The following is a 144179-nucleotide window of genomic DNA, read 5'->3' on the forward strand; positions in this document are numbered from 1 at the left end:
TTATCCCACTTATTTTGTTAAAATAGTAAACATTTTGTTTATTGCAGATTCTGCAAAGTGTATGTAAACTTTTGAACGGGGTCATTTTTATAAATTCAACTAATATACATCTTTTATGTGAAATATCTTATTCAGGTCAGTATTAAATATAAAAAAAAAAAAAAACATGCATTTTATATTATCCCTCTTATTTTGGTAAAATAAACATTTTGCAGATTCCGCAAAGTGTATGTAAACTTTTGACCTTAACCGTATGTGAAGCAGACAGCTGTGATCATCGCCTTATCAATTTGTGCAAGAACACTACTTTGCTTAAATTGCTTTTGATAACATAATTATACCTACAAAGTCACTGTATAAGAGTGTGTTTGTTAAAATTGCTGTTAACATCAAAATCTGACATTTGAGATGATACACTGCTCTCCTGCTTCATCTCTGTTTAGTGTCTGTGTGTGTGTTCAAAAACAAAATGCCTTGTGAACAGCACATTACATATACAAACATATCACAGACATATTATTGTATTTACTGTGAGAGAATCACATGAGTAAGTAATTCTATTAAAGTATAAGGTAATTTCCCCTAACCACATAAACACCTAGCAACATCCGTTTTAACGGCTATTCATTCAAGTGTTTATTCATGCTTGTTTACTTCGATAATCTTGTGCTCTGTTGTCTAGGTGACTGTGTCTGACAAAGAAGTGTTTCAAGGTCAGATGTTTCCAGGGAAGAGATGTTTGCTTTTCAGTGTGTTGCTTATGCTTATAAAGAAAATTCACTGATTAAAATAATGAAATTGTTGCATTGGCAATCAGATGACATTTGCTTCGGATTTGCTTACTGATAATGTAAATACATTTGTGTGGGGGTTTTTGTTTTGTTTTGTTAATTTTTTTTTAATTATCAGACTCAGTGTTTTCAGCAGACCAACTGTAGAATGGTTCTCAAGGTGATGCTCACATATCTTCACTCTCTTACTCTGTTCTCTTCTCCTTTTCTTGCTATTTGAGGCTCATTTTGTTCTGTTTTCTCTCTCTTTGGTTCCGCAGACTGTGGCTGTCTATATTGGTTGTCCTCCTGGTTTCCGACTGGTGTTTGATGTCAGTAGCACTCTGCAGGAGTCTGTACCTCTGAACAAAAGGATCTAAATCCTGACCCAGTTACACACTGCTTTCACTGTGAAAACTGTAAGAGCCTGCTGCCAGTGATGATTCAAAACAAATACTTAATCTGGCTCTGTACAAGATTAAACATACAAATCAGATATTTCGAGCTTCAAGTACACGGGTATGATTTGTCAATATAACATATGCAAAAAGCTGCTGACGCCTTGTGTTCAGTCTTGCACGTGCAGTGCTCAAGTCAAGCAAGAGGAGTTACAGATCATTAAATTAGAACCACTTCTTTGGAGTTATCAAAAAACTAAAGAACTGTGTTTTGAAAGCATGGGACTGTGTTCATTCAGAGCAGCTCAGTTTGTAAATGATGCTATACACAAACTCAGTGCAAGTGGGTTACTTATGTGCATAGGAAAATGTAACTTGCACCGTGTACAAATTTCACAAATTTGTAATAAGAATCATTTAAAAATGTTGCATAATATGATTTTTTTTTATTAGCGAATGTTTGAAATCCAAGAAATTAAGAACGAACCATAATCATTTGTTTTCTGTTCTGTACCATGTTGTATCATGACCCTGAACCACAAAATCAATTTTAAGCAGCGCGGGTATATTTGTAGCAATAGGCAAAAATACATTGTATGGGTCTTATTGATTTTTCTTTTATGCAAAAAAATCATTAAGATATTAAGATCATGTTCCATAAAGATATTTTTTACATTTCCTACTGTTTATATATCAAAACTTAATTTTTGGTTAATATGAATTGCTAAGAACTTAATTTGAACAACTTCAAAGGTGATTTTTTTTTTGAACTCTCAGATTCCAGATTTTCAAATGGTTGTATCTTGGCCAAATATCGTCCTTTCCTAAACCATACATCAATGGTAATTTATTCACTTATTCAGCTTTCATATGATGTATAAATCTCAATTTCATAAAATTGACCCTTATGACTGGTTTTGTGGTCCAGGGTCACATATATACAGGTATGTGCCAAAAAATTAGAATATCGAGGGAAAGTCCATTTATTTCAATAATTTGTTTCGAAAAGTAAAACTTATATTTTATATTAGTTCACAACACACAAAGTGAAATATTTCAAGCCTTTATTTGTTTCAATTTTAATGATTATGGATTAAAGACAAAAACAAAATCCAGTATTTCACAAAATTTGAATATTTCATGTGACCAATAAAAAAAGCATCTTAAACACATGTTGGCCTTCTGAAAAGTGTGTTAATGTACTGTATTATGTCCTCAGTACTTTGTTGGGCCTCATTTTGCACTAACTACAGCATCAAGGCGGCGTGGCATGGAGACGATCAGCCTTTGACACAGATGAGGTGTTATGGTAGCCCAAGTTGCTTTGATATTGGCCTTCAGCTCGTTTGCATTTTGGGGTCCCTGTTCTCTCATCTTCCTTTTGACAATATCCCATAGATTTTCAATGGGGTTTAAGTCAGGCGAGTTTGCCGGCCAATAAAGTACAGTTATTCCATGGCTATTAAACCAGGTACTGGTAGTTTTGGCTTTGTGGGCAGGTGCCAAATCCTGCTGGAAAATAAAATCATAATCTCTGAAAAGCTTGATTATGTTTCAAGCCACTCCTGAACCAAAACCAATTTCAGAAGCATCTGTGCTGGGCTAAGGAGAAAAAGTATTGGTCTGTTGCCCAGTGGTCCCAAATCCTGTTTTTAGATGAAAGCAAATTTTGCATTTCATTTGGAAATCAAGGTCCCAGAGTCTGGAGGAAGACCGGAGAGGCACAAAAGTCAAGCTGCTTAAAGTCCAGTGTGAAGTTTCCACAGTCAGTGATGGTTTGGGGAGCATGTCATCTGCTGGTGTGGGTCCATTGTCTTTTATCAAGTCCACAGTCAACGCAGCTGTCTACCAGGAAATTTTACCGACAAGCTTTTCGGAGATTATGATTTTATTTTCCAGCAGGATTTGGCGTGTGCCCACAAAGCCAAAACTACCACCACCTGGTTTAATAGCCATGGAATTACTGTACTTGATTGGCTGGCAAACTCGCCTGACTTAACCCCCATTGAAAATCTATGGGGTATTGTCAAAGGGAAGATGAGGGAACAGAGACCCCGAAATGCAGATGAGCTGAAGGCCAATATCAAAGCAACTTGGGCTACCATAACCCCCTTAACTGTGTCAAAGGCTGTTCGCCTCCATGCCACACTGCCTTGATGCTGTAATTAGTACTGAGGACATAATACAGTACATTAACACACTTTTCAGAAGGCCAACATGTGTTTAAGATCCTTTTTTATTGGTCACATGAAATATTGTAATTTTGTGAAATACTGGATTTTTTTTGTCTTTAATCCATGATCGTTAAAATTTTAAACAAATAAAGGCTTGAAATATTTCACTTTGTGTGTAGTGAACTAATATTACATACAAGTTTCACTATTTGAAACAAATTATTTAAATAAATGGACTTTCCCTCGATATTCTAATTTTTTGGCTCATGCCTGTAAATGAATGTTACGTAAAGCTTGCTTCAAACTGCAATTACATCATAACAAGAAATTCTGCCACCTACAAATGTATTCCCACTAAACAGTTTATTGAGATAATGAAAAATAATGCAGAAATAATGAAACAAAGAAATATGAAATAAACTAAACAAATAAGTAAATACATGACGGTTCTATATTTCTAGTTTTTCTAATCATTCCTTTATTGCTGTGCAACATGCTAATAAGAAAAATAGAAATGAATGATTGTAGATCATTATAAATATGGAATTAAAAATCAACTTTCAGTCTTCAAGTCTTCAATCAGATTAAATTTCATGTATTATTTTTTGCATTTCCCCAAACAATTTGTTTATCTATTTATTTATTTATTTATTCAATTATTTCTTTACGCGTTTCAACTTATATAAATATCCACATATACAATACTGTAGATTTATTATTTTGTCATGAAATTGTGTTAAATGCATCTTAATATGTAAGAGGCCTCAATGCTACACACACATTTTTTTTAAAGAAGTCTCTTCGCCTCAACAAGTCTGCATTTATTTGATCTAAAGTACAAAAACTGTAAAAATGTGAAATATTTTACTATTTAAAAAAATAACTGTTTTCTATTGGAATATATTTAAAAAAATGTAATTTATTCCTGTGATTTCAAAGCTGAGTTTTTAGCATCATTATTCCAGTCACATACTCCTTCAGAAATCCAAATTACGTTTTAAAATATATTCAAATAGAAATTAATTCAATTCAAATTCAAATGTTTTTGCTGTACTGTGAATCAAATAAATGCAGGCTTGGTGAACAGAAGAGACTTACTTAAAAAAACAATACAATTCTCACTGTTAAAAAACTTTTGACTGGTAGTGTACAAAAAATAAAAAAATTAAAAATTAAACATCAGAGAGAAAAAAAAAAAATATGGGGCTTTTATTTTGAATTTGTTGCGCCGGTCCGCCATTTCGTGCTTTTTGGTTGATGCAGTGTTCACACTATGGAGTGGGAATAGCTTCAGAGAGAGAGAGAGATAGAGAGAGAGAGACGGTAGTATTTACAACGTTTGTTATCTTTTTTGTCAAAGGTCTTGTTTGTGTTTGTAGTACATTTCCATATTGTTGTCATGCAAGAACCTTCATACTTCCTGTATGTATCCTGCACTTTATAAACAGATTCACATTAGCTTTTGTCAACCAGCAATAACGCCTCTGTTTTGATCTATCTGTAATATCTACTGTTATCATGGCTTGTTGATTGTTTGTATGATTTACTCGTGCAACATATTCCGTCTCATGAAGTAAACACGAATGCACCAAAAGTGACAGGTATTGCCATCAGCCAGTGTTTATCGCGCCTTAATAAGATTACTTGATATATTTGTGAATATACTTTGCCAAAGACAGCGAATGTGTGGTCTGTGTAGTGCAGCGATCGTAGTTTGCTGTTGGTTGAATTCGATCGTGTTCTTTGTTTACAAATAATTGGCTGTTGTCCGTGTCGAAACATCAAGTATCATACATGTGCCATATTGAACTGAGCTGGGGTCTCAAACCCGAATGCCCCCCTCCTGCATTTTACATTCAGCCCTAGTTTGACTCACCATGATCATCTATTCTAAATCTTTGGGGTTGCTTGAAAAGTACAGATAAGAGTGTAGTTGTAGATAAACTCTGCTGCACAGTGGCCAAAAGCAGGATTTCACACTTGTGCTGTAAAGCTAACACTGCTCTCAAGTTCTTTTTGAATTGTGATATTTGTCCTTTCACTTTATTACAAGATGTTAAATCTTTTAACTGTAATTGGTCTTTTCTGACAGATAATAGACCCACGATGAGTTCTCAGCAGTTTCCCAGGGCTGCACTGCCTCCTCCTGGAGCTGGACCAGGGCAGATGTCTACTGACAGCAGCATTATGGGCACACAATCAGGTAGGAGTGTGATACACCAGTCTAGACCATTTAGCTACGAATAGGGTTGTCACTATTGAAATCAAAGTTCCAGTAGAAAATTAACTGATGCTGTTGACCAAACCAAACCCCCTTGTTACAAGAAAGTTAACAAATCGGTTAAAAATGCAGTAAAATAAATTATTTGACATTATATAGAGATGCGTGGCCATATCGGCTATACTCTATGTAAACAACAGCATGGAGTGCATGGTTAATGTACTACTGAATACGTTGTTCTGCTAATTTATGCTGTCTAAACCATGGAAAAAATGTGTGGAAGCTGCTAAATCATATAGAGAAGGACTTAGTAAGCAGGAAAGGGCACACAATTTTGACAAACTAAAGTTAATAGATGGTAAAGCAGAATAATTAAGATATTAGCCTAATATTTCACCTACCTGACAGGAAATGATAAGAACAAACACGAATGTTGTCAAGATTCTTGCCCTGGAAATCCTGGTTCAGTTTGGCCAACCTCAAACGCCTTTTGTTCCTCAGACTCTTCTCCTTGATTTTTTTTGATAACTTTTGTCAGTTTATGGTTCTCCCAATGTTTTTTTCTGGTCCGACCGATTAGTACAGCCCAAAACATGACAATAATTGACCATTTTCAGCAGCAATAATAGCAAAATATGCAAGTTTCGTTCGGTTTATTGACATTGTTTACATTCAGTGCCGCCGATTGTTGGCACATTGTGAAAACTCTATCAATATCGCTATAAAATAATACATTATTATTATTTCTAAAAAATATAAAGAATACTAAATAAAAAACATTAGAAGTATGGTTTTTACTATTTTACTATTTATTAAACACTTCATTGTATATTGTAGTATTTCACAGTATAAGTAAAGTAATAATTGTATTTTATATTGCAACTGAAAAATTGCAATAATAACATTACCATTAAACGTTTTTTTTTTTTTTTTTTTTTTCACTGAAAACTGCAGGGAGCACTTAAAGCTTTTCTCTCGTTGATAAGTTGGCGCAAATTGCATACCAAAATGTGACTCTGGACCACGAAACCAATCTTAAGTAGCGTGGGTATATTTGTAGCAATAGCCAAAAATACACTGTATGGGTCAAAATTATAGATTTTTCATTTATGCCAAAAATCATTAGGATATTAATTAAAGATCATGTTCTGTTAAGATATTTTGTAAATTTCCTGCCGTAAATATATCAAAACTTAATTTTTTATCAGTAATGTGCATTGCTAAAAACTTAATTTGGACAATTTCAATGGCAATTTTCTCAATATTTAGATTTTTTTGCACCCTCAGATTGCAGATTTTCAAAAGTTGTATCTCGGCCAAATATTGTCTTATCCTAACAAACCTGAAATTATTTTAGCTTTCAGATGATGCTTATTTCAGATGTGTATGACTGGTTTTGTGGTCCAGGGTCACAAATATGTTTTTAAAAGCATCCCAAACTGAGTGCAGATGTAAAGATTAAGTTTGTGTGGAGCAACTTTCCAAGAACAAAAGGGTTCTTGCTTTATTATTATTATTATATATTTTTTTTTTTATCCTTTTGATGCAATTTTTTTTCCCTGACTGTTTGCACTCACAGACCTACTGTGTATACACATCTTAAGGGTCATAAAACCCTAAACTAGTTTTTTTTTTTCAAACATTGAAAATAATTTAAAGTCCTCTTGTGGTGAACAATTATTCTGAGCTAAGTAATCCACAGAAAAAAATGGTTTGTCTTTGTAATCTTTAGTAAAAAATCTGATAATATGCTTTTGTTTTGTCCCTGATGTAAATTTATGTTTTTTTTTTTGGTTGGTTTTTTGAGGCAATTTAAAATTTAAAGCAGTGTCGCCATGTTGTATTATTGTTAACCCTGAGTTTAATTTTGATATCATCTTGTTACTGAAGTACCAGTACTTTCTGGCACCCCACATATGGGCATGACATATTGAAAACTGACAAAATGTGATAAATAATGTTTTGCAGCAGGCAGTGAGGACAGCAGCCGTGAAGTGGATCACTCTCAAGATCCTCCACCTGGCAGCAGTAGTGGCAGTGCGGGTGGAATTGCATCGTTCCGTGATGATAAGCAGGAGACGGTGGTGGTCAGGCCTTACCCACAGGTCCAAGCTCTAGGCCAACCTCCTGCTCTGCCCCAGCATGTGCCTATCCAGCCCAGCCCTCCAGTAACTGTGGCTGCTCCATCAGTACAGCTACTACAAGGCCAGCAGTCCAGCGTCGGCGAGGGCTCAGTGAAGGTAACTTAATTTCACTCTCTTAGCTTCTGTGATTTTGTTAAAATATTAGTGATTCATGTGTTTGTGTAAAGGAATAGAGGTGCGTATCAACAGTTGTATTCATTGAGAACTACTTTCAAGTGTTTTGAATAGATTCCAACTTAAAAAAAAACTGTTAAAACAACTTGGATTAAAGGGTAGAGTACCTTGTAGTGTTAATTTCGTCAGACGAGACGAGACGAAATATGTTCGTCAACGACCTTTTTTTTCATGACTAAGACGAGACGATGACAAGACTGCACCACTGTCCAAAAACGCTGACTAAGACTAAATTAACATGCATTATTGTTGACGAAAAAAGACGAGACGAAAATGTTTTGCATAAAATAAAAACTAAGATAAAATCTCTCTTCATTTTCATCTACAATCGTCTCTGCTTTTTCATCAGCTGTTACGGCTTTAAAATATTCAAACTGCGCTTCGGCGCGCTGGCTGGCGCTGAGCCAGAGACGGACGAGCTCTGCGCTTGTCATATAATCACAACTATGCAGTGTTTTTAACCACATAACGCTTATTTTAGGTTTCAGACATTTAAATACACATAAGTACTAGTAAAAGGAGACATTTAGAGTTTGTAAAATACACACATAGGTCTATGGAAGCAGCAAATAACAATCTATTCAAATATAATTTGCCGATGTGTTTATTCATATCACATACACATAGGCTAAGTAACTAAAAAGTTCACTCTATTCCTCTTCTAGTTCACCAGCCACCTACTTGCATGTATTTCGGGAGAAACGGATGAATGTATATGTGCTGTAAATATGGCTGACAGGACTCTCTGAGTCTGAACAGCAGCGCGAACAAACATGGCCGCGCCCATCTCACGTTACAGATTACGATCCAGATCATTTATATAGGGTTTTAAATGACGAAACATACTAATTCACACATATTTGTGAATCGGAATATTAGATAGTTCATGGCATGGTAAGCAAGTGTGTGAGTATTCTGGATAAAAAAGGAAAAACGAAATAAAAGCGATCTATCTGTCATACAGTGTTATTGTGTCTGTGTTGTGTCACGTGACAAGCTTGATGCGTCGCCATGGAAACAATAAGGACGAACGTTCTAAAATAACGGTCGCTTAAAAAAAACTCACTCTTAGGGGTCCGCTAGAATATTTTAAACTCACCACTGAAAGGGTTAATCATTTGGGAATGTGTCTCCTAAATCACGTTTAACATTTGCATTCAACAAAAATCATTCAACAAGTGTATTTTGTCAGGTAATTATGACATTTAACCAATGTTTGAGATATGTGAAACACTTTTTTTACTGAAATGTGTATCAGTAATAATCTCAGTAATAATGTGTTATTTAAAAAAAAGACTAACGTTACAATTTTTTGACTAAACCTAGACTAAAATATATTGAGTTCTTTTTTGACTAAAACTAGACTAAAATTAAAAGACTTTTAGTCGACTAAAACTTGACTAAGATACCTTGAGTTTTCTTTTGACTAAAACTAGACTAAAATGACGAGACTTTTAGTCGACTAAAACTTGACTAACAAAAAAAGATATTTGAATGACTAAATATGACTAAAACTAACAAGGACATTTGGCACAAGACTAAGACTAAGACTAAATTAAAAATAGGTGACGAAATTAACACTAGTACCTTGCTTATGGGTATGATATGCCCTAACCAGGCCGGGTGATATAACATTGTGTGCTAGTAAGATTATCTAGTAAGAAGATGGAATCAGACATTTGAAATGATCAATCCCAACCATATGGGTTACCGTAACTTTTAGGCCACTTATAACCCACAAATAATATTTTTTTGTTAATTCTCCAGGCTGCCCTGAAGCCAACTATGCCCAGTCGTCTTATAGCACCTGCTCCAGCTCTTAGCCAAGGGCATATTCCTGTTCCAGCCAAAGTGTCTGGACATATCACCGTTCCCCTTGAGAGCAGCATTGCTCCAGCCTCTATACCAGTGGCAACCATCAGCGGTCAGCAGGTATGGGGACTATCATAACTATGAACTACGCTAGCAGTCAAAAGTTTTGGATGTAGGTGTTCTACTGTTTCTTGCGTAGGACACAAACAAAGATTTTTAACTCAAACCGTTGCAGTCTGTCAGTCATATAATGGCAGTCAATGGGCTCCACGGCTTTGAGAGTCAAAAAAACATACACAGACAAAACCAAATTAAACCCTGTGGCTCTTGACGGTACATTAAGGTCTTAAGACACCAAACAATCAGTTTATGCAAGAAACTGAACAGTATTTATATCATTTTTTTACCTCTGATACACCACAATGTCCAACTGAGCGTGTTCACAGTAGCTGGCGCCTGATGCGCCAACGTGCTCTGGCATTGTCACTCGTTGTGTATACAACGGTTACTTAAAATGGTAATTACTTGTGCTTATCCTGATTTTTGCAACCGATTAAAGTTATAGTTGCTTGCTCTCTGTCACGAGCCGGCTGTTGTGAAAGTGCTCAGGACAGTTGGACATTGCGGTGTATCGGAGGTAAAAAATGATATAAATACTGTTCAGTTTCTTGCACAGACCGATTGTTTTGTGTGTTAAGACCTCAGTGTATCATCACGAGCCGCAGGATTTAATTCGGTTTTGTCTGTGTATGTTTTTTTGACTCCCAAAGCCGTGGAGCCCATTGACTACCAATATATGACTGACAGACTGCAACGGTTGCAGTTAATATTTGTTTGTGTTCTACTGAAGAAACAAAGTCACCTACATTTTGGATTCCCTGGGGATAAGCAGATAAACATCAAATTTTCATTTTTGGGTGAACTATCCCTTTAAAGAAGTCTCTTCTGCTCACCAAGCCTGCATTTATTTGATCCAAAGTACAGCAAAAATAGTACAATATTGAAAATATTTGTACTATTTAGAATCACTCTTTTCTCTTTGAATATATTTTAAAATGTAATTTATTTCAGTGATTTCAAAGCTGAATTTTTAGCATCATTACTCCAGTCACATAATCCTTCAGAAGTCATTCTAATATTCTGATTTTCTGTTCAGAAAACATGTATTTTTATTGTTTTGTTGAGCTGAGTAGCTAAGTAGACAATGTTTTCATGGTTCTTTGATGAATAAAAGGTTCAGAAGAACAGCATTTATCTGAAATGGAAATCTTTTGTAACATTATAAACATCTTTATCATCACTTTGCTCAAGCAATTTTCATCTGTATAATTACTTTCGCCAAACATTTTACTGACCTTAACTCCAAAAATGTACTCAACTGTTTTGAATATGGATAATTAATAATATTAAAAAACGTTTCTTGAACAGCAAATCAGCATATTAGAATGATTTCTGAAGGATCATGTGACACTAAAGACTGGAGTAATGATGCTGAAAATGTAGCTTTGATCACAGGAATAAATAATATTTAAATATTTATATATAAATTAAATAAATATTTCAAAAAGTTACTGTTTTTGCTGTATTTTGAATAAAATAATAAATCCATGCTTGGTGAGCAGAAGAGACTTCTTTAAAAAAACATTACAAATCTTACTGTCAAAAACTTTTGACTGGTAGTGTATTTCTGGACAGGTTTCTTTAGATTACACAAAGTGTCCTTATTGTAACAAGCATTTTGCATTTGAATAATGTTTCTCCAGGGACAGAGCAACCTGCATCAACTAATGGCCACTAACGTGCAGATCTTCAGGGGCAGTGCACCTGCACTACAGATCGGATCTCCTGCTCCTCCCCACACTTTCACCTCCCATCTGCCCAGAGGTCAGCAATTTTTGTTGATGCACAACTGACATTATTGACATGATTGTTCATCCAAAATCACCACTCTTTATGTCGTTCCAAACCTGTATGACTTACAAAACACAAAAGAAGATATTTAAGAAATGTCTCAGTGTTTTTTTCCATCAATGGCATTAGTTGTTAATTCACATTGCAATGCTGAACTGGATAGTAATGTCACAAGAGCTTCAAGCTAAATGCAAAAATAGATTCCACTTGTTTGATGCTATAAATGACACAGGTCACCTTTATGTGATGAAGGTGAATTTTCTGGTGTGTTTGTGTTTGTTTGACATGAACTTTAAACTACTGTAATAGTGTAATATTTGTGCTTGTGTTTGGTGTTCAGGCGCAGCTGCTGCAGCTGTCATGTCTAGTTCTAAAGGCCCTACTGTTCTCAGACCAGCCGGAGGAGGAAACACAGGCCCTAGCCAACCTGCAGCTGTGCAGCACATTATACATCAGCCTATTCAGGTGCAGAGGCTTCACAACTTACTGATCACATACATCTAGACACAACAGTCTGCTCGGCTCTAAACAGCACTTAAAGTAAATGTCATGTTTAGAGCACTGACCTTTTTGACTCCAGGGCCACCCATTGTCCACAACAGTATTCAAAGGCCCTTATGACATCTCCAGTTGTTCATGATATATTGGATAAGATTTTAAAAAAAGTTCTTCTAAGATTTTTATATTTACTCTCCGTGTTTGTATTCACAGTCTCGACCATTGGTGACCACATCAACGGCTGTTCTGCCCACTATGGTGGCTCCCATCCCAGCTGCTCGAACCCAGTCCCCAGTCATCAACACCCCTGTCACACATTCTGCAGAGATGGTTCATGGGTAAATTATTGTATTCACTTCTTTGCTTTTTTAACTTATAATATCATATACTGTCAAAATATGGTTTGGTTTTATTCTAATGAGTTTGAATTTGTGTTTTTAGGCGACCAGTAACTATTCACCCTCCACCAACCACTATCAACATCCAGCGTCCCCCTACTCCCCGGGACACTGCCACGCGCATCACCCTTCCCTCCCACCCAGCTATTGGAGCCCAGAAGGCCCAGCCACCTCATACTGTCACACAGGTCTGTTCTACTATGAGCCTATGAGCCTGCTTTTATTTGATCCCAAATACAGCAATAGCAGAAATATTGTGAAATATTGTAACTTTTTTTTTTAATAATTGCTTTCTATTTGAATATATTTTAAAATGTAATTTATTCCTGTGATCAAAGCTACATTTTCAGCATCATTACTCCAGTCTTCAGTGTCACATGATCTTTCAGAAATCCTTCTAATATGCTGATTTGCTGTTTAAGAAATATTTGTTATTATTTGAATTATTATTATTATCAATATTTAAAAAATATATTTTTTTATTAGAAAGATCCAAAAGCATTTATCTGAAATAAAAAGCTTTTGTAACATACACTAAATTAAAAACTTAAAGGAAATTAATATTTATTTTTATTTAGCAGGGATGCTTTAAATTTATCAAAAGTGATGAAAAAGGTATCTATAATGTTACAAAAGATTTCTATTTTGGATAAATGCTGAGGTCTACTCAGCTGTTTTCAACATCATCATAATAATAAAAAAAATGTTTTTTTGAGCAGCAAATCAGAATAATAGAATGATTTCTGAAGGATCATGTGACTGAAGTAATGATGCTAAAAATTCAGCGTTGAAATCACAGGAATAAATTACATTTTCAAATGTATTTTAAATAGTAAAAATATTTCAATTTTTATTTTTGCTGGACTTTGGACCAAATAACTGCAGGCTTGATGAGCAGAAGAGATTAAAAAAATAAAATAAAATTGTGAGTGTTCAAAAACTTTTGACTGTTAGTGCATATAGATATTTTTATACTGTATTAGAAAAGATATAAGGCAGCATGTTGTTCATAAAATTAAATCTTTTTATTTTTGTTCAAAATTAAATATTATTAGAGTAGTGTTTGATATCTAAATCTTTATAATAAAACAGTAGGAAAAAACATGATTGATCATGATTTCAAAGTAAGAATGAAATTGTAATAATAATAAATTTGCTACATGTATTAAAAATTATTATTTAAATTGTTTCTAATTAATATATTAACATGTTAACCTTCTGATACCTAAAAGATTCATTTTGTAAAAAAGAAAAAAAAAGTCTTTAAAATGTTGCATGAACCCTCCTGTGGCCACTTGGAGGCCCTGGACCCTAGTTTTGAATCTCCTATATCTTAACATATTAGTAGAATCAGTTAGTTCTGCATATCCAGATTGAATTTTTCAGACTATTTAATGCTTTTGCATTGGAAGGTACAAACTTTCTTTTATTCATTTATTAACTTAGAGTGGTTTGTTTTGTCTGCAGAAGCCGATTTTCAACACTGTGACACCTGTTGCCGCTGCCACTGTAGCTCCTATCTTAGCTACCAACACTGCTACTTCAGCCACCACTACAGGTTACTTTTTTCACCAAAGGTTATTCAGAGACAAACTGTTTGATTACAGTTCATAACTTAAAATAAACTGTGTACTCCAAAATAGGCTCTTCACCACATACCCAAATGACCAGTAGCACTATTGTCACCATGACAATGGCCTCTCACTCTTCCCATGCTACAGCTGTGACCACCTCTGCCATCCCTGTCGGTAAGCTCAACCCATTCACTACGTCTTTAGCATTCTAGATTATAAATGCATTGCTACTCTTTCTTTAAAGATTCTTAATTAAATCAGGAAAAAGATTTTAGGGGTGAGAAAGAATGTTGTGTAGCACCATGTCTACACTAGATGTGAGCAGCATGACAAAAATCTAATTTTTTTTGCAAATCAGTCAAAATTTGGTTTTCACACGTTTCAATTCAACTGTTAGGGGGCAGACCTAGTCAATCATTGTAGTGAGGCAGCAAACAGGATGGAGATTTAAAGAATTGGTTCACTCCAGAATGAATTTTTTAAATAAATTTAAATTTCCTGGTAATTTACTCACCCACATGTCATCCAAGATGTTCATGTCTTTTTTTTCATTCGAAATGAAATTAAGGTTTTTGAGGAAAACATTCTGGGATTTTTCTTCATATAGTGGACTTCAGTGGGGATCAACAGATTAAAGGTCCAAATTGCAGTTTCAATGCAGCTTCAAAGGGCTCTACATGATCCCAGCTGAGGAATGAGAGCCTTATTTAGTTATCTAAAAAAAAAAAATTATATACATTTTAACCACAAATGCTCATCTTGCACTAGCTCTGCATCCTTGACTTCATGCTTTACATACTCACTTTGGAAAGGTCACGCATAACGTAGGCAGAAGTACCGACCCAGTGTTTACAAAGCGAACATGCAAAGAAAAGCAAACTCCCTTTACAAAAAAGGGTAAAACAAAAATGTTGGACGATTTTTGAAAATGAGATTTTTTGCCCTACCCTACCCTTTTGAACAGATGAAGAACTAACCATGGATGACCTTTCCAACTTGATTACAAAATGTGTAAAGTCATAGACACACATCACAGAGCTAGTGCAAGATGAGCATTTGTGGTTAAAAAGTATATACATTTTAGTAAAAAAACGTATTAGTAAATAAGACCCTTATACCTCGGAATTGTGTAGAGCCTGCAAACCATCGATCCCCATTGATCCTGGAATGTTTTCCTCAAAAACCTTAATTTCTTTTCGACTGAAGATAGAAAAACATGAACATCTTGAATGTGAGTGAGTAAATTTTCAGGATATTTTAATTCAGGAGTATTCCTTTAAAATGCATAGTTGATGAGTTGATAGTTTGTTTGATGGATGGATTGATATTTTAGATGGATTCATTCATTCATTCATTCTAGGATTAGAATTTTAGGTAGATTACAACTGACTCATTCTTGCTTGATGTTTCTGGCCTCCCCAGCTAAAGTGGTTCCTCAACCAATTGCCCACACTTCCCCACGCATCCAGCCAGAGTACCCAGGGGAAAGAACCAACCTGATTCCCATCTCAGGTCATCGCTCTTCTCCAAACCCTGTCACCATGGAGGCTCGCAGCGATAACAGGTGAAACTACTCTAAAACTCTTCTTAATGATGGTTAAGCTCTGGCAGTTAATTGTGAATGAAGTCCATGGTGTCCTGCTTCTGAAGGACCACTGTTTAGCACCAACCCTGTTTAAATGCTCCAAGGTGATTGAAAGTCTTCACGATTACAACAAAATTCCACAGGACATTGGATCTCCAGAAGCAGGATCGGACATCCCTGAATTAAGTCAACTAATAAATAAGCAGTGAATTAACATGGAATTGAATCTTGTGTCACGTTAACAGTTTGTGTTCTTCTGCAGGCCGTCAGTGCCAGTGCAGTTTCAGTACTTCTTACCCACATATCCCTCATCCCCATATCCTCTGACCCACACCTACACCCCCATCACCAGCTCGGTTTCCACCATCCGCCCTTACCCAGGTAAACACAAGACACCAGAACCTCTGTGCTAATATCTAAGAATGTGTTCACACTTGTAGTTTGGTTCATTTGGTCCATTTGATCCGGACCAAAAAGAAAAATTATACATTCGGTCCTGGTTCACTTAACGTTCACACTGGTATTTTTGACAGCGTACATAAAGGCACAGTGATACGTTCACAACCTAATTAGTCGGGTTGGTGCACACCAGGTTTCGGATGGCAGCGTTCACTCAAACTCAAATGAACCGCACTAATAGAGCAATCGCACCAGAGTTCATTTTAATTGAACCAAACACCTTAAATGTTTCTTAGGCCTCCAACCCAGACTCTGTGCTTTATTCCTCAGTCACGGCTCCAGCTCAGAGCTCAGCTCTTCCTGCTCAGGCTGGTGTTGGTGTGGCCACCACTGTGCACTTGAACCCCATGCTGATGGCAGTGGATCGCATCGGCCTGCAATCTGCCCAGATCAGCACTCAGAACATCCAGCCAGCATCTATGACCGCTCAGGGTATTCAACCTGCACCAATAGGAGTTCAGGGGCTGCATGCCACTGCACCAATCAGCACCCAGAGCGTACAGCAGGCTCCGGTCGCCACACAACAACCACAATCAGAAGCAAAACCACCAGGTAAGTTCACATTCCTTTCAGAGATATTAAGAAACTTTGATAGGAAAATACTTATTGTGCCTTATGAAATCTGTTTTGTTAAACAGGTGTCGTTTTGGCTGAAAGTCCAGCTTTTGTCGCTAATCCAATCGGGAGCACTTTTAGTGGCACGCAGCCCGTCACTACGATGGTGCAGACACACCCCCAGGGGGCGGCTACAGGTGCACCCACACTTGTCTCCTCCCCCCGTCCTAGCATCCTTCGCAAAAAACCTGTAAACGAGGGGTAAGTCAGTTTTCATTCCACAGCCTTCACTATAGTTTCATAACATGTGTATTTAGAGTATTGTAACTACTGAGGAGCCGAACTGTTCATCATATATGAACAATTTCATTCATTAATTTTCTGAGACGTAACTGAGAACAGTGTGCTTGCATCTTTAAAAGCACATACGATGTTGATAAAGTAGTGTAAGACCTCTTTTGGGGTGTATTTCTAGGGCAGTGCGTAAAAGTCTGATCCCAGCGCAGCCAAGTGAGCATAATGCTGGCCGAGTGGATAGTGGGATAAGGCTCTCGGGATCCTCTCGCCCACCGGGGTAAGCCCTGTCTGAAAATCCTTTGTTATCCTAATAAAAATAGGACAAAAGGCAATGTTCCTAACACAGGGTTCCCACAGTCCTAGATAATTTGAAAATAAGTGGGTTTTCAAAGCCTGAGAATGCTGAAGAAGTGAATACAAATCTTAAAAATGGCATAGAATAAAAATGCATCCTTTTTATTTTCCAAATGCATGTTATAGATCATATTGTTAATGATTAATCCATGTATGTTTTTAAAGTTTTTTTTTGACCTCATAATTTGTAATCCATTTTTTCCCAGTAAAGTTACAGAAGAGTGACAGAATTGCGGAATCCAGTCTTAAAAATTAGATTTACTGTAAAATGTGGGATGTCACGGAATTTTATAAATTTTGGATGAATAAATCAAAAGTAGGTCAGTACATTTAAATCTAAATGCGATATGGACTAGTGTCTTTGAATATTAAGCCTCAAAAATACTATTTAAATATGAATCCTGCATTTTCTGCATCTCTAGGTGAATGAATGGCACTGACGCACCGTTTTGTTTAACAAATGGTTTCGTTTCAGCCTCTGCTTCCTCTAAATATTAGTACATGAACACATAAACATAATCTCTAGAACTGTACTGAGAGTCCCTTCATAAGTATTTTACAGTTTCTCTTGAGAAAAACTACTGTCATATAATATACCAACAGGTCTTTACATCAATCCGTCAAAATAAAAGTTTGGTTTAACTTAATGAAACTATGACAGAAATATATTATTTAATGTAATGATAGTAGTGCTACTAATTATACAATGATTAAAACATTTATTATTTGAATGATTAATTCTCTAAGGAATATTAACCAGAAATTAAAAAAAAAAAAAAAATTCTAAAAGAAAAGTAAAGAAAGAAATAATTTATTTTTTTAATAAAATAAGTTAATTTGAGAAGCTTTTGATTATTAAATTATATTAATGAAACAATTAAAATGGAATACAGAAAATTAATGGAAATTTGGTAAAAAATAAAACCGAATTTAAGAAAAAAATAAAACGTGTTCCATAGGCCCTTAAAAATGTAATTTTTATTAAACTTTTAATAGATTGCTGTTAAATTATTTAAGTTTCATGATTTCAATTAAACATGCTTTTTTATTAATGTTTTTAATTTAACCATTAAAACAGAGTGTAGTTAAATGGAATAAAATGCAATCCAGAAAAATTACAAAAAAAATTAATTTAAGAAAAAAATAAAACTTATTTAATAGGGACTTAAAAATAAAATTTTTGTTAAACTTTTGATGAATTCCTGTTAAATTGTTTAAATGTCATGATTTCAATTAATTAGACATGCTTTTTTGAAGAATTTACACTGAATAAAATGTAATCCAGAAAAATAAAAATGGAGAAAAAAATAATTTGGAAAAAAATAAAATTAAATGTAACTTATTAATAAACAGGGCATACATTTTTTTTTTACTTTTAATAAAGTACTGTTAAATTGTGTATGTTTCCTGATTTCAGTTAATTAGATGTGCTTTTTGTTTAATGTTTCTAATTTAACCATTAAAACAGAGTGTAGAAAAAAAAATGGAATCCAGAAAAATTAAAATGGAAAAACTGAATTTGGAAAAAAATTAAAACGCCATAAAAAAATACTTCTTTGTTAAACTTGTAAAACTGTTAAATTGTTTAAGTTTCATGAAGTCAATTAATTAGACATGCTTTTTATATTAATTTTCTTTTAATTAAACAATTAAAAGAGTGTAGAAAAAAAATGGAATTCTGAAAAAAATACAGCGGAAAAAAAAAATGAATTTGGAAAAATAAAACTGATTTCATAGGGCCCTATATACAGGATGTTCCCAAATGTTTAGTCTGCTTAAACCCCTCAAAAATGTAAGAGGTTCCCACCCTACATTTTTTTTTCTTTTTCATTAATCGGTTAAGCTTGGATGTGTGTCACAATACAGAAGAAAAGAATCCAAGGATATGGAACAGCCATGAACATTTCTTCCAAGTTATGTTCAGTTCTGCAGTATTCCCCCTGCTTGAAATTACAAGAAATTGGGTGTGATCACTATTAAATGACTTTTGAAATTCCTGCTGGAAAAACCAAATGTGGGAACCCTGTTTGCATGCATGTGATCTGATTGCCTAAAACTAGTTTTATACATGCAGAATGTGTAACATATTTATGAATGTGTAACGTGGTTCTGCTCTTTCTGTAATTAGAGTGAAGCCCAAATCTGATGTTCATGTTGCTATGGCGCCTCCAGTCATGGCAGCTGTGGAGGCTCTTCCGAGTCATGGAGGTGAACAGCAGACGCTGCCCACTCCTGCCCAGCATCATTCGCAGGCCATTCCCACCCTTCTGGCTCCACCAGCTCCAACACCACCATCTCAGCCCACTGCCGTTCTATCAGCCCTGCCGGCAGCCATGGCTGTCACTCCCCCTGTGCCTGCCTCAATGGCCAATGCAGTGGCTTCTCCCACCCAGCCAGCGGCCACCAGCACTGCTGCCCTGAGCTCCACCCTTCCAGAGGTTAAAGTGAAACAAGAAACAGAGCCAATGGACACTTCACAAGCAGGTGGGTGTGCTTGTCAAAACAGGAGTCCACATATTCCCATACTATCACACTTAAAAAACGATTTGTTGAATCAACTTAAAATAATTTGTTCCCTGGCTGCCTTTTAATTTTAAGTTCAGTCAATTCAGAAAAATTAAAATGTTGAGTTGTACTAAGTGACAACTTAGATATTTGAGTTGATTTAACTTAAAATGTTAAGGTATCCGAGTAACATACACAGCTTTTAAGTTTTTTTGTTAAGTCAGCTCAAATATCTAAGTTGTCTCTTAGTACAACTTAACATTTCAAGTTGACTAAACTTATTTGAGCTGACTGAACTTAACAATTTAAGGCAGCAAGGTAACAAATTATTTTAAGTTTACTGAACAAATTGTGTTTTTTAGTTTAGCAGTGCATAACAGCTATAAACAATTGCCCCTAAGACATGCTTTATTTAACCATGCCTGTTTTTTTTAAGGGTGGTACTGGCAACAACAAGCCTATTCAGCTCAGCAGTTTATTTAGCTATCTAGGCTGTCAGTCATTTATCAGAATAAGGTTAATTCTATATCCAGTTCAAGCAATGTGTTATCACATCTGCTGTTTTACAATATCTTTGAACATGTTAAATGATAAGATAAGGCTGGAGTTTGGGTATTCTGTATATTTATGAGTTCTCTTTTTTCCAGTGCCCTTAGCTCCTTCTTCAGCGGGTCCAGCTTCATCCCTCTCCTCTCAGGCCTCCAACCTGGCCATATCTTCTCAACCTGGAGACCTCCTACCTGGAGCCTCTCCAAGAAAGAAACCCCGCAAACAGCAGCATGTGATCTCCACTGAGGAGACAGAGATGGTGGAGACCAATAGCACAGATGAAGAGAGAGCTAGCAGCCGAACACCAGGAAACAGACATGAAAGACACGAGTCTCCACCTAGGGAATATGTTGGTGAGATTATCAATGGATATATAGCTTTTGGAAAAATAAATTGAATTAATTGATAGATGCAGTCTGCACCATGCAACAAAAGCCACAAAACTAGTTGTGGTCAATGTCAGAAACATCAGAATTGCTGATTATGTAAGATTCAACTAAACATTTAATTCTTTCTGATAAATTAAATGGTAACACTTTACAATAAGGTATCATCTGTTAACATTAATTACAGTATTTATTAAAGAGCAGTTCATATGGTATTTTAAAGTGTCCAAATATTGTGTTGGAAACCCCTACAAAATGTTTAAATGCATCTAAGGTCAGAAAACATTGTGATTTTCTCAGAATATACATTTAATAGTAGAGTCATTTGTCATGACTCTATAAGTGATTGGTCTTTCCGTATACAATGCAAGTGAATCGTGCCCACAACCAAAGTTTAGCTGCTAAACTGTAAACACTTCACAAAACAATAATAAACGTGGATACGTTAGCCGGGTGGTAACATGACTAACTGATACAACAATGCATTTAATATTATTAAATTCTGTAGAAGTATTGTTTATTGTTAGTTAATGTTAACTAATGAACCTTATTGTAAAGCAGTGTTGTTTTTGACAACCATCTTAGATTTAGTCTTAGTCTTTTGGACTAAAATGCTTATTAGTTTTAGTCAAATTTTAGTCACTTCTAAATGTGATAGTTTTAGTCCAATTTTAGTCGATGAAAGGTCAAAAAGGTTTTAGTCTAGTTTTAGTCAAAAAAAGGGGAAAAAGTCTTTTAACAAATTAATGTAGGTCAGTAAGTATTTTGCTGTTTGGTAGTGTCACTTATAAGTTGTGAAAATAGCAGATCTATAGTTCAACACAATGTGAGCTTCCGGATCGACTATTTTCACCAATAATTACAATAATGAAGGAATGGTTTTAGACATAAGACATATATTTGAAATACACATACTAGTATGGCAAAGAGTATTTAATGCTGAAACGGCTTGCCATAGCGGCAGATACTTTTTCGGTTTTAATTGGCATGCACAATAAGCAGAAATGTCATGCATTTTAAACGTCTGACGGACCACCTACTAAAATTTGTCTATTCTCGTCTCGTCAACGAAAACTCACACACGTCTCGTCATGTTTTAGTCATCAACGAGCCATTTTTATCTCGTCATCGTCTCGTTATCGTCATGAAAAAAAGTGGCGTCAACGAAATGATTTCGTCTTCGTCATCGTTGACGAAAACAACACTGTTGTAAAGTGTTACCAATGAAACAGACAGTTGATCTTTAAAAAAAAAGTAATTAATCAAACCAGTGTAAGTAATCGTGATTAATTGCAACTGACAGTAAAGGATTTTGAATCATAAATATATTTATTTATTGATTTATGATATATTTATATTTATATATTTCAGTTTTGAGGGGAAAAAGAGACCTGTTCTCAGAATTGCAAGATTATATCTCACCATTCTGACGTAATAACTCCCAATTGCGTGTTATGAATCAATTTAAAATAATTTGTTACCTGGCTGCCTTTTAAATTTAAGTTCAGTCAACTCAGAAAAGTTAAAATGTTGAGTTGTACTAAGTGACAACTTAGATATTTGAGTTGATTCAACTTAAAATTTTAAGGCATCCGGGTAACATACACAGCTTTTAAGTTTAACAAACCAAATTTTTTAAGTCAGCTCAAATATCTAAGTTGTCTCTTAGTACAACTTAACATTTCAAGTTGACTAAACTTATTTGAGCTAACTGAACTTAACAATTAAAGGCAGCAAGGTAACAAATTATTTTAAGTTTGCTCAACAAATTGTGTTTTTTAGTTTAGCAGTGCATAACAGCTATAAACAATTCCCACTAAGACATGCTTTATTTAACCATGCCTGTTTGCTTTTTAAGGGTGGTACTGGCAACAACAGAATTGAATTGTGTGATATAAACTTGCAATTATAAGGAAAAAGTCACAATTTTGAGATATAAACTATTTCTGAAATAAAATAAACATTCTGATTTAATTTCTCAAAATAGCTATTTTATTTCTGACTTTATAAATGGCAATTGTAAGTTTATTTAATGCATTTCTGACTTTATTTCTCAGAATTGAAAGTTTATATCACAATTCAAAGAAAAAGGTCAGGTTTGCAAATTTATATTGCACAATTCTGACTTCATAACATGCAATCTCACAATTCTGATTTAACTCCCAATTGCGAAAAAGAGACTGGTATGTCAATTCTGAGAACATACCAGTCTCTTTTTCCCTCGCAAACCTGCAATAGTACAGTTTGCGAGGGAAAAGGAGACAGAATTGCGCTGATATAAACTTTTGTGATATAAACTTGCAATATCACAATTCTAAGAAAAAAGTCATATTCGCAAGTTTATATTGCGCAATTCTGACTTCATAACACGAAATTGGAAGTTCTAAAGTCATATAATCTCGCAATTCTGAGAACATAACAGTCTCTTTTTCCTGGCAAACTCACAGATTTGGCTTTATTATTTTAAAATTGCACGTTTATATCACAATTGAAAAAAAAAATCAGATTTGCAAGTTTATATCATGCAATTCTAACTTTATAACTCACAATTGTGAATTTATATCACACAATTCTGACTTCATAACACGCAATTGGAAATTCTTAAATCAGATTTGTGTGATATAATCTCGCAATTCTGAGAACATATCAGTCTTTTTTTTTTCCTTGCAAATTTGGCTTTTTTTCACAGAATTGTCTGATATAAACTTGCAATGCTGAGAAAAAAGTCAAATTTGTGAGTTTATATTGTGAGAATTGTGAGATACCGGTAAAAAGTTGCAATTAAATTTTTTATTTTTTATTCATTGGTGGAAACATGCTTCCATATGATTAAGACTGAAAATATATATATTTTTAAACAAAGCTGTCAACATAAACATGTGATATTTAATTTTAATAATAAATGTCTTAATTTGGACTACTGTCAAAAATCATAAATAGGACCCATTGTTTCCCTCCAAATGCTTACTTGCAGCAAATATTGTTTGTATATTGTATGTTATCTTTGTGCTTTTTATAATCTCCTTATTGATATTGGTTATCTGTGTAAATTTGTAATACCCCCCAGATAGGTATACACTTCCTCAATTGTAACACTGATTGTATTAATGTAGATGAGGACGGTGTTCGTTACGTACCAGTCCGCCCCAGACCTCCACTCACTCTGTTGCGTCAATACCGTAACCCGTGGAAGGCTGCCTATCACCACTTCCAGAGGTACAGTGACATCAGAGTCAAAGGTAAGCACCCTTTTAACACTGTCTGCTTTCTCTTTTATCCTTGTTCTTTTTTAATATGATTATAGTATTAAATATGGTCATATTATATAGTCAAAACCATCTCACTACTGTCTCCTCAGAAGAGAAGAAAGGAAGTCTTCAGGACATGGCCAATCAGAGAGGAGTAGCATGTCGAGCTCAGGGCTGGAAAGTGCACCTGTGTGCCGCACAGCTGCTGCAGCTGGTGGGTTCTGCAGCTGATGGTGTCATTTCCACCAAAAGTCTCTATAGTGGTTTAATTAGAGTTTCACTGTGTTATATATAAAATATATTATGCTAACAGCCTGTTATTGAGGCAGTTTAATGAATAGGTAACATTTTAATGAAATCCTTTCTTGTTTGATTACAGACTAACTTGGAGCATGACGTGTACAGCAGGCTGACCACTTTGCAGGAAGGCCTCATCCCAAAGAAAAGAGCTGGAGCTGACGATGACTTGCACCGCATCAATGAGCTCATACAGGTTGGTGTGACGACATTACCTTCCCACCTTGAAAGAGAAATGGTTATGATATAGCACCTAAAATGTACACTTCCTCTTACGAATTCATTTTTTATTTTATTTTTTTTTACCTGAAAACAAAATGCAACAGAACATAATGGTCTTGATAAATAAAACAAACAGTGCATTTATTTTTGTCTAATTCTGTTCATTGCTTAAAATGTATTCATTTACTCACCTGAACAAGCCAATCAAGGTCTTCAGAACTACTAGGGCTACATGCAGGTGAGTTTTTTTTTCAGGGTTTGTAGCTAAACTTTGCAGGACATCAGCACTCCAGGACTGACGGCGCCTATCGCTGTAATAGAGTCTCATGAAAATGACCTGTTTTTTCATTAAAGGAAACCCCAGGTATTAAGACTTGTATGGCTTAATGTAACACAAATTATGTTTCTTATTGAAATATGTATATGCCGATGCTTGTCATGAGATTCTCAAGCCTGGACTTCACTCAATATCAGGGGCGTTTAGACTCCTTGTGGAGAAAAATTGATAGTATGGCCTATACTTACAGCATCTCACAAAAGTGAGTACATCCCTCACATTTCAGCAACAATTTTAGTATGTATTCTCAAGGCACAATATGAAATGAAACTTGGAGATATTTTAGAGTAGTCAATGTGCAGCTTATATAGCAGTATAGATTTACCGTCCACTGAAAATAACTCCAACATACAGCCATTATTGTCAAAATAGCCCCACAGGCGCTTAATAGGGTTAAGGTCTGGAGACATACTTGGCCACTCCATCACCTTCAGCTTCTTCAGCAAGGCACCTATCATCTTGGTGATGTGTTTGGGATCATTATCATGTTGGAAAACTGCCTTTCAGCTCAGTTTCTGAAAGGAAGGCATCATGTTCTGCTTCAGAATGTACAGTACATAATGGAATCCATGTTTCCCTCAATGAACTGCAGCTCCCCAGTATCAGCAGCACTTAAGCAGCCCGAGACCATGATGCTACCAACACCATGCTTGATTGTAGGCAGGACACAATTCTTGGTACTCCTCACCTGGGCATCACCAAACATGCTGGACACCATCTGAGCCAAACAAGTTTATCTTATAGTCTCATCAGACCACAGGACATGGTTCCAGTAATTAATGCTCTTGGACAGATTGTCTTCAGCAAACCGTTTGCGGACTTTCTTGTGTGCCAGCTTCAGAAAAGGCTACCTTCTGGCACAACGCCCGTGCAAACCGACTTGTTGCAGTGTGTGGCGTATGACAAGCTGAACTTCTACTTCTGTAACCTCTAAAGCAATGCTGGCAGTACTCATGCATCTGTTTTTTGAAGCCAGGTTCTGCACCTGACACACAAAACGAGTGCTCAACTTCGTTGATCGACCCTTGCGAGGGCTGTCTGTATCGAACCCGTCTTGGGAAAACCTCTATGTGATCCTGGCCACTGTAGTCTAACTCAGTTTCAGGGTGTTACTGCACCTTTTATAGCCTAGGCCATCTTTGTGGAGAGCTACAATTCTAATTTTCAAATCCTTTCAAATTCTCAAGTTCTTTGCCATCAGGGGCCATGTTGAACATCCAGTGGTCAGTATGAAAAAATTGTACTCAAAGCACCAAATTTTAACTGCTCTAATAAAGATACACGATTCTGTGAAGCAGAAAAAACATTAACATGATGAACAGGACATGTGACTTTGCTTGGTTAAACAACATATTGCTGTTATCACTTAGGGTGTATTCACTTTTGTTGCCAGCTATTTTTACAATAATGGCTGTATGTTGAGTTTTTCCATACTGCTATACAAACTGCACAATGACTACTCTAAAATATATTCAAGTTTAATTTCTATAGTATTGTTCCTTGAGAAGATATACTAAAATTGTTGCTAAAATGTGAGGGGTGTACTCACTTTTGTGAGATACTGTGTATCCATCACCACCTGTGAGCTCTTTCAGTAGCTGTGGTCATTGTAGAGTTGTGTTGCGGTAAAGATAGCGACAGGTAGCGCCAATAACTCACCAACTACAGCCATTTCACGCCATTGAAATAATGGCACCCCTCCATAGTCCACAATATGTATAAAACAATGAGGATTTAAAAAAAAAAAGGAAATCTTTCAAGCGGTTTCTACTATATATTTCAGTAAGAGACATCATTAACATTATATTAAGCCATACAAGTCTTAAGACCTGGAGTTCCCTTAAAGGATAACTGTTGCCAAAATGCAAGCTGTGCTGTTTTTTTTTTTTTTACTGTAAAAGAGACAAACTAATATCTAAAAGCATAATTACGACAAACGAGCCGTTTTTGAGATTGACCGTGATTTAGTTTTGTGGTCAATGGCCGGTGAACGGGAGTTCTAGGGGCATACATTTGAGCACATCAAAATCGCTATTTTTACAACACTAAGAAGGCTCAAGACACCATGACACTTTGCTCGAAGTATCGCCTGGGTCTCAACACATGAACTCGAGCATTGAGAACATTGTTCATGTACACACAGTTTACTAAAAAGAAAGGTTTTGAACAACTCACTTTCACTGTTTGAGTTTCCGCTCGCGGCCGTCTTGCCAGTCAAGAAGTGTCGATCTCCGAATGCGAGGATGGATAGTTCCTAAAGCATATTTCCATATTAATGCACGGCTAATTCATTGTTTTGTCGCAAGTGAAAAACAATATTAACCTTCTAGTTGTAAAAAGAGCCTCATATAAGCCTAATATTTCGTCCTATGGAGTCCATTCATTCGCATTCGGAGATCGACACCTCTTGACTGGCAAGATGGCTGCGAGCGGAAAGCCAAACAGTGTAAGTGAGTTGTTCAAAACCTTTCTTTTTAGTAAACTCTGTTTACACAAACAATGTTCTCAATGCTCGAGTTCATGTGTAGAGACCCAGGCGATACCGTGTCACGGTGTGTCGAGCCTTCTTAGTGTTGTAAAAATATAGATTTTTATGCGCTCAAATGTATGCCCCTAGTATTCCCATTCACCGGCCACTGACCACAAAACTAAATCACGGTCAATCTCAAAAACGGCTCGTTTGTCGTAATTATGCTTTTAGATATAAGTTTGTCTCGTTTACAGTAAAAAAAAAAAAACAGCCCAGGTTGCATTTTGGCAACAGTTATCCTTTAAATAATAACTTAAATTTAGGTTTGACTCTTGCCAAACCAACCCCGCAAGCCCTATCATATATCCCAAGAACACATGGAATTTATAGCACATGTCGTATGAGGTGAGTCTGTGATATTTAAATATACATTCATGACCTTTTGATCTGACTCTGTCCAGGGCAATATGCAGCGCTGCAAACTTGTGATGGATCAGGTGACTGAAGCTCGCGACACCATGATGAAAGTACTGGACCATAAGGACAGAGTCCTGAAGCTGCTCAACAAGAACGGAACTCCCAAGAAGAGCTCCAAGTTAAAGCGCAAGGAGCGGGCATAGATGTCACTCCGTGGTCCTAATCTTTGTCCTTCAGCATAGTCGAACACAGGAATGCTCTTCTGGACCTGTCATGGTTTATCAGGTTGCTGTGCACAATCATCTACTTTCTTTTACAGTCTCAAAGAGAGAGACGGTCATAAACCATCAAACTGTTTTTATAGGAACTGCTGCTTACTGTGGACTGTCAGACTGTCCATTGGGTATGAGGCAGCCTGGGTAACCAATGCTTTTTGATTTTCCTCCAAAGTATTTCATTTTAGAAGAAATATTTTGTTGTCTCTTAATTTTTTTTAGTTGTTGAGGCAACTAGTTGCTTTTACTGTAATTGACTTTAAATATCAGAAAGGTCATGTTTGTTAGATGTAACTTCTGTATTTAGTTTGATTCACACCAAGTACACACTGCACACATGCTCATACGAGTCTGCTAGATTTCCATGTTTTGGTGCCTTGCAACATGGGTGAAACTGTGGGATTTTTTTTTTTTTTTTTTTTTAAGTTAATCACTCCCAGATTAGTCAGAAATGAAGTCCACAATAAAAATATAATAGTCTTGTACTAACCAGATATGATGCTCTCTAATTCTTCTAGTTTTTTTCATCACTGTAAACATTCAAGCGCTATAGTGACTGATGATAGTACAAACCTGTGAAATGTGTACTTGAGAGAATCAGTATAATTATGTGAATTTATATTATAAGAATGTGTGGATTGTTTGTTTCAATGTAAGAAAACTGTTCTTAATGGAAGTGATGTGGTTTTTACAGTCTTTTTTGTGCTGTTTTACAGATATGTTCTGCGTTTGAATAATAATTTGGCTATTTTGTACATTTCGTTTTATTCGTTCTTTTGTTTTTCTCTGTGTACTCTATTATGTGCTATTGCAGTAAAACTGGATACATTTACAAAGCATCGTGTTTAGCAAGTACATTTGGTTCTAAATGCACCTCACAAGACTTAGCAAGTGAAATAACTTTTTTAAACTTTTTTATTTTCTTCAACGGAACCAATGAAAAGTACTTTCACTAGTACTCCATAAAACTCCTTTCAGTATTGTTAGAACAGTTTCCACATTGTTTAAATACATGTTTTTAATATTGTAAAGATGCTAGAAAATTGTGTACCATTTTCATAATTCAGAAATGACTTAGTCTTAGTTTGAAGTACTTGAATTTGACTTTTTGAAACTTAAGGCCTAGAAAATCTTTTAAAATAGCAGTATTCCTGAACAGGTACTTGAAAAGTGCTAAATTATTAAATGACGATGTATCTAAAAAATGTGGAAAAAAAAAAATTTCAATAAGCACATATCTTTTCACGCTGTTAATTAATTAATCCTCCTTTTTTTCTTTTAATGTTATAAAACTATCCGAATCAGTTAAACCATTGTTACGCAAAATGATTCACTGTTTTGAAAAGCTCCAATCGGATTGTGGGTCATTTGATTTAGATCGGGACTTCGTAGAGGGTTTGTGAATCATTTGATTAGATTCTAAATTTGCGTATCATGAATCATTTGATTCAAATCTGGACTTTGGAGCATGTATCATGAATCATTTGATTTAGAACAAAACTTTGCATACTGTGAATCATTTGATTCAGATCGGGGACATCAAAGCGCATAGTGTGAATCATTTTATTTAGATCCGAACTTCAGAGCGGGTTTTTGAATTATTCTGTGAACTGAATGATTCGTGTTTCGAGCTGAGAGTCCTGATCTGAGATGATTGTTCGCAAATCAGTATTTAGATTGGGACTTCGGAGCAGATTTTCAAATCTTTTCCTTCAGATCGGAACCTAGGAGTGCGGAGCGCGATTCATTTGATTCAGATCAGGTTCTGTGCTGGTTTGTGAATCATTTGATTCAGTTCGAGACTTCGGAATGCATAGCACGAATCATTTGATTTAGAATGCAACTTCGCGTATCACGAGTCATTTGATTTAGAACGGAACTTCGCAAATCATTTGATTTAAATCATAACTTCTTGTATCACGTCATTTAATTCAGATTGGGACTTCAGGACACAAAGCGCTAATAAGGAGGAAAGGAAAGGAAAGGAAAGGAAAGGAGGTGATGTGAGGCCAAGTATGGTGACCCATACTAGCATTTAACCCATCCAAGTGCACACACACAATAGTGAACACACACACACACACACACACCCGTAGCAGTGGGCAGCCATTGCTGTGGGTTCGGTGCCTTGCTCAAGAGACTCACCTCAGTCGTGGTATTGAGGGTGGAGAGAGTGCTGTACATTCACTTCCCCCCACCTGCAATCTCTGCAATACCTTTGGGTTACAAGTCTGACTCTCTAACCATTAGGCCACGGCTGCCCCCTAATAATTTGATTCAGATCGGGACTTTGGAGTGTGTAGTGCGAATCATTTGATTTAGATTGGGACTTTAGAGCGGGTTTTTAAATCATTCCGTGAACAGCATGATTTGGTTTGCAAATCTAAACACAATTTCATTTGATTTAGATCAGAACTTTACATATTGTGAATCATTTGATTCAGATCAAGACTTCAGAGCACGTAGCTCAAATTATTTGATTTAGACCAAGACTTCTGAGCAGGTTCGTGAATCATTTGATTTAGATCAGAACTTTTTGTATAATGAATTATTTGATTCAGATTGGGACTTCGGGGCATGTAGCACAAATCATTTGATTTAGATCGGGATTTAGGAGCGGGTTTTTGAATCATTCCTTGAACAGAACGATTTGCATTCCGTGCTTCAAGTCCTGATCTGAAATGATGGTTTGCGAATCATTATTCAGATCGGGACTTGCAAATCTATTGCTTTAGATCGAAACCTAGGAGCGTAGATCACGATTCATTTGATTCAGATCGTGAGTTCTGTGCGGTTTTGTGAACCATTTGATTCAATTCAGGACTTCAGAGCACATCATGTGATTTAGAAAGGAACCTTGTTTATCACGAATCATTTGATTCAGATCGGGACTTAGGAGCACGTAGTGTGAATCATTTGATTTAGATTGGGATTTCAGAGCAGGTTTTTGAATCATTCCCTTAATTGATTTAAAATAATGGTTCATGAATCAGCAGGTTTGCAATCTTTTAATTCAGATCGAGATTTCAGAGCACATAGTGTAAATCATTTGATTCAGATCGGGACTTCAAAGTGGGTTTTGAATCATTCTGTGAACTGAATGATTCGAATTCCGCGGTCCAAGTTCTGATCTGAAATGATGGTTTGCGAATCATTATTCAGACTGGGACTTTAGAGTGGATTTGCAAATCTTTTGCACTAGATTGGAACCTAGAAACGCGGATCACAATTTATTTGAATCAGATTGTGAGTTAAGTGCGGGTTCACAAATCATTTGATTTAGATCTGGAGCACATAGTGTAAATCATTTGATTCAGATCGGGACTTCAGAGCGGGTTTTGAATCATTCTGTGAACTGAATGATTCGAAATCCGCACTCCGAGTTCTGATCTGAAATGATGGTTCGCGAATCATTATTCAGATTGGGACTTTATAGAGTGGATTTGCAAATCTTTTGCACTAGATTGGAACCTAGAAGTACGGATCTTGATTCATCTGATTTTGATCGGGACTTCAGAGTGTATAGCTTGAATCATTTGATTTAAACCCGGAACTACAGAGTGGGTTCTTAAATCATTCCGTGAACTGAATAATTCGCAATCCGCACTCCAAGTCCTGATCTGAAATGATGCTTCGCGAATCATTATTCAGACCGATACTTCAGAGTTGGTTCGCAAATCTTTTGCTTTAGATTAGAACCTAGGAGCGTGGATCGTGATTCATTTGATTCAGATCGGGACTTACAAATCTTTTGCTTTAGCTTGAAACCTAGGAGCGTAGATCACGATTCATTTGATTCAGATCGTGAGTTCTGTGTGTTTTTGTGAACCATTTGATTCAATTCAGGACTTCAGAGCACATCATGTGATTTAGAAAGGAACCTTGTTTATCACGAATCATTTGATTCAGATCGGGACTTAGGAGTGCGTAGTGCGAATCATTTGATTTAGATCGGGATTTCAGAGCAGGTTTTTTAAAAAAAACACTTAATTGATTTGAAATAATGGTTCATGAATCAGCAGGTTTGCAAATCTTTTAATTCAGATCGAGATTTCAGAGCACATGGTGTAAATCATTTGATTCAGATCGGGACTTCAAAGTGGGTTTTGAATCATTCTGTGAACTGAATGATTCGAATTCCGCGGTCCGAGTTCTGATCTGAAATGATGGTTCGCGAATCATTATTCAGATTGGGACTTAAGAGTGGATTTGCAAATCTTTTGCACTAGATTGAAACCTAGAAGCGCGGATCACGATTTATTTGAATCAGATTGTGAGTTAGGTGCGGGTTCACAAATCATTTGATTTAGATCTGGAGCACATAGTGTAAATCATTTGATTCAGATCGGGACTTCAGAGTGAGTTTTTAAATCATTCCATGAACTAAATGATTTGCATTCCATGCTCCGAGTTCTGATCTGACTTTGAATTGGGACTTTAGAGTGGGTTTGCAAATCTTTAGCTTTAGATCGGAACCTAGAAGTACGGATCTTGATTCATCTGATTTTGATCGGGACTTCAGAGTGCGCAACGCAAATCATTCGATTTAGATCTGAATTTTGTGTATTGCGAATCATTTGATTTAGATCGTTACTTCGGAGTGTATAGCTTGAATCATTTGATTTAAACCTGGAACTACAGAGTGGGTTCTTGAATCATTCCGTGAACTGAATAATTCGCAATCCGCACTCCAGGTCCTGATCTGAAATGATGCTTCGCGAATCATTATTCAGACTGATTCAGAGTTGGTTCGCAAATCTTTTGCTTTAGATTAGAACCTAGGAGTGTGGATCGTGATTCATTTGATTCAGATCGGGAGTTCGGTGCAAATTTGCGAATAATTTAATTCAGTTTGGGATTTTGGAGCAGTGGAAAACATCAAATTATAAGTGAGATCTCTAATTGAAGTCCTTGAAAATCAAAAAAGCAGTGCTTGAAAAGTCCTGGAATTTAATTTTACAGTATCTGTATGAACCCTGATGTTGGGTAAAACTTATATTTCTTACAAAAAAAGTTGGATTTGTCCATCTAGTGCTTTGAATTTTATTCTGTAAACATACCTACCTTTAAAAGTTTTTTAAAAAGAAATATTGTCGCATTTAATATTTAACTAATTAATGACCTTTACAGTGTGAAACAAATTACTGTAAGCAGTCCTGCATTGATTGTGAGAGTCCAACGGATTTATCTCATCTTGTTTCTTCCTGTAGGTTAAGGTCAAATGTTTCCATTTGATAAGGATATTCTTTCTTTTTTCTTTAAGTTTTATTCTGTTAATTCTTTATACTGTGTATTGTTTATTCTCTTGACTGTGTTGAACAAACCTGTGACCTGAAAACACCACCCCACATAAACTAACCATTGTAAGTTCTTGCAAATGAAGTTTAGTATTGCACGATGGAAATATGACTTTCCAGAATGGCTCCACCCTGGGTAACTATGACACTATGCTATTTACAACTTGATTGCTCCCTTATGTTCAGAGCTCAGCCCTCCATATGTTGTCACGCGGGTCCAAAGTTTCAGCACTTTACTGGTAAAAAGAAAGAAACCTTATGTAATCCTGAAAATGTTTGGATCAGTTATATTGTATTTATTTTTTTATCTGTCTTAATTTTGTTCTATAGATTGATATGCACATCACTGATGTGTCTGTGCAGGTCCACACTGTCCTTCTCTTGCAATTTTACTGGTGTTTATTCTAAAAGATGCTTTAATTTGAAGCGTTATTTTCTTAATATTACCCAGTGTGCTTTGTGATATTTTTAATGCTGTTATAGTAATAACAGCTTATTTTCTTTCCTAATTTGGCGGACAGAGCTTCCTTGTGTTTATCATTATGGATATGTTCGTCAGGGTGCAAAGTCAAAGTATCATAAACACCTGTTGTTCCTGAGCAGGCACCTAAGGACATTTCTTTTGACTGAACACTCTGTGGGGATCTGTTCTGGCTTCAACGAAGAGCGACAAAACATACTTCTAGATCAGGAGACTTCACAAAATATCCACCGATAAAGGTAGCTCACATTGGATTTATGGTTGATGTTTAAAAATCGAATTGTTTGGTTTTATTTACTACATGATAGTACTATGGTTGTACTTCCGGGAACTGCACTAATGAATTTTCCTTGGCAGTATTTCATAACATTTGTCCTTTTTGCTTTAATATTCAGGCTGGAGGACAGACGGACTCAGTCATGGTGGTTTTAAGAAAGGTAAATTACTTAAAGTATCTTCTGAGACTTTCACCTTACGGAAACTACCATAGATTTATCTAATCATGATTTGTCCTTTAGTTCATGGTTGAGCAATATGCTTTATTATATGTTTATTAAATGTTAATGCAATTTAAAATAGTGGTTTCCTATTTTAATATACTTTAAAATATAATTTATTCCTGTGATGCAAAGCTGAATTTCCAGCATCATTACTCTAGTGACTAATGTCATGATCCTTCAGAAAACTTTCTATTATGCTGATTTATTATCAGTTTGGGAACAGTTTTGCTGCTTAATATATATATATATTTTTTTTTAACCTGTGTTACTTTTTTCAAGATTTTTTGATAAATAAAATGTTAAAAGAACAGCATTTATTTAAAATAGAAAACTTTTGTAACAATAAACACTTTGTTCAAAGTTTGGGGTCAGTAAATGTTTTCTTTCTTTCTCTCTTTAAAAGAAATTAATATTTTTATTCAGCCAGGGTGTGTTAACTTGATAAAACATGATAATAAAGACCTAAATTGTTAGATAAGACTTCTATTTTGAATAAATGCTGTTCTTTTTAACTGTTTATTCCTCAAAGAATCCTGAAAAAAATATCACAGGTTCCAAAAAAATATTAAGCAGCACAACTGTTTCCAACATTGATAATAAAGCTAATATATCAGTATATTAGAATGATTTCTGAAGGATCATGTGACACAGAAGACTGCTTTCAGCTTTGCATCACAGAAATAAATTATAAAATATAATAAAAAATGTATATTTTAAAGTAAATTAAAATAAAAAAAAATCTTTCTTTCTGTATTTTGTTTCAAAGAAATATAACTTTGATAAGCATAAGAGAAAAAAAACCATTAAAAATCTTACTGATCCCAAACTGTTGACTGGTTTTGTGGTCCAAGGCCACATATGGTATTATTAGCATATGGTCTATGTCTAGAAGTATGAACATTTTGTCTTATTATCAGTATATTATCATCAGTTCATTTGTCTTCATTTAACCTACACATTTATTAATGTTAAAATATGGATTAACCCCTTTAGGGAGACTATGTGTGGGTGGACTGCAGTGATGGGGTCCAAATCGGAGCTGAAGTCAGACTTTCAGACACTGGGCAGCTTCAGCTCATCGACGATGAGGGAAAGGTAATATATATATGCCACCAGTGTTGGTTAACTTCTGCTCTTGACTGTAGAAATGTAGCTAATGTATTCTCTGGGATGATTTCCAGGAGCACAAGATTAAAAAGGACAACTCCCTGAAGCCCATGCATCCTACCTCAGTGAATGGTGTGGATGATATGATAAGGCTGGGTGACCTAAATGAGGCCGGACTGTTACGGAACCTTCTAGTGCGCTACAAAGAAGGAACAATCTATGTGAGTTTTTAACTGCCACAGTACATTAATCATGTATGAAGTTCATAAATATATATATATGAATTAAACTAGTAGCTTTCAAGATCTATAAACCTAACATGATCAGAATAAGGATTAAAAAATCCACTTAATTCACCAGCTTCAGTTTACTCGCCATCTGTTCTTTGCTCTTCCTGTTTAATAACAAGATTGTTTCTATAGTAACAGCCTGTTCTAAGTTTGATGAGTGGATCATATTGTTATAAAACACTGACGTACCCATTATATAGTAAATCTAACATTACAGCTTGAAGTCCAGCTATTTTATTCACTGAGCAATTACATACAGATGTATTATTCTTTCAACTGCAAAAGACTAATAGATATTCATCACAGGGAAACCTTTTTTTGAGACCTTGAAACAACATTTTTGTTTGTTTGTTTTGACAGACATACACAGGGTCGATTCTGGTGGCGGTGAACCCTTACCAGCTGCTGCCAATCTACACTCCAGAGCAGGTGGAGCAGTACACAGACCGGCGGTTGGGCGATCTCCCCCCGCACGTCTTCTCCATCGCAGACAGCTGTTTCTTCAACATGCGACGGAACCGCAAAAACCAGTGCTGCATCATTAGGTCTTTCAGTCATTCATACTTGGGTGAAACTGACATTTTGTAGTTAGGGTTGTTGCAAGTCTGTTTAACTTTCTTTGTCCTTGTCTTGATTTAACATCATTTTCTAATGGTTTAATTTACAATCTTGAAGGGTTAGTTCACTCAAAAACAAAAATTCTGTTATTATTTACTCACCCTTATGTCGTTCCAAACCCGTAAGACCCGTTCATCTTCAGAACACAAATTAAAATATTTTTGATTAAATCTGAGGACATACAGTTGAGGTCAAAAGTTTACATCCCACTTTTAGAATCTGCAAAATGTTAATTATTTGACCAAAATAAGAGGGATCATACTAAATGCATGTTATTGTTTATTTAGTACTGACCTGAATAAGATATTTTGCATAAAAGATGTTTACATATAGTCCACAAGAGAAAATATCAGTTGAATTTACAAAAAAAGACCCTGTTCAAAAGTTTACACTCCCTTGATTCTTAATGCTGTGGTGTTACCTAAACGATCCACAGCTGTTTTTTTTTTTTTTTATTAGTGATAGTTGTTCATGAGTCTCTTGTTTGTCCTAAACAGTTTAACTGCCCGCTTTTCTTCAGAGAAGTCCAAATTCTTTGGTTTTCCAGCATTTTTGTGTATTTGAACCCTTTCCAACAATGACTGTATGGTTTTGAGATTCATCTTTCCACACTTAGGACAACTGAGAGACTCAAATGCAACTATCAGAGAAGGTTCAAACGCTCACTGATGCTCCAAAAGAAAAAAAAGTGCATTAAGAACAGAATGGACATTTTTCTTATTTTGCCTTAATATCATTTTATATAAAATAAGTTACATTTACCCTGATCTTTAAAAGCAAAAAGTTTTCAACCTGTCTCTTAATGCATTGTTTTTACTTTTGAAGCATCAGAGTGTTTGAACCTTCTGTAATAGTTGAACTGAGTCCCTCAGTTGTCCTCAGTGTGAAAAGATGGATCTCAAAACCATACAGTCATTGTTGGAAAGGGTTTAGTTTTTTTAAATTTAACTTATTTTCTCTTGTGGACTATATGTAAACATATTTTATGTGACATCTTATACAAGTCAGTTCTAAATAAACAATAGCATGCATCCCTCTCATTTTGGTAAAATAATTAACATTCAAAATATCTTCAAAATCATTCAAAGATCATCAAAAATATCATAATTTGTGTTGCGAAGAGGAACAAAGGTCTGAATTGTAATGACTTGAGGGTGAGAAATTAATGACAGAATTAAAATTTTTGGGTGTACTATACCTTTTTGTGGCCCATTTCATGTAAGCAGTGAATAACCACCTAAATTACCCTCTTTTTACATTTTAACCACTTTTATTAAACTTTTTTTTTTGCTTTTTATTGCATTTTTCAATGCTCCAGTCTGCAGTCAGTTAAGTATACTAAAAAAGTGGCCTGAATGTTCTTATAAAGTGTACCTTTTGAAACTTACCTTTTGAATATTCATTACAGATCAAACTGTTTCAACTCATAGCAATATTGTACTGTAAATTTCACATTTTTATATGTGTTATAGGCAGCTGTGCAAACACAAACTGGGCCTATATGTTGGCGACTCTGACATCTGTCATACATTCTGTTAGTGTGATCTGTTTGATGTGTTCTGAGAGTGTCTGTATGTGTTGTGTTTGTCAGTGGGGAGTCTGGAGCAGGAAAAACAGAGAGTACCAAACTCATGTTGCAGTTTCTTGCAGCAGTGAGTGGGCAGCGCTCCTGGATTGAGCAGCAGATTCTAGAAGCCACCCCTATCTTAGAAGGTATGGATGTTTATAAAGAAAAACATAGGATGCTCCTGCATCACTCATCTTTGATTAAGCATTTCAGTTTTTACATTAAGTGTTATTTTATAGCTTTTGGTAATGCAAAGACCATCCGCAATGACAACTCCAGCCGCTTCGGAAAATACATTGACATCCACTTCAATAAAAAAGGAGCAATCGAGGGGGCCCGCATTGAACAGTACCTACTTGAGAAATCACGTGTTTGTCGACAGGTAAACCATCCTGATTTGTGATTAGAATTAGACTGTATAATGTGAAATCTTTAAGGTCAAGATAAAGCAAAGTAAATTAAAACTGCTAATTTGCCAAATTAATAGTAGTATGTTTTTGCCACAGGCCTCACAAGAGAGGAACTACCACATCTTTTACTGCATGCTCATGGGAATGTCTGCTGACCAAAAGAAGATCCTGTCTTTAGGAAATGCTGCAGAATACAGCTATCTCACCATGGTATTGATCATAATCATAATCAAATCATAGTCAATGTCTTGACTGCTTCTCCCACTTTTTAGGGGTTTAAACATGTAGCGCTGAAACCCATTTGTAATTGTTAGAATGGCAAAGGATCAGCAATCTCCACGTAAAACTGATCATGCAGACCAAACCGTAAGTCGTAAAGACTTGAAACTTGAAGGGATGGTAGTACTCACATCGCCTACAACTTCACCAAAGCTCGCCCCAATTGGCCTGACGGGGCGCAACAGTGATCAAAAGTGCGAAATTGCTCATAACTCCTAATCCATCAGTTGCTGGCCCAAGTGTTTATGTCGTTGGAATCCTTGGCTCATGCCGGACAAAACACATGAGATTCAGATTTGATCATAAGCCTGGCAAACCTTTCGGTATTTCAGGTTTCTTTGAAAAACCTGCTTTTGCAAACTAGTCTTCTAAATCAGTCTATAACTAAATCAGTCCAGGAAGATTCTCTGGAGAGCGAATAAAAATTAATAATAAAGTATAAAAAAAGTTGAGCTTTCAACTCAACAATTGCAGAGCTTGGCCACTTGGTGGCACTATAAGAGGAAAAAATGGCCATAACTACGCAATCATTTGTCCTCTTAACATGAAAATTGCTGTGCACGGTCTTGGTCCAAAGTACCGTAAGTATGTGGGCGAATTCCAAACGGAAGTAAGCATCCCTATGCCCTATTCCCTTCGAAGTGCAGAGCCCTTTGAAGTGTGCTCTTTTAAGGGAGTAGGGCATGCTGCACGCACAGCGCTGCGTGTGCGTGCAGCATTCAGCACTCCATCAGTTTGGTGTAAATAAATATTTCTTCTATCACTGACGAAAAAGTTTAAAATAAAGACAAATTTAATCAGCCTATTCTACTTACATTTGTATGTGAAGTCGAAATCAACCCCAACTTTGCTTTAAAATGCATCGCAAGAGCTCCTAACTGAAGATCACATGATCACTAACGGAAATTATTCCCATGAAGTGACCATGGAATGTTCACTTCGCTAACAGACTTCTGAAAGGGCCCTTTCTGAAGGGATTAAGTTGCTCACTTTCATTTGGAATGTCCCGACAAATGGCGCCCTCTTCCCGAAGTGCCCTTGAAGGGCGCAAAAAAGCCGTAATTCGGCCTCTATAAGGACATTTGCGTATGTCAAAAAACATGGCCGCCATTGGCAGATGAAATTTGAGCACCTATTAGACAAAATTTAAAGGAGGCCGATCATAACGAAACTCAGTGGGCCTGTTTGACTTATGGCTGATCGCACATTTTTCATGGACGTAAACAATTGTACATTGCGCAGTTTTTCGCACGTACACACAATATTCGTGTCATATGACAGGACTCCTCATTCTGGACAACTTTGCCTAGTTGCCCTAGACAGGACAACTAGTCCTAGGTTTTACTTAATTTGAAAAAAAAAAACAAAAAAACACAGCAGTACAATTCTCTGGACTTAATAACTATCTCAATAACTATCTAAAAATATTGAAATGTATCGTTTGGGAAGCTATAATGGTGTAGTTTAGAAAAGGGGCCTGTCTAAATTTACTCAAAATCCTATAAAGCCTAAAAGAAAACTCAAAACTTTACGAAACCTGCTGAGCACATGCAACAGGTGATTTTAAACAAGCATGCAACATTTTAAGGAGTTTGGATCACAGCTGATGCTATAACAATCATAAACATAAAAAAATTACCTGTATTTGCCAAAAATGTTTTTTTTCAATCATTGATTTAGGAGGTTACAGAGTTGCTAAATAATATGTAATGTCTTTTCCCATATTTGCTTAAATGCCTTAAAGCGCTTGAACCCTGAAAATTGCTGCTTGTTGTTGTTGTAAAAAAAAAAAAAAAATCGATGTAGTTTGGGCCCTCAAAGCTCTTTTGTACTTCTTAGAATATTTTCTTTTTTTCATTTTTGGCTGAACTGTCTTTCTAAGCATCATTATATTAAACATGATTGTGCTGAATTAGGGTCAGTGCACTACATGTGAAGGACGGGATGACATAAAAGAGTACGCCAGCTTCCGTTCGGCAATGAAGATCCTGACATTCACAGAGAATGACACGTGGGAAATTAACAAGCTTCTTGCTGCTATCCTACACCTGGGGAATGTAGACTTTGAAGGTGAGTAGCAATAAGGAGTCATAAACTGAAGCAAAACTTTCTGTTTTTTAGAGGGAATGCTTATTTGAGTTGTGTATCCATTTTCAATATTTAAGAAACCGTTAGGAACAACCTTGAGGGCTGTGATGTTCTCTCCTCTGCAAATTTCAAAATGGCAGCACAGTTATTAGAGGTAATTAAAAATATATATATATATATTTTTGAAACCTATTTTGATCATGTCCAAGCCCATAAATCAGATTTTTTTATTTTTTATTTTTTGCAGGTGGCCCCAAATGCCCTGGATGTGAGCTTGACACAACGCTCCATAATGACCAACAGGGAGAGTGTGTGTAAACCTCTGACCTCAGCACAAGCAGTGGATGGCAGAGACGCCTTTGTCAAGGTTGTGGTCTGAATGTAGTTTTATGTCAGATCTAATATACTCCATCATAGAGTTCTCACGTTCTCTCTGTGTGTAGGCCATATACGGAAAGCTGTTTGTGTGGATTGTGGAGAAAATCAACAGTGCCATTTACAAACCTCCTCCTGATGACCCCAAATACATCAGGCTTTCGATTGGTTTGTTGGACATTTTTGGCTTTGAAAACTTCAAAAACAACAGGTTTGTATGCTGCCTTTCATGTCATTACAAAAATGTATGGCTTTCTGTCTTCTGAGAGCACAAAAAATTGATTTTTGAGAAAAATCTAACCTTCCTTTTAAAGAAAATGGAGACTGAGGTTGTTAAAGGATAGTTCACCAAAAATATTCACCCTCATGTTGTTCCAAACCTGTAAGACCTTCATTCATCTTCAGAACACAAATTAAGATATTTTTGATAAAATCTGAAAGCTTTCTGATGCTGCATAGACAGCAACACAACTGCTACATTCAAGGCCCAGAAAGGTAGTAAGGACATTGATAAACTAGTCCAACTATAATTTTATGAATCTACAATAATGTTTTTGTGAACACGTTGAAGACTGACACAGTTGTTTTATAACATTCAAAATATTACGGTTAAACCACTGATGTCACATGAACTATTACTACTCTTCTGGGCCTTGAACGTGTCAGTTGCATTGCCGTCTATGCAGGGTCAGAAAGGTCTTGGATTTCATCAAAAATATCTTAATTTGTGTTATGAAGATGAATGATCTTACAGGTTTAGAACAAAGTGAGAGTGAATAATTAATGAATTAAATGAATTTTTTTTTGCGTGATCTATCCCTTTAAACTTGTCTGATTTCTGCAGCTTTGAACAGCTCTGCATCAATTTTGCCAATGAGCAGCTTCAGCAGTTCTTTGTGAAACATGTCTTCAAGCTTGAACAACAGGAATATGCCCGTGAAGACATCATCTGGAACAACATTGAATTTAACGACAACCAGCGCACGCTTGATGTGCTGGCCGTAAAGCCTCTCAACGTTCTCGCTCTTATTGATGAAGAGAGTCTCTTCCCTAAGGTTCTAAAATATACCTTTTTATTTACAATGTAGTCTTTTCTTTGATAACTGATAATAATGCAATGTGTGACTACTGATATCTCAAAACCGCATATCATATACTGTATTTTTTTCCAGGGCACAGATGCTACCATGCTTAACAAAATGAATCAGGTTCATGGGAAGGGTGACATCTACTTGGCCCCCAAAAATAATCACGACACACAGTTTGGAATTCGCCATTTTGCTGGAGTTGTCAACTATGACTCCAAAGGTAATACAGGCTGTCAAACTTCCTCACAAAGTACTTCTGCAATAGTTTTTGACTTTAAAAGTACAGTTGAGGTCAAAAGTTTACACCCCCATTTCAGAATTTGCAAAATAAGAGGGATCATACAAAATGCATGTTTTTATGCATGATTTTAATGCATACAAAAAGTCCCTTTTTTATCCTGAACAGCTAAACTGCCTGCTGTTCTTTAGAAAAATCTTTCAGCCTCCACAAATTCTTTGGTTTTCCAGCATTTTTGTGTATTTGAACCCTTTCCAACAATGACTATGATTTTGAGATCCATCTTTTCACACTGGGGACAAATGAGGGACTCATATGCAACTATTACAGAAGATTCAAACGCTCACTGATGCTCCAGAAGGAAAAAAACACGCATTAAGAGCCAGGGGGTGAAAACTTTTGGAATTTGAAGATCAGGGTAAATTACATTTTTATCTTCTGTGAAACATAACCATCTTCTTTAGCCTCTGAAGGGTTGTACTAAATCATTCAGTCATTGTTGGAAATTGTTTAAATGCACAAAAATGCTGGAAAACCAAAACCATTTGTGGGACCTCAGGGATTTTTCTGAAGAACAGCAGGCAGTTTAACTGTTCAGGACAGGAACTCATGAGCAGCTATCACTAGACAAAATAAAAAACACAGCTATGGATCATTTAGGTGAGAAACAAGGGGATGTAAACTTTTGAACCGGGTATTTCTTATAAACTCAGCTATTATTTTCTCATGTGGACTATATGTAAATATCTGTGAAATATCTTTTTCAGGACAGAACTAAATAAACAACATGAATTTTGTATGATCCCTCTTATTTTGGTTTTGAAAGGGAGGTGTAAACTTTTGACCTCATCTCTAAAAACATGTTATGAAATTTACTATGTATATAGGTTTCCTTGAGAAGAACAGAGATACTTTGAGTACTGATGTCATCCAGTTGATGCAAACATCGTCCAATAAGCTGCTGAAACAAATATTCCACACTGAGCTCAGCACCACAGAGGCAAAAACTACAGGTTCCAACCACACTATCATCCCCCCAAAAAACTCACTCCGGGTAAGTTAACACCAGCTAAAGGTGAATAGGGTACAAATGTGTGTGTGTGTGTTGTACACTGGCATTTAGGGCAAACTATAAAATCTTCCACTCTTCAGTTGATTCAACCTGGTAAAATGATTTTCATTTGCTTTGCCTTTTATTTGCAACTTCTTCAGCAAACAGCAGAAACAAAGAAGCGTGTGCCTACATTATCTGGTCAGTTTCGGCAGTCACTGGACTCTTTAATGAAGACTCTAACTGCCTGTCAGCCTTTCTTCATTCGCTGTATTAAACCCAATGACTTCAAGAAGCCTATGGTAAGTTCAGTTCGTTTTCTCCATCCATGGACTCAATTTTCTCTCAGTGACTCACTTTTCTCATCTTTGTTTTAGCTGTTTGACAGGGAACTGTGTATCCGTCAGCTTCGTTACTCTGGAATGATGGAGACTATCCGCATCAGGAAGGCCGGCTATCCCATTCGGCACACTTTTGAAGAGTTTCTGGAGCGCTACCGTGTGCTGCTCAACTCCAGTGTTTGTGACCCCAAAACTGTGAGAGATGCTTCTGTGTTGATTTTGACATTTGACATTTGAATGAAGTGTTGCAACTGTTTGTGTAACTATTATTTTAGCTGTTTTCCTAACTTTGACATAGTTAGTCACTGAATTAGACCAGCCACCAAAACCCCATCCTCAACCCCCCCAAAAGACATGTCAGCCAACTCTATCTCAGCAAACACCAGCTTATAAAGAGCAAAGAAGCAAAGAATGCCCTCATGTTGGCTTAAAAAAGTATGGGACACTCTTTTTGTTGTTGTTGTTTTTCAGAGCTCAGCTCATTTCTGTGGAAGCCTGTTTTTATCTCTCAGTTCTGATTTTTTTCTCAGAATTGCGTGATAATTTGCAATTCTGACTTTTTCTCAAAGTTGTGATATAAACTCACAATTGCGAGTTATAAATTCAGAATTGCGTGATATAAATTCACAATTGTGAGCAATTCTGACTTTTTTCTTAGAATTGCTTGATATAAACTCACAATTGTGAGAAATAAAGTCAAAATTTCCATTTTTCTCAGAATTGCATGATACAAATTTGCAATTCTGATTTCCCCCCCCCCACAATTGTGATATAAACTTGCAATTGCAAGTTATAAAGTCAGGATTGCGTGATACAAACAGACTTTTTCTCAGAATTGTGAGTTCACATTTCAAATTTTTTCTCACAATTTCTCAGAATTGCGAGTTTATCTCGCAGTTCTGACTTTATATCTCCCAATTGCGCGTTTGTATCACACGTTCCTGACTTAATTTCTCTGAATTGCAACTATAACTTGCAATTTTGAGTTTATATCTCACAATTTTGACTTTATAACTGGCAATTTCAAGTTCGTATCATGCAATTCTAAAAAAAAAAAAAAAAAAAAAAACAGAATTGCAAGAAATAAACTCACAATTGTGAGAAAAAAGTCAGAATTGTGAGATAAAAAGTCACAATTACCTTTTTTATTTTTTATTCAGTAGCAGAAATGAGCTTCCATACATTTGTGATCTCATTTTGGTAGTAAGGTCATTTAATAATAATAATAATAATAATTTGTTACATTTATATAGCGCTTTTCTAGACACTCAAAGCGCTTTACAGTCAGGGGTATCTCCTCATCCACCACCAGTGTGCAGCATCCACCTGGATGATGCGACGGCAGCCATAGTGCGCCAGAACGCCCACCACACACCAGCTTACTGGTGGAGAGGAGACAGAGTGATGAAGCCAATCGGAATATGGGGATGATTCGGAGGCCATGATGGTCAGAGTCCAATGGGCAAATTAGAGGTCACACCTCTACTCTTTTCGAAAGACATCCTGGGATTTTTAATGACCACAGAGAGTCAGGACCTCGGTTTAACGTCTCACCCGAAGGACGGTATTTGCTGACATTAGGTTGTTAATGTGATTGACAATATTTTTATTTATTTTTTTGCCATGTTTTGTGGATGAAGGGATGTGGGTAGTGGACGTTAGCAAAAATCTATTAGAGCTTCATTAAAAGTGTGCAAATGTATTTTGCCGCAAGGCAAGGCTCAGACACATCTGATCTCTTCTGGAAGCTGATTCCAACTGCGGGCGGCATAATGGCTAAAAGCGGATTCACTTGTTTTGTGTGAACCCTTGATATTTCTAACTGACTCGAACCTAGTGATCTGAGTTGTCTGTTGGGTTTATATTCAGTGAGCATATCTGCGATGTATTTAGGTCCTAGGCCATTGAGTGATTTATAAACGAGTAAAAGTACTAAACATAACTGTAATCCAGTGTAAGGACCTGAGGACTGGTGTGATATGCTCTGATTTTCTGGTTCTAATCAGAACATGGCAGCAGCTTTCTGTATGAGCTGCAGTTGTCTAATTGTCTTCTTGGGAAGGCCAGTGGGGAGACCATTACTATAGTCCACCCTGCTGGTGATAAAGGCATGAACAAGTCTTGACGGGAAACAAAACATCCAATTCTTGCAATGTTTTTGAAATGATAGTATGCTGATTTAGTTACTGTTTTGCCTTTGGCTGCTGAAACTGAGGTCTGACTCCAGAATCACACCAAGATTCTTGACTTGATTTTTTGTTTTTTGTACCCTAGTATCAAGATACGCATTCACCTTAAGAACTTAATTTTTTTTTTCAAATGCAATGACTTTAAATAGAGCAGCTACACCTCCACCTCTCCTAACAGCTCTGCAGACACTGTTTCATTGAGGACTGTTGCACTGCAGCTGTCTTCTAGCCATGTTTCATTTAGAAATTTTATAATGTCATTGATCAGAAATGATTTATTTTTTTTAGTGAGCGAATGTTTAAAAATGCTAACTTGATGGCATTACTTTTTTGTCTCTAGAGCAATCTTAGTTTGATGCCTAATAGGCCGCAGATTGGATGGGTTAACCGTACGACTTGAGAAGGCCTTAGACTTTCTATCACATGATAAAACAGAAATAGGGAAAGCTACAGGCACAATGGGTTCCCGCTTGTTCTGTAAACGTTCCTGAATGTTGCTGCTATCGTAGCGGGGACATGACACATATTAGTGAGAGCTGTTATCAGTTATTTTTGGTTTACTGCCGTTTTTGTTGATAACTGGGGGCTTGCAGCAAAAGAGTGGGAGAATCTGGTTTCAGCATATACCAGTTTCTCCATTTTCTGTGAGTAGCTTAGAAGTGGAGATGCTGGAGAGAGGGATAATGTGTCTGGTAAATAGGGCTCTGGTGTTACCTGTGGCTGAAATATGTTGTCCTGGCTTCCCTGGCTGTTTACCATAAAGTTGTCCTTCAGAGTCTTGGAGCTGTTATAGTACGTCACAGTCTGTCTGTGATGAGCTCTGTGGGCAGGGCTCAGCCAGGAAAGTGTCCATAAGCACTGCTTGTTGTGGCTATGTGGCATTGTCAGTGTCCTTGTGGGTTGTGTCAACCACATGGCGACTCTAAAGCTGATAAGATGTCCTGTTGTCACTCATACTTTGTCCAAGTGTGTGTGTGTGCCATTCATGTTTTTTGGACTGAGACAATCTACTGAAGGATGACGGAGTGAAAAATAGATATTGTTCTTTAGCACTCTCACACCAAGTTTGTTTGGGTGGAGGCCATCCAGTTTGAACAGTTGTCTATGGCCCCAGAAAAGATTGAAGTTGTTAATGAAGTTGACTCCTTTCAGTCTAAGCAACCGAGAAAACATGTTAGTTCCCCTTGTTGGGAGTGGTCCACTGATGAATGACTGAACTTTCGATGAGTTCACTGAAAATAAGACAAAAGTCATTTGTAATAATGAATATTAAATATATGTTCTTAAAAATTAAGTCTAAATGTCTTGTAGCACTGTTCAGGTAACTTGATCTTGTTTCAATAATTTTAGATAGAAAATGAGTATAAAAACAACATTAAAAACATACAAAGAGTTTTTTTTGTTGCTTTATTGCACTTTTAATATTAAAATAAACTGTAATCTTAAAGGAGAGTGCCCAGAAATGCAGTGAAAGCATCTGTAAGAACGTTCTGACTGAAGAGGACTGGAAGATCGGCAAGACAAAAGTGTTTCTGAAGGTACTGAGGTGATTTTAAAAGTATCATTACAGCATTAAAAAAAAGGTTCTAATGTGATATTTACTTATATCAGGATTTCCATGATACTGTTTTGGAATTGGCACGAGACAAGGCTCTCAATGCAAAGGCACTTCTTATTCAAAGAGTCATGAGAGGATACAAATACAGGTAAAAGACTGAGGATAATCTCTTGCATTTGTAGAGAAAATTTTCTCACATTGCTTTATCAGTTGGCTTGTTGCTTTCTCGCAGGAAAGAGTTCCTGAGAAAGAGAAGAGCAGCGGTGACCATACAGAAAACCTGGCGTGGACACAAAGTCAGAAAACTTTACAGAGTGGTACGTTGTCTTCTATTTGCAGCTTCTAAAAGATTATAGTCATTGCTTGTACATGTATGTAGAGTGTCATCTGTCTTTTTGCAGGTCCAATTGGGTTTTGCCCGTCTGCAGGCTCAAGTACGCTCCCGTCAGATGTCCTGGGAATATAAACAGAAGCGACGAGCAACTGTTCTGCTTCAGTCTCAGATTCGTGGCCACCTGGCGAGGAAGGAGTGGAAACGAAAGAGAGCGGCAGTGATCCTCCTGCAGGCTTACACTAGAGGAACTCTAGCCAGAAAAGCTGTCAAAAAGATGAAGAGAGATGTAAAAAGTTTTCTAAGAGACAGAATCACCATGTTTAGATGATCATCAGATATTCATCTGTCGCTGTCTCTGTTGTTTGCAGGCTTCCCTCTCACTTCAAGAACGTCGAGCAGAAGAACGTGCTGCTCTAGAGAGACAGAGGAAGCTTGATGAAATTCTGCGGCAGAGTAGAGAAAGAGAAGCGGCTGATCAGTTGGCATCCATCACAGACCAGGAAATGGTGGATGATATCTTTGGATTCTTGCCTAGCATGGTTGGCGGACAGGAGGGCCAGGCACCTCTGGGCTTTGAGGTGAGAGATCAAACTTATCAAAAAAGCATAAAGAATAACATTAAAACCAAAAAACGTACTGGAAACGGTGTGTTTGTGTGTTTAGGACTTGGAGGGAAAGCGAGCAGTGATGGAAGAGGTGGATCTGGATGATGCTCCAATGATGGCGATTCCAGAGGAAGACTATGATGATTTGGATGAGTACTCCTTCTCCAAGTTTGCGTCCATGTACTTCCAGGGTGCTGCCACACCCACATACATTCGCCAGAGATTACGTCAGCCTCTGCTCTATCATGAGGATGAGAATGATGTTGTGGTAAAGCCACTTTTGACTTTGAGCAGCTTTTGGTTGATTTATGATGTTCTTTTCACAGCAGAACACAACAATTTCTGATGTGTCACATAAAGAATAAGAGCTTACTAATGCCCTTCTCTTCTTCTCCACAGGCTTCACTAACAGTTTGGTGGATGATCTTGAGATTTATGGGTGATCTTCCTGAACCAAAGGCTCAGGGGGTCTCAAGAAGTGGACAAGCCTTTGCTGAACGCTCTCTTCAGCAGGATGTGGCCTCTAGACAGGATAGACGTCTCAGCCATATGGTGGGCCTGGACCAGGTGAGGAAACTCCTTTTTCTTACATATTTGTAACCTTGCACCACAAACCCAGTCATAAAGGTATTTTTTGGAAATAAGGTTCCTATTGATGTATGGTTTGTCAGGATAGCACAATATTTGGTCGAGATACAACTATTTGAAAATCTGAGGGTGCAAAAAATCTAAATATTGAGAAAATCGCTTTTAAAGTTGTTCAAATTAAGTTCTTAGCAATGCATATTACTAATCAAAATTTAAGTTTGGATATATTTATGATAGGAAATTTACAAAATATCTTCATGGAACATGATTTTTACTTAATATCTGAATGATTTTTGGGATAAATGATTTTTGACCCATACAGTGTATTTTCGGCTATTGCTACAAATATACCCGTGCTACTTAAGACTGGTTTTAAAAGTGTTGATGTTTCATTATTTTCAGAGAATGAGAAATACAAGAAACACTCCAAACAGGAAACTCAGTACACTTCCAGAAGAGGCTTCTCGCAACAGAAAATCATCTACTTTTACAGACATATTAGCCCGGAACCAAAAAGATGATGGTGTTCCAAGCCGCAAACTATCTGCCATACCAGAGCAGGGTCAGAGAAACAGAAAGACTTCAACGTTCGCTGATTTAATGTCCCGAAACAGAAAGACCTCCACAGCTCCTCTGGAGCCTCAGTCAAACAGAAAAACCAGTAGAAAACCGTCTGTTATAGCAGAAGAGGTAAGACACATACAGTTAATGTTGGAAATTGATCAATGATGTGACGCTCAATTTATTATCCCTCATGTCGTTTCAAACCAGTAAGACCTTTGTTCGTCTTCTAAACACAAATTAAAATATTTATGATGACATCTGAGAGCTTTCTGACCCAGCATAGACAGAACATACCATGTTCAAGGCCAATGTGTCAAGAAATGTAGTGAGGACATTGTTAAATAGTCCATGTGACATCTATCGTTCAACCTTAATTTTATGAAGCTATGAGGTTCGTAGCGCACAAAAAGTATTATCATTAGATTTCTATTTTAACAATGTCCTTACTACCTTTCCGGGCCTTAAACATGGTAGTACGAATGCTGTCTAAGCAGGGTCATAAAGCTCTTGGATGTCATCAAAAAATATCTTGATTTGTGTTCCGAAGGTCATACTGGTTTGGAACGACATGAGGGTGAGTAAATAATGACAGAATTAAATATTTTGCGTAAACTATCTACAAACAAAAAAAATGCAACAAAGATAAATGATTTATAATTTTTATAATTCTCGTTATGTAAAGGCAGATGATGGGTCTGAAGTTACCAAACAACCCACTGTGCAAACTATTAGTGAAGAAGATGAGATGAACCCAGATGGACTCACCCTGGACCGGCCAATGACATCTCTTGAAAAGTTGCATATCATTGTTGGATATGCCATTGTCAGACGTGACCTCAGGTTGGTAATTATTTAAAACTTATTTAAAAGTAATCTATTGTTTAATGGTCAGGTATTTCTGCTTCTAAGTTCTTAATATCTTTCATTTTAGAGATGAAATCTACTGCCAGATCTGTAAGCAGCTTCAGGAGAACTCAAACCGTGGTAGCTTCTTCCGTGGCTGGATCCTCCTGTCCATTTGTTTGGGCATCTTTCCTCCTACTGAGCACTTCATCAAGGTGAACAAAGGACAGGCTTTGCAACTCTTTGATGCATGATTAATATTTCTTTATCGGCTAATACATTTGAAATTGTATTTACATTGTGTGTCGTCTCATCTGATTTTCTTCTTCTCCTCACAGTACCTGCAAAGTTTTCTTCGTTTTGGTCCTGTGGGATACGCACCTTATTGCGCCGACCGACTGAGACGCACTGTTGCCAATGGAGTGCGTGGAGAGCCTCCCAGCTGGCTGGAGCTCCAGGTACAGACAGTTATGCCCTGTTAACAAATAGTGTTTTCAGACTGAACAACCTGCCATAGCTTTTCAAAAGCTGATCACAAATCAGAATGTTGCTGGTAAAAGTCAGCCACTCACAAAGGAATCGTAATATTTGGGATTTTTTGGCAAACGTTTGAAAACCCCTAGAGTACAGTATCTCACAGGAGATAGATGATGTGTGCTCCAATGTCTCCATTGCTAGATCAAATGAAACACTTCTTAATATTGTCATAATGATGGATGGCCCATTGAAACTAATAACTTCCAATTGCATTGTTGCTGTAATTTGCTTTAAAGGTCCAGTACAGATATGCAAAATGTACCAAAAATATGAAACTATAATTCATGCCCTCCCTGTTTGATCACAGGCCACCAAGTCCAAGAAGCCCATTGTCATCTCAGTGACCATGATGGATGGCAGGACTATCAGTATGCCTGTAGATTCTGCCACAACATCTAAAGAGGTCTGCCAAATGCTCTCACAGAAAGTCAAACTTCAGGACACATTTGGCTTCTCACTTTACACAGCTGTATATGACAAGGTATGAAGCCTGCGCATTGAATTTAGAGTTCAAGTCAGATTTTCCATATTATTAGAATTTAAGACATGGTATCGTACTCCCTCTTTTTAGGTGTGGTCCCTAGGTAGTGGCCGTGAGCATGTGATGGATGCCATCTCTCAGTGTGAGCAGGAAGTGAAGAGGAAAGGTGGGCAGGAACAACATGCCCCTTGGCGTCTCTACTTCCGTAAAGAGATCTTTGCACCTTGGCATGACAACAGCCAGGATAACGTCAGCACAGACATTATCTACAGACAGGTCATCAGAGGCCTGAAATATGGAGAGTACCAGTGTGAGAAGGTGTGCTTAAGACCATTTTTTGCATCAGTTATTATTAAAAATGAATATTTAAATTCTTTAAATTGGAAATTGGTGTTTCAGCGACTTAAACAGTAGTAGTTGACGGTAGTTGACCCAAAAATGAAAATTGTGTCGTCATTTACTCCCCCTCATGTCATTCCGAACTATGACTTTCTTTCTTCTGTGGAACACAGAAGATGATATTTTGAAGAATGCTGTTAACCAACAGTTTTGTGTTGGTTAAGTAAAAATGGAAAATGACTATGGACCTGAAACCCTTTGGTTACTAACATTCTTTAAATATTTTTTTTTGTGTTCCAGTCATTCACCTTTATTTATATAGAGCTTTATACAATACAGATGTGTCAAAGCAGCGTTATAGTGTCAAACACTTTTTAGAGACACTTTATAGTGTCAAACAGGAAAATAGTTTGTCAAAAATGCTAGAAGACAATTACAAACAGTCTATTTTTTCAGATATAGGGATGTATAGGGATGTCATCATCCAGTTCAGCTCTCTTGCTATAGCGTCAAGCCAACAATATTGCCAGAAATTAGGTGCCCCACCCCCCAGGTTTAGACAGTTTTCTAGATTACATGTGGAAGATTTTGGTCCGATAATACCTGTTTTGTTTTTTTTTTATTTCAGAATTTAGCAGTAGGAAATAACTTGTCATCCATTTTTTTATATCAACTATCCATTTTAGTTTTGCAAATTGGTACATACACTACCAGTCAAACGTTTTTGAACAGTAAAACTTGTTTTTTAAAAGAAGTCTCTTCTGCTCACCAAGCCTGCATTTAGTACAGCAAAAACAGTAACATTTTGAAATATTTTTACTATTTAAATTAAATGTTTACTATTTGAATATATGTTAAAATGTGACTTATTGCTGTGATTTCAAAGCTTAAGTTTCAGCATCATTACTCCAGTCACTCCATGATCCTTCAGAAATCATTCTAATATTCAGATTTCCTGCTCCAAAAACATTTATTATGTTGAAAACCGCTGAGTAGAATTATTTCAGGTTTCTTTGATGAATAGAAAGTTCAGATGAACAGCATTTATCTAAAATAGAAATCTTTTGTAACATTACAAATGTCTTTATCATCACTTAGAAAGCAGTTATTTTTAATAATAAAATATGTCACAATATTAATGCTTTTTTGCTGTATTTTGGATCAAATAAATGCATGTTTGGTGAGCAGAAGAGAATACTTAGAGAATTCTAAGAAAACATTCAAAAGACTTGTAGAGTATTATCAGGCCATGAAGAAATATAGAGCTGGGTATCTTCAGCTTAATAATAAAAGCTAACACCATCCCAACGTTAACATGTAAAGAGTGAAAGACAGCGGTCCTTGTACTGAGCCTTGTGGTACTCCATACTTGTGATCAATATGACATCACCTTGTTTACTGCTATGAATTGATGATGGTTAGATAAGTAAGATCTAGAACAGATTTAGAATGACATGAGGGATAGCAAAAGGACTGAACCTTTAACTTATTTTTTTGCTATTACCTCACTTTTTAAAGGTGCATTTCAGTAATAATGTGAATTTCTGTATTAATGAATATAGTAGCTGTTATCATGGACATTGTGGATTCAGCTTCAAGCAACCCGTTCAACCCATTACCATTGCTGTTATAGAATTGTGTTATTCATAGTCAGCCGTGCTACTTTATTCAATGGGTAAAATGTCCAATAAAAGCAACCTGATCTCATTAAAAAAACATACCTGTGGGAACTTTTTCACAAGTATCACCATGTACGTTTCGTGACATATTGATGTGAAATGCCCACTGATTGGCGCTAAAAGTATGTTCGGTTTTTTCCCTGAAACAGATGAGCGTACATATGGTACATTTATCTGATGTTGGTTTTGTACGTATCACTGCAGTTTTGACTTGAAATGTCTGTTAAGTGGCACTATAACTCTAATGCTATTTGCACTACACATAAACCTACCCGATAGTATAAACAAAAGGGAATGTGACATAAAAACGCATTCGCAAGCATGCCGCTTTAGCTTGTTTTTCGATCTTTTAGCTCTTTCATCGTGAGTCATGTTTTTCACGGGATTATTACCCAAGGATTCCACATCCTAAATCCAATCCGGGGCACCCAGGCTACCAAAATGCTTGTTACGTCCGGAATTTGAAACATATGTATCATAACTGTGTATGAAAACGATTACAAGTGCTTACTGTTTTAGCACCTTTAGTGTTCATTTCTGTCGGAAACCGCATTGATATGTTCTTATTGTTACGTATTTCGCTTTTTTTTTTACTTATCATTTTGCATTTGCTTACTCATTAGGCGACTACATCATGTCATTCATTGTGTGGCACTTGACCTTTGTGTTTCAGGAGGACGATACTGTTGCGCTTGCAGCAAAGCACTTCTATGTCCAGTTTGGATCAGACATGAGTATGGAGAATACTAAGACTGTAGTTAAGGAGTGCATTAACTCCAAACTACTGGAGGCCAAGTCAGAAGAAAAGTGGGTTCAGATGGTCAACACAGCACATGCGCAGGTACAGATGTTTCTGTTATTGCTTATGTTAACCTAAATGTAATAACACTTTCCACCTGTTTGAAAGGTACAGAATTTTACAAGCATTTGTCTGTCTTTGTTAGGGCTCATTAATAAACTCTCGGACCAAGCCTGATAAAGTCAAAGCAGAGGTGGTTGACTATGCCCGTCAAAAGTGGTCCATGTTATTCTCCAAGTTTTTTGAAGTTGCCAAGTTATCTGGTATGTCTTGCATGCTAAAATGAGTATTATTTTGAGTGTCCAAAATTTGGGGTCAGTAAGAAATTAGTATTTTAAATACTTTTACCTATAAAAAGTGACAGAAAAGACTAAAAATTAAAGACTAAAAATATTTCTAATTATTTTTCTTTGAACTTTCTATTCATCAAAGAATCTTGAAAAAAATGGTTTCCACAAAGCAGCACATTTGTTTTTAGTGTTTATAATTATAAAAAAAAGTTTCCTTAGCACCAAATCAGCATATTAGAATGATTTCTTTGACATTACAATAATAAATGACATTTCACAATATATTCAAATATAAAACAGCTATTTTAAATGAGCAAACAAGTTTATATAATTTGATAAATGAGATTAAATTTGTGTCACTTCAATATTCAGGTCCTCCTCTACCTAAGAGCAAGTTCATCTTTGCCATAAATTCAACGGGAATAACATTCCTAGATGAACGAGAAAAGACACTCCTGGTGCTGTCTTACCCAGAGCTCACTGGGGTCAACACTATCAGGTGGGTTGGACACCAGTTAATGCCTGACTGCCTTGTATCATGTTGTCTTGTCATTCAGAATGTTAAAATGTCATATTTAATTAAATACCTTCTCAAAAGTATGCATTTCCTGAATTATCCCTGCATCGTCTCCTCCAGAGATAGGAAGTGTGTGTGTTTGCTGACTCTGAAAGGAGACTTCACACTGAATGCAATCATGGCCACTGACATCTCAGATCTGGTAGCCATGTTCCTGGCAGGCCTGATACAACGTTCTCAATATGCTGTGACCCTACAGGAAGTTAACAGACAAGGTCAGAGAAGGAAATAAGCTGCATACTCATATATCTTTTTTAATTTGATTGTTCATGATCTGTGATTAGACTTGTTTCTGTCTAACAAAAAAATGGTTTGGATGTTTTTCAAGATGATCGAACATTTCTCAGCTTTAAGAAGGCAGAGCTCATCTGCCTCATTAAAGATGAGGAGTATCCAGTTGCCCGCGGCTGGTTGAAGGCCAAAAATGAGCGGACAGGAGACATTGGCGCAGTCCCTGCGGATGCTATCTTGATTCTTCCAACTCTTACGAAACCGACAAATGAAGTCCTGGTGAGAACTTGAATGTTTTGCATGCTGTTCTAGAGAGATCTATAGATCTTTATATTTGTCTGGCTTTGGAATATGCGTCATAATCTCATGGAGTTTGAAAAAGATTGCTAAAAACCTAACTTGTTCTGACTTTTTTGCCCTGGTTTTTAGAGCCTGATCAGCTTGTCCCCAGATCAAAGAAAGACCATTATAGACAACAGTCTAAAAGGAACCCTGACCGAAAGAGTGGCTCTTTATACTCTAAAAGATTTCTCAGTTGAATATTTCAGGTCCTCGCAGCAACTGTTTGACCACATTATTATTGCTCTTATTTAAAACATGCTACATTCTGAAGTGCTTCAGAAGCAAACATGCATGACCTGTTGTTTTTGTCATTTGTTACAGGCAGCCCATCAAAGATGTGAACAGACAGGTGATCTCTAAGAATGTAGCACCTGAGAGGCTGTGGGCCAACTCCAGAGAACCCATCAGACAGCCCCTGCTGAAGAGACTAGTGGGCAATCCAGATTTCAGCCCACTTGCCTGCCAGGCCTTCACTGATATCCTTTGCTACACATATTTAAGCCATTATCATTTATTGCAATAATGTGATTGCTTATTGCCACAGTAGCAGTTGACCCCTAACATGTATCTAAATGTAGTAATGCATAAAAACTGTAGAACATGGCAGATGTTGTAGTTTGATGTAGGGTTATCCAGGTAGGATACGACCCTGGAAAGTGCTGATTCCTTGACTACATTGTGTGCACCTATTCTGAAGTACATGGGTGACTACCCCACTAGACAGATTCAGAGCCCCCAGGAGCTCACAGACCAGATCTTTGGCCCACCTACAGAAAACGAAGAGCTGAGAGATGAGATCTACTGCCAGATCATGAAACAAATGACCAGCAATAACAACCGGTAAACAGCATTACATGCTCAAAGTCAAAATTGCGTTGCCTGTTGAATGCCTGTACACTACCACAAAAGTTTTTACAAAATTTTAAGCAGCTGTTACTTCAGTCTTCAATGCCACATGATCTTTCAGAAATCATTCTATTACGTTTACGTACTCTTGATCCTTAATACTGTGTCGTTACCTGAATGATCCACAGCTGTTTTTTTTGTTTTGTTTTGTTTAGTGATAGTTGTTCATGAGCCCCTTGTTTGTCCTGAACAGTTCAACTGCCCATTATTCTTCAGAAACATCCATCAGGTCCCACAAATTCTTTGGTTTTTCAGCATTTTTGTGTATTTAAACCCATTCCAACAATGACTATGATTTTGAGATCCATCTTTTCACACTGAGGAAAACTAATAGGCTTATATGCAACTATTACAGAAGGGTCAAATGCCCACTGATGCTTCAGAAGAAAAAACGATGCATTAAACTTGTGTGTAAACTTTGGAACAGAATGAATATGTGCACATTTTTTTATTTTGCCTAAATCTTTCTGTTTCATTTAGTACTGTTTTTCAGAAGCTACAGAAGACAAAATAAGTTATATTTACCCTGGTCTTTAAATTTAAATAGTTTTCACCCCCTTGCTCTTAATGCATTGTGTTTCCTTCTGAAGCATCAGTGAGTGTTTGAACCTTCTGTAATAGTTGAATATGAGTCCCTCAGTTGTCCTCAGTGTGAGAAGATGGATCTCAAAATCATTAATCATTGTTGGAATGGGTTCAAATACACGAAAATGCTGAAAAACCAAAGAATTTGTGGGACTTGAAGGATTTTTCCGAAGAACAGAGGGCAGTTTATCTGTTTATGACAAACAAGGGACTCACGAACAACTATCACTAAACAAACAAACAGCTGTGGATCATTTAGGTAAGAACACAGTATTAAAAAAGAATCATGTAAACTTTTGAATGGGGTCATTTTTATAAAGTCATCTTTTATTTTCTCTTGTGGACTGTATGTAAACGTCTTTAATGTGAAATATCTTATTCAGATCAGTACTAAATAAAAAATAACAAGCATTTTGTATGATCCCTCTTATCTTGGTAAAATAATTAACATTTTGGAGATTTTGCAAGGTGTATGTAAACTTTTGACCTCAACTGTATCTTTACTTTCTCTTTTGATCAATTGAATGCATTTATGTTGAATAAAAGTATTAATCATTAAAAATATTTGAATTGTAATATACATGTAAGCAATAGCTTAAAAAGAATCATGTCTGTTGAAATCATAATCACTTGTAAACTTGGTGCAAAGATGTGACAGAGACACAGTTTCACAAGCGTTCTGTACAGTTTTCCTTTTGGAATTGTTGTTGCACCAAAGTCAGCTTGCCCTTTATAACGGTGAGGGACAACTACGCAACCTTTAACTTCTTTATTCATAAGTGTTTTTTATTAAGGTTCTTTTTTAAGTTCAGTCATTTAAAGAGACAGTTCACCCAAAAATGAAAATTCTGTCATTAATTACTCACTCTCATGTTGTTCCAAACTTGTAAGACCTTTGTTCATCTTCGGAACACAAATTAAGATTTTTTTGGATGAAATCTGAAAGCTTTCTGACCCTCAATGTACATCAACAACTACCACATTTAAGGCCAAGAAAGGTACTACGGACATTGTTAAAATTGTCCAAGCAGCAGGTTCATTGAACTAGTTCAGTTTTCATCATTCTTATTTTAATACATTTAAGCCACTTTTAGACATTAAGAAGTTACAATAGTAAGTTAACATTTACAAATGTTCTTCCTCAATCAGGTACAGCGTGGAGCAGGGCTGGCAGCTGCTGTGGCTGTGCTGTGGTCTCTTCCCTCCCAGTAACACTGTGTTCAAACATGCTCAGCGTTTCATTGAGACACGCAAACGAGAGCCATTGGCCACCGACTGCCTCCAGAGACTGCAAGGGGCTCGGAGGTATGGCCAGCATTTCTAGACATATGTTTAATCATATTTTATTTCAACCCAAACCCTTTTCATTCCAAGTGAGATCACATTGCTTTATGGGTAGAAGAGTAGGAAGACATGCAACGAATGAACACTTAAAAGTTTAAATGAATTAATCATACATTCCTAAGCTGTCCTATCATGTGAGTTCAGTTATAGAATCACTAAAAGCTCATTTTTAAGTCACTGTTAAAAGCTTATGAGAACAAAGCCTTTATTGTTTTTTACTCTTTGAACTTTGGCTGGCTTACCTGAGAGTCATAACCTATTGGAGCTCATCACAAACAGCATGTGTGTTATATTACTGGACTGATGAGATAAACACTCTATTCGCAGATGCTAACAGTTGGCTTATTACCACATTGGCATATGAAAGCCACCTAACACATATGCTTTAATATTTAATATCAGTTAATCAAAAATGATTGTTTTGAGGTACTAGTAATTCAGTCTTTCAAAAGGATGCACTGTTACACACTATTGGCACAGCAACACTTCTCCTTTTAGCATGGTAACCTTTGCCAGACTGGATCAAATGCCAGGAAAGTGTCAGTACTGTGATAGGATAGTACAGAATTTACAGCAGCTTCATCTGCTACTGCAACTGTTCAAAGACTTCCACATTTGGGAATCACTGTAGTTGAAATAAGTCCACAAGCTGGGTCACAGATGATGAGAACTGCATTGGTGATTTGGTGTAATAGTATAACAGCCATGTGGTTACAGTGTGTAAGATGACATTTGTCATTGTTTCTGTGCTAGAATGGAGCCCAGAAAGCTTCCACCTCACCAGGTAGAGGTTAATGCAATTCAGCAAAACAGCACCCAGTTCTTCCACAAAATTCAATTCCCCAATGACACTCAAGAGGTAATGCAACACACAGTACTGTTTTCCAGTCGGGCACTAGTGTGCCATTCATTTTTTGCTTAAAAAAAAAAAAATGAATAGCAGTTGAATAAACAAAATCTACAGTCAATATGCTGCCAGCGCAAGTCATACGTTTCATTCATGCAATATCAATCTAGTGTCCCTAAAACTCTATTTGTCGCCCTTCTGGACAGAATTTTGAGGTGGGATCCAACACCAAGGTAAAAGACCTGGTCCTGACCATTGCTACTAAACTCATGCTGTCCACAGCTGAGGGTTTCAGCCTCTTTGTGAAAACTCCTGATAAGGTTTGTATCCACGCTACCATGATTTAGAATTAAAGAGGTAGTTAAAAAATGAACATTCTGTAAGTAATTACTTTAAGGTCAGTAAAGACCTTAGATCTTTAGAACACAAATTATCATATTTTTGATGAAATCTGAGAGCTTTCTGTCCCTGCATAGACAGCAATGCAACCAACCCATTCAAGGCCCTGAAAGGTGGTAAGGACATAATTTTTGGTGCGCAAAGAAAACAAAAATTTTAAATCTTTAAATTTTTCTCTTCCGTTTCAGTTTCACGATAGTACCACAATGCAAACGTGTGGTGCTGCTTACGCAGGAGCCTGCATTCCAATGTATAACCTGGATGCGCTGCACCTTGTTTACTAGCAGAAGAAGATTCCCACTGTACATTAAACATCTTCCTAAAAATGTCTGAAGATTTTGACAGAGAGGATGACTTTTTATTTCCCAATTTATTGCCCAGCCTTACCAAAGTCCCTTTTAAGGAAAGCCTGTTCACTCGGCGGCCATATTTACAAGACCAAGTCCTATATAATTAATGGGGGAATCCTAAAGTCTCAAAAACTGCTTGCTGAACTCACAGTTAAATATTTCAAATCAGTAACAAAATCTGAAAATGAACTGCCGCATGAATGTTGTCCCAACTACACACAAAACGACAAGATTCCAGCGACAAGCAATTTGGCTGTCCACAGTATTCAGAAGCGAGAAGCGCACTGCACTCCCAACAAAATGGACAAGTTTATAATCTATTTCACAAATATGAAACCTTTTAAACATTATTAAAACTATATACTGAGTGACTGATTCCATCTTTGTCATGGAAAACATTGATTCACAGTGAATTCACCGTTGAAATGTATTTATTTTTAAGATCTAAGATTAATGATCTATTATTGCTTTCAGTATGGCTAGAAATGTCATGCAATATGATATTCACAGTCACATTAGCACTTTTAGCATTATATAAAGCACATAATCAGTACCTGAGATTATAATTGTCATGTACTGTATGTTGTTGTTAGAGCAGCAACGCTGCAGAAATAGAAACTGTTTCTAAAATAGAAATTTTGTGTGAAAAAAACTCAGATTAACATTGGAAAAATGCCTGAGTGTTGCAGCATTACGTGTAGTTAGGATTTGGTGTTATGCTCAAATAGCGTTTAAAAAGCATATTTTTTAGGGAAGACCATGACTGCGCATGCACATTGGCTGGTCTAGCTTTGGGTCACTGTAGGACCAGAGCTTCTAACAGCCTCTGCAGTGACGTAATGACTTTACCAATCAGTGATTGGCTCTTTCATTTAGAAGGTGTTACTATTCCACCATGTTGTGCATTGCAGTTTCTCCCATTTATAAGTATAGGAGTGAACTGTCTTTGTTTTTCTTACTTATTTAAATCAGAATATACAGACAATGAACTAAGAGAGATGGATGTTCCACGTCCTGCATCAGCAGCACCACACACATGTGTTGTAGTACTCTTGTGAACTGTGACACGGAAGCAAAGAAATTGTTGAATAAAGCTATTGTTTTTGTTTTCTATGTGTGCAAAAAGTATATTTGTTAGGTTGAACCACTGATGTTACATGGACTATTTTAACAATGTCCTTACTACCTTTTCTGGGCCTTGAACATTCAAGTTGCCTTGCTGTCTATGCAGGGTCAGGAAGCCCTCGGATTTTAAAAAATATCTTAAATTGTGTTCTGAAGATGAATGATGGTCTTATGGGTTTGGAACGACATGAGAGTGAGTAATTAATGACAGAATTTTCATTTTTGGGTGAGCTATAGTAAACCCATATTTAGCGCAGTTTAAGAACTGACTGTTTAAAAATCATATATTTATAAAAATCTTAGTCTGATTATTGGGAGAGATATTACCTCAGTGTCTACAGTGGTTACAGCTCTGCCAATGATCCCATGTTATGTCCTTTCACTAATTTATAGTGGTGTTTTTACATAGCTTTTGTCTGTATGTTAATCTAGCGTTTTTTTTCCCTCAGGTTCTAAGTATGAATGAAACTGACTACTTCTTTGACAACCTGAGACATATTACTGACTGGTCCAGGAGAGCAAAGAGAGTGAATCAGGGTAAGTCTGTTTCAGTTTTGGTGAAACCATTATTAAGTGTTTCTAATCTCTAGATCACTGATTGGGAACAGTGGCACTTTTAAAAACGGGCTTCATAATGCAAGATTTTGTTACTTATATCATTATCGTCACTGTGTAAACTACAAAATTTGTGAAAACGGTATCATCATGCACGTTCACCCTGCTGAAAAAAACAGCATATGCTGGTTAGGTATGTTTTGGTGCTGGGATGCTGGTTTAAGCTGGTTTATGGTTTAAGCTGGTTTATGCTGGTCCTTTGCTGGTTAATGCTGGTCCTTTGGTCCTTAGCTGGTTAATGCTGATCCTTTGCTGGTTAATGCTGGTCCTTTGGTCCTTAGCTGGTTAATGCTGGTCCTTTGGTCCTTAGCTGGTTAATGCTGGTCCTTTGGTCCTTAGCTGGTTAATGCTGGTCCTTTGCTGGTTAATACTGGTCCTTTGCTGGTTAATGCTGGTCCTTTGCTGATTAATGCTGATCCTTTGCTGGTTAATGCTGTTCCTTTGCTGGTTTATGCTGGTCCTTTGCTGGTTAATGCTGGTCCTTAGCTGGTTAATGCTGGTCCTTTGCTGGTTAATGCTGATCCTTTGCTGGTTAATGCTGGTCCTTTGCTGGTTAATGCTGGTCCTTTGCTGGTTAATGCTGGTCCTTAGCTGGTTAATGCTGGTCCTTTGCTGGTTAATGCTGGTCCTTTGCTGGTTTATGCTGGCCCTTTGCTGGTTAATGCTGGTCCTTTGCTGGTTAATGCTGATCCTTTGCTGGTTAATGCTGGTCCTTTGCTGGTTAATGCTGGTCCTTTGCTGGTCCTTAGCTGGTTAATGCTGGTCCTTAGCTGGTCCTTAGCTGGTTAATGCTGGTCCTTAGCTGGTTAATGCTGGTCCTTTGCTGGTAAATGCTGATCCTTAGCTGGTTAATGCTGGTCCTTTGCTGGTTTATGCTGGCCCTTTGCTGGTTAATGCTGGTCCTTTGCTGGTTTATGCTGGCCCTTTGCTGGTTAATGCTGGTCCTTAGCTGGTTAATGCTGGCCCTTTGCTGATTAATGCTGGTCCTTTGCTGGTTAATGCTGGTCCTTAGCTGGTTAATGCTGGTCCTTTGCTGGTTTATGCTGGCCCTTTGCTGGTTAATGCTGGTCCTTAGCTGGTTAATGCTGGTCCTTTGCTGGTTTATGCTGGCCCTTTGCTGGTTTATGCTGGCCCTTTGCTTGTTTATGCTGGTCCTTGACAGACTGCAGCAACATGACCAGCATAAACCAGCAAAGGACCAGCATTAACCAGCTAAAAACCAGCATAAACCAGCAAAGGACCAGCATAAACCATCAAAGGACCAGCATTAACCAGCTAAAAACCAGCATAAACCAGCAAAGGACCAGCATAAACCAGCTTAAACCAGCATCCCAGCACCAAAACATACCTAACCAGCAAATGCTGTTTTTTTTTCAGCAGGGCATTCTATCCACCTTTTTCACCTAGCCTATTCCAGCTATTTTTACCTGTACAAAACAGCTTGTTTTGCTGCTTGATATTGCAAATTTGAGGTGTGTCTTACCATATTATTTTAATGTATTATCTTAATTATGAATACACTAGTTTTTAGTGTGTTTTACTGTTTCCTGCACATTGTTATTCTTGTTATTTCCCTATAGCGTATATAGAAGTATAGAGTTTCTAGTGACACTACCACCTACTGGCCTGGCATGCAGCGTTACAGCGTTTTTAGTCATTTATGTGGCTCCATGTAAATCAGAGAACGTTTTGACAACAATGCTGTCTGTACCAGAAAATTTTCAAAATGCAAAGAAAAACTTTTCTGTTTAAAATATATTGTTGTTGTGTAAACATACCCTAAAAGGAAAAGTTACTATTTATTGTTGTACTCTTTTAAACAGCGGGCGGACCAGTGAGTGTATCTTACACGGTTTTCTTTATGAGAAAACTATGGTTCAACATTATCCCTGGTAGAGATGTGGAGGCGGATCTCATCTTCCATTTCCCACAGGTACTAGTAATCTGTGGCATGTTCTCAAAAATATTTGGAATATGTTCCATATAGTTTCCCTGTACGCATCAAAGAACTTCACATTATAAGGTATATGGTATTTTTCCATTTTCTGATACTATATAGGAGTTGCCCAAGTACTTGAGAGGTTATCATCTTTGTAACAAACAAGACATGGTGACGCTCGGCGCTCTACTCTTCAGGGTGAAAGTGGACAATGATAAAACTCAGTTTCCCATGATTCCTAGAATGCTAAAAGACCTGGTGCCTAATGACCAGCTTAAAGCCATGTCTGATAATGAATGGAAAAAGGTCAGTTCCAGTACAATGCAATTTTGTGGATTGTGAACTGTATAAGTGATATTATTCTTCTGAAGTGTTTCTTATAATCATTTTTCAACAGCACATTTTTGCTGAGTACAACAAGCAAACAGGCATGACTGTGGAGCAGGCAGTGATTGGCTTTTTAAAGATTGTCTACAAATGGCCCACATTTGGCTGTGCCTTTTTTGATGTCAAAGTAAGCAGTTTGAGTCTGCAGCACAATAATAAATTTGTTAATGTTTCTTAAAAATGGTGTATAAGATGATTCTTGATATTACAGCAAACATCAGAGCCCAATTTCCCTGACATCGTAAGGATTGCCATCAGTAAACAGGGGGTCACTTTCATTCACCCCAAAACAAAGGTATCATCAGTTGACAACTCTTATAAACAAGTTTTTTTTTCTCTCATTTTAACTGCTTAGCATATACAGTTGATGTCAAAGTTTACATACACCTTGCAGAATCAAAATATGAGGGAACATACAAAATGCATGTTATTTTTTATTTAGTACTGACCTGAATAAGATATTTCACATTAAAGATGTTTACATATAGTCCACAAGAGAAAATAATAGTTGAATTGATAAAAATGACCCTGTTCAAAAGTATACATACATTTGATTCTTAATACTGTGTTTTTTCCCATATGATCCACAGCTGTTTTTTTTTTTTTTTTTTTTTTTGTGATAGTGATAGTTCATGAGTCCCTTGTTTGTCCTGAATAGTTAAACTGCCCGCTGTTCTTCAGAAAAGTCCTTTAGGTCCCAAAAATTCTTTGGTTTTTCAGCATTTTTGTGTATTTGAACCCTTACCATCAATGACTGTATGATTTTGAGATCCATCTTTTCACACTGAGAGTTTAAACGCTCACTTATGCTTCAGAAGGAAGAATAATGCATTAAGAGGGGGTGAAAACTTTTGGAATTTGAAGATCAGGGTAAATTTTATTTATTTTGTCTTCTGGGGAACATGTAAGTATCTTCTGAAGGGCACTACTAAATGAAAGAAATATGATGTTTAGACAAAATATGAAAAATGTACATATCCTCATTCTGTTCAAAAGTGTACACCCCTGATTCTTAATGCATAATTTTTCCTTCTGAAGCATCAGTGAGCGTATAAACCTTCTGTAATAGTTGCCTATCAGTGATACATTCCACAACCTGCACATTTGACAGATCGGCTTCAAAATAAGCTGTTTTTTAGACTAACAAGAAAGTTGATTTCTGAAACTTACAGGATGTTTTTGTAGTGCAATCACCTCTTATATGTCAAAAGATTAAGGGAATTTTTATTTCTCAGTTCATGATGCCTTTAAAATATGAATAAAGTATCATAACTCTGTTTCTACTTTTAATTTTGTTGAACTAATTGTATTAAACTTCTGTTTAAGGACACTCTGGCTGTGCATCCATATAACAAGATTGCAAACTGGTGCAGTGGAAGCACATACTTCCACATGACTATAGGAAACCTTGTCAGAGGGAACAAAATCCTGTGTGAAACTTCCCTGGTAAGTGACACGGATGAGGCTTTTTGCGGTCTTCAGTGTCACATGATCCTTTAAAAATAATTCTAATATACTGATTTGGTGCTCAAGAAACATTTCTTATTATAATCAGTGTTTTTGCTGCTTAGTATTTTGGTAGAAACCATGATACACTACCATTTAAAAGTTTTAGGAAAAGAAATGACCACTTTTATTCAGCAAGACATTCAAGTGGCATAAAATGAAAAATATTGAAATGTTTCCAATATTGAATCAGCATATTAGAATCATGTGGCGCTGGAGACTGGAATAAAGGCTGCACAAAAAATTCACAAGAATTCACAAAAAACATTTTTGCCATTTAAAATACAAATTTTCAGATCTTAAAATAATATAATTTTATTCTGTGTTCATAAGGGCTATAAAATTGACGACCTGCTGACTTCCTACGTCAACATGTATCTTACTGAGAAGAGAGGACAAAGACGAAATTACTATGACTAAAACTAACAGACCAGCAATGACTTGACTGTGCTTTTCTTTTAAAGACACACATTTATAAATACAATAAAAACAACCAATGAGAAATGTTAAAAAACATAAATTTATCGAACTAAATAATGGTGTGGATTTATTTTTCAATGTGATAAGCTATATACATATATATATACTGCAAAATGTGTAATGCCAACTGTTGTGTTAAAGATCAGTTGTTTTTCTTAATATGCTGCCAATATACCACTAGTTGACTTAATATTTAATGACACAAGTTAATCATTACAGTCATTGAATCATATTATATTATTGATGCATTTTAAGTATTTCTGAGTAAAATTGTTGAATAAATGTCTATGAGGTGCAACTCATTGTACATTGTGATTATTTTGCTGTAGAACCAAATCAGGAAATCTTCTTCCTGAATGGGAGTCAATGGGACACTGGAACATAGGAAAATTAAGAAATTTGGCACACTTGTAGACGGTCTAGAATAGTGATCTGACCAAATTTGGGGTCTCTAGGACTAACTCTATAGTGCCACCACTAGTTTGAAAATTCAACATTGAGCCATTTTGAAAAGTAGAGTTTTTTTTATACTATTCCTCCTTTAAATACTGTCCAATTTCTTCCAAAACTTAGAAAATATAATCTTTGGACTGAACTGTATAGAAATGACTCAACTGAATTTTATGACCTACTGGTTAATAAAAAAAGCTATGATGTGAACTTAAACAAGGTCGACCCGAAATTGGTTTAGAGCCTGTATCTCAGCCAAACTTTGATTAATCAAAATGAAACTTGGTACACTTTATCAACAGCATGTTATGAGGGGCCATGCCAAAGTTGGGAACAGTGCCACCTATGGATCGTGAGATATAAAAAATGGCTACTTTTGCTTTTAATTTTTTAACAGTCAGTCAGAAAATCATCTTGGTGTCTACGGATTCCTTGGGTCATGCCGAATCTGCAGATGTCAATTTGTCCAGGATCGGACAAACCACTTGTCCGTCATTTTGAAATTTGTCATAAATTGCAATACCTAGTGTTCCAGAGATACAAAGATTTTTGTTAATTTTTATATCCTTTCATTCCCTGGGTCATGCTGTTTATGATGAAGTCTCATGTATACTTTTCCATTAATGTACCTGGTATAAAGTCCGAAACCAAACAGGAAGTCTGTTATTTTTTATTTTCTTGGCAAGTTTTGTGTCGTTTTTGCCGTTTTCAGGCATTGTGTTTAAAGGAACTCCTCCTAGAGATTTATTCAGATCAACACCAAATTTGGTCAGTCTAATCTAAAGCCCTTTGTAATGTTAAAGGGGTTATATGATGTTGCTAAAAAGAACATTATTTTGTGTATTTGTTGTAATGCAATGTGTTTATGCAGTTTGAGGTTCAAAAAACATTTTATTTTCCACATACTGTACATTATTGTTGCTCCTCTCTGCCCCGCCTTTCTGAAACACTTTGATTGTTACAAAACTCATCGTTGATGGAAACTGAGGTGTTCTCTGATTGGTCAGCTATATGGTGCATTGTGATTGGCCGAATACCTCAAGCATGTGAAGGAAATGTTACGCCCCTTATCATATTGTGATGCCGTTTCATGGCCCGGCCAGGGGCGTAGCAGCCAATTTAAAAGTGGGGGGGACAGTATGGTCATGTGACCCAAAGGTGATGTTCATACAGTATAATACATTCTGTTTACAAGAGCAACAAGATTTGAAGCTCATGGCAGACGCCCAAGAGTTTGCGCTGTGATTGGCTAAATGTTACTTCACTCAAATCTAAGTAACAAATCAGAGACCAGGGGTGGAAATATTGGCGCTAGGTCAAAAAAAGTGCGGGGGACAGACTCACCTGTTTCTAAAAGTGAGGGGGACGTGTCCCCCCCCGTCCCCCCCGGTTGCTACGCCCCTGGGCCCGGCAATACAGAAACAATAAATCCCAATATAAAGGAGGCATTTGTTGCATCCAGTGGGGACATAGCTACTGATTATAATGATTCATATTCTTTTTACACATTGTGTCGCACTGCGTAAACATAACACCATGTATGCATTTGCGATCATAGAACGAGAAACAAGCAGCACTACTCTACACTACTCAAACTCGCGTTTGAATAGTCAGTACTGAATTCCTTAAATATGAAAACATACTTACAGGCAGTCAGTCAGAAGTCCGGACTGTCCTTGCCCCACTTTATAGCCTTAACCCTTTGTGTACAGCTGGCATTGTAAGCTGCTCTCCCAGCTTCCTCCGTGAAATGTGCATCACCCTCTCGAATATTGGCATTGTACTGTTCCAGAACAGTGTTAGAAATATAACCTAACCACTGTTTTCTAGTTGTGCCCTCGTTTGGAAGGAAAACAAAGTACTTTCGCTTTTGCTTTCCCAATGAAACACTGTCTCCACAACATGGCGGTACTACTCTACTAAACTATTACAGCATGTCCGTGGCGGCCTGATAAACTGGTATTAAACTGATGTTTGATAAGTGTCCTGTCCTGAACACATGCCCATGTCCATATGCAATCGACTAGAGATTTAATGACATCAACATTTGAATTGGTCAGTCAAATCTAATGGCCTTTGGGATGTTAAATTGCAAACATCTTGTTTTCTTTAAAGGGAGTGTCCATGGCGGCGTGACAAAGTTCAATGTTTTGCCATGGGAATAGAAGTTGTTGTAACTCAGATGTACAATGTCCGATCTGCCCCAACCTACACGTGTTCAATAGGAGTCCTGGCCTGAACACATCTGCAGGCCAATATTCAATTAACATCATAGCACCACCTGTTGGCAACAGGAAATATCATGCTTTGCACTCAAACATACCATGTTTAATCTGCACCAAACTTCATATGTTTGATAAAAGAGCTGTCCTGCAGACACCTACATGCCAATATCCAGTTATAATTATAGCAACACCAGCTGACAGCAGAAAGTAGGGCTGCACGATTAATCGAAGGCGATTGTCATGTGCATTTCGTAAGTAAAGCCGGTTGTGAAATCAGTAGTAAAACTTCAGCATCTGATTTCAGATGTAGAAGCGTGTACTACACAAAGCTGTAATTCACCGACAAGATACGCTATATCGCATTCATTATCGCAAAGGTTTTTATTGCGCAATAATGAAATCGAAAGAAATGGTTCTGTGATAATAACAGCTGTTTGCGTAGCTTCTCATTGAACTGTGTTCTCATTGAACTCAATTGACACTGTGTAGTAAATGGCACTACATCTGAAAGCACATAAAAATACTACATTTAATAACATGTTTTTACTCTGAACTCACTTCATAACATCAGTCAAGTGTTTGAAATAAATCCTTCTGTGAGATGATGTGGCTTCTTACACAGAATAAGGCACACAACATATTTCATAGTATTCTAAGCAGTGATAAAGGCATTGCATTGTAAATATACTTTTTTATAATAAAAATAATGATAAGAAGCAACCATATATTGTTGTAGTCGTGTGTTTTTAGTCACCTTGAATCAATGAAAGCAGTTAAATCCTCTGTTTATTCAGCTGAAGGGGCATTTCCTGGGTTTCTTCTTCGGGGTGTATTTGGAGTTTCCGCACGAGAGCACCCTCTGGCCTTCTGAAGAAGATTTACTGTTAATCACAGAGCCGTGTTTCTCTGAAAGATACACATGACAATCGCAGCCTCTGCCTAATTGCGATTGCGATTTCATTTTGATTTATCGTGCAGCCCTAGCAGGAAGTTTGGCACATATAAATTACTTTTTTTTTTTTTACCACTTTTAATGCATATTGCTCTTAGTTAGCTGTTTTACAAAAGCCACCAGGTGGCGGTGAGCCTGGGTTTGAGGGCTCTTTCAACGCTGTTTTCATATGATCTTCTGTTCATTCTAAGTTCATTTTCACCTATAATTCTGAACCAGCTGTTTTTCATGTTTATTCAATTTCTGCTGTTTTTATTCTTCCTGCTCTGCGCTGCGGTGCAGCCCCTTCAGCGGCTTGGGCCCGTATCGCTGCTTACAGCTATATATTGTTTTCTGTGAGTTTTCAAAAATGGAATTCCATAAGCCTTATGCTTATGTTGTTTTGTCATGTTTAACAACAAACTGTTTTAGCTCTTGAATCTGACAGAAGATGAGTTCTTCTCTGGTTAACAGTCATGTTACGCTGTGTTTTGCCCCTAGGGCAACAAAGTCTCGAGGGGCAGCATATAATGAGGCTTGGAGATGTCCCAATTAAGACTTGGCACTGTATTATTTAGCCTATTCTGCTAGAGTAGATAGTGGGCTTATTGAGTAAAGCGAACTATATTAGCATATCATTGAAGACAGGCCCAGACAGCAGAAAAAGAGATGATGTGTCCTACACAGCTGTGATCTTTCAGTATGAAAGACAGATTATTGCTCTTGCTGTTCGCTTGCGGCCCCACATCTGTCTGAGGATCACATGCCCTTATTTTTGCCCTCTGCTGCTTCAGTGTACGATGCCCCAACAGTCCACAGCAGGGACCTGAGAAACAAGGACCCCAGTCTGTTATTCTCTGTCCCTTTTGCCCTTGTGATTTCAACTTAGATTTCTTCTCATTCTCAGAGTTCCAAGGGGCCTCGTCTGTCTGGCTTTCCACAGTCTACAATGGATAATCTCTGGTCTTTATTCATAAACTGCCCCATTAAATGCTCAGTTCATCTTCTGTTTATTGATATGGTTGAAGGAGGGGGGTTTCAGAGTGGGGGGTTTGTAACCTAAAGGCACGCTAGTCCCCGTTGCTATGGAACCCCACCGGCTCCACATTGCGAGCAAGGCATGCCATTATTCTCCCCCTGTCGAAATGTGCTGCTTCTTCTGACTCGGGGTATTGTGGAGCGCACAAGTGGCCCTCAGAAGAAAATAGCATTGCAAAGAAAGGCTGAGGTCATGGGTCACATTAGAGCCTTCCCATCGCAAACCATGTTTTTGTGATCAAATTTGTTGGCGACACAAAAAGAGGCACAGTATCGTATCTCAGCCTAAGAGAGTCGAGTCTTAACTCCATTAAATTCCACTGCCGCTCAACAGAAGCTACTGGTTCGCTCTCACTTTTCAGGCAGCTGTAGGAAAGCGCAGGCAGCGGAACGAACTCTCCTCTGCTCTACTCAACTCTTCACTACTGCACAGGCTGCTGAAGGATCAACACTTTGGTGAGTCTCTCAGTGATTTCATTTACTTTCTCTGTGTTTGCTCTCTAGATCAGTTGAAACTTGTTTGCATGTATTCTTTAGAATTTTTTGTACTTATTTTTTTTTTTTATCATTATTGATATTGAGACACATTTCTATATATATATTTTCCTAGTTTAAGTGCAATCCATTTAATCTATTTTGGTATTTTTTAAATAAAATTACTGCATTGTTTACAAGCATGTGATTTAAATAATTGTATGTACTTTTTTATTTAAATGTTTTTTTTTTTTTATTACCATACTGTGTTTTTCTAGTTTATGTGCATTTCATTGTAACTGTTTATTTTTATGTACTTTTTATTGCATATACATTACCAGTCAAATGTTTTTAGACAGTAAGATTTGTAATGTTTTTTAAAGAAGGCTCTTCTGCTCATCAAGCCTGCATTTATTTGATCCAAAGTACAGCAAAAACTGTAAAAATGTTTAATAGTTGTGCTATTCTATTTGAATATATTTTTTAAAATATATCAGGATCATTACTCCATTCTAAGATTCTGATTTGCTGCTCAAAAAATGTATTATTATTAAGTTGAAAACAGCTGAGTATATATTTTTTCAGGTTTCTTTGATGAATAGAAAGTTCAGAAGAACAGATCTGAAATAAAACTTTTTTGTAAATATTATGTATATTGTCTTGTTTAATCAATTTAAACCATCCTTGCTAAATAAAAGTATTTTTTTTTTTTATAATTTTAGATAAATACTGATCTTTAAATCTTTCTATTTATCAAAGAATTTTGATAATATTAATATTAATGATAATAATAATAATAATAATAATAATAATAAAATGGACAGCAAATAACAATATTAGAATGATTTCTGAAGGATCATGTGACTGGAGTAATGATGCTAAAAAATCAACTTTAAAATCACAGAAATAAATTACATTTTAAAAATATATTCAAATAGAAAAGTTATTTTAAATAGTACAAATATTCTATATTTTACTGTGTAAAATTGCTGTACTTTGGATCAAATAAATGCAGACTTGCTGAGCAGAAGAGACCTCTTTAAATAACATTAAAAATCTTACTGTTCAAAAACTTTCGACTGGTAGTGTATATATTATTGCATCTAAGGTAAGTTTATTGCTTATAGGAGAATGTCTTTAAAAGGTCATTTTAGCACTGCATTATAAAGTAAAAGGTTTAGGATTAGTTAGCCAAGATTTGCTTTGCTTGAATGAGCAACGTAAGTCAAAATCACTTCAGGGAATCAGATATAAAATATACCACAGGAGATTTTGTGCTTTCTACTATTCATATTTTGCATATTTGTGCATTTCTGTAAAAAAATTTTCTGGCTGTTTTACCTTGAGTTTTGGAAGCGTTTTGGTCCACGCTGAGCTGCAGTTTTCAGCTTTGGTTAATCTGCAGTGTGCCTCACGCCTGTGATTACTTCTGCTTCTTTTGTGTGATGTGGTATATAGGAGCATTAGTGTCACATTGCAACCCCAGCCTGACCCCCACTTATTTCTTTAACACAAAAGTGATTTTGTATTGTTGCCAGCCTGTGGAGAAGCCTTGTTCTTCAAGACTTTCGAGTTTGGGCCATGCTTTTTTCCAAGCTGACCACGGAACACTTGGACTGGTGCTGCTGAATTATAATTTTTCATTGGAAATTCTCATATTTTGTTAGACTGACAGTGTTTTTCCTGGATCACACGATATTGTTTCGTACCACACACCAGAGAAGCACCAGAACCATTTATTAACATCTGGATTGCTCAATCACAAATCACGCCTTTTGGTCTCTAAGCTTTTTGTTTTGTAGTTCTCTGCTTTTATCTGTTTAACTTACTGGAGGGTTTGGCATGTTCTGGGACTTGAAGATTTTTCTCCCCCTCAAATACAAATCCTGCAGCTCTTTCTTATGGCAGGACCTTGAGACACTCCTTTGTACACACCCACTTCATGTTAGTCTGTAGTGTTCTGAAAATATTGATAAAGCGTCTCCCTATTATTCCAACTCCTGTGAGAGGATATTGTGAAATGTTTTGGTATGTCATGAAGAAAGGCTCTTAGCGCTTAATACAAATGGAAAAAATGTGTCTTTTATCCACTTTATGTCGGCTTCTGGTCTTATCCATATCCAGATATGATATTACAATTTGGTGTTGTTACTTCCATGTTGAAGGTTGGTTACTTCCATGTTAAAGAATAAGGTGGATATCTTTCAGAGAAGTATTCCAAACTTAGTTCATACATAAACTGAGATTAATAAATTCTGTAGAAGTATTGTTCATCCTTAGTGTTACCAAAAAATCCATACTATCAGCTACGGCTCCAGTAGTAACAGGTGAACTTTTCCCCTATATTGAACCTTTCTTAAAAAGGTCTTCAGCTTATCCCTGCAGATGCTTCATTCGGCCTGATTATTAATATAGCAACTGTTATTGGATGGCGGACTTGAATGGATGCCTCTTCCAAACGCTTAATGAATCTAAGGCAGGCTGTCCTGTGCACACGCCAATGATTTGACAAAGCAGAATGCCACGAGGACAGCTGCTCAGACTGTAAGCAGATAGCCGGGAGTGGCTCTGGTTTGGCCACCGGATGCACCAGCACCTTCATGCAGCGTAGCGTAGAGGTGCAACGAGTGTGTAGTCAACTGCTCCGCAGGGACATCTGCTTACACTCCTGAGAGACACAAATATCTACGCATCTGAATTGATGCCAAACACCCAGACAGCTGTAACACTCCCTCCCTCACTACTCAAAGTAAGCGGAGAGGATAAATATTTACTGCTGCTGGAATAAAACGTACTTAGTGTATCACTGCAGCGTCCTTTGCTCTGTTTTGGTAAACATGTTTGGACAACTGGCGACTTTGGGAACATATTCCTCAAAGCAGATGTGATCTTGTTCTTTTCTGAGTTTTCTTTTTTGATTTCTTATAGCAACTTTTTGCATTCCATCTAATGCAAAACCTGGATGCAGCATAGGTTGGTTTCGATATGTGATGGAAGTGAGTGCCAAACATGGACATTTTTTTCTGGACACGTTGATCTATACATTTTTAATGCTTTTTGTAGAAATCTTTAGTAAATAATTTATAGCTAGCATGGCTGCTATTCCCTGCATGGAAATTATGCAGTCTTGTCAAGTAGACCAGCTCTCTAGGGGCTCCATCTCATACATACATGCATACGAACATACATACACACGCACAAAAAAAAAATGGTTCTTGAGGTGCTATAGAGCACCACTACGGTATAAAGAGCCTGTTAAGCCCAGTATGGTTTTTCAGCAGTTTTTTTGGGGTGTTTGAGGTGCTATATAGCACTACTACCATATAAAGAGCCTGTTAAGCCCAGTATGGTTCTTCAGCAGTTCTTTGGGGTAGTTGAGGTGCTATATAGCACTACTACCATATGAAGAGCCTGTTAAGCCCAGTATGGTTCTTCAGCAGTTCCTTAGGGTAGTTGAGGAGCTTTATAGCACCGCTACCGTATAAAGAGCCTGTTAAGCCCAGTATGGTTCTTCAGCAGTTCTTTGGGGTAGTTGAGGTGCTATGTAGTGCTGTTACCCTATAAAGAACCTGTTAAGCCCAGTATGGATCATTAGCTGATCTTCAACAGTTCTTTGGGGTGGTTGTTACCATATAAAGAACCTGTCAAGCCCAGTATGGATCTTCAGCAGTTCTTCAGAATTTTTTTGGGGTAGTTGAGGTGCTATATAGCACTGCTACCATATAAAGAATCTGTTAAGCCCAGTATGGTTCTTCAGCACTTCTTTGGGGTTTTTGAGGTGCTAAATAACTTGCTACCATATAAAGAACCTGTTAAGTCCAGTATGCTTCAGTGATTCTTTGGAAAAAAATGTTGAGAAATGTTTTTTTTTACACTCCAGAGCAGTATATGAAATTTGTTACATGCTGCTCAAGTAACAATTGTGACCCTGGACCACAAAACCAGTCTTAAGTCGCTGGGATATATTTGTAGTAATAGCCAAAAATACTTTGTATGGGTCAAAATTATTGATTTTTCTTTTATGCCAAAAATCATTAGGGAATTAAGTAAAGATCATGTTCCATGAAGATTTTTTGTAAAATTTCTACTGCAAACATATCAAAATGTAATTTTTGATTAGTAATATGCATTGTTAAGAGCTCAATTTGGACAACTTTAAAGGTGATTTTCTCAGTATTTTGATTTTTTTGCACCCTCAGATTCCAGATTTTCAAATAGTTGTATCTCGGCCAAATATTGTCCTATCCTAACAAACCATACATCATATGATGTATACATCTCAGTTTTGTAAAATTTAACCTTATGACTGGTTTTGTGGTCCAGGGTCACATTTCTTATAATTTGTATTTCTGTGGAAACGGTCCTACATTGTTTTCAGTATTTTTTTAATACTTGTTTTAAAACAACAGCATTTAATCGTTTTTTTTTTTTTTTTCTAAAAAAAAAAAAATTCTAAAAAAGTTTTTTCTGTCATGTTTATCACTGTTATGTTTATTTTACTATAATAAAAAATATATAATTTAAAAAAATACTAAAAATGTTTTTCTTTTTCTCTGTTTGCAGTTACAAACATGGAATCCCCCCTGACAGAACTTCCCACCTTGCTGCCCAATGCATCCATGGAGAGTTGTCCAACTGTGGACAATACAGTGGAGAACATGATCTTTGGATTCTACTACATCATAGTTTTCCTCCTGGCAATGAATGGCAATAGCCTTGCCTTGTGGATCTTCGCCCGCCAGAGAAGCAACTCTTCTCCAGCCAACGTCTTCCTGCTCCATCTTGCTGTGGCTGACTTGTTTTACGTCTTCGTTTTGCCCCTCAGAGCCACTTATCATTTAACCGGGGGACATTGGCCATTTGGTGAAATTCCCTGCCGTCTCGCAGGATTCTTCTTTTATGTCAACATGTATGCCAGCTTGTACTTCCTGGCTTGCGTCGCAGGCGATCGATACCTTGCTGTGGTACACGCTGTACGTTCCCTCAAGGTCAGGCGCCCTCGTTTCGCTCACTTCGCAAGTTTTGCACTATGGGCTTTGGTGATAGTGTCTATGGCACCTCTACTTGTCACCAAGCAGACTGCTGAAGTCAACGGCTCTACCGTATGCTTGCAACTGTACAGAGAAAAAGCCTCACGGCGTGCTCTCGTGTCTCTTGCTGTAGCCTTCACACCACCTTTCATTGCTACACTGTCTTGCTACCTGCTGATAGTGAACAGTCTGCGGAAAGGTTCAAGGCTGGAGCCCGCACTGAAACTCCGAGCTCTCCGCACCATTGGTCTGGTCATGCTTATCTACATAGTGTGTTTTTTGCCCTATCACTTAAGCCGTGCAACCTTTATCCTGGGTTATGGACATCCAGATTTATCCTGTCAAATCAAAAGAGGACTAGCCCTGGCTAACCGGCTCACTTCTTCTCTAACCTGTCTGAATGGGGCTTTGGATCCCCTGGTTTACCTGTTTGCAGCTGAGAAGTTCAGGGGAAGTGTTCGTAGGATTTTCTGCAGAGACAAGTCAGGGGGATCTGGCGCTACAAGTGGGGACCTGAAAGGCACACATGAGAGCTCTCTGAGCGCAAAGTCTGAGTTCTAAGCAAGTGATTAAAATCATACAACGGTATGAATATTCTTCATCAGTTTTAGGGATTTGGCCTGCACTCCCTGATGGTGTATGGTCAGTTAAAGATCAGGAACTTTAAACAGCCTTATAACCAAGCATGTGATTTGGACAGGTTAAAGCAACTGTATGTAAGTTTAAAGATCCGATTTTAAAATCACTCTGATGGGACACTGGCTTATAATAAGGCGAATGGCTTCTGGTTTTTCCCCCCAAACGACCATTCTAGGAGTTTTGCGAGTGGGTACGAAGGCTGGATTGCTTTATGACAACAACAAATGCATGTGCACAGCTATCTGCTGTAATTACCATGTGAATTTCACTCACTTAAAGGGGATATTAATAAGAATTTTCATGTATTAAAAGCTTTTTACTGCCAATGTCTAAACAGCTTGCATAGAAAATAAAAAAAACAAAAACACAAGACCTTCCCAGACTTTCTAAGCTGTCTATAAAAGCCTGTAGACCATTTTTTTGGGAGATTTTTCTCGTGAAAATCAAAAGGACGTTTTCATGTGTTCCCAAAAGAATGTATTCCATTCCATGACACATGAAAGGAATACTTCTCTTCAGGTTAATGCTAAAAGACCTATTCTGTACTGTAACTGTCATACAAAAAAAAAACAAAAAAAAAAAAACTATAGACTATAGTCTCACATAGCCAGACTACTTAACATAGCAGTGTAATTTTATTATCTCTTTTGCCGGTGAATTGTAGAGCTGGTGAAAACTATCCAAATCGCTATGATCATATGCTTTAACTGCTTCCCTTTCTGCTGTCATTTTTGCTTTTGTTTGCTTTGTTTATTGTGTTATTGAGAGGAAAACGTGCAGCACATTACATATTCATCGCAATGTCGCTTTTAGCAGTAAAAAAAATAAAAACAAGCTAAAATTACGAGATTAAAGTCGTAATATTTTGTGAATAAAGTTGCAATTATAAGGATAAAATCGAAATATTTTGAGAATAAAGTTGAAATATTTTGAGAATAAAATCAAGATATTTCAAGAATAAGGTTGAAATTATGAGTCGAAAATAAAGTCCGTGTTTTGGAAATAAAGTCAAATTATTTTGAGAATAAAGTCAAAATTACGAGAATTAATTCTTAGCATTTATGAGATTAAATATATAATATAAAAGCTAATACTTTGTTTTATATTAAAAGTACCAAAAGCACATCATCGTTCTCAGTAGTACGACAGCATTTCAGTGGCAAAAAAAGATAAGTTAATAAGATTACAAGATTAAAGTCATAATATTTCAAGAATAAAGTTGAAATTCTGAGAATAAAGACGAAATTACGAAAATAAAGTCAAATATTGCAAGAATAAAGTCATAATATTTTGAGAATAAAGTTGAATTTACAAGAATAAAGTCAAAATTACGAGAATAAGTAAAAATATTTATGCTTAAAGTCTGAGACTGTTTTTTATTAAAAGTACCAAGAGCACAAAGCTTATTGCTATTATTGGGTGGTTGGCACACTACAAATAGGCCTAAAGAATGCAATTGAAGACGTGAAATATTTCAAAGCGTACTGTTATACTGGCAAGTATAACACATTGTATGATTTCTGCTAATATTCCCGCATATATTCAAAAAACTTCCGGTTGCCTGGCAACTTCTCTAGGTGCTCCCAATCTAGGCCATTTGCATGTGCAGGCTATACTCTCAAAATGTTATAACTTTAATTGCTACGATTTATTTCTTGTAATTTCTACTTTATTTTCGAAACATTTTGACTTTATTCTCGAAACCTTTAGACTTTTTTTGTCAAAATATTTCAACTTTATTCTCAAAATATTTAGACTTTATTCTTGTAATTTCGATTTTATTCTCAAAATATTTAGACTTTATTATCAAAATATTTAGACTTTATTCTTGTAATTTCGATTTTATTCTCAAAATATTTAGACTTTATTATCAAAATATTTAGACTTTATTCTCGAAATACTCTGACTTTATTCTCGCAACATTTTGACTTTATTCTCAAAATATTCTAACTTTATTCTCATAATTTTTGACCGTTTGTTCTCAAAACATTTTGACTTTATTTTCAGTACATTTCGACCTTATTCTCAAAATGTTTCAGCTTTATTTTTGAAATATTTAGACTTGATTCTCAAAATATTCTGACTTTATTCTTGTAATTTTGACCTTATTCTTGTAATTTGGACTTGATTCTCAAAATATTCCAGTCTTATTCTCATAAATTTGAATTTATTCTTGCAATATTTCGACTTATTCTCAAAATATTACGACTTTAATATCATTTTTTTTTTTTTTTTTACGTGGCACTAAAACGCCACCTTTTTGCTGCAAAGGTATTTCCAACTTTAAAGTTCTAAGCAAAGAATGAAAAAGAACTTTGTCATGCACATATCGGGGCACATTAAGTGTCTTGTACGTTAGTTGCATGGCCATTTGTAAAATGTATGGGTCTGACTTGTAGTTTTACCGATTGCTGCACGTTCATATGCTTGCTTCTGCATTGAAGAATAAGGTGGATGGCCTGGAGGGGGCTCCAAAGTTGCAAAAATACACAAAACTACATACAGTTGCTTTAAAATCAAAGTTATTTGGGATGGTAGGCTACAAGTGAGTGTTACGTATCAGTGAGTTCCCAGAAAACAAAGGCTTAAGAGAGCATAAATTGTGTATAGACTGTGTGCTGCCTTTTAAAAATTAATATTGTGTTTTTATTAGCATATTAATTGCTAATGACATGTTTTGACCTAAAGTTTTTAAGCACGTACTTAATGAAATCAGTTTGAAACTGACTAATGAATTTCAAACTTTGTGTCAAAACTACACGTATAATCATTTTTAACAGCCCCCAGGGGGATTTCTGGTTATAGCACTCTTAAGCTGTGGTAAGAATGTGTGAAGGTGAACAAACCAGTGAGGATCTGAAATGAATACTACTATGTATTATTATTATTATTTTTTTACATTCCTTGAGGGCTATTTGTTATTATGGCTATTTAGATGCATGTGCACTTCACACTACATAGTTAATTAATATGTTTAATGTACCTTTTTATAGTTTAAGGTATATAGTACAGATTTTTTTGAAGGCATACAATACAGGTTTTGTTTTCCCTTGTTCAAATGAAGTTGATGTGTGTCATTATTTATATTATTATTTTAATTACTGTAACCAGCTGATATATAAAATATAAAACATCTTTTTAGTGTCATCATACTTCATACTTTCATTAATGTTTCTGTATCTTTCAAGTAAAATCGATTTATGAGTCAATTTGTAAATGCATTTAAATCAGCTGAATAAATGTAACCTCAAGGTTATTGCGGTTTCTTTGTTAAATAAAGTAAGTACATTCTTAGGCATTTTGGTGATTGCAATTACTAATCTCACTACCACCAAAAGTGACAAAGAACTTTGTCACATCTTCCATTAGTCTTCCTAACACTTGACTTTTGAGTATCGTCTCATGTGACATCTGCTAATGACAATAGGCAGAATCTTGTGAAAACGTACGCTATCTACAGAATGCATCGCACACGCTCTGTCCCACCACACTGTGGCCGTCACCGCTGAGCTCTTATTGACAGTAGAACATAACTGCTTTCTTTAGGGCTGTGTGCATGCGAGAAATACACAAGATGGAAACCACCAGGCTGAAGCGGCTGTTTCACTATTCAGGTTCTCTTTCTCATCATGTGACTCAAACTGTGAGCTGTCAGCAGATTATTTTCTCTCTCTCTGTCTGACTCGCTCTGTCTCTGCTTCTCTTTCCTCATATTTGTGCAAGGCTTCCTGTCCATTAACGTAACAGGGCATCTTCACAGAGAGCGAAGAAAAGAGAGGAAGGGGGAACTGTAATGCGTGTGTGCAGTGTTGCTCAGGATTACTCAAGAGAACTTGGCATTACGATCACAAAAGAAAACAAAAGATTTACAAATGAATCTGATTGTAACTTTTTTGCTTCAAAAGAGGTTTTTAGCAGAAAGTTTGGTATGCTACAAATCAAAATACATCGTTTGAACTTTTTTTTTTCTTTTCAAAACAAGTGTCAAAATGTGTTTATTACCTCAAAGTACAATCCCTTTCAATAATAAGAAATGGCCAATATTTAAAATTCTTGCACTGATCTGCTGCTTTCTGTTATGCCAGTGCTCTTTTTTATAGGATTACATTTTCAGTCTGCGTCCTCCGTATTCCAGGAACATAATATTATTGGTCTAACAGCATTCATCAGTGACAAAATAATTGCGATGGCTAATCAAATCAAAGTAGGCCGAAAGCAGTAGCTTTAGCCGTTACACTTTTTTGCCTAGTGGTTGCAGGCATGCCTTCTAGTGGCTTTGGTTTCTAGTAGCCTAATCATCTAGTAAAACATCTTGATTAGCTGGTTAGGTTGTGTTTGAATAGGGTTGGAGTTAAATTATGCAGAGCAGTGGCCCTACAGGAATTGAGTAACGCCCCTGGAAAATGCGATATCGCCCCCCAGGGGCCTATTTTTTTCAAATTTCTCACAGACCTTTTGGACCGCGAGTCAAACAGGCCCACCAAGTTTCATTCCAATCGGCTTGTGTTAACCTTGTCAAATAGGTGCTCAAATTTCATCGGCGGCAATGTTTTTTTTAGATATGCAAATGTCCTTATAGACACTTGTGGAACTTTGGACCAAGACTGTGCCCAGTGATCTTCATGTTGTTAGGACAAATTGTTGCGTAGGTATTGCCATTCTTTTTTTTTTTTTTTTTTTTTTAATAAAGATTTATTTTTGGCATTTTTGCCTTTATTGTGATAGGACAGTTCAGATATGACATGAAGCAAAGTGGGAGAGAGATAGGGGCCGGGAAAGGTCCTCGAGTCGGGATTCGAACAGGGCTATCGCTGCCCACGAGGCCATCGACGCCGACGGTATAGCCATTCTTATGTTTTTTTTCCCTCTGATAGCTCAAATGGTCAAGTTTCATGGTTTTTGTCCTGTTACTTCAGATTGAGCCCTTACATAAGTTTTCTAAGTTTGGTGAAGATATCTCATTCTGTTCAGGAGTTATAGGTATTTTACTAAAAGTGGCCCTGCCCCTTTCTAATGTTTTGGGGTCCCTTTGTGACCTTTGGTTCCAACCGAGTGAAAAACCTAGGACTAATTCACAAAAGTAGGTGCTTCAAAAAAATCCAAAATACCTGAAAATTTCATTAGAAACACTTGAGCCTACGACTGACGGTTTAGGAGTTATTGGTGATTTTGTACTTTTGATCGCTTTAGCGCCCCGTTAGGCCGATTGGAGTGAGCCTTGGTGACGTTGTCCACGGTGTGAGTACTACCATCCCTCCAAGTTTCAAGTCTCTGCGATTACGGTTTTATGCAGAGATTGCTGATCCTTAGCCATTTTAACAATTACAATAGAGTTTCAGCGCTACACGCTTGAAGACCTAAAAAGCTTTAAAAGAGGCGATATTGCCCCTAAGGGGCCGGTTTGTTTCAAATTTCTCACATACCTTTGGGACCACAAGTCAAACAGACCCACAGAGTTTCGTTCTGATCGGCCTCCATTAACCTTGTCAAATAGGTGCTCAAATTTTATCGGCCATGTGTTTTTTGAGATACACAAATGTCCTTATAGACAATTGTGGCACTTTGAACCAAGACAATGCTCAGCGATTTTATTGTTGATAAGAGAAATGGTTGCGTAGGTATAGCCATTTTATTTTATTTTTTCCTTTTATAGCACCACAAAGTGGCCATGCTTCGCGAATTTTGTTGTGTGACCTCAGATTGAGCTCTTTCATAAGTGTTCTGAGTTTGGCGAAGATATCTCATTCCGTTCAGGAGTTATAGGCATTTTACTAAAAGTGGCCTGCCCATTTCTAACGTTTTGGCGTCCCTTTGCGACGATGAGTCAAAAGTTCAACTTTTTAAAAACAATTATTGATATTCACTCTGTAGAGAGTTTTTCTGCATTGGTTAGGTTCCGATCAAATGAAAAAACTAGGACTAATTTGCAAAAGTAGGTTTTCAAAAAATACAAAATATGAGTGTTTTGTTCGACTTGAGCCAAGGATTCCAACGACATACGACACTTGAGCCTATGACTGATGGTTTAGGAGTTATGGGTGATTTTAACCTTTTGATCGCTGTAGCGACCCCCGTTAGGCAAATTGGGGTGAGCCTTGGTGACATTGTAGTTGGTGGGAGTACTACCAACCCTCCAAGTTTCAAGTCTCCATGACTTACGGTTTGTTCTGCACGGTCAGTTTTACGTGGAGATTGCTGATCCTTGGCAATTCTAACTGATACATAGCTATGTGCTTGAACCCCTAACAAGCTTTAAACATTTCATGTCACATTTTTTCCCCCAAAACAAGTTTAGCAGTATGTTTACACTGCTCTTTTCCATACAATGTGAAAGTGAATGTTGACCAGTGATTGTCAAGCTCCAAAAATGACAAAATGTACCAGAAAAGTGGGCCATCTGAAAGTGGGTCTTCTGAGGCTACAGTATGCAATAGTTTTGCAAAAGCAACAAACCAAAATTTAAGATGCTATTCACTGATAATCTTTCCCTCGTGTACTTCTCAAACCTCATTCATGTTTATGTACCTCTTTGTTCAAACATGGCACATCAAACCCAGGTTTAAGTCCAGATGCCATTTTTCTTGCTTTTCTTTTCTTGTGCGTCTCACATTTGCATGGAAAAGAGCAGCTTGAACATCTTACTTAACATCTCATTTTTTGCTCGATGACAAAATGATGATATAATTTTCATTTTAGAGGAACTGTCCTTTTAAACACATATGGAGTTACTATACAAAAGCAGAACTTCTGTGAAATTAGCGATTTTACCCCTAATAGTACAACATTTAAAAAAAAAATTCTGAGTGTGTATTACTTGCTCCATCACATCACATTACATCACATTTAATGAACTTTTGTATTCTTCAGTGCCTTCAGTGTACATATAATATACCCAAATACTGACACATAACTGAAGATGTTACAAGTGTGCTCCTCAAGTCACTTCCCTTTCAACACCAGCGGTTTGGTCAAAAAGATAATTCATAATCTACCTCTCAACAGAGCCTTTCACACTGTAAATGTTTATCTACATTTCTCTACTTTGCATATTGGCCATTAAGTAGACACTTGCATCGCTTGTCCTCTTCATAGTTTTGGTTAGCCAGGTTAATCATTGATGTTAAATGAAAGAGCATACTGAAAACTCCTACAATACCACATACACCTTTTTCATCTCTTTTGTGGTTAAAAAAAAAGGTGTTGGAGCCGTGTGAACAAGCCTGCTGTTCGGCCTCCTCTCTTGCTCACTCTCTCTGAGTTTTTCAACTCTGTGTGCACAGAATGAGGAAGTTCACCCTTGTGTTTGTGGCTGCTTCCTTTTTGCAGCTTTCGCCCCTCTAACAGGAAGAGAGAGAAACATCGAGCCTAGAGCCAGACTGAGCAGGAGCGGCTATCAGTTCTAACAACGCCATGAAACAAATCATGAGAATTTGAAGGTGGCCTCATGTCGATCTGCTCTTGAAAACTTGCCGGGGACAAAATAACCTGGGTGTCTTCAGACTGAGGAAGGGAAGAGTCTTTGGAAAGGATGTTTTCTCACCAGCCATGGTACCATGGCAATATCACTCGGTCTACAGCAGAGGACCTCCTCTCCAAAGCAGGCAAGGATGGGAGCTTCCTCCTGCGGGACAGCGAATCCATACAGGGAGCTTATGCTCTCTGTGTTCTGTAAGTATTGTTGCTGTTCGTCACAGGTGGAGGGGTGTATATGCTCTCACTAATACTATAAATTAAAGTTTAAGCTCTCAAGATGTGTTCGAGTGTGTATGCATTTTTAATTTAAGGTGTTTTGAATGATTTGCACGAGTTGACAATTGAGTCAGTCATAAACACATAGTATAACAGTTTTGTGGCCTCTGCCTTGCAACCTTATTTTTGTCAAATATATAAAAACATCAGTTTTTGAATTCGTATATTTTAGAAATGGCTTCCTTCTTCCTACTTTGGGTGCATATTGTCAAACTAATCACCAGGTAGAATGTTCTATCACTGTATTACTGTCACTGGTATCAATATATAAAACAGAGGCCTATTTGTTTGCAAACTGATCTCAGTTTCCTTGTATGTGAGGTTCGGGTGAAATGTTTTGCAAATGTTTTTTTAAATCATGCAGTGAAAAAAGTTTGCGTTAATATCCAATGTGATTCCCCAAACAGTGAAATATTAACAAACAGAGTAGACTGAGACTGAAGGAAGTTGGTAAGGGGTTTCCCATAATTGCTGCTGTCTGCAAAATAGGCCGTTTGCCTTCACTGTTTATGTTTAAGTTGTGATATATATGGCAAGTTATGCATACGTTATGTTGCAGTTTAAATGCAAATTAATGGTTTGACTTTCTCATTCTTTTCCAGCTATCAAAACTGTGTGTATACCTACAGAATATTACCAAATGAGGACAAAAAACTTTCAGTCCAGGTAAGAAATTCTCCATTCTGTACCTGGTAAGAAGTTACTGACTTCTGTGTTTCATTAGTTTAAGGCTTTCTGCAATTGCTTTGCTTTCATACTCGCGCAGACAGGTGTTGCGTGTGCTGGAGGTCTATTTTGAGACGTCCACTGAGGCACTTCTGCTTGTGACGTCAAGTATTCGAAAGTTGTCATAATGCTGTTTAGTTGTCTTAGGGAATCTAAAGCTTCTATGGTGGCACTGAAAAGCATTTGGACACTTTGGGAGGTGACCTTAGTAAAACAAGATATACAGTCAAACCAGAAATGATTTGGATACCAGATATAATTTTTAGTGTATTTTTTTTTTTTACTAGTGGGTGCAGGACACTTGAGGATAGCAAAATAAAGTGAACTGTGACATATTATAGCCAAAAATACTTCATACAATGGACTACCAGTACAATTGATAACAATTTGATTTGACACTTTGACATTTCTATCAAAGTTATCTGACATTATCAAAAAGAATTTGTTCTGACACAGTTTAACTCTGAGTTCTTGTCATATTTTATTTGACCATATTACCATTTTTTAAACTATAGCGAATAAAATGTGAGAAATGTTGAAGGTGTCTGAATGAATTTTGGTTTGACTATATTCAAAATACGTTTATTTTAAACTAGGTATAGCTCAGATCTGTTAACATATTTACTGGCATTTCGCTCAAGACTTGAGGTCACACTTTATATTACACTGTAAAGAAGGTCGCACATCGAACGCGAAGCGCAGTGCCGCGTCACGTCGCGCCACGTCTTTAAAATTCGAACACATAAGCTGCGTCCCAATTCGCCTACTTATACTACGCCCTAAAAGTATGTACTCTTTTTGTGAAGAAAAAATACATACTTTTGAGTATGTAGCAGAATAGTAGGCGAGTTTTGGGACATACTACTTCGTCATAACTGCTTTTTTAACGGACGCTCTGTTGCTTAATCCTGTCACTGTTTAAACTGCCCTGTCAATCATCACAGTTAACATTTGGTTAACATTATCTACATTTCGTTTAATTTAATTTCCTACCGTATTAGAGAGAAATGAAGAGGCACGTTCTTTCAGAAGTCTTTCATGCCGAGAACTCTTCTGCTCGTGTTTGCATAATTATGCATTTAAACGTTAATGACCAAACCTATCATTATAAAAGTTCATAATGTTGCTGCACATGAAATATAACGAGGGTAACATTTAAAAAATATATTTTTTATCAGGTTACACACTGATTATTTATCACTCAAACCCCTTTCTCTATCTGTCCGTTGGTCGCGCATATCCTCCATGTTTGTAGTTTTTTAACACTTTTTATGCGTGTTTGTAGTTCTAATCGAATCCTCGTTCACGGCGCAGTGTGTTGTGGGCAATATTAGCCGTTAGAGTGTGCATTGATCCGCACTTCGAATTCTGAGGTTAAGTAGTAGACCATCCGGGAATCTTTGGAATACTTTTTCAAACATACTACGATTTGGGACATACTAATTCTATTTTCGAATACTATTTAGGACGGATAGTATGCGAATTGGGACGCAGCAATTGTGTTCTATGAGCATACACACACCGGCGGCGCCATTCGGCGTCTGTCCGCGGCGCCCAGCTACGACTCAGGAAGCTGTTCAAATTTCTGCCGCGCCAAAGAGCGCCATCTGCATAGTTTTATATTAAATAACATCATATTTGTCTCAAATCGTCCTATTAGATTAAAAAAAAAAACAAGATACCACTGCTGCAAAATACTACTTACATTAGGTTTACAGCTTGAAAAAAATGTAAACCTATATAATTCATTCATATTTTATTTTCTCAATACATTTTTTCATACGCAAAATCTAAAGTCCTATGTAACATTTGCCTGTAGTAATTACATTCACTGTCTTTGACTGCCACCTACTGGATTTACAAGGTCACAACCGTCACTTGCAGTTCAGAACTTCACTGAAAAATGAGCTGGCGCGTATAGAATGTGCGCGTCCGGTGTGCGATACCTCCAGCTGTCCTCGGCGCGACGCGACGTTGCGCTGCGTTTCTCATCCGGTGTGCGACCCCCTTAAAAAGTTTTCACCAGTTTCAACTTAAAAACTGAAGTTTAGCAGCTGCCTTAAAATTTTAAGTTAAATCAGCTTAAGTCATTTAAACACACAAGTTAAATCAACTCATTTTTATTAAAATGACTTCTAGTTTTAAGCTGATTTAACTTAAAAACTTAAGGCAGCTGCTGAACTTAGGTTTTTAAGTTGAATCTGGTGAAAACTTTTTACAGTGTAGGTAGCCTTAACTACTATGTACTAACAACACAAAATAAGTACAATGTACTTATTGTGTTCATATTGTATTGCAAAACACATTTGCTTCTATTAAGGTGGGATACAGGTAAGGTTAGGGACAAGTTTGTTGGTATGGGTAGGTTTAAGGGATGGGTCAGCAGTGTAACTATAAATGTAATTACATAAATGAATTACAGATGTAATTACATATAGGTATTTTAATATAAGTACAATGTAAAAACATGTATGTACACAATAAGTGCATTGTACCAAATGATTAATTGAAATGTACATAGTAGTTAAGGCCACCTAATATAAAGTGGGACCAAACTTTATTTAGAGTGCTACTTTTGCAAAATGTATATTTACTAATATTAAGCCTTATTTGCGTTTGAATGTCACTAAAGATGAGGATTGTATGATCTTTGAATAATATCAGTCTTTAAATGCCATTTAAAGTGTAGCAGTTCCACATTAGACATATATAATCATATATACTTCAATGTATCTTTAGTTCAGTAGTACTTCTGCATGATTAAGTAGAAAATTAGATGTTCCAATTTAGCAGACTTTAAGTATACTAGCTTATACCAAAAGTACAATCTTTACTCAATATCCTAATGATTTTTTTGGCATACAAGAAAAATCTATAATTTTGACCCATGCAATGTATTTTTGTCTATTGCTCCAAATATACCCGTGCTTTATGGTCCATGGTCACATATGTAAATGCATTTGTAGTATACTCATAACGTAATAAACTTATTTCAAATGCATTTTAGTATATTTATTTATTTATACACTAGGGAGGTCACAATGATGTAATTTCATGCCAAGTGGCTTCTGCAAACATCTAGAGATTTTCTCAGATCTTTTCGGCTCAATTTTACAAGTAAACCACAGGTGTGGTTCATCACTTCTATGTTCTACTAAATGGTGAAAACTGGAAAATATTCACAAAATATTGTTTTTCTTTTAATGTTATTATTATTAAATATATTGGTTAGTAATTTGGAAGCTTCTTTTATGAAATGGTTTGCTTAAGAAAAGTTCGAAATTGCTGTCCATCGCAGTGAAATGTATACATTTTTTTATTTAACTGTTCAGTATTTTATTTATTTATTTGGTCACACTGTATGTATTATGAATGCATTTTAATGGTATTAATCTGTCTACAACACACTTTATTTCCTAGTTGCACTAAAATGGTGGTCAAGTGAAAAAAAAGTGTAATTAAACCACAAAGAGACAAAAAAAAAAAAAGTCAAGGCAAAAGTAATCAATCCTCTGCTAATTATGTGTTGTGCTCATAGTCTGCTGGTCACTTGACAAAACACTGTCCATCCTTTGTAACTAGCTGCATAGAACATCTGGCATCAACACAAGCCATTTACTATCTTGTGCTTGGTAATGAATGCGTGACCTTGTGACAGTTGGCTCTTCAGCTGCCGAAGACTCCCCGAGACTGTTGTGTAGGCGTCTTGTCTGACAGCCTAGTATCTATTATGTCCACTGCATTAGAGCAAGCATTGGTGACAGTGCAGCTGCAAAACCAATTGGTGGTTTTATTCGAGCGGTTATTCTCGTGACAAACGCAAAATGGGTGACCTTTGACTATAATTTGCATTGTTCTCTCTCAGCGTTACATTTCGAAGTAACCCGCACTCAAGGGACCGGGCTAAAGCAAAAACTGTAGAGTTGTACAATGCCCTTCAATGTCTTTCTACCACAGTTCTTCCTCTTTCATGCCTGCGTTGCAGCACAGCCTCAGTTTTAAATTATCCATCAGCGTGGGTGTTAAGCAAGCCACAGGGTTCCTCTTGCACCCCGCCTTGAATGGAAACTTGCAAAAAAGTGTCATATTGTTGAATTAGATTTGATAAATTCAAATTAAATACACCATTTGTGCTGACCTTTATATGGTAGTATGAAAGTGTGGGAGGTTTTTATGCTAAGATTGCGCTTGCCGCTTGTTGTAAGTCGGACATCTTGTGATTGGCCATGCTAAAATGGATGACATGTTTTAATTTGTGCGCCGTTTTCTCTCACTTTTCTGCCTAGCAAAATGGAGACTTTCAGATTACAATTAGAGACCATAAGTTGGTTAGTTAATGCAAGTTGGGTTTTAACACCGAGTGATTTTCCACATCAAATACCAATCATTAGATCATTGTTTTTTGGTATTTGTTGTACTTTGCATGTAATGGGGTTAAACCATTTGCTTACTCTAAGTCAAATCAGGTGACTAAAAGCTTATACTCCAAAGTCCTTTGCAAACAGTGGCTTATAAAACCTACTTGGCACCAGCTGAAGCCAAACCATGCAAAATGAAGAAATCCAATGTACCGCTATTTGTTTTTGACAAAGGAAGAGCAACTAAGAGAGTCACTAGAAGTATTACTGTAGGTTAAGGATTTGTATATCGTACAAACGCCATAAATCCTGTACATCTTGTGAGGTCTTCAGAATAGCAGCTCTTTCTTTTTCATCTCGTTGCAGGCATCAGAAGGTGTGCCTATTCGGTTCTTCACTGTGCTGCCAGACCTGGTGGAAGCATATTATAAGGAGAACATGGGTCTGGTCACACACCTTCAGTATGCTGTGCAGAAAGAGGAGGAGCCGGAGGAGGAACCAGGTAAATCATAATTATATCATAATTTTATTAGCTATTACTAATGATATTCGTATGTATTATTACAGACAATATGTGACCTTGGACCACAAAACCAGTCATAAGGGTATTTTTTATTTAATTGAGATGTATTCATCATCTGAAAGCTGATGTATTTTTTAGGATAGGACAATATTTGGCTGAGATACAACTATTTGAAAATCTGGAATCTGAGAGTGCAAAAAAATCTAAATATTGAGAAAATTGCTTTTAAAAGTGTCCAGATGAAGTTCTTAGCAATGCATATTACTAATCAGAAATGAGGTTTTTATATATTTACAGTAGGAAATGTACAAAATCTCTTCATGGAACTTAATATCCTAATGATTTTTGGCATAAAAGAAAAATCAATCATTTTGACCCGAACAGTAAACTGTATTTTTGGCTATTGCTACAAATATACCCGTGCTACTTAAGACTGGTTTTGTGGTCCAGGGTCACATATAAATTTGATTAAAGAATGAAGTCGCTTTTTTTTTTCATTATTCATCATAATTTTATTTACCCCATTGTACATTTGGATACTGTTTCACTAAATGTAAGCTTTGAATGAAATGGTTCCATTTCCACAGAGCCAGTAACTTTGCCACCTCAGTTGCCACCCAGGAATATCACAAGTAATGAATGCAAAGACAGCCATAGTGACTCGTCCAGAGGAACCGATAGGGGAACGGAGCTTGCCCGCCCCTCCATCTCAGACACCTATTTCCAGCGTTTGCAGCAAATCGATATTACCAAGTACAATGAGATTTATCTTTCTTACTTTCAGTACAATTTCTTGTGATTTAGAGTCACTATAGAGTAGGGAGGATCTACCTACCTGCAGACTTTTGTTCCAGCCCTGCTCCAACACAGCTGTCTGTAATTATCCAGGGCTACCTAAGAGATTAATTAGCTGGTTCAGGTGTGTTTGATTAGGGTTGGAGCTGAACTTTGTAGGATAGTAGATCTCCAGGAACAGCGTTGGGCACCCCTGCTATAGAGCAATTATAGATTTGTAAATATTCAGGATGCGCGTGCATCGTGGTGCAACCCGGGAGAGATAGCCTTTACGGCTAGAGAATTACACGGATGCTGTACAAAATGGTTAGATTTAAAAAAGATAATAGATTATATTGATTAGATGTCATTTTCAAAATGTTTTCTGCTTATTACAAAAGTCATTCAGCGATAAGCACTGTTATTCAATGAAATTGACGTTAGATAGTGGGATAGTCTTACAGATCCGAAACAGGGATAGGGGTTTTTATCTCATGGCAGAAAACTCATTATTTTTGAGTTAAATCGACTTATAAAGTCCGAATTAGGAGATATAATCTTGCATTTGCGAAAAAAAAGGTCTGAATTGTGAGATAAAATAAATAAATATTATGTTATAAACAGCATTTGTTATTATTATGTAGACCTATTGTTGAAATCAAATTTATGCTTTAAAAGTAGAGTAATCACAGCAGTTTTTATCCATAGTATGCCCATTTAAATGTCTGCATGTAGCTTCAAATGCCGTCTTTGATGACAGTATTTTATAAAAAATTATTTGCATTCTGATATTGACATTGAAAGGCACAAAAATATAGATTTTTTTTTTTTTACTTATTCCATGGATTTTAACTGTTTATCTCTTTTTACCAGTGTTTTCTGTAACCACTATGCGTGTGCAATTGCAAGTGACGTAACTGTGACTTCTACTCAAAATTGATCTGTAGTGAGTAGCATTGTTCTGGCATGATAATGATTCTGTTGTTTGATATCCAGTCTTCCAGAGGACCATCAGAAATCCATCCAGGAGTATTTCCGCTCATCTGTTTGCCTAGATGCGGAGCAAGTGCAGAATGGCAACCCAACTCTTCCTCACTTTAAAAAGCTCACCCAGAGTATCTGCAAAAACCTAAACAGGTACTTATGAATATATACAATGACCTTATGAATTTTATCCAGTGTGCATTTAATCGACTTTAATTGACATTTCTACTTTTGTAGTGAAATTGCCCGCACACTTCCGAGTCTTGAGGCACTGCAGAAAGTTTTGGATCAACCTATGTCTCCTGGAGTGGGAAGGCTAAGAAGTCAGGTCAGTGAAAATGAATCAAACCAGGAAGTATTGTTTCTGGTTTGAAATGTCCGCTCTCCTGAGGTGACAGTAGATGCTGTAAGTCTCTGTGTTAAAATATAAAAAATGTAAAGGACAAAACAAAAATGATTGAAGGTAGGAAAATACGGTAACACTTTACGATAAGGTTGAACAATACGTCAACATTTATTCATCTAGGTTAATGTTAATTTCAGCATTTACTAATGCATTATTAAAATCACAAGTTGTGTTTGTTAACATTATTTAATGCTCATTGAACTAACATGAACAAACAATGAGCAACTGCATTTTTATTTACTAACTAACCAAGATTAATAAATACTGTAATAACTGTATTGTTCATTGTTCATTCGTGTTAGTTAATACAATAACTAATGATAACAAATGACACCTTATTGTAAAGAGTTACCAAAAAAGCAATTAATCTGATATAAAGCAAGTAAATTTGTCATTTAATGCACAACTTTTTGTGTGTTTGTCGAAAAACACCCTGGTAGTTTGATAGCTTGTAACAACAACACTTTATAATTGACTTTTTACTGATTTTTACACAGTTTAGAGATAAATAGTATAAATATTTAAATATAACATCCAATTTTGAGACATATTGCGCAATATAAACCACTACAGACGTTAGAACTAAAAAAAATGTGTTACAACACTTTGCCATTTCCCCTACAGACAAGTAAAGAAATAATACAATGAGGGAAGACAATCAAATATATCAACAGTGACTTTTTCTTCTCCACCAAAAAAACAAAACAAAAAAACATCTAAACATATATATGTTGGTTTTCTTTTTTAGCTTTCTGCAGATGCAAATCAGTCTGTGGCTTTTAGACTGGAGCAACTGACTAAGCTTATATATTCAATAGAAGACAAGGTATTGTTCTTTGTTTATGGATCACAGCGAACATGACAATATATACTGATATGAAATTCCTCCTGGAAACTTTCTTGTTGACTAACATCACCTCTTGTTTACAGACCAAGAATGCTGTGTTTGAATCTGTTGGATATGAAGGAGGGCACAGAAGGTCACTTATTCCTCCTGTGATATTTGAAGTAAGAAAGTCAATTCAACAATGTATATTACATATAAAGGATTTAATTAGTAGATTAAAATAGAAGTATATAAGAATATATATTTAGTTAAGTTGTTTAATCACTGTACGCATTCGAAGTGAAAGTCATAACCTGCTGCCTCCTTCCTGCTGCTTGTAATTATGTCATAATAATGAAAGCATGGATGTTTTCACTGCTGCTGCTTTGCTCTCCAAAACCACATGCAAATTAGAAAGAGTCTCGTTTGCCTATGTTCTAGATAAGCAATGACGCTTGGGTTGGTTGCCTCTGCCCACAAGCATCATAGAGAACCTTTGCAACACTATATTTGGTATAACAGAAATGCTGGACTTCATTTTACTGATGTGTTTCATTGTCCTTTTCTGTGCTAACAGGTAAAAAGCGACTCTCTTGGTATTTCAAACAAAATGTACCTCAAAGTAGACGTGGAAGGAGGGAAGGTTTACTTCAAGAAGTCCAAAGATGGACCTGAGGATAAATATTTTGTGCACAATAAAAGTATGCTAAACCATTTCATCACTAATATAAACACACACAATTGAATTTAATGAAACTGTTTCAGTATTGATGAGTCAGCAGGCCTTTACTATAACTATCATGTGACTATCCTGCTTATTACAGCTTATTTTATTATATGAGACAAAAGAAATTGCAGAGAAACTATTTTTTGAGATGGTTGTCAGGCAAAGTGGTCAAATATAAAGTTTAGTGATGGTCATTATACAAAATATTCAAAGAGAATTTTGTGATGGACCAATCACAATAGTATTTCTGAGTTGTGTAAGCAAAATGTGTGAAATCACCCATTAACCAATAAATAATGTGAACATACTGAATTCTTAATTTTCAGTCTTGCAGTTGGTGAAGTCACAGAAGATGCACAACAGACTAGTACTTGTGGTTGAGACAGAGAAGGAAAAAACTCAGCGCAAAGACTTTGTCTTCGATGACACAAAGGTAAAAATCCTACTGCTAATATGGCTAACATTACAGTAGTGATGGATTTTTTAGATGGATTTTTTAGGCAGCCACAGAAATGTGAACCATGTGTCCTTATGTATAACTGTATATCTCCAAACACATTTTTAGAAAAGAGAAGGCTTCTGCCAGCTTCTACAGCAGATGAAGAACAAGCACTCAGGAAAACCTGAGCCGGATATGATCACCATCTTTGTTGGCACCTGGAACATGGGTAAGATGCATTTAGCTTTAACATTTAGCCTACCTTTAAATTTAGTTAATCTAAAAAAGCTTATCAGATTCTTCTGAATTTAGACTATTTTTGAACAGAAGCACACATTTTTTTGAAATGCTTTTTTTCTTTTAATCTCACAAGCCTATCTTTGTGAAAAAGAACACTTTAGCATATTTCAAAAAAATAGTATTTATTATGGAATTAATATACTAAAAGAATATGTTAAATGGAAACTAAATTGAAAGTTTGCAATTTATAAGAAAAAAGTATAATAGTTTAAATTTTATATTAATTAAATGCAATGAGTTGAATGCTTTTTGACCCACTTAAGTAAGACTTAATATTGAATTATATCGTCTTTTAAATATAGTTGACGTGTACTATTGAATGTACTGAAAAATGTCATATTTTATATTATATATTTAAATATTTGTAAATTAGGGCCTAAAATTAAAGGGGTAATGTGATGCATATTGTTTTCCTTTGTCTTTAGAGTGTTACAAGCTGTTTGTGCATAGATAAGATCTGTGAAGTTGCGAAGCTTAAAGTAGCAAAACCAAAGAGATATTTATTATAAGTTAAGACTCAGCCACACCCTCCTAAAACGGCTCGTTCAAACACGCCCCCACTTGTCCATGTCACGGGGTGAGTAGCATAGCATAACATCGCCCATATGTATATAAAAAGAAACAAGGCGTAACTTTTACCGGCTGTAGTATTGTTGCAGATGCAGTGTGTTTCATTGCGAGAGCGAAAGTACTTTGTTTGGCCTTCCAAATGAGGACACAACTAGAAATCAGTTGTTAAGTTATATTTACAACACTGTTCCAGAACAGTACCATGGAAATATTCAAGTAGGTGATGTACATTTCACGGAGGACTGTTTCCTGAACCTGGGAGAGCAGCTTACAATGCCAGCTGTACACAAATGGTTAAGGCTATAAAGTGGGGCAATTCCAATATTGCAAGGACAGTCTGCACTTCTGACTGATGGCCTGTACGTTTTCATATTTAAAGAATTCAGTACTGGCTATTCAAGCGCGAGTTTTGAGCAATGTAGAGTAACGTTAGTACTTGTTGTTTCTCGGTCTACATTTGCAAATGCAGACATGGTGTTATATCTACGCGGCACAACACAACACAATCTGCAAAAAGACAGTATGAGTCTTTATAATCAATACTTATGTCCCCACTGGATGCAACAAATGCCTCGTTTATAATGGGTTTTATTGTTTCTGTCTCGTCGCATGGTAAGGGGCATAACATTTCCATCACACGCTTGAGGTATTTGGCCAATCACAATGCACCGGATATGTGGCCAATCAGAGAACACCTCAGTTTCCATAAAGGATTAGTTTTGTAAAAATCTAAGCATTTCAGAAAGGCAAGGCAGAGAGGAGCAACAATAATGTACAGTATGTGGAAAATAATATGTTTTTTGAACCTCAAACTGCATAAACACAGGCCATTCGAAAAAATAATATTTCACAAAACTGCAATGGAATTTTTTTTTTTCTCTCGCATTTACAGGTCACATGGCGTATGTAAAGTCATATGATCATTCTTCAATGTACTATAACCTCAAAGAAACTCTGTGAAAAAAAATTTTGGCCGGGAAATTTTTTTCACGTCACCGGCCATTGTCAGGTGTGCCAAAAACTTATTTTTAGGCCCTGTTTGTAATTATACAGTTGCAAGTTAGTACATTTAAAACAACTGTAAATGTAAATGGCCCCATAGTATATAAAATAACTGTCGACTAATAAGAAAGTATAAGAAAATAAGGTGCATAATTTTTGTAGAATTCAACGGACCGGAGTCAATTACTCTTATAGTACAGTTACCACACTTCTAGACATTGATCAGATACATTTCAAGACATTCAACCGTTTTTTTGTCCTTGAATCATTGTCCATCCAATGCCTTCGTTGCTAATTCCAAATTGTCACTTTAGAATGTGGTCAAGTGCTGCCTGAAACTAAGTTCGCCATGCGTTTCCCTGAAAATAATTCACACAATTAGAACCTTGGTCAGCCAATCAGATTCAAGCATTCATCAGCCCCGTAGTATAATATTATGTAAATGATGTCTCTTACTGAAATATGTAGTAGAAAACCCATGAAAGAGTACAATATTTAAAAAATCCACATCATTTTATACATATTTTGCACTATGGGGGGTGCCATATTTTCAATGACGTGAAATGTTTGCTCTCGCTGAGCTACTGGTGCTACCTTTTGCTATCTTTACCGCAACACAACTCAGAAAAATAAAATACTGATACAATGCCACATGGTGCGGCTTTTGGTTGTAATTTTCAGTGGAAGGGCAACAAGAGAAGCAATCTTCACTGCTTTCCTAGTGATAAGAAGAGGAGAAAAGAGTGTAAAGATGCCTGTGGACGAAATAAACTTCCTAAAGACCTGCGTCTTTGTTCTCTTCACTTTAGCCCTGATGTCTTTGAGGCTTTTAGTAGACCACAGCTACTAAAAGAGCTTACAAACGACAGAGACAAGAAACACTAGATGCCATCCTGGCAGGATGTAAACATGCCGACGCTTGTCATGACGCCTAAGTTTCTCAGTGCAAATTTCAATGGTACGGCATTTGGTTTAAGTCTACGTTTATATCCATTGCCATCTGTGAGCTCTTTCAGTAGCTGTGGTCATTGTATAAGTAGTTTATTTTCTGAGTTGTGTTGCTGTAAAAATAGCAACAGGTAAAACCAGTAGCTCACAGAATGCAACCATTTCACATCATCGAAATGATGGCGCCCCCCATAGTCCAAAATGTGGATTTTTTAAATAACATAAATCTTCAGTAAGAAGAATATTTCAGTAAGAGGCATCTCATTTACTGTATGTTATATTAAGCTATACAAGTACAAAAATACTGTTTTTTTTTTAATATACTTTTAAGATTTGAAGTACACTACTAATAAAGAGTAGGCCTCGTATAGTATGCTTCTTCCTCTTATTTTCAAGTCCTGACATTTGTATAGTACAAAATATGAAGTTTACTGTAACTAGAGATGAAGTGAACTGTGAACTTAAGTGAAGTGAACTCTCCATTTAGGAAATGCGAATCCACCACAGAACATCACTTCCTGGTTCCAGTCGAAGGGTCAGGGAAAAACCCACGACGACACAGCCAATCAAATCCCACATGATATCTATGTGATTGGGACACAGGAGGACTCACAGGGAGAGAAGGACTGGGTAGAAACAGTTAGGGGAGCCCTTCGAGATATAACCAACATCAGCTTCAAACTGGTAAGCATCACAAAACCCAACGGAAAGGCTTCGGTGCCTTATGTTCTTTACATATTACGTTAAATCATTCTTTTGTACTCTTTGTGGAGTAAAGATATACTATGAATATCTATGTTAGAAAACTTGACAATATGTATAAATGTGTTGAATGACCTAGCATATAAACTAAATGCTCACAGCTGTGTGTTGGGTTTTCAACAGATAGCCACTCAGACACTGTGGAATATAAGGATTTTGGTTCTAACCAAGCCGGAACACGAGAACCGCTTCTCTCACATCTTCTGTGACAGTGTTAAGACTGGCATAGCTAATGCTCTGGGTTTGTTTAAAGCCTTTACAACACTCTTAACACTTTTCATTGTACATAAAAAGCTAATTGTGTGTGTATATGTGTGTTTATAGGGAATAAAGGAGCAGTGGGGGTGTCTTTTATGTTTAATAGAACCTCTTTTGGGTTTGTCAACAGTCACCTGACCTCAGGAAGTGAAAAGAAACTGAGGTAAGCCACAACCCAAAAACCTGTTGTTACAAATGAGGCACTGACATGCAATTCACAAGAATTATACATCATTATGAACTTGTTACTATACCTTTTTCTAGACGTAACCAGAACTATGTTAGTATTCTGCGTTTTCTGAATCTGGGAGATAAGAAACTCAATCCTTTTGACATCACACATCGCTTTACACACCTCTTCTGGCTGGGGGATCTGAATTATAGGGTTGACTTACCATCACAGGTAGGTTCAAATGAATATGCATCAGCATATATTCAAGCATGCTGCATGTTGTAAATATTTTGCACGTTTTTCTTTTTGCATATATCAAAGAGATCATCTGTTCATGAAAGAAACTACTTTTCTGTTTTGTATCAGATACTAATAATAAGCCACTGCAGAGGTAATTTTACAACATGTTTTATCACAACAGTAATTTATGCTATAAAACAGATAGATATAAAGTTGTTTACCAGTTATTTTATAATTAGTATACTGACCTAACATTACGAACTCATATCAATTGACAGACTACACTACCAGTCAAAAGTTTTTGAACAGTAAGATTTAAAGAAGTCTCTTCTGCTCACCATGCCTGCATTTATTTGATCCAATTGTTTGTTACGAAAGATTTCTATTTTAGATAAATGCTGTTCTTCTGAACTTTCTATTCATCAAAGAAACCTGAAACAAATCTACTCAGCTGTTATTAACATAATAATGTTTTTTGAGCCGCAAACTAGAATATTAGAATGACTTCTGAAGAATCATGTGACTGGAGTAATGATTCTAAAAATACAGCTTTGAAATCACAAATGACATTTTAAAATGTATTAAAATAGAAAACAGTTATTTTAAATAGTACAAATATTTCTAAATTGTACTGTTTTGGCTGTACTTTGGATCAAATAAATGCAGGCTTGGTGAGCAGAAGAGACTTTTTTAAAAGCAGACATTGTACTGTTCAAAAACTTTTGACTGGTAGTGTACATGGAATACTTGTACTTTAATTCATCTGTCACACCACATGACTATTAATAATGGTCTAATGGAGATATTTTCACTTTAAATTCCACTGCAATTCATGAATGCGATTTAGCATAGTGCTTTGGAATACAGAAAATAGACAAATCCCTGCTATAGCTTGCAAATCCGATTTTAGTACAATGTTTCTAAATGTTATGCATCAGTTACCCACATTTTGATACTTGGAGGCATAAACTGCCTTTGCGGTTTAGACAGCGTAGTTGTATTCAGAGCAGGCAGTTCCTCTATTAAGACCAGAGTTCTCACATACAGCAGCTCCTGACACCAACTGACAGGAAAAGACAGAACTTTTGCATAGCTGTTTGCTTCTTGCAGGAAGCTGAGAACATTGTGATGAAGATCAAACAGCAGCAATATCAGGACCTCCTGACCAGAGATCAGCTGAACATGGAAAGGGAAGAGGAGAAGGTCTTCTTAGACTACGGTTAGAGCACTTGTGCATAATATTACTCAAATATAAAGTGTGTAGCCCTAGGTGAAACTTTTCTTTCAGCATCTTTGTTTTTAGTTTTGACTTTTGACCTTGTTTTTCCATTCCTCGTGTTTTTAAACTCAAGACCAGCATTTTTAATCCTTGTTTCATGTGTTTTATTTTACAGTGGAGGAGGAGATAACATTTGCCCCCACTTATCGTTACGAGAGAGAAACACGGGAGAGATATGCCTACACTAAAGCCAAAGCCACAGGGGTACAGTGTGAAAGCCAATACATTTCAACAACCTTCTGCATAGAGCACATATATTATAAAACAGAAATTTGTATTTACATATTTTTTTCATTTAATGATGAAAATTGTGTTCACATGAATATTTGATCTCACAAACAGACCAAATACAACTTGCCTTCTTGGTGTGATCGCGTACTTCGCAAGTCCTACCCTATGGCGCATGTGGTTTGCAACTCGTATGGTAAGTTCATGTAATATAGAATGAGTTCCAAGTACTAGTAAAATTTCAATGCAGTTAAACGTCTGTTAATTGCAGTAACCAACACTAATCTTTGACATGTTAGGGTGCTCCAATGACATCATGACAAGTGACCATTCCCCTGTATTTGCCACATTTGACGTTGGTGTGACCTCTCAGTTTGTCTCAAAAAATGGTACGGCTATGACACTATGACAGCAATCCTCCCTTTAGATATAGAACTGTTACATCCTGTCAGCTGTCTTGTGCATTGTGGTGTTGCACTTATTAACTAGTTTTGCTCTTTACAGATCTCTCAAAGGACGCTCAGGGTGCTATAAAAATCATGAACTGCGTGGCTGTTCTTTTGACTAAATCAAAGACCAAGTTCTTCATTGAGTATCACTCAAGCTGCTTGGAGAGTGAGGAGATTAAACCTTTCCTTATTAAATCATAAATAATCACAAATCACTTTGTTCTTTGTAAGATCACATGAGCTCCTGCAAATGGAAAACAGTGTAGCTTAATACTTCCTATTTATTTTCTAGAATTTGTAAAGAGTCCTGAAGGAGAAAACCAAGAGAACACAGAGGGCTCGATAAAAGTACGATTTAGCGGACAAGTGGAGGTAAAAATGTTGGTTGCGTTAAAATGTCATACATTTAAAGTTCAACTACCATGTTTACATTATCTTTGTGAAATCTCTTTGCAGCTCACGCCCATCATTGCTGACCCAGAATACCTTCTCGATCAGCACATTCTCATCTGCATTAAATCTACAGATTGTGATGAGTCATATGGTATGTTTACCTAAAATGTGTGAACTTATATGCCTGTAATATGAGCTGGCTAGTAGCTCTCATTATTGCTCATGGACCACTTTGCAATCGCACCATTTTCTGAATATGGTTCATATTTATTTAAAATGGTGATGAGTAGTCAAGGTTTACACTAGCACAGAAATCAACCATTGTTGACTGTTTCTGTGTTCAAAATCGCTAATTTTTGCACTCATTCTTCAATCACTTGGTCTCCAATAGTGCATGGCAATGCTCACACTAGGCTACTTCAGCAGGAGTGAAATGCTCCTACTTTAGAAATAACATAAGTCATAGTAACTTTAACCTCTGTAAAATTAGGTATTGGCAACAACTAGATAGCAAAGTTAATAGGCAACTCATCATTTCAAGGTAGTGTCATCTTTAAAGGAACACTTCACTTTTTTAGAAATAGGCTCATTCTCCAACTGCCCCCGAGTCAATAAGTTGAGTTTTACCATTTTGAAATCCATTCAGCCGTTCTCCCTTTTAGCATAGCTTAGCACAGATCATTGAATCCTATTTGACCAATAGCATCGCGTTCAAAAATGACCAACGAGTTTCGATATTTGTCCTATTTAAAATTTGACTCTTCTGTAGTTATATCGTGTACTAATACCGGCAGAAAATGTAAAGCTGCGATTTTCTAGGCCGATAAGATTAGGAACTACTCTCCAATTCCGGTGTAATAGTCAAGGAAGTTTGCCATAATATGGACGCAGCAGGCGGAGTAATATCACGCAGTGCCTGAAATTAGTTCCCAGCTAGGTTAGCATTTGCACATGTGCTGCGTGATATTACTGCACCTGCTTTGGCCGTGTTACGGCAGCAAACTTCCTTGACTATTACGCCGTAATGGAAGTGTAGTTCCTAATCTTATCGGCCTAGAAAATCGCAGCTTTACATTTTCCGCCAGTATTAGTACACGATATAACTACAGAAGAGTCGAGTTTTAAATAGGAAAAATATCGAAACTCATTTTTTTTTTTTTATTGAATGCAGTGCTATTGCCTAATCTGATTCAATGATCTATGCTAAGCTATGCTAAAAGTGATATCACCAGAACAGGAAAACGGCTGAATTGATTTCAAAACAGTAAAACTTATTAACTCGGGGGGAGTTGGAGAATGAGCCTATTTCCAAAAAAAGTGGAGTGTTCCTTTAAATAAGACCATCATGCTAAAAGCTTAGATTGTCATGCTAAAATGTGATGTTTTAACAATGAGATTTTAAGGCTTCTTGTCATGAAAAAAATAAAAATAATAAATTTCAGAAATGCCAAGTTCTGTCATGAAACTCTAGATGGCGCAAGCTGATGGGTCAGTAACGCAAACTGATGATATTCAAAGTGTTAAACTACTTGGCACAAGCTGGTTTATGTTGCATATGCAGCCATTGAGCTTGCTGCATTACATTTAAAAGGCTAGATAGCATTCACTAGAGTATTTTGCAACATGCTTCCTCTGAAACCCTCCACTTCCCCAGCTTCGCCTGTATAGATCTGCTATGGGTTATTATACAGTATATGCTACTTGTGCATGAACAGTATGTCTTAAAGGGTTAGTTCACCCAAAAATGAAAATTAGCCCACAATTTACCCTCAAGGCATCCTAGGTGTATATGACTTTCAGTCAAATCCAATCGGAGTTTATTAAAAATTGTCCTAGCTCTTCCTAGCTTTATAATGGCAGTGCAGGTGTTTCTGTTTTTCTTACAAAAACGCATCAATTAGTTACAGAAAGACTTTATTCACAGTTGTGCTACCAAATATTTTTTTGGAACCTGAAAAACAATTTGTTGAATTAACTTAAAATAATTTGTCACCTGGCTACCTTATCATTTTAAGTTCAGTCAACTCAAAAACGTTTAGTCAACTTAAAATGTTATGTTGTACTAAGTGACAACTTAGATATTTGAATTGATTCAACTTAAAATTTGAAGGCAGCAGGGTAACAAATAATTTTATGTTTACTCAACAAATTGTTTTTTTTGGTAAGAGTAGATTAAAAAGCTAAAAAGAACAGCAATTATTCAAAATGGCAATAACAATATAGGTTCCAAACAAATATTAAACAACACAACTGTTACCAGCACTGATAGCATATTAGAATGAGTTCTGAATGATCATGTGACACTCAATACTGGACTAACGATGCTGAAAAATTCAGCTTTGATCACAGAAATAAATTTGACTTTTTAATGGAACGTTATTTTAAATCATAATAATATTCATACATAAAATACATAAAAAATCTTACTGATCCCAAACTTTTGACCAGCGGTGTATGTTAGTAGTCATATTCGGATTTCAAGAAAGTGGAATATTGGCTTCATCTGATTACAGCATGTGTGTACATGATGCTTACATATATGGAATAAGGCAATATTCTGATTACTATTGGAATATTCCTATGCATGTAAACATTCACTGTGTTTTCTGTAGGTGAGGGTTGTGTGGCTCTGCGTTCTGCTGAAAGCTCTTACACTGAGTTCTGTATCAAACTCACACATCATGGTGAGCGCACAGGTCTGCTAACAGGTGGCATTCAGCTTCCCAAATCTGACGGCAAACAGACAGAGAAGCTGTATGGTGAGTGTACAGAAATGCCAGTCGAGAATTGTTGTAACATTGCTGAGTGTTGAGTATGTTCCTTTTTGTCTTTGTTCCAGATTTCATTAAAGTTGGAGATGACCCAGGAGCTGGTAAAGGCAAATCAGGAGACAACAAAATGTAAAATATTTTAATCTTGCCTCTTTTTTTCTTTCTTTTTTACTTTGACATTCTTTAGATTAGATTTGATTATCTTTGTACAAATAAATATCTTTGACATTCTTTGACAGGTCTTCGGTCCTCGCCACTGATATTAGTAACCCCAGTTATATGGGAGTAGGCTACAAGAGCAGTAACCAGGTGGAACGGGGTTCCGGCAACATTATGTCTTCAAGAGCAGGGTCATCCTCAAAGGACATGACGCATGGCAATCTCTCACCAAAAAAGACTAGTTATGACCATGCTACATCCAGCCCAACTACAAAGTCATCAACCCCTATGTAAGTATCCATCTTTTTTTTAATGTAAGAGCAGGTGCAGACATTTATAACTTGAATATGCAAGGCCTCTGGTGTCATTTGCTCCAAGTTATTTTTAGCAGTACAAAACAGCTTGATATTGCAAAGTCTTCTTATCATATTATTTTAATGTATTGTCATTATTCTAAACACACTGTTTGTAAAACAAATAGTTTTATTGTTTACCGCACTTTGTTATTCTTTTAATTATTAACCTATGGTATAGTTGCTAATGAATTGGAAATCTTACATTTACAAAAAATGGCTTTTTCCATGTTGAAAAATAATAATGTGGATATATAAACATATTGATGAGATAAAGGAGATTCTTTTTTTTTTGCATGTTTGTCACACTTTAATGTTTCAGATCATCAAAGAAATTTAAATATTAATCAAAGATAACACAAGTAAACACAACATGCATTTTTTAAATTAAGGTTTTTTTTTATGAAGGGAACCCACATGGCCCTGTGTGAAAAAGTGTTTGTCCCCCCAAACCCCCCATCCCCCCACCCCGCCCCCGTTAAAACATAACTGAAATCAATCAAGAAACAATCAAGTTAAAACAATCAAGAAATCACTTCAAAAGGACCTGCCTGACAAAGTAAAGTAGACCAAAAGATCATCAAAAGCTACACATCATGTTGAGATCCAAAGAAATTCAGCAACAAATGAGAAAGAAAGTATTTGAGATCTATCAGTCTGGAAAAGGTTATAAAGCCATTTCTAAAGCTTTGGGACTCCAGCGAACCACAGTGAGAGCCATTATCCACAAATGGCGAAAACATGGAACACTAGTGAACCTTCCCAGGAGTGGCCGGTCGAACAAAATTACCCCAAGAGCGCAGCGACGACTCATCCAAGAGGTCACAAAAGACCCCACAACAACATCTAAAGAACTGCAGGCCTCTCTTGCCTCAGTTAAGGTCAGTGTTCATGAATCCACCACAAGAAAGAGACTGGGCAAAAATGGCCCGCATGGCAGAGTTCCAAGACGAAAACCGCAGCTGAGCAAAAAGAACATAAAGGCTCGTCCCAGTTTTGCCAGAACACTGATGATCCCCAAGACTTTGGGGAAAATACTCAGTGGACTGACGAGACAAAAGTTGAACATTTTGGAAGGTGTGTGTCCCATTACATCTGCCATAAAAGTAACACAGCATTTCAAAAAAAAGAACATCATACCAACAGTAAAATATTGTGGTGGTAGTGTGATGGTATGGGGCTGTTTTGCTGCTTCTGGACCTGGAAGACTTGCTGTGAAAAATGGAACCATGAATTCTGCTGTCTACCAAAAGATCCTGAAGGACAATATCCGGCCTTCTGTTTGTGACCTCAAGCTGAAGCGAACTTGGGTTCTGCAGCAAGACAGTGATCCAAAACACACCAGCAAATCCACCTCTGAATGGCTGAAGAAAAACAAAATGGAGACTTTGGAGTGTCCTAGATAAAGTCCTGACCTGAATCCTATTGAGTACTGTGGCATGACCTTAAAAAGGCGGTTCATGCTCGAAAACCCTCCAATGTGGCTGAATTACAACAATTCTGCCAAGATGAGTGGGCCAAAACTCCTGCACAGCAAGGAAGGGGGCCAAAACTTTTTCACACCACTGTAAATATGTTCTTTAATGTCATCTGACAGATGTTTAGACAAATATAACAAAGGTTGTCCGCCCATTTGCCTTTTTACATTTAGATTTTCTTTTCCATTATGTAACACTTACTTATTAAAGTTAATAATTGAACTAAGTGTCGTTGCCGATAGCCTTGTGGTTAGTACGTCGACATATAGCGCAACTGTGCTCACGGCGACCTGCGTTCGATTCCCGAGGTCCTTTGCCAATCCTGTTCCCCTCTCTCTGTCCATTGATTTCCTGTCATCTCTCTACTGTCCTGTCCATTAAAGGCATAAAAAGCCCAAAAAATATTACTAAAAATAAATAATAATAATAATAATTGAACTAAGTTAATAACACTTACTTACTTACAATTAATAATTAAAAACACTCAGTTTAATAACACTGTAAAATGAAATCTTTGGCAAATCTCAAAATTAATAATTTTTCATATTGCATATTATAATATTGTGATGGCTAAATTCCCTTGTAGCACTTACAACAAAGTGTTTTATTTTTAATTTCTTTGTACAAAATAGTACAGAATTTGAATATCTACCTTTAATTGGTTGTCAGCCTTGATTTAAAAAAAAAAAACGGTTATGATATAAGCCACAGTTTTGAAAAAAAGAATGTATAACCATAACCAAATATAAACATTTAAATTAATGTTTATACAATTTTCTGTTTTTCAGTTTTCTGTTTCAATTTTAAAATGTTCAAATATTATTTTTGATGACTAAAAAATGTGTACACTGTTTGATATAAAAACAGCTGACAGTTTCCTTCTGTTAGTGATTCTCGATTAATCTACTAAATTCAATTTTGCCTGATTATTTTTGGTTTAGACCTGAGGATGGGCAGCCTCCAGAGATGTTTGACAATCCCCTTTATGGCTCAATGACTGGATCACGAGGAAATAAAGACCATCACCCTCCTCCAGATGCTCTCTTCGCCTTTCCCAAAACAGACCTTGATGTTGACCGTCAGCCCCCTGTTCCAACCCCTCGCATGCGCTCTTTCACTTGTTCAGAAACCAAACCCCACTCATCATCAGCCACAAACACCATAAGCAGTGGTCTACAACCCCAGATGATCACCAAGAAGCCAGTGGTGCCTTCTCGCTCTGAAGGGGGCACCACTGGGCCTAATAGACCTCCGGTGCCTATGAAACTCCGCCCTGGTCAGCCACAAGAGCTTCAGACAAAGCCCAGAGACTACAGAGACAGCTCTGAGCTTCCATCTAAAATTCGACAGCAAACCAGAACAGGCCAACCCAAAGATGGTATGATATAACAATAGTATATTCTCCATGCTCCTTTAAATTTAGAGGCATGGTTCATCCAAAAATGAAAAATAGCCCATTATTTACTCCAATCTGAGTTATATTAAAAAATATCCTGACACTTCCAAGCTTTAGAATGGCTTAGACAGGTATTTTTTACAAAAAAAAATCCATATTTTAAATTTAAGGAACTCCGGTTGGATGACGGTAGATGTTGGCGTTGCGTATGCGCCGGTGAGCTTTGCACAAACCAACGCTTGTTTACAGAAGCAAAGGAAGCTAAGTTTTCTTACTTTAGCAAAGAAAAAACAGTCTCCTCTTGGTTCATATTGAAATCCTCTGACATTTTTCTTTAAAAAACCTTGTTTTGAACTAATTCGTGACCGGTGCTGTTTACCTGTCTCCATGGTGCATTTGCGTTTGTCACTTCTGAGTGGTGCATGCGCAATGCAGACATCTTACGTCATCCAGCCGGCGCTGCTTCCATGTACGACCAGTCGGCGCAAGCTAGATTAAAGTGATTATTACGTTTTAAATTTGGATATTTTTCTTACAAAAAATGCATCGGTTCACTACAGGCCTTTATACACCCTCTGGAGCTGTGTGAGGCACTTTTTTATGTATGGATGCACTTCATTACACTTGTTTTGGACTGATGAAAAGAAACACTCATCTATGCCATTCTAGAGCTTGGAAATGCCAGGATAATTTTTAATGTAACTCTGATTGGATTCATCTGAAAGAAGGATGTCATATACACATAGGAGTAAATAAAGAGCTGTTTTTAATTTTGGGGTGAACTAACCCTTTAACTATTAAAACCATTGGTTTAACAATCCGTATTTTGTTGTACACGGGCCATTCTACAAAATTGGTGCAAAGTCAACATCAGAGTTAGAAAAATCTTGAAAAAAAATTGGTCTTTTTCCACAAATTTTCTATGTATGCAAATTGTATAATATCCAAAGTAAACATTTCTTAATTGTGTAATAATAAAGTAACTGTGCAGTTAATTCTCATATTGTATTTTCCAGAAGTTTTGGAATTTTTGTCCTTTCCCCAGATTTGTCACTACCAAAATACAGTAATAATAATTTCATTAGAAGGGTTATATTAAAGTATTAAGATTTTGCTTACAACTTCCTTGTATTTTTTTCTATTTTATAAAAATGTATAGGTAAATCAATAACAATTTTCATTTTAACATGATTTCAAGTGTGATTTGTGAGATTTGTTGCATTTTGAATCCAATTTTTCTTTGTAAAAAGGCAAAAAGTTGCTCATACTGATTTCAAACTCGGGACAGCCACTTCCCAATTTCAAGTACCACCAAATTATGATTTTATATTGATTTAAGCTTACTGATATTTTAAATATTATTGTGGGTTTCAATAGATAATAAAAAGATCTTACTAAACATCTAAGATATGAATATTTAAATGCTTTTTAAATGTGTTTTTTGGTTGCGGGACAGTAGTTTGGACCAGTTCTGTAGAATGGCCCATATAGTAGACCTACAACCTACTCTAGTCTGCAAAAGGGGACTAAAGGAAGACATTATAAACATAACATCATGATTTTCTGCAAAGCTGCTTTAAATGTGTATAATGAATTGCTCTGTATAAATTTGCCTTGATATTTAACAAGATTGAAATATCTTTCCCTTCTTTTTCAATTGCAATATCTGTCCTCAGGGCATCATGAGACGCCACAATCTGTGAAGATGGGTCGGCCTTTAAAATGATTTCCTTTTGGTGTGCCATGGCAGGAGAGCTGTCAGCGTTTGGTGTGAGCTTCATATCTGATACTTGAGACTCTGTAGTACTGGGCATAAGACTTAAGCTTCTTAATCTGAGTACTAAAATGAATAAATGTATAAAAAATAGAAATACAAAGAAATTGGATGTTGATTTTAAAATAATGAATGTTTCACAGTTTGAATGTCACTGCATATAGTCATACATGGAGCAATCATTTCTCTCAGCCTCTGTTTAAACATTTCATGTTGCTTTAAATATTTTTATTAAAAGAAGAATGAAAAGTTGTAATCTTCTAATAAAACCAAGTGTTGTACAGCCATTGATTTTTTTAAAATCTGAAAACGTTTTAGTCAGCTTTACCATAGGCCAGGTTCTTGTGTAGTGTAGTACTTTTCACAATTAAACACGCTTCCATTTCCATTTGTCCCCTGTTGTTTTACAGTCTATGGTACTGCAGAGCTCATACTGTAAATAACAAGGAACTAGTTTAACCAATAGCAATAAGCTATTAGGGGTAATCAGTCTTACTTCTCAGATTCAAATTATACCAATATACCATGTTACCTATATGCTTAAAAAAAGAGTTCTGAACAGTGTTGAAGGAAAAAAATTGATGACCATGCTACAAAAAATATATAAAATTGAAAACTGTACATCACAGAATTTGTAATGGTTTTAATGGTTATAATAGGAATTGTACAGGTTTTAAACCACAATGGTGCCTGTTGGTCTCTACTGATAATTAGTTGCCTTCCTAATGGAGTATGTCACAAAACACAATACAGGAAACCATTTTTTAATGTTTTTAATGTTTGTAATAATATTTGTAAGTGGACACCTTTTTCCTCTGATGGTTTCTATTGTTTGTTCCAGCAGGGAATAACTTGTAAGGCTACTCTATGCAGTTTATGCAACCGGCAAATGAACAAAATTCATAATAATGTTGTCCGTGCTTTTTTATTATTTGCCTCCATCTGCTGTTGAAAGAGGTGAATTCTCAGAGATTCTGCTTTTAAAGGACAACGGGATGAGAGTTTGCTAGTAAGCCGTGTGAACACAGCAAAAGTTATTTTTTCTGATATTAATTTCATTATTTTATTACCCTTTTTTAAGTACCATATTTATAATATTTTCGTAAATGGACAATTTCGTATTTAATATTTGTTAGGCGTTTTCGGAGATGCGTACAGATGACACAGTCATTCCCCCACCAATAGGAGCGTTACGTCTTCATTCGTCTAGCCAATAGAAGCGCGAAGTGGAAAAACCCGGCAGCTCTTTAATGACGTATGTGATCTGAAGCACAAAACCGCGTGAAAATGGTAGGTGTTGTTATTTAGGAAAAACAAACAGTGCTTTCCGTTGAAATACAATTATTATACAGCGACCAAATACATTTGTTTGCAATATTTAACATGTCGTATTGGTTACTGCTAACCATGTTTATTGAGCAATTAATAACGTTATTGGCAGTAGCCTGCTAACTGCTAGCAAACCTGTCCAATCTCAATTCCTGTAACGTTAAATTAATTAAATTCTAATTAGAAACAAATTGTATTGGCACCTGATATTTTTAATGCCTCAGTATTTTTGTTATCGAATAGTGTATTTAGAAACTGCTTTTGGTGTGTGAAGTTTAATGGCTTCTCTCGTTGTGTATAACGTGCTGTATTTTACATCTTAAGTCATATTTTCGTATCGTTTAATCAACTTTTGTTCTTATAGCAGGACTTAATTTAAATGTACATTCAAACATTTGTTTCCCCCCAGCTTTTCTACTCGTTTTTCAAGTCCTTGGTTGGGAAAGATGTTGTGGTGGAGCTCAAGAATGACTTGAGGTAACGTAAGCACTTTTCTTTTAATATATCATGTAAATATAGTATATGCACAGTGTAATTTGTGGGAATTCATTACTTTCTCAATGTCAACTTTGCAGCATATGTGGAACATTACACTCAGTCGATCAGGTATGATTCTGATTTATTGAAATATGTGACTCTGGATAAAAATGAATAAATAAGCTTTCAGTTGATGTATGGTTTGTTTGAATAGGTCAATATTTGGCTGAGATACAACTATTGGAAAATCTGGAATCTGAGGGTGCAAAAATAAAAAATAATAAAAAAATAATAAAAAATTGAGAAAATCAAAAATAAGTTTTTATATATTTATGGTAGGAAATTGACTAAATATCATTATGGAACATGAGCTTTACTTAATATCCCAATGATATTTAGCATAAAGGGAAAATTTATAATATTCACCATACAATGTATTTTTGGTTCTTGCTACCAATATACCTGTGCTACTTAAAGGAGTAGTTTACTTTCAGAACAAAAAATGCACAGATAATGTACTCACCTCCTTGTCATCCAAGATGTTCATGTCTTTCTTTCTTCAGTCGTAAGGAAATTATGTATTTTGAGGAAAATATTTCAGGAGTTCTCTCCACTTGTATGGTGCCCCCAAGTTTAAATGTCCAAAATGCAGCTTCAAAGGGCTCTAAATGATCCCAGCCGAGGAAGAAGTGTCTTATCTAGCGAAACAATCGTTAATTTTTAAAAACATTTACAATTTATATACTTTTTAATCTCAACACAGAGTACACACCGAGTTAGACAAGACAAGCATTTGAAGTTAAAAAGTATATCAATTGTATTATTATATATATATTTTTTTTTTAGAAAATAATCCATCGTTTTACTAGATAAGACCCTTCTTTCCTCAGCTGTGATTGTTTAGAGCCCTTTGAAGCTGCATTTTGGAAGTTCAAACTCGGGGGTGCCATAGAAATCCATTATATGGAAAGAAATTCTGAAATGTTTTTCTCAAAAAACAATTTCTTTACAACTGAAGTAAGAAAGACATAATCATCTTGGATGACAAGGGGGTGAGTACATTATCTGTACCTTTTTGTTCTGAAAGTGAACTACTCCGTTAAGACTGGTTTTGTAGTCCAGGGTCACATTAAAGCAAATATCGAGTGAGTTTCATTTTAAAATTAACCTTGTTCTCCCTTCACAGTATCTGAACATCAAACTGACAGATATCAGTGTCACTGATCCAGAGAAATATCCGCACATGGTGAGAACTAGTCAAGTGTTCTTTGTTACAGATAAGGAAGTGTGCAGACTATTTTAACCTCGATCACTCAATAGATTGATAAAGAGAAGTAATACCTAAATAGCAAAAAAAAAAAAAAAAAAGAACACCTATTGTCTGTTCTGTACCTAGAACCACAGCCATTTGAGTCTGTCATGAAATGTCATATTGAGTTTGAGCAGATGAACATTTTCAGGCGAACTATATTTATATTTGACGCTTTATCGTTGTTTTTAGTTGTCGGTGAAGAACTGCTTTATCCGTGGATCAGTAGTGCGATACGTTCAGCTTCCTGCGGATGAAGTGGACACCCAGCTGCTACAGGATGCTGCACGCAAAGAAGCTATGCAACAGAAACAATAATGTGTTTACATTTGAGAATGGTTTCCCGTTGGACTGTTCACAAGCGTCATCTGTGGAGTTTTGTAGATTACGTTTTTTCCCTGCCTGAAACATATGTAAAGTTTGGATGTTTGTTTTCTCCTTAATTTTCATTTTGACCTCTGTTGTCATGAGGCCTATTACTGAAACGAAACTGCTTTTTTCAGTTAGTAGTGGTTGTGTGCTTTTAATAATGTTTGGAAGGTTCTGTTTTGCATCCAAATGATTTTTGTTTTAAGTTTTTTTGTTTTGTTTTGTCAGACCTACTAATACAGGAATAAAGTATTTTCTTCCACTGTCTACTTTTTGTTATTTTAGTTCAAACATTGTCATGTGACCAATCACATTTTGGCTTTATGATTATGAAGACTGTAAATTTGGATATATCAATTGGCTCACATAGTGTTTTTTTTTTTGCCTAGTGGGGAAGCATGTGATCTCGGATGCAGCCAAAGTGTATGTTGCACAGCTTAAAATGTTTATACACCGGGTAAGGTGTAGGAACAGTGTCTATGACTAGTTAAATATGGGTGGGACACTGGGACACAAAGTTTTTGCATTTAATGTTTATTTTTCCTGTGTACATTGTAGTGGAGTTCTGTAGCTATTTTAAATGGTGAGGAGCGAAGTCATGTGGCATTGTACTTTTAAACAATTAAGTATCAAGAGACTTTATTTTAAATAATTGGTTCGAATTATTTATTCTTTATCATTATGCAGCTTATTTACAGTGTTTTAAAAGGAGTCCTTAAACTGACTCTGGAGGTAAGTGGATAAGAATATAACAATTTCAATTTTTCAAGCATTTTGAACTGTATTTTGACAAGCAAAAACTAATATACTACCAGTATACATTTTTGGACAGTAATATTTGTAATGTTTTTAAAGAAGTATCTTCTGCTCACCAAGTCTGCATTTATTTGGTCCAAAGTACAATTTTAAAACGTTTACTATTTAAAATAAAATGTATTTGAATATATTTTTAAAATGTAATTTATTCCTGTGACTTAAAAGATGATTTTTTTAACATTGTTACTCCAGTCACGATCCTTCAGAAATCGTTCTAATATTCTAATTTTAAAAAATTTTATTGTTAAAAACAGCTGTTTATTTTTTTCATGTTTCTTTGAAGAATAGAAAGTTCAGAAGAACAGCATTTATCTGAAATAGAAATTGACCTTTTAAATGTCTTTGTCATCACTTTTGATCAATTTAAACCATCCTTGCTAAATGAAAGTATTAATTTCTATATTTATTATACTGACTTAAAGCTTTTGAATGGTATAGTGTATAATAGAGATAAATGGTAGAGATAAATGCTGATCTTTATATATTTTATCTATTCATCAAATAATCCTGAAAAAAAAACTTTTAAATATTGTATATAATAATAATAAATGTTTCTTGAAAAGCAAATCAGCATATTAGGACGATTTCTGAAGGTTCTGAAGATTGAAATTTTAGCTTTAATCACAGGAAAAGGTAAATATCTATATTCAAATAGAAAGCAGTTATTTTAAACAGTAAAATATTTCACAATATTACTGCTTTTGCTATATCTTGGATCAAATATATGCAGGCTTTGTGAGCAGAAGTAATTCTTTAAAAAAACATTACAAATCTTACTGTTCAAAAACTTTTTATTGGTTGTGTATATTACAACATTTGGCTGCATTAGAGCATTGCTTCATTTTAAAGTTTGTTTGAAAATTTATGTATGTCCAAATAATCACTAGATTTTATTATTAATTTTGGTATATTTTAACGGTCTTACATTTAGTATGTTAATGTTACGAGCACCCTTTAACAGAGTGGCGAAGGATTCGCTAATTATCTCACCAATGAACTTATTTGGTTGAACGGATGAACCACAGAATGAAGACAAATTGCTATTAGCCTTTGGTTAGTATTCAAGGCCTCACTGACAGATACGGAGTTTAATGGTAATGGTAGGTGTTACTTTTCTTATTTTCATGGAGTTTATGGTTCTTTCAAAATTCGGTGCCAAGCGTTTTAACCGTCATGGTGCGCTCGAAAGTCATTTCCAGCTCAGAACGCGCACATGATGTTCAAAATGCTACATTTTGCGACAGCTATTATGACCACTTTTCGCGGTTTTGTTTGCTCGTGTGAATCACAGAGGTTACAAATACTACCTTATGGCATCTGAAAAGCACTGTGGGTGACTACTAATGAATTGGCAAGGTTTTGATTTCACGTAACGTTACCAGACAGCTTCCAATGATGCTAGTCTGTGTTTTCAGGAGAAATACATGAATGAGAGCTTTGACATGGATGAGTGTTGTTCTTCTGAGCCACACCACAGCAAAGTAAGTTCACAAATGGACCTTTGGAAGTTTATGTCTATTATTTAACCATTAGCAGAGCTCCAGGTTTACGTAGCTTGTCGTTGCTTTGTTATTTAGATGGACGATCGCATTGCTAAGGGTTCTGCTCTGAACTCCATACTCAAAGAGCTGCTTGATGAAAAGGTAGCGTTTTCTAAATAAGTAAAACGGCTATAAGTTACTTATTTTTCCTTAGTAATCCATGTTTTTTTTTTCTCGTTTATAGATTTCTACTCAAAGGAAAAATCATTGGATACTTGGCCCTGAGGACCTCAATGATACTGTTGTTTATGATTTTGAGACTGAAGAAGCAGCCTGAGCTTTGTATTGATGCCTACATGTACATGGTTGTGCGTTCCCCTGTAAATAAACAGGTGAATGAGAGGTTTTTAAAAATTGTAAATAAAGTATATATATTTGCTTACTTTCCTGCCCTCTGTGTGTAAAAATATTTGTGTACACAAGCTTGTGAAGTCCTCACTAGTTTGAGCTTGTGTAACGATTTTGTCATTTACCTGAATGTGCGGCTATATTGGCAGCACTCTGATGTAAACAACAGCATGGATTGCATTATTTATGTACTACTGAAAACTATGCTCTGCTAATTCAGGATGTCTAAGCCAAGGAAAAAATGTGTAGAAGCTGCTAAATCATCGAGAGGGCTTGGTAAGCAGAAAATGGCACAATATTTTGACCGACTAAAGTTAATGGGTGCTAAAGGTATGTACAAGCATCATAAGGATATTAGCCTAATATTTCACCTACCTGACTGAAAATTATGAGAACAAACACAAATGTTGTCAAGATTCTTGCACTGGAAATCCTGGTTCAGTTTGGCAAACCACAAATGCATTTTGTTCCTCAGTTTTTACACTATTCTTCTTGTTTTGTTAGAACTTTTGGCAGTCTATAGTACTCCAAATGTTTTTCCCGGTCTGACCGATTAGTACAGTCCAAAATGTGACGACAATTGATCATTTTCTGCAGCAATAATGAGAAAAATATGCAACTTTTATTCGTTTCAGTGGCATTGTTTACATTCAGTACCGCCAAAATGGTGACGCGTCGTGAAAACACTCAATTTAATAAGTCATTACTGATATAGTAAAACCTGTTGAACAAAAACTAGTGAGTCACGCTTGAGTAATTAAAAAGACTAACAGCTGTTTGTTTACACAGTATTTTAGGGACAAATGTGTATTTAGATGTGACATCAACTGACAAAACCAACATTAGGGGATGTACTCATTTGTAAAAAATCTAAAATTGTAAAAATGTAGAACATTTTCAGATAGAGTAAGGTTTTAGCTATGAAAACTAGAAGTTTATTGAATGCACCCATTTATATAGTTAAAGAAGTAGTTTACTTTCAGAACAAAAAATTACAGATAACGAAATGTTCATGTCTTTCTTTTCAAAAAACATTTCAGGATTTCTCTCCATATAATGGACTTCTATGGTGCCCCCGAGTTTGAACTTCTAAAATGCAGCTTAATAGGGCTCTAAACGATCACAGCTGAAGAAAGAAGGGTCCTATCTAGCAAAATGAATAAAATATATATTATATAAATTTTAACCTCAAATGCATTGTAAATGTTTCTAGAAAATAACCGACCGTTTCGCTAGATAAGACCCTTCTTCCTCGGCTGGGATCATTTAGAGCCCTTTGAAGCTTCAATTAAACTGCATTTTGCAAGTTCAAACTCAGGGGCAACATAGAAGTCCATTATATAGAGAGAAATCCTGAAATGTTTTCCTCAAAAAACAGCATTTCTTTACGACTGAAGAAAGAAAGACAAGAACATCTTGGATGACAAGGGGGGAGAGTACATTATCTGTACATTTTTGTTCTGAAAGAGAACTACTCCTTTAAGTCAATGTATGTGTAACTCAGGTTTTGCCAATATTGTCAGGAGCATATGCTCCTCACAAAGAAAACTAACACAAACATTTTGAAAATGCAGCGAGGTTTGGTTTATCAGACAATACTGGCTCAGTATAAAAATGCTGGAAGACAATGGAAATTCCCCACCGTTGTTGGAAAAAAAAAAAGTATGTCAGTTTTGCATTCTGAGTTATATTGTTGCATTTTCGTGTTATATTGGTTTTGAAGAAGGAAGCAAAAGAATCTCAGACCTGTTCCAGAGTAACACAACAGGATCTGATACTTTTATGGTTTGCAATGCAGTTTTCTGATCCCTCCTCCCAACCCCTCAGAATGGCTTTTATGTTGCAGACCTGGCCTTGTGTTGAACTGATTATGGAAAATTATGTCTTCAGTCTATATAACACTGTAAGTCTGAGCATTAGTTGTGCCATCAAAATCATTTTGGCTGATGGTTTAAAATATCAGCATGTTGAAGTGGTATCTGGTTGTTGTGTTTTAGATCAGGGGTGGCCAAACTCGTTCTTGGAGGGCCGGTGTCCTGCAGAGTTTAGAGCCAACTTGCCTCAAGTCAACACACCTGCTAGGAAGTTGCTAGTATGCCTAGTAAGAGCTTGATTCGCTGGTTCAGGTGTATCTAATTGGGGTTGAGCTAAATTCTGCAGGAGGGCCAAGTTTAGGCACCCCTGTTTTAGATGGTGTGGTTTGTCACCTGTTGACTATATTTTATTAGGTACTACCAATTAACAAAGCAGATCTTAATGAAAATATTTGTAGTTCTGAAGCTAAACTTTTCAGCTGTGTTGAACTACTATGGTTCATTCTTTCTTCACGATACTCTAGTCCTTTTTAAGGAATTGATACAACAGAGGTATGGAGCTTCCAGTGTTGCTTTTCACTACCCTAGCTTGTGGTGATTTGGTTCCCTGCTTTTTATCTTGACTCTCTAACAATTCTGCTATTGTTGTAACATGCAAACCTTCCCGTAATGCTAGGCTTAATATACAGGAGTGGCCAAAATTATTAGACCACTATTTTCACCAGTTCAAAATGGTTTTAAGTCAGATATTTCTATCTTTTGCTGTAGTGTGTCAGTAGAAAATATCAGTTTACATTTCCAAACATTAATTTTGCTATTAACTGTAATAATCCAGTGAGATTGTTGTTCGCACAAAGAGTCAGACAACAGCCAGTGTCTCATTACTATCCAATCTGTCTGGAATGACATGAAGAAACAGAACAACATTAAATCGAGAAGAACTGTGACAAGGTCTCAAAGATGCTTCAAGAAACCTACCTGCAAAGCTACAGTACTGTTTAAAGTTTTAGGCACTTGTGTGAAAATGCTGTAAAATGAGGATGCTGACAAAAATTATTTCATAAATGGATCTTCTTTGTCAGTTAACTTATATTAACTTAATTAAATCAACATTTGGTGTGTTTAAAGCAGCTTTTGCCTAGGTGCACTTGCATGTAGTTTTGCAGGAAGGTCTCTTAAAGCATCTTGAAAACATTGTCACAGTTCTTCTGGATTTAGTCTGTCTGAGTTTGTGTTTCTTCATGTCATTCCAGACAGACTGGGCGATGAGATCAGATCTCTGTGTGGAGCACTGGCTGTGATCAGACTCCTTGTGCAAACAAAAATGTCAGTGGATTATTACAAATAAGGGAAACATGAATTTGGAAATGTAAACTGATTTTTTCCTACTGACACACTACAGCCAAGCATAGAAATAACTGACTTAAAGGATTAGTTCACTTTCAGAACAAACATTTACAGAGAATGTACTCGCCTCCTTGTCATCCAAGATGTTCATGTTTTTTTTTTCTTCACTTGTAAAGAAATTATGTTTTTTTTTTTTTTTGAGGAAAACCATTTCAGGATTTCTCTCCATATAATGGAGTTCTATGGTGCCCCAGAGTTTGAACTTCCAAAATGCAGTTTAAATGCAGCTTCAAAGGGCTCTAAATGATCCCAGCCGAGGAAGAAGGGTCTTATTTTGCGAAACGATCAGTTATTTTCTAAAAACATTTACAATTTATATACTTTTTAATCTCAAAATGCTCATCTTGCCTAGCTCTGCGTGAACTGCGTGTGTATTCCAGTTAATGACAGCTAGGCTATGTCGAAAAACCTCCATCTCATTTCCTTCCCCAACTGTACCTTTACAAATAAAGGTAAAACAGCAATGTAGGACAATTTTAAAGTTGGAGGAGAAAATGAGAGAAGTTTTTCGACATACACTAACTGAGTACACAAAGAGCTTTAAAAAGTATCTAAGTTGTAAATTTTATTTTATTTTTTTAGAAAATAACCAATTGTTTGCTAAATAAGTCCCTTCTTTCCTCAGCTGTGATCATTTAGAGCCCTTTGAAGCTGCAATTTGAAGTCCATTACATGGAGAGAAATCCTGAAATGTTTTCCTCAAAAAATATGATTTCTTTACGACTGAAGAAAGAAAGACATGAACATCTTGGATGACAAGGGGGAGTACATTATCTGTAAATTTTTGTTCTGAAAGTAAACTACTACTTTAAATCCAGTTTTTATCTGGTGAAAATACTAAAATACTACTGTTGATTTAAAATTAAATAATCAAATTTGGCCACCACTGTAGTGTGTGTGTGTATATGTGTATGTATATGCCCAGGGTTTCTGCTCACCTGTGTGAACATGTCATAAGTCCTTCTACAAGGAGGAATAAGGACTGCAAATGTGGCTAGAGCAATAAACTGAAATTACCAGAATGTAAAACATAATACCATAATTGTCTCTACAGTGACAAAAATCAGATTTAGTCCATGAGGATGAAATGCACTGTAGTATACTTAGAGATTCACCCAGAAATCAAAATTCTGTCATTAATTATTCACCCTCATGTCATTCCAAACCAAACTGTAAAGACCTTTGTTAATCTTCAGAACATAAATGAAGATATTTTTAATGAAATCCTGCACATAGGGAAATGCAACTACCACATTCAAGGCCTAGAAAGGTAGTAAGGACATCATCACATCATTTACATAGTCCACGTGACATCAGTAGTTCAACCTTAATGTTATGAAGCTACAAGAATACTTTATGGATTTGGATGGCGATTTATTCAGTGGAGGAGCGAGTTCTGTGATCCTACAAATCCAGGAACGCTTTGCACAAGTAACCAGTCACATGATTGTCTGTTGTAAATAAAATTAATTTTATTTACAAATGTAATCTTATTGTGTAAAATGTATTCCTATTATTACAAGCATATAATATATAATCCTACTTATTTGATTGTTTACATCTGTTTAAATATAGGAAAATAGACATAGCGTAGTTGTAAATAATTATATGTGATATAGTTATATAATACACATTTTAAAATTGTATTGCATACCTGCTACTGCCACAGTAAAGACCAGATTTCATCAAAAATATCTGTGTTCAAAGATGAATGGGTTTGGAATGACATGAGGGTTAGTAATTAATGACAGAACTTTCATTTTTGGGTGAACTGTCCCTGAACTGTATCTTGTGCAGATGGTGGCTGCACAAGATACTCACTGCTACCTTTGTTCAGGGACTCATGATTCCATTTCTTTTCAACAAATGGCTGTGAAACGTGTTCCGTTTACTAAATTTACTAGAAATAAAAGAGGATATTTCTTTCTTTTTTTTCTGAGTTTAGAATGAAGAGGCTTTACACAAATGTTAGACATAGAAATCCAATACTTTTATTTTACATTCATACATCTATATTTTACAGTAAGCTTAATGCATTTTTTTATTATTTAAAAAAGCCCAATCCCAAAACAAGTCCTGAAGATGTATAGCTCACGCAATGAGTTGCATTTTTTCTTGAAGTGTGTGAAAAGCATTTATAAAGCACACATGCACACACACTGTCATGTCGTCCTTCTGTCACAAAAACATTCTCACATGTTTACACACTCAAAAAGGGAAAAAAAGGACACGTGTTGCCCTTCAGTTGTACCTTAGTAGAGCTGGGCTGAATGAAAAGAAATTCAGACACCATTGAGAAAGGCACCTTGAGTACACAGTGTATACACAGACAAACGGAAAAGAAAAATAAAGACAATAGTATAACCTTACGTAGCTTCTAGAACAACGACAAAACTGTAAACCTTCACTTGCCGAAAGAAATAAAAAGTCACGTTTTTATACAAATACATGTGAAGCAAAATATCTCCTTGGTCATAACATAGCAGTACCTTTTCTTTCTTTTTTTTGTTATTATTATTATAATTATTACTTTTGAATGCATATGTTACCATGTAATTCCAGATCCGCTCTGCCAGCAGAGAGCAATCTTGATGTAAAGTAATTACACTTTGTCACAATGTTTATGCAGTTGCCTACATAGTGAAAGTTTATCAGTGGCAACCCACCTCATGCATGTTTTCCGTTTGAGAGAGCAGCCATTATTTGCAAAAGTACACGACAAAAACCAAGTAAGATATTCAATGCTATAGTCACAGTTAGGAGTTCCTCTTACAAGACAGAGGTCGTTCCAACATAGTGTAACCTGTACATTTTTATATATATGTTTATATAAAAAAATCTATAGACACACAATTCTTTGCTTTGCGAGAAATGTGTTTGACTTAAAATATTCCAACTTCAGTCAAAATCCCCAATACCTTCAGAAAAGTTTTTTTTTTTTTTCCGTTAGAAAATACTGTTTTCAAAAACCGGATTTAAATGTTTTACATTCCATCCTTCTTCCAACAAAATAAAGCTTTTTTTAATAACTCAAAACGTAAAAACACTCCCAACATTAATATATATATATATATATATGTAAATATAAACAATAAAGTGACTACAAGAGACCATATTGTGGTTCTATGTTCAAATGTAGAGGAAACCCGTTTAGACTGGCAATTCTTGCCAGTTTAGTTTTTTTTTTTCTTCTTGTCCGATTAACACAGTGTGGCACTAAAATTTTGAATGATTGTACAAGTCAGGTCATATAATGCCATGGTCAGGTCTGCCTCTAAGTGCCTGCTCAGCATGCCTTCGTCAAGTCGGTCGGTAGGTCTGTTGAGGACATGCGATATTGGATCTTGGTGTTGGTGATTGCGCCGTGCTTCTGCCGCAGGTGTAACCGCAACTGACTCTTGTGGCGAAAATGCAAGTTGCATTTCTCACACTGAAAAGCAAACAGGAGAACAGCGTTTAGGGTGAGGATGAATACTTTTGCACCTTGTAGATATAGTAATGCAGTCACTGTGTAAATGCTTACATGATAGGGCTTTTCTCCCGTGTGTATTCGCAGGTGACTTTTCAATGTCTGCAGATGGCGGAAACGAGTGCCACAGATCTCGCACGGATATGGCTTCTCTCCGGTATGAATCAGAACATGAGCCCGAAGGTGAGCGACCTGTGCAAAGAGGGTCATGTTAGTCTCACAAACATCTTTTTTCTGTTTCTGTACAATTGACTCAAAGCACACACCTGCACGAATCTAGCGCCGCACGTCTCGCACTTGTATGGCTTTTCTCCTGAGTGAATTCGTGTGTGGGTTTTGAGGTTAGCTGGTCTGTTGAACTGAGCCCCGCAGATATTGCATCTATACGGTTTCTCTCCTACAGCACAAATGAAAGGAGGTTAAGCAAAACATCGAACGCTGCAGCCAAAATGACATTTGTAGCAGCGGCTGTTTATTTTTACCGGTGTGAACTGTTTTGTGACTGGCAAGGTTTCCCTTGTAGCGGAATGCTGCTTGGCAACGGTCACATTTGTATGGCTTGTCGCTGTGGACCTGAAGTGTGTGGCGTTTCAAGGCTTCCTCCTCTGCAAACTTGGAGTCGCATTCATTACAGAAGTATGTTCCATTTTCTGTGAGGCGGAGGAGAAACACTTTTAGGTTGGTTTTGGAAGACGCAAACAGGTTTTTAGGAAACTATGTAGGAGAGTATCTCACCACAGCTGGAATCGGAGTACTCGGAGTGCATCTCGGACATCTCCTCGGCCAGACGCGAGGCAGACGTGTTGGGACAGACCTCAGAGTGCTGTGGAGACTGGGAACCGCAGGACGAGCATTTTAAATGGCTCATATAGAGAGAAGAGTGGCTGTCGCTGTTCCTCTGCGATCCCTCAAGAGTTCTGCTGAGGAAAACACCACATTTTAGGTCTGCAGAGAATTCACTCTAATGTTTTATAGGATATTGAATGAAATTAACACGTTCCTGCTAAGAGGTAAATCCTCTGTGTGCTTTAAGAGGATTGGAATGGATGAAGAAAAATTCAATCTGGCTTTGTGGAGGTGGTGGGTGGAGAATCGTTCCACAAAATACTCACAAACCTGCAGTTTTCGAACTTTATTGCATTAGGAAACCAGATCTTCTAATCTAATTTTGTTGATTTCGAAAAAAACTCACCTGTTGATTATGTTGTTGAGCCGACTGGCCTGAGGCACGGTGAAGTCCTCGCCTTGCTCGGTAATCTTTGTTGTCGCCTTCGAGTCGGGATGTTCAGACTCAACATGGTGAAGAAAAGCAGACAAGTCCGGCCTCTGTGGGGAGTGCATTCCAGGATCACGCGGACTGGTCTCCTTCTCCTTGGAGCTCTGATTGAGAACGATGAACTTGTATTTCTTCCAGTTGCGAGCTTTAGGGTCTTGAGTACCTTGAGAGGTCGGAGGTTGCGAGGCCTGCGTGAGGGCGGCATTTTTGCTGCTGCTCGATTCCGTCGGGGAATTGGGCTGGCAGTCTGATTTGAGTGGGCTCTGAGGGCTGCTCATCAAGGTTTTGCGTCCATTAGAGGATATGCCCATGGAGTAGTGTTGGTGGCTCAAATGTTCCTCTGCCAGGGAGCTTTGCTCCTTCCCAGTCTCCCTCTGCTGCTCCTGGGCCAGGCTGGTGAAGCCGTGCTTTCTGGAGCTCATCCCAATCGAATGGACCACTCCCTCCAAGGTCTCCCGCTTCATTTCTTCATCTCTTCCCAGCTCCCTAGAGGAGTATGAGCTGGCATGGCAAGCAGTTGAGCTTGCGCCAATGGCACTGCGGGTGAAGTCTGCCAGGACGGGGTTGTTGCCGTCAGCCGGCGAGCAGTGTTTGTGATGGATGATGCCTCCCTTTGAGAAGTCTGAGAAAGTGTTTTTGGTGTCTGTCAGCTTGCAAAGAGGAAAGGGAAAACCCTGCATGGGAAACTGGCCATAAAGGTATGAGTTGTTAGGAGCGTTGACCCCATTGAACATGCAGACACCATAGGGTCTCCCATCTCTGAAAGTCGCTCCCCGTCCAGGAACGTTTTCTATCACCTCATGGGGTCTGTAACTGTGAACGTCTTGAGGTAAAAGCAAGGGGCTGACCAGAAAGTCCTCTCTGGGAAGTTTGATGGAGGAGTCACTGCATGGAAATATGGAGCAAATTAAAGAACATCTGCCTTCTATCATTCATTCTAAGATGTCATTTATGAACAAAGGAAAATATACCTGGACTTTATGAATCTGTGGCAGGTGTCAACAACATGGTCCATCTGTAAATAGATGGCTGTGTTCATGATGGCCATTATGTGGCTCTCCTTCAGCGTGAGACGTGAAGTGTACATGAACTCCAGAAGGATTGCGAAACCCTCTGGGTCGACCTTCGGGTCCAGACTGATGGCGTTCAGGTTGCATTTGTGTGAATCGGTAAAGATTGAGTAAAAGAGACCACTGTGGAGAAATTAATATTTTAGTAAGCTTTCTAACTTATTTTCACTACAAGAAAGCATGTAACATATCCAAATAGTTGTCGATTGCCATTCACCTGCATGCCATAAGGACTGTTTTGTGTGCTCGAAACTGTTGTCTGTTGACCAGAATCGTGACATCTGTGAGGATATCTCGGCTGCGCAGTCGGTTCAGGTTGAGCAGAACATCACTTGCATGACGTGTGAATTGGATGCAGCTGTCGGCTGCACAAGCCATTTTTTCGAGATCTGTTAAGAAAACAAAGTGAACCGTGAATGATGTAATCAGCGCTCACTGAACAACATGCGCCAAATTAGAAAAGTTGGGTATTATTCTTACATCACAAAAATCTTTGAAGCTCATATTAGCTGTTAAAAACTTCAAAAACAAAGGCATCTTTGCTTTTTTAGGGAGGTATGTCAAAACATCTATTAAGAATATAGTTTTAATCCTGTTGTGCATCAAAAATTTGTCAATGTGTGCCTCCTCTGCTTTTTCTTTGACAAAGGAACACAAAAGGAGACGTTATGGAGAATGACAGCCTCAGTCGCCATTCACTTTCATTGCAACTTTGCATACAATAAAAATGAATGGTGACTGAGGCTGTCATTCTGCCTGACATCTCCTTTTATGTTCCACTGAAGAAAGAAAATCATTAGGGTTTGGAACAACACGAGGGTGAGTAAATGATGACAGACTTATCATTTATGGGTGAACTATCCCTTTAATCTGAAAATCAATTACATGTATAGTTCTCAGAGAATGAGAGAATGCCGCCAAATTTCCCTCTCTCTCCGGTAGGTGGCGACAAATGATGCAAATATTTAGTTGGAGAATTATCGTCCATCCACGTGCGGTACTTCTGTCAGATCTGAGAGTCGCTTTTCTTCCTACCAACAATTATCTTTTATCTGACAGCATTATCATTCAAGTTCAGTTATAATGAACTTTCAGGCACTTTGCGAGCTAAGTCCCAGTAAAGGTATATTTATCTTAATATGTACCAAGATCACAGAAATGTGAATTTAGACACATTTCTTGCCTTCTGAAGAAAATTGCCTCTTTCCCTGCGATTTTAAAGTCTTTATGTGTGGAGAATAAACTAGTATGAGTCATGGGAAAATGTCGTTAGGCTGTTTATTGCAGTACTGTGGACCGATACACTTCACTATTGAGGAATGAGTGTAATAACAGACAAAGTGGAATAGTCAACAAACACAGCCCAAGAATTATGTTAATACTGCAGAAGAGTTTATTTTTTTAATAGATTCATTTTGTGACAACACACTTTCTGCTTTCGCAAGTTCACACATTGAACGAGACTCAGACGGGTCTCCCAGTCACATCTGGCGCCCTGACACAAATATAGATTCACTGGACGCCTTTAAATAGTTAGGCGAACATTTCTCACATGTTGAACATTCAGTATTAGAGATTCTGTTTCCATATTAGCCTACATAACATCAATATCCCCGACCGCGCACTGTCTTGCCAAAGCAGCTTAATCAGCCCTTACTCTTGTAATGTTCTTGCGTGAGGAAGCAAACACGCAGATGACCGAGAAAGGGTTAGGGATTTTAACCACTGGACAAACAAATGAAAATCTCTCACACACACACAAACAAACACACACGTATCATAACACTTGAATACGCCAGCTCTTTTAGAACCGCTCTGAAAGTATTTTCGACTGACGCGAACAACTTTTGCTACTAGTTTATTTCTGCAATTCTTTAGGAAATTTTAAGTTCACGTCCACGAGATGTCACTCAGAGACCGCTTTGACGTTTAGCGACACTAAAACGCCACCGACAACACCTGCAACTCGCATATCAAGTCATATTTGGCTACTTCGCCGGCATTTAGCGATCTTAAATCACTCTAACCGTATAAACAACGTCAACTTCTCACGAACACAGAAAAGTGTCATATGGCAGAGCAGGCGCACTCTCTGTTGAGCTCTTGTTTCGCATTCTTGCTCTCACTTTCCATCTTATTAAGTGTTAAATCGTATTTAACACTTTCACCCTATGTAACTGAACGCCATTAAATGTGCTCACTCCAGGAATAGAGCCCGATCCACAACACGCAAACAGCGAACAGAGATTTATGAGCCACTCGCTCAGTGCCAAGCAGCACTTTAAAAGTGTGTTTTTTTTTTAGTATTATTCGTTATTTTTAATGTTTAACCATATACATTTGGTATATTTTATACAACGTATTTTTAAAACGAAACACCGAACACACAAGCGACAAATTACAAATATATACATTTAAAAGGAAACACATGGCTACAGAGTAACTTGTGCAGGTCTGCTGCGCTCGTACTGTTACAAGTGACAGCAACCGCAGAACGATACAAACTTTTCTATCTCATCTCTACTGCCAAACACTGACAGATTTCGCTGGAAAAAAACTATAAAATGTAACAACTTCATGCACTTTGACCAAAAAATAAAAATAATGACAATATCAATGATGACAATAATGGGTCTCTGCGCTACAAATAATAATAATAACAATAGCCTAATAATAACAACAAATAACAAACGCACGCTCAACAACTCCACAACCAAATCAGAATCCATCTCTAAGCTTAGGATGTGATTTATACCAACATATACACAGTGAAAACACAATGTACACGGCTTCTGGCACAGGACAACAAAACGTCAAGAGAAAGAGCGAGCGAGAGTGCAAACTCCGGTTTCTAAGCGAACTCCGGGTTCTAAAGCATGCACTGAGATAAAAAGAGTGAAATCATCGGATGCCTTGGTTAACGCTTCTATCTTTGTATTTAACCACGCACTGCAAAACCCCGGTTTATAATCTTATCCCCCATGTGCTAGTCAACTTTGAAAGCTGTCTTGTTCGATTGCTTTGGGGGAAACAAAACGCGCACCGCGTCTAAATGTTCACCCCTCTGCTTGCTCTGCCCGCACATACTATTTACAACCCCACGGTCCCGCAGTGAGAACTGACAGAGCAGTGTGGTTCGTGCAGGACGACCTAAACTGTCAAAAGTATCTTCTCCAGTCCAGACAGACCCACTACATAAACACTCTGCTCTACAAACTGTCCGCAAAAACAGCTAAAAATCAGCCGAGATAAACATTTAACCATAAAATCCAATAAAACAGCCTAATGAACATGTGTGAGTAATGGCAACAGCGCGCCAGAGGAAAAGAATGTAAAAAAAAAAATCACCTGGTAGTGCTTTCCTAGAAACTTCTTGCATCACCACTTCTAAGAACCCCAGTTCTAAGAATCAGGAGAGCTCAATTCTCGGAATTTGAGCTGGCGACCATACCATTTGTAGAGGACAGGGGAGTGTGAGATTTTGCCGTAAGTTTGTATTTCTTCACTTGTCGTCAATATTTGAATTTCACGCTACTATGTTTTAATAACTAAACATGATGTTTTTGAATGCGATGTTTAAAATGTAAATTAAAGCAGTGAATTAGCCGTACGATCGAGAAAAATACTTGCATTCACCGTTTAATTCCTCCTTTCTAATGGACGCGTCCAGACCGAGACGGTCACGTGGCCAGAGAAAGTGGCTTACGTACGTTGTCTCTTTAGCCCAGCCTCAAAATACTCAGAACTAATTTGCTATTCCATGACATAAGCAGAGTATCCATTCGTTGCCTTTCCCTGTATTAAACCCACGGCCATAACCTAGTCTATACAGAACATATCTGGAGCGCTTATTCACACGGACACAGTTTGTTTATTTGTTTTATTTTTTATTTTTTCAGTGATATATTTTTTTTTTCCTAACATGTTATCTCTTCAGTGCCGTGGACCTGCTGGCCAGTGTGCATAAGGGTTTGTTTGACCGGGATTATATATATATATATACGAACATTGAGACATTGTGGCTTTATTTCACATCTGGAATGGTCGTTTATTTATTAGATTATTTTTTACTTTGATTCGAACTGCTTTGTTCTCGTCGTTTTTTGTCTGTCACATGTGTATACAACCGGTAGTTGGCTACTGACGAAATGCCCTATGTTTAGAAATCGATTTAAGTAATTGTGCTTGAGAGGGATATTAACGAATATTTATTTGACTTGTTAAGGCGCTGTTAAAAGCGGCTTCGTTTCGGAATTGTGCAATATTAATGGTTTAATTGTCAGGAGGCAGCTGAGTTGAAAGTAGAACCTTGCAGCACCGGAGCGCTTAGTCTTGTAAAGATGCCAGTGACAGGCAGCAATTGACTGACGAATTAATCTCATTCTTACGCACAACTCGCATTACTAAACCATATTTGTAGAGCCGCGCGTTCTGTACGTATTAATTGATGTCACATTCTCTGTGCTGAAGTATCCATATCCGTCACGCTTTAAGTCAGAAAGACAGCAGCACACAAAAACAGCACTTCGTACTAAACACTTGTTGTTTAGGCCCACGAATATTCCGTTATTAATGCTTAATGATAGCCTACGTCGTGCGGCTGATTTATTTTTCATGTGTTAACTGAAAAATATTACGTTGTGCTTAATTATGTTCTCAGCGAAAGCTGAATATAATTTTAGAAAACATTCTTTGAAAGTGTCGAAACTTCTATAAACGTCATTTGGAAATTAACCAGCGAAGATGTCAGCTCGTGTTCACAGGTTAACCTCAGGCCTCCGTTTAGTAGCCTTTAGGTCACATTATTTTAAGAAAGCATTTTAGTATTTCCTTTGCTGCAAAAATATTTAAAAATTACTGAAGCCTACATATTCTGACACTCTGGTCCGTTACTCTGTAAAGTTTCACTCGTTGGGTATTTCTGATGATGATGATGGGTGATGGACATTAGTTGTCGTTTATTCTGCATTCTGTTGAGACTCTGTTTTTGAGAAGCATCTGTCAGAGAGCATGAGGAGGAGACGACATGTCTGTTTGGTGCCTTTTTTCTCTTCCTCTTCCAACGTGCTTCTCGCTTTTTTTCCGCATCTGTAATGCAGCTACTTAACGCGTACAGTCAGTGCTGGTCCAATGTTTTTCATCCAAGTGCAGAAAACACTCGCAAAGTCTTTGTGTAGTCTGTTTAAAAGTCGAGTCTTCGAGTTTTCACATTCAGAGACAGCAGTAGTTAACTGCGTCCCTTGAGACACAATATCACCTCATTAGAATTCCTGATAAAAAAGTAGTTAAGCTGACCCATCGGATGTAATGGATAAACAGCGGCCAGCATAAAGAATGTAGGCTAATATTCGTCAGTTATACATAGTTTGGTTGTCTTCGATGTTTGTGTGTAAGACACAGACTTGTTTTTTGCACACATTGTACCATTAGCCTATATTTTAGCAGATATATCGTCTTTAATGATATATTATGTGTTCTGGCTATCGATCAGGTGATTTATTATTAAAAGGTAAAGTGCTGAGTAATACAACATGAAGTTAATATGTGAATATCCCCTGAGGCGGTTTATAATCTCACATTGTTATTGCTGCTGCAATTAATTATGTTAGTATGTAATATATGTAACATGGACTCTGGAATGCAAGGAACTTTTCCGCTGGGCTGTAAATTTTGGCTGGCTTGTAGTTTTGGAATTTGTTTTGCTCTGGACATTTTTACATCTCAGGCCTGTTTGCTGCGCAGCTCAGGGAGTAGATTTTGAGGTGGTGTTCTTGCATGCTGGTGTGTCACGATGAAGATTGCTTACAAAATTGTTATTGTGGAAAAACTATAAAGAGTAACTGTTTTTATACTATTTAAAGTGTTTTTCTGTTTATAGTAACCATATGGTATATTTGTCATTTACCTTTGTGTATTGTACATAGTTATTTTTTTTTAAACTGTGTTTCATGGAATTTCTGTAAATTCATAATGACTATGAAAATAAAATAGTTTATACTGGATATTGATGTCAAGTCTTTGATTTGCTTACCCTGAAACTAAACTCATACATGTGTGGGCAAGTGTAGACGTGAATGCATAATTAGAATGTAAAAATATAAGCTGAATATTCATTGGGGAGGAAGTAAAAACTCACTTTTTTATTTTGACACATTTTTAATGTCATAATCACTTTTACTTTTCTTCTGTAAAGCTAACTGTAACTGGACAGCTCTGACCTACATACACTACTTTTTACATAACCATCACCTGTTTTAAGTTTAAGCAGTCAAGAGAAAAAGCATCAGGATATTTGTGTGTTTTATATTCTTATTTTGGATTTCTGCCTTATGGCAGTTTCTTTTTAGTTCTAGGAAAACGGGGAAATGCAACAAGTAGATTTTAATATTTGTGGGAAATACAACAAGTAGACATACTTTTGTAGACGATTAGAAGTTAAAATCAAGCCACTAACTGGATCTTTTCAGTCTTCATGTTTACTTTAAAAAAACATCGGCTGCTGAGTGATTCGCTTTCTGACATGCTCACCTAGGTAACTTCGTTTGTGGCTCCAATTGGGGGGAGCTGGTCCGTCCTCCCTTGAGCCGTTTATACCCTGACACAGAAGGAGCATCTGTTGAGCTGTGGTGGAAAAAAGGAAGAATTTCAGTGCACATGTTTTCCCCCCGAACAGATCCAGTGCTTTTGTCTGGGTTTAGTTGGTGCCTCTGTACATCTTGCAGACTTAATATTTTCATCATAAATGACAGATTTAAGCGTAATGATTCTGATCCCAAGTAGACCAAAAGACACATTAATCATCAAGTATTGGACCTTAATTTATCAATTTTATCATGTTTTTTAGGCCTGCATCCATGTGCGACATTTATATTTTGACCAAAAAAATGACACTGCACTTTTAAAAATAACGGTTATTGATTGGCATCAATGGTTCCATGAAGAACCGTGAACATCTATAGAATGTTTCAAATGCAAAAACACCCTTTATTTTTAAGAGTGTGCTTAAAAATTGATGCACTAGAGAAGTAAATATATTTCATTAAAAATGTCTAAGTAGAAAAATGATATTCGACAACTCTACTAAAACAAGTTTTCTTTTTCTGCTTACACTCTTAAAAATATTATAACTATTTAGTCAAAGGTTCTTTAAGGAACCATCTCTTTCTTACTTTTTAATAATCTGAAGAACCTTCTTTCGCCCTTTTGTGAAACCGAAAGGTTCTTCAGATGTTAAAGGTTCTTTATGGAACCATTTAGACAAAAGAGGTTCTTCTATGGCATCGTGAAGCACCTTTATTTTTAAGAGTGTATGTGAAGCGGGTTTGCTATTTTTATAAACAAATCAGAATCTAAATGGCCTGAAGTGAAGAAGATCAGATTTGTACTTATCGTTTTCCCTACTGTTCAGTCTTTTTGGCTTTCATTAGTGCCTTTCTTTCTGCTTTGCATAATGCTAATGCAAACATTTGATGTAACTATGTGTTATGTGAGGGGATTTTTTTTTCTAAATCTGCTGGATAGCAACAGTGTCAGCACTGCAATGTTTGGGTACATGAAATGGTGGAACATCAACAGAAAAAAAAAAATCAAAAACACTGCTGAACTCTTGTGACACCGTAGCGTGACTCAAAAGAAAAAAATCTCACAAAGTACTGAGATGGAGATCAAATCAAGAAAGTGAAAAAGTGACAGAACCTGACATATAGCTTTCCTTTCTGACTCTTGGAGATTTGTTTCGAAGCAGGGACTATCAAAAACTTGTGACTTCAATCAGCTATGAATCTTTAGCTTATATACATGAGTAACATTGCAAATATATAATAGTTAAAAATGTGTAAAAATGTATCTTAAATGTTGCCCCTCCCCCATGCATACATTCATATAATATTTCAATTCGCTTTTAGAGATATAGCATGTAAGTGTTATCTATCATATATCCTGTAATATCTAAGGCATCTCGCAAGAATCTGTAATCTTTACTAAAAATAAATCTTTACCTCATAATTACCCTTAAAGAAAAGTGCCGCTATTGTTGAAAGTGCACAAGACAGGAAAAACATGTTCCAAAAATAGTTTGCCTCTGCGCTACCTTGGCTAGTTGTACCCCGGATTGTGTGGGCTGATTTTTTAGAACAGAGGTGGAACAGACATACAAGATGGAACGCCTCTATACTTTCTTGTGAAGATCATGCCTAGGTAGTCATAAAAGAAGCATAAAGCGACAGTGTGAATATTTTTGACCTTCTCATGACAGCCCACAATGTAAAATTTAATTTCAAAAACAACCCACATAAAATGCATTTAGTGTTGTGAAGAGGCAGAAGTCATTTACTTTCCTCAGTTTAACACTGATTGACCTACTTTGTTATTTTGGCCCGAGGAGAAAATTGAATCAACGTAATAAATTGATTTTTCTGACCCACTAATATATTTTACCAGCTTTGATTCAAGTGTGTTAGTTTAGAGAACATCTAATTGCTGTAGATGGAACAGAACAACTTAAGACAAACTTGTCTTGATGGATTTCTGTCTGACCTAATGCTGTTCTCTCAATAGGTCAAATTTAGCAGAGATTTATTTTGTAACAAGCTGATGTCTAGCACTTAAAAGTACACCATATTTCACTATATACTGTTCATGATCTTGTTTAAAACACGTTTTTGTGTAATTACACAAATTCTTATATAATATACTCTGAATTCATGTTGGTGTCAGTTTATACCAACCTAAAAATGTCATGTGGTCATAGAATTGTGCATATCTTATTTTGTTTTGTTTCATTTTTAGATATATCATGACTTTAAAGGGATAGTTCACCAAAAAATGAAAAGTCTAAAACCCGAGAGCTTTCTGACCCTGCATAGACAGCAACACAACTAACACATTTAAGGCCTAGAAAGGCAGTAAGGACATTGTTAAAATAGTCCATGTGATCAGTGATACAACTGTAATTTTTTTGAAGATACAAGAAATTTATTTTGTGCACAAAGAAAACAAAAATAATGACTTTTTCTTCTCTTACTTGTCAGTCTGAGTACCGCAACACATGCGTGTGGTGTTGCTGACGCAGGAGCCAGCATTCTGACGTATGTGCTGCATCATTTACAAGCAGGAGACGACGCATACTGTACATAAAAACAGCCTTCGTAAACATGTCCGAAAATTTCGACAGAGAGGACGACGCAATTTTTTGGACCAGCCTTAATTGAATATTCAAATGATAAATTAAGATAAATAAGATGGACGTTCTACGTCAGAATGCTGGCTCCTGCATTAGCATGTTGAAGACTGAAACAAAAAAGAAGAAATTGTTGAATAAAGTTGTATTTTTATTTTCTTTACGCACAAAAAACCTTCATAAAATTACGGTTAAACCACTGGTGTCGCTACCTTTCTGGGCCTTGAACTTGGTAGCTGCGTTGCTGTCTATGCAAGGTCAGAAAACTCTCGGATTTCATTACAAATCTCTTCATTTGGGTTCCAAAGAGGACCGAAGGTCTTTCAGGTTTGGAACAACATACACTGTAAAAAGTTATCACCAGTTTCAACTTAAAAACTTAAGTTCAGCAGCTGTCTTAACATTTTAAGTTAAATCAACTTAAAATACAAGTAATTTCGATCTCACAAGTTAAATCAACTTAAAAGACAAAGTCATTTTACCTGATTTTATTGTCGTGAGTTGAAATGACTTGTAGTTTTAAGTTGATTTAACTTAAAATTTTAAGGCAGCTGCTGAACTTAAGTTTTTAAGTTGAAACTGGTGGAATCTTTTTACAGTGTAAGGGTGAGTAATTAATGACAGAATTTTCATTTTTGGGTGAACTATCCCTTTTTAGCGAGTCACACCCCATGACATTTTAGGGCATGAACCTTCCTTGCCTTGTTCTTAGAAAGTCAGATTATCTGATATATTAACACACTCTTCTCACACACCACATGACTTTACTTTGTCAGACAGGTTTTTTTAAATAAATGTGACCCTGGACCACAAAACCAGGTATATTTGTAGCAACAGGCAAAAATATTTGTAGATTTTTCTTTAATGCCAGAAATCATTGAGATATTAGGAAAAGATCATGTTCCATGAGGATATTTTGTAAATTCCCTACCATAAATATATCAAAATTAAAATTTTAAATAAGTAACAGCCTTTTCATTTGGACAAATTAAAAGACGATTTTCTCAATATTTGATTTTTATTTTTTATTTTTAAAATAGTTGTATCTCGGCTAAATATTGTCCTATCCTAACAAACCAACTTTATGGTACATATAAAAAAAAGTACATTTAATACTTAAATATTTTAATATTGTATGTATAAAATGCATTTTTAATGTATTCATGAATAAATTAATAGATCGAATATAAAACTTGCCATTGGCTCCTTACTTTAATGTATAGTTATGGAAAAAAGGATTCACCCTCAACTGAAGAAAGTGATTTGAGGTTTTCGGCCAAATTATGTGGGTAATTATTTACACCATCACTTGGATTATTCCCCCGCAACCTTCATTTTTACTCCTTTTCCTTAATGAAACAGTACGGATATCCACCCATCTGGATCCAGTGCCCCACTAAAAACACCCCAGGTGTTCGCTAACCAACAGGGGAAAGTCTCTTAAATAGTTAAGGCCCTCCTTCACAACAACCACCGATTCAGCACTGCCAAACAAAGAGCATGTTGAGCTTCAAAACAAAGAGCAGCGTCAACTTTATTTCAATCCACTGGAGGGTTGTTTAAGGCCCTCCGATGTGGTTTTGCATAATACACGGCCGTAAAAGCATCCAGGAGTTTGTAGAGAAATGTGTAATTTACCATGGCCCCCTGCAGTGCCCAACCACATGCGCACGAGATAATTACCGCGAAACCTTGGCAAACTTTTAGCCAACGAATTCCACACAAAAATAAATGACCCACTTAGAAAATCTGGGTGGAGAACGGGAGCCTTGATCAATACTCCGTGTGTTACACGAACGCTACTACGAAAGCAGCTACTGGGCAACAGGCGCGAATGACACATTGTTAGGTTAAGGTGACATCACTGGGTTGTTCCCGGCCCGCTTCGTGAGTGATTTCTGTTTGGGGAAACGAGCTCGTGATGACAGGAGTTTACAAATACTTATTCTTCAACGTGAGTCTTAGACGTTTACTACTTTTCCAGTTTGTCTGAACGGTTATAACAAGGCAGAGGCCGTGTCTGTTCCTTCTCAACTTTTACTTAGCCTACAAGTTGTAAAACAACTGTCTGATGATGCTGAATGCGCAAAATGCACTGCCCATTAACATTAGCCTGAGCGCCGGAAACTGCCCTACAGTCTTTTCTACATGAGCGGCAAATTTTTACCCCCATCTGATAGCAACTTCTTTTGTTTTTAATTTTTTTGCCAGCTTCAGCCTTCATTGTCAGCGAAGTCTTGAGCCAACCGTGTTCATCAGAGGAATGATGCAACGGAGCTGTAACACGGTGCGGATCCGCTGTTAGCAAGTGCACTGAGGTCCTTTTAGTTCTTTAATATAAAAAGACTGCTTTTGGGTTGTGAATAAAAATTCTAAAGGAAGCTTTTTCTTTTCTAAATTTCCATGGAGAATACAAGACATGTCACATGGAGAACCAGTTTTTAAGATCAGCAATTTAATGCTTAGTTTATACTGGTATCACACTTTTGTTTAACACTTTACTTTATGATATATAGGGTACATACATATATAAATGTATATAAATATCATTTTTGCAATAACACATCAAAAGTGTTTTACTTACAGATGAAATGTGACCTCACAATGTCAAAGAGACGTTTAAAGCACTGTTATGTCATGAAATATGAGTAAAATTGTAAATTTGGAGAGATGTAAAGCGTGATTAGAATATAGTGTCTCTGTGTATGAATGTCCTCTGTGCAATGCAGTGCTCAACAGTGCAGGAAAATATATTTTTTTTACACTATTACTCAAATGATGCCACAAGTACACTAATAAACAGCCCTTGTTTTAATAGAGATTTGATAATAATCTACATTATAAGAAATTATATCATCTGTAAACTAAACTGCAAGTCGACTCGGCGTACTGAAAAAAAGTTTGGCAGATTCCTGTCTGTGATAAAAAAGAAACCCTGAAGTGTCGGTACTGTTATCACTCACTCTCGTATCTGTTTGACTTCATGCTTGGCTCACAAAGCCATGAGAACCACACCGGTCTCCATAAACTGTAAATATGGCCTATTTACAGTTATTTGACAACATTTCTGCAAATAATTTCAACTCAAGCCACTATCGCAATGCACAGTTCCAGCTGTTGTGAAATCGTTGACATTCGTTCTGACAGATACTGAAAATAAGTGTGGGATTTAATCATTTAAATACACTTTCTAACCTCTGTCTTCTTGTTTAGCTGCCCTATAGTAATTACGAAGAACCCTAGTATCGTCACATGATGTTTGGATGTTACAGACTGACAACACTGAGTCGTTTGCTATTCTTTAACATTTAACAGACACGACCAGAAGAGACAAAGCTGGTATGTATTTAACGCCTACAGTGCTTCATAGTCAACTCCTTAACTGTGGTGAGAAAACCAGCCTCTCTGTGGTCTGATCTGATGTTTCGACTTACATCCCACGTCGAATTTACCATTTACATTCTTATAGTTTATGTGAAGTTGGTTCGATAAGATTTTTGTTCAGTTCAAAGACATCTATAGCTATTAAGTAAGTTTGTTTCAGGCTCCAGATGCATAATGCTGACATACATGAGCTAGATCAGATTTAGACTGAAGCGTGGGCCATGCCGTCTCGAGGTTTTGCATGTGAGCCGATCAGCACAGGATGTCACAGCCCAACAGCAGTAGGCGGGGTGGGGTAGGGTGGGGTGGGGGGATGATGTAGCGTAGTGGAGGTACTGCTGCTTTGCCTACCTCAGTAACGTGTGGGTATGCTGTCTGTACGCAGGGCCTGGCATGGGGGGGTTGGGGGAAGGCATGCAGCTGCCACACTGGCGCCACATGCATCCTCAAACAACCTGCTGAAGATGCGTATGTCATGCTAGTTTGTCAGTTTTTTTAGTTTTTGATTCTTTATGGTAAACGCCATTTGTGGACAGTAGGTTTAACCAGTAAAAGAAGTCATCTGTCATTGTTACGTGTATTTATTTTAGTACTGGGAAACGATTAATCACATCCAAAATAAAAGTTTTTGTGTATATAATATATATGACTGTACTGTGTATATTTATTATGTATATATAAATACACTCACTTGCATGTGTATATATTTAGGAAAAAGGTTGTTTATATAGTAAATATATTTTATCTAATATAAATTGAAGAGTTCATTTACAAGTATCAACCTGCTGAAGATGCGTATGTCATGCTAGTTTGTCACTTTTTTTAGTTTTTGATTCTTCGTGGTAAATGCCATTTGTGTGACAGTAGGTTTAAACAGTAAAAAAAGTCATATGCAGTTGTTACTTGTATTTATTTTAGTGCTGGGCAACGATTAATCGCGATTAATCGCATCCAAAATAAACGTTTTTGTGTACATAATATATGTGAGTGTACTGTGTATATATATTGTGTATATATAAATACACTCACATGCATGTGTATATATTTAAGAAAAAAATATGTTTATATAGTAAATATATTTAGATATAATATAAATTGAAGGGTTCATTTGCAAGTAACAACCTGCTGAAGATGTGTATGTCATGCTAGTTTGTATATATATATATGTATAGTGTGTATATATATTATGTATATAAATACACTCACATGCATGTGTATATATTTAAGAAAAATGTTGTTTATATAGTAAATATATTAATGTATTATATAAATTGAAGAGTTCATTTGCAAATAACATTCTCAAACAACCTGCTAAAGATGCGTATGTCATGCTAGTTTGTCACTTTTTTAGTTTTTGATTCTTTATGGTAAACATAATTTGTGTGACAGTAGATTTAAACAGTAAAAGAAGTCATCTGCAGTTGTTACGTGTATTTATTTTAGTGCTGGGCAACGATTAATCGCGATTAATCGCAGCCAAAATAAAAGTTATTTTTGAGTGTACCGTGTATATTTATTATGTATATATAAATACAATCGCATACATTTGTATATAATTAAGAAAAAATGTATTTAGTAAATATATTTATATATAATATAAATCGAAGAGTTCATTTGCAAATAACTTTATTCATTTTCATAAGTCATGTCTTTTTTATTGTGTTATGTTTTTATTGTGTTTTGTGTTAGCTGTATTTTTTGAGTTATTATTTATAATTATTTAATTATTTGAATTATTATTTGTAATTATTTGACTTATTATTATTTATGTTTTTGCAAATGAACTCTCTAATTATATGAATATTAATATAAATATATACATGTAAATATTTTCAAAATATATACTGTATGTGTGTGTGATTTTTATATGTATATATACAATACACATATATGCACAAAAACTTTTATTTTGGATAAATATATAATAATATATAATAAATATGCGGGAAATTAAAACAGCTTTTCAATGTGCGCTTGCGTTTTACTTTCACTTTCAAATTTTGCAATCACACGGAGCAGCCTTAGGCCTACTTAGCACATATTTTACAAGATTAGATGTTTGTCAGTGGTGCTCAGAATCTGCAAATCATTCGTCATCGTCCTATCAGGCATCTCTCTTTACTCTGTTTATGTGGTAAGTGAAATATACTGTATATTATGTACTGTAATGTAACAGGCGACCGCTAGTGCAGCTAACCATGACCCTTTGGTGGCTCCATAGAACGTGTTGTTTGTTTTCCGGTCCCTTTCCGAATGCTTCCCGTAATAACAAAAGATCAATAAATAATTTATTATTTTTCCAAACACTTGCCCTAGCTGAAAATGGGGCAGGATGTATTTGTTTTTCCTCCTCCATTGCTGTTGCTGTTTTGTTCCAAGAATATGCTATTATTATTATTATATTAACTAGAAAATCGATTTTTGAATCGTGATTCATATGTGAATAGACCCCCCCACCACCACCACGCCTATTATTTATGTATATATTTATTTATGCATTTATTTTTACGCAAGTACATAGTTACAAATGGAACTATTTTTGCATTTTTTCTCCTCTAGGTTCTGCTTTATTTACAAACCTAAAACTTGTAATTAATATATTTATTTATTTAATAATTTATTCATTGTTTAATGAATTTTGGAAATATTACATTTTTTACTACAAAGATTAAATGATTATATGGAATTATGTTTTCAAGAAAATACTTTTCGTCTTTGTACTTCAAATTGTTATTTTTAATTCAATGTTACCTGCCATTTCTATGTAATTTTTTGAGTGTAGTATGCATTAAGTTCAAAATAAGTGGTCTAACAATAATGCTTTTTAATTAGTGCTGGGCAACGATTAATCGCATCTAAAATAAAAGTTTTTGTTTATGTATGTGTGTGTACTGAGTATATTTATTTATGTATAAAGACGCACACATGCAGTATATATTTTGAAAATAAATGTATATATTAATATTCATATAACTTATATTATATATAAATATTTTTAATGTATAAACATTACATATTTTTCTTCAATATATACATGCTTGTGTGTGTATTTATATATATATATATATATGATAAGTATACAGTACACAGTACACAAACACACACACACACACACACACACACACACACACACACACACACACACACACACACACACACACACACACACACACACACACATATTTTGCACACAAAAACTTATTTTGAACGATTAATCGTTTCCCAGCGATATTAATATTACACAGTGTTTTGAAAGAGTTAAAATCATCTCTTTCAGTAAAAGCCTAATGTGTTAGAGTGTGACGGTGGGATTTGATTACTTGAACAGCACCTGGCATCTTTTTCCGCAGATTTGAAAATTGACTTTTTAAAGAAACAAATTCATCTACAAGAGCTGCTGAAAGCAGCAGTCCTCATGGAAATTAGCACAGTCACTTGAAGAAAGATTTTTAGTGACTCAGAGACAGTGGCAGGAAACTGGTTGCATCACACCTTGGAGGGCTATTAGAGTTTTTGAGTTTTAGTTAAGGTGAGTCTGCCAAAACTCTAGTGGAAATTTTTCACATTAGTGTAGACTAGGTTTTAGCATATGTGATTACTTGGTGATGAATATAACATGTTACAGTACAGGATGTTAGTGTGCGTTTCTGCAAGAGTAAACATGGTGTTTTTTTTAACACTTTTTAATCATCTTCAGGAAAAGAGTTTAGTCACCTGCATCACCCTACATCCTGAAATAATGATACCATCAAATGATTCAGTGTTTCTAAATACTCTTGTTCGTTCACACTTCAGCACTTAATATTTTTTCTGACATTGCCTTTATTGTCTCTGTTAGTTTCTTTAGGAAAACCATTTGCAAAAACAACAACAAAAAGTCTAAAGGAGGCCAGTGCACATCTAGTTTGAACAATTAAGAGACAGACTAGAAGCGAGATGTGCTGAAGGAAGGAGGAGCTGATGAGGAGCTAAAAAGAAAAAGGGGGAAAGCACAAGAACGAAAGAATTCGGTGTTTTGGAATTTTTCTGTTTTTCCCCTCAAGTACAGAATGTTTTCTGAGTCCTGCGCCACCTGGTGGATTGCAAAAAAGAGTGAAAACAAGTTACGCACTCGTTCTGTATTTGTACAGTGTTCACTATCTAGGTTACGACTGAGCCGTTCTACAAAGCGTGTGCTTCGTCCTTCAATTACAAACATCACACAGATCACGCTTAACCTTTGAAGCCTCCGTTTGAAGCAATAACAATGAGTCATACTTTTCTCATTTCTTGTGGTGCTTCGAGAGAACACAGAGCGGACTGGAAGGCAGGACGCCAAAATGTGAAATTATGGCTCCTTTTTTTCATAATCCCACCCCTTCGCACCCTCTAAACCTATCATGAACTAGTTTTCGAAACAGCCCATTTCTTGTTGTCACTGTCTTAAAGTGTCAAGGGAGTTGGTTGATCATTATCAGACGAATGCAGTACTTTATGTTCTGTCTTCAGCGTTCAGATCCGCAAACCGAAGATGCGCTTATGTTTTTGTTGCCTTTAAAAATATATTATGTATTTCTGAAGGCTTGCATGTCGTGTGGTATTAAGGTTATGTACTCTCACTCCTCCAGATGTAATTAGGCGTTAATCTCAGGGAAAAGATGTCTCGAATCCATTCATTTAAACGCCTGCTATTTCTTCCTCTCCACACCTTGCCTTAAATTGTGGCGCAAGACTAATTTCTCAAACGGCCTAATCCCTTTAAGAATCGCGCTTGCGATATCATGCTCTCTTGTGGAATTGGGATTTGGAGGAATATGTTGGACTACATTTTCATGCCAGAAAAGAGTCTTTCTTATCATTTGGTGTAAATGGGACTTGCTACAACTGGGAATAAAAATGCTACATGAATTTTTGAGCTCATCCAGAGTTATTTGAGATCTCAATTATGCGCCATTTAACTTCGTCTGAGATGTTTCTCCTAAAATACACGAGACACAAACGAGACAAATGTTGCCTACAGCCTGTGCTTATAACGTTTATGGATAGATCATTATGTCAAAGAAGAATCTGATATGAAATTGCTTTCAATCAGAATACACACACACACACACACACACACACACACGTTGGGTTTACATGTTTTATGGGGACATTCCATAAGCGTAATGGTTTTTATACTGTACAAACCGTACTTTCTATCACCCTACACCTACCCTACACCTAAATCTAGCCCTCACAGGAGATTGTGCACACTTTTACTTCATCAAAAAAACTCATTGTGTATGATTTATAAGCCTGTTTCCTCATGGGGACCTGAGAAATGTCCCCACAAGGTCAAAATCTACTGGTATTCCTATCCTTGTGGGGACATTTGGTCCCCACAACGTGATGAATACCAGGTACACACACACACACACACACACACACACACACACACACACACACACACACACACACACACACACACACACACACTGGTTTACATGTTTTATGGGGACATTCCATAGGCGTAATGGTTTTTATACTGTACAAACCGTACTTTCTATCGCCCTACACCTACCCTACACCTAAACCTAGCCCTCACAGGAGATTGTGCAAACTTTTACTTCCTCAAAAAAACTCATTGTGCATGATTTATAAGCCTGTTTCCTCATGGGGACCTAAGAAATGTCCCCACAAGGTCAAAATTTACTGGTATTCCTATCCTTGTGGGGACATTTGGTCCCCACAACGTGATGAATACCAGGTACACACACACACACACACACACACACACACACACACACACACACACACACACACACACACACACACACAGTTGAGGTCAAAAGTTTACATACACCTTGCAGAATCTGCAAAATGACGCATGTTTTTGTTTATTATTATTATTTAGAACTGACCTAGATAAGATATCTCACATAAAAGATGCTGTTTAATAGTATACACTTGATTATTAACTCTGTGTTACCTGAATGATCCACAGGTGTTTTTTTTTTTCCTTCAGGTCCCGCATATTCTTTGGTTTTTCAGCATTTTTGTGTATTTGAACCCTTTCCAACAATAGCCATGTTTTTGAGATCCATCTTTTCACACTGAGGACATCTGAGGGACTCATATGCAACTATTACGGAAGGTTCAAACATTCACTGATGCTGCAGAAGGAAACACGATGCAATAAGAGCTGGGGGTAAAAACATTCTGAATTTGAAGATCGGTTAATTTAACTTATTTTATCTTCTGGGGAACATCTAAGTATCTTCTGTAGCTTCTGAAGGGCAGTACTAAATTACTAAACTGAAAAAATATGATATTTAGGCTAAATATGAAAAATATACAAATCTTCATTCTGTTCAAAAGTTTACACCCCTTGCTCTTAATGCATCGTTTTTTTCTTCTGAAGCATCAGTGAGCGTTTGAACGTTCTGTAATAGTTGCATATGAGTCCCTCAGTTGTCCTTAGTGTGAAAAGATGGATCTCAAAATCATACCGTAATTGTTGAAAAGATTCAAATACACAGAAATGCTGAAAAACCAAACAGTTTGTGGGATCTGGAGGATTTTTCTGAAGAATAGCAGGCGGCTTAACTGTTCAGGACAAACAAGGGACTCTTGAACCACTATCACTAAACAAAAAAAAAAAAAACAGCTGTGGATTCAGTTAACAACACAGTATTAAGAATAATGTGTAAGTAAACTTTTGAACAGGGTAATTTTTATAAATTGAGTTATTGCTTTCTCTTTTGGACTATATGTAAACATCTTTTATGTGAAATATCTTATTCAGGTCAGTACTAAATAAATAATAACATGCATTTTGTATGATCCCTCATATTTTGGTAAAATAATTCACATTTTGAAGATTCTGCAAGCTGTATGTAATATTACATATATTTCGATGGTTACCTTAAAATAGCCATAAAATTAAGATACTGTACACAGGTCTAGAAGGAGCTTAAAAACTCATTGTCTTCATTGGTTTATCAATAAGAGTTTTCATTTGGTCAAAGTCAGAACTGTCCACCAGTGCAAGGTAAGACAAAGTAGGTCTAACTCTGAAGCAAGTTATATTCCTTATTGAAATGGCATAATATGTGAGTTTTTAAAGCTTTTAAACATGCTTTCATCCATCCATTAGGTCAGATCTCCTGCCAATGCCTGCCTGTAAATGGACCAAATCTCTGTATTTTTCATCACTGTTTAAGGCAGCTTTTTTTCTCATAGCTTACTGCTGGTTAAAGTGAAGAGTTTGATTTGCCCAAACATTTCTTAAATCACAGAAGTCTGGATATCAGGAAATCCAATCTGGTCGAAATGCCTCAGTGGAATATCCATTAGGCCTGTGGAGGGGTGTGGTTCTGTGTTGCCTATTTTTGGCTCTCTCCC

At 36.5% G+C, this 144179-nt stretch overlaps 6 protein-coding genes across 7 annotated transcripts; 5 read left to right on the top strand and 1 right to left on the bottom strand.

Moving 5' to 3' along the window:
- Window positions 1–4601: 4601 nt before the first annotated feature.
- On the top strand, window positions 4602–28866 carry sap130a (Sin3A-associated protein a). The gene is made up of 21 exons (XM_073851602.1): window positions 4602–4665; window positions 5435–5545; window positions 7532–7803; window positions 9649–9813; window positions 11457–11577; window positions 11945–12069; window positions 12316–12440; window positions 12544–12688; window positions 13968–14058; window positions 14144–14248; window positions 15497–15638; window positions 15922–16040; window positions 16389–16670; window positions 16757–16934; window positions 17149–17247; window positions 19453–19808; window positions 20477–20731; window positions 23878–24003; window positions 24123–24226; window positions 24392–24505; window positions 27800–28866. Exons 2-21 carry the CDS (start codon window positions 5449–5451, stop codon window positions 27956–27958), a joined length of 3180 nt encoding a protein of 1059 aa, XP_073707703.1. The 5' UTR covers window positions 4602–4665; window positions 5435–5448; the 3' UTR covers window positions 27959–28866.
- A 5067-nt stretch (window positions 28867–33933) lies between these two features.
- myo7ba (myosin VIIBa) lies at window positions 33934–66497 on the top strand. The gene is made up of 48 exons (XM_073851175.1): window positions 33934–34047; window positions 34204–34245; window positions 35302–35403; window positions 35490–35636; window positions 36066–36250; window positions 37915–38036; window positions 38130–38272; window positions 38397–38510; window positions 40496–40649; window positions 40745–40821; window positions 40915–41034; window positions 41111–41253; window positions 41887–42097; window positions 42215–42350; window positions 43256–43422; window positions 43581–43721; window positions 43797–43955; window positions 47398–47487; window positions 47561–47655; window positions 47740–47824; window positions 47909–48127; window positions 48210–48419; window positions 48505–48714; window positions 48846–49013; window positions 49437–49724; window positions 50281–50438; window positions 50530–50656; window positions 50780–50899; window positions 51286–51459; window positions 51550–51777; window positions 54151–54318; window positions 54422–54539; window positions 54939–55065; window positions 55204–55358; window positions 55472–55653; window positions 55804–55922; window positions 56038–56192; window positions 56403–56556; window positions 58357–58512; window positions 59305–59410; window positions 59605–59718; window positions 61722–61809; window positions 63711–63820; window positions 63947–64132; window positions 64224–64340; window positions 64425–64508; window positions 65540–65659; window positions 66053–66497. Exons 2-48 carry the CDS (start codon window positions 34228–34230, stop codon window positions 66137–66139), a joined length of 6657 nt encoding a protein of 2218 aa, XP_073707276.1. The 5' UTR covers window positions 33934–34047; window positions 34204–34227; the 3' UTR covers window positions 66140–66497.
- Window positions 66498–71134: 4637 nt separating this feature from the next.
- Window positions 71135–78897, top strand: gpr17 (G protein-coupled receptor 17). The gene is made up of 2 exons (XM_073852190.1): window positions 71135–71299; window positions 75881–78897. Exon 2 carries the CDS (start codon window positions 75889–75891, stop codon window positions 76906–76908), a length of 1020 nt encoding a protein of 339 aa, XP_073708291.1. The 5' UTR covers window positions 71135–71299; window positions 75881–75888; the 3' UTR covers window positions 76909–78897.
- A 5438-nt stretch (window positions 78898–84335) lies between these two features.
- Window positions 84336–109416, top strand: inpp5d (inositol polyphosphate-5-phosphatase D). The gene is made up of 27 exons (XM_073851297.1): window positions 84336–84654; window positions 85338–85401; window positions 90186–90321; window positions 90930–91095; window positions 92113–92253; window positions 92338–92428; window positions 93255–93332; window positions 93437–93514; window positions 93910–94033; window positions 94386–94492; window positions 94625–94727; window positions 97806–98002; window positions 98204–98321; window positions 98405–98501; window positions 98603–98741; window positions 99861–99969; window positions 100145–100233; window positions 100372–100453; window positions 100557–100646; window positions 100762–100872; window positions 100999–101078; window positions 101163–101250; window positions 103712–103858; window positions 103939–103999; window positions 104110–104319; window positions 106802–107238; window positions 108933–109416. The coding sequence occupies exons 1-27, from the start codon at window positions 84515–84517 to the stop codon at window positions 108980–108982; spliced, it is 3333 nt and encodes a 1110-aa protein (XP_073707398.1). The 5' UTR covers window positions 84336–84514; the 3' UTR covers window positions 108983–109416.
- Window positions 109417–110263: 847 nt separating this feature from the next.
- On the top strand, window positions 110264–112781 carry smx5. Its single transcript, XM_073852300.1, has 5 exons — window positions 110264–110320; window positions 110769–110836; window positions 110935–110965; window positions 112023–112082; window positions 112338–112781. The coding sequence occupies exons 1-5, from the start codon at window positions 110318–110320 to the stop codon at window positions 112461–112463; spliced, it is 288 nt and encodes a 95-aa protein (XP_073708401.1). The 5' UTR covers window positions 110264–110317; the 3' UTR covers window positions 112464–112781.
- Window positions 112782–120408: 7627 nt separating this feature from the next.
- On the bottom strand, window positions 120409–127640 carry bcl6aa (BCL6A transcription repressor a). Of its 2 annotated transcripts, none has more exons than XM_073851431.1 (9): window positions 127604–127640; window positions 124473–124644; window positions 124157–124378; window positions 123102–124070; window positions 122645–122826; window positions 122392–122559; window positions 122176–122306; window positions 121964–122101; window positions 120409–121870 (listed from the first exon to the last, which is right to left on the bottom strand). In XM_073851431.1, the coding sequence occupies exons 1-9, from the start codon at window positions 127632–127634 to the stop codon at window positions 121727–121729; spliced, it is 2157 nt and encodes a 718-aa protein (XP_073707532.1). In that variant the 5' UTR covers window positions 127635–127640; the 3' UTR covers window positions 120409–121726. The 2 variants fall into 2 exon arrangements, with proteins under 2 accessions (XP_073707532.1, XP_073707531.1); XM_073851430.1 differs by having other exon boundaries at window positions 122645–122829.
- Between the last annotated feature and the right edge of the window lie 16539 nt (window positions 127641–144179).

This window comes from Garra rufa, chromosome 12, assembly GCF_049309525.1.
Source record: "Garra rufa chromosome 12, GarRuf1.0, whole genome shotgun sequence".
NCBI lineage: Eukaryota > Metazoa > Chordata > Actinopteri > Cypriniformes > Cyprinidae > Garra > Garra rufa.

Coding starts and splice junctions, on each gene's coding strand:
- gpr17 (XM_073852190.1), top strand. CDS start 75,889: ATGGAATCCCCCCTGACAGAACTTCCCACCTTGCTGCCCAATGCATCC.
- inpp5d (XM_073851297.1), top strand. CDS start 84,515: ATGTTTTCTCACCAGCCATGGTACCATGGCAATATCACTCGGTCTACA. Junction 91,096..92,112: donor CAGCAAATCGATATTACCAA/GTACAATGAGAT, acceptor TTTGATATCCAG/TCTTCCAGAGGACCATCAGA. Junction 104,000..104,109: donor AAATCAGGAGACAACAAAAT/GTAAAATATTTT, acceptor ATTCTTTGACAG/GTCTTCGGTCCTCGCCACTG.
- bcl6aa (XM_073851430.1), bottom strand. CDS start 127,634: ATGCAAGAAGTTTCTAGGAAAGCACTACCAG. Junction 124,379..124,472: donor ACAGTCCTTATGGCATGCAG/GTGAATGGCAAT, acceptor ATTTCTCCACAG/TGGTCTCTTTTACTCAATCT. Junction 122,560..122,644: donor GTACTCCGATTCCAGCTGTG/GTGAGATACTCT, acceptor TCCGCCTCACAG/AAAATGGAACATACTTCTGT.
- smx5 (XM_073852300.1), top strand. Junction 110,837..110,934: donor GAGCTCAAGAATGACTTGAG/GTAACGTAAGCA, acceptor TCAACTTTGCAG/CATATGTGGAACATTACACT. Junction 112,083..112,337: donor CAGAGAAATATCCGCACATG/GTGAGAACTAGT, acceptor CGTTGTTTTTAG/TTGTCGGTGAAGAACTGCTT.
- sap130a (XM_073851602.1), top strand. CDS start 5,449: ATGAGTTCTCAGCAGTTTCCCAGGGCTGCACTGCCTCCTCCTGGAGCT. Junction 9,814..11,456: donor CAACCATCAGCGGTCAGCAG/GTATGGGGACTA, acceptor ATGTTTCTCCAG/GGACAGAGCAACCTGCATCA. Junction 16,671..16,756: donor ATCAGAAGCAAAACCACCAG/GTAAGTTCACAT, acceptor TTTGTTAAACAG/GTGTCGTTTTGGCTGAAAGT.
- myo7ba (XM_073851175.1), top strand. Junction 43,423..43,580: donor CCCCAAAAAACTCACTCCGG/GTAAGTTAACAC, acceptor CAACTTCTTCAG/CAAACAGCAGAAACAAAGAA. Junction 54,540..54,938: donor TGAAGTTGCCAAGTTATCTG/GTATGTCTTGCA, acceptor TTCAATATTCAG/GTCCTCCTCTACCTAAGAGC.